The sequence below is a fragment of the Mustela lutreola genome, chromosome 10 (assembly GCF_030435805.1).
Source record: "Mustela lutreola isolate mMusLut2 chromosome 10, mMusLut2.pri, whole genome shotgun sequence".
Lineage (NCBI taxonomy): Eukaryota > Metazoa > Chordata > Mammalia > Carnivora > Mustelidae > Mustela > Mustela lutreola.
In genome coordinates, this window is record NC_081299.1 from 1,889,686 (window position 1) to 2,011,184 (window position 121,499).

The 121,499-nt window shown below is 67.1% G+C and overlaps 4 protein-coding genes across 9 annotated transcripts; 3 read left to right on the top strand and 1 right to left on the bottom strand.

Annotated features, from left to right (window-relative positions):
- The first annotated feature begins 1,005 nt into the window (after positions 1-1,005).
- Positions 1,006-21,384, top strand: ARHGEF16 (Rho guanine nucleotide exchange factor 16). 3 transcript variants are annotated; one of them, XM_059135651.1, is made up of 16 exons: positions 1,011-1,106; positions 7,085-7,270; positions 8,407-9,010; positions 10,869-10,914; positions 11,984-12,153; positions 13,225-13,281; positions 13,623-13,783; positions 15,713-15,865; positions 16,001-16,130; positions 16,654-16,728; positions 17,053-17,145; positions 18,136-18,287; positions 18,618-18,809; positions 19,700-19,773; positions 20,191-20,292; positions 20,788-21,384. In XM_059135651.1, exons 3-16 carry the CDS (start codon positions 8,426-8,428, stop codon positions 20,925-20,927), a joined length of 2,130 nt encoding a protein of 709 aa, XP_058991634.1. In that variant the 5' UTR covers positions 1,011-1,106; positions 7,085-7,270; positions 8,407-8,425; the 3' UTR covers positions 20,928-21,384. The 3 variants fall into 3 exon arrangements, with proteins under 3 accessions (XP_058991632.1, XP_058991635.1, XP_058991634.1); XM_059135649.1 differs by lacking the exon at positions 7,085-7,270 and having other exon boundaries at positions 1,006-1,106; XM_059135652.1 differs by lacking the exon at positions 7,085-7,270 and having other exon boundaries at positions 1,006-1,106; positions 18,175-18,287.
- A 5,498-nt stretch (positions 21,385-26,882) lies between these two features.
- On the bottom strand, positions 26,883-100,756 carry MEGF6 (multiple EGF like domains 6). Of its 3 annotated transcripts, XM_059135642.1 has the most exons (35): positions 100,739-100,756; positions 90,943-91,047; positions 69,883-70,005; positions 53,417-53,539; positions 46,350-46,475; positions 45,362-45,484; positions 44,234-44,356; positions 43,745-43,882; positions 43,171-43,290; positions 42,737-42,859; positions 42,116-42,301; positions 41,762-41,893; positions 41,075-41,203; positions 39,598-39,726; positions 38,734-38,868; positions 38,523-38,657; positions 36,147-36,272; positions 35,582-35,713; positions 35,358-35,486; positions 35,115-35,246; positions 34,538-34,666; positions 34,312-34,440; positions 33,983-34,111; positions 33,461-33,589; positions 33,076-33,204; positions 32,710-32,838; positions 32,474-32,602; positions 32,103-32,231; positions 31,483-31,611; positions 30,426-30,554; positions 30,125-30,253; positions 29,676-29,804; positions 29,459-29,587; positions 28,841-28,969; positions 26,883-27,523 (listed from the first exon to the last, which is right to left on the bottom strand). In XM_059135642.1, exons 2-35 carry the CDS (start codon positions 91,004-91,006, stop codon positions 27,459-27,461), a joined length of 4,299 nt encoding a protein of 1,432 aa, XP_058991625.1. In that variant the 5' UTR covers positions 91,007-91,047; positions 100,739-100,756; the 3' UTR covers positions 26,883-27,458. The 3 variants fall into 3 exon arrangements, with proteins under 3 accessions (XP_058991625.1, XP_058991624.1, XP_058991626.1); XM_059135641.1 differs by lacking the exons at positions 90,943-91,047; positions 100,739-100,756 and adding an exon at positions 76,301-76,586; XM_059135643.1 differs by lacking the exons at positions 69,883-70,005; positions 90,943-91,047; positions 100,739-100,756 and adding an exon at positions 58,750-58,957.
- LOC131809085 (synapsin-1-like) lies at positions 80,228-90,557 on the top strand. 2 transcript variants are annotated; one of them, XM_059135653.1, is made up of 5 exons: positions 80,228-81,038; positions 87,011-87,121; positions 88,320-88,553; positions 88,671-88,800; positions 89,222-90,557. In XM_059135653.1, the coding sequence occupies exons 1-5, from the start codon at positions 80,697-80,699 to the stop codon at positions 89,743-89,745; spliced, it is 1,341 nt and encodes a 446-aa protein (XP_058991636.1). In that variant the 5' UTR covers positions 80,228-80,696; the 3' UTR covers positions 89,746-90,557. The 2 variants fall into 2 exon arrangements, 1 of the variants encoding a protein (XP_058991636.1); XR_009345052.1 differs by lacking the exon at positions 80,228-81,038 and adding an exon at positions 85,938-86,065 and having other exon boundaries at positions 88,320-90,557.
- Positions 100,757-104,797: 4,041 nt separating the features above from the next.
- On the top strand, positions 104,798-109,557 carry LOC131809883 (basic salivary proline-rich protein 2-like). Its single transcript, XM_059137341.1, has 4 exons — positions 104,798-104,992; positions 105,348-105,413; positions 105,751-105,801; positions 108,847-109,557. Exons 1-4 carry the CDS (start codon positions 104,798-104,800, stop codon positions 109,555-109,557), a joined length of 1,023 nt encoding a protein of 340 aa, XP_058993324.1.
- The last annotated feature ends 11,942 nt before the right edge of the window (positions 109,558-121,499 follow it).

A 121,499-nucleotide genomic window follows, 5' to 3' on the forward strand; every position in this document is an offset into this window, starting at 1 on the left:
TTTGTTTAAATTCAGTTATTTAACATGTAGCGCACAGTGCTTTCAGAGGTAGAGGTCAGCGATGCACCAGCCTCTAGTAACACCCAGCGCTCATTCCATCCCGCGGCAGCCCGAGGCCCATCCCCCAGCGGCCGCGCCCCGCCCCCACGCTCCAGCAGCCTGTGTTTTCCCTAGAGTTAAGAGTCCCTTAGGGTTTGCCTCCCTCTGACTTCCGGAAATGACCTCCTCCTGACCTCAGCTAGCCCCTCCTGGAGGGCTTGCTTCCCTTGCTTCCAAATTCCTGAGAGGCTTACGCTCACCCCGACCCCCTCCCAGCTCCTCCTGGGGACCCCAGTGCAGCTCTTAACGCCTGCGCGTCCTGTCCCCCTGCCTTCATAAAAGCACCCTCTTTGCACCCAAGAGGCTTCAAGAATTCTCTCTTGACTGGCCGCTCCCGGACCCCCACATTTCACATCCACAGCCACACCGTAAAGGCAGCGCGAGCGCTTTGGGCCATGCTGGGCCGCCTTCTGGGGCCAGAGCTTGGGGCCTCTTCTGCCTCGCAAAGATCAGGTTTCCCTGCAGAGCTAGTCAGCTTCCCAGAGGGCTTCCTGGAGGAGGAGGCAGCCTAGCTAGGCCCGGAAGGAGAGTGGGAGCGGATTCAGGATCCCAGCCGGCCACTCCCGCCCCAAACCCGCGGGCGACAGACCGGCAGCCACCGAGGAGGGCGGTGCGGGGGCGGCGCCGCGGGCGGACACGGCGGCTCCGGAGGTGCGGCCGCCCGGCCAGCGGGTCACGTGAGCGCCGGCCGGCCAGGTGAGGACCGTGACGCAGGCTGCACGGCCAGGTGCCCGGGGCGCGCGCCGCCGTCCCCTCCCGCCCGGCCCCCGCCCGGCCCCCGCCCCGCCGGCCCGCGCGCCCACCCGGGCGCCCACCTGGCCCGACGGCCCCGCGCCCGCGCCTCCCCGGGGGCCGCGCAGGAAGTGGGGGGCGGGGCCTGGGAGGGACCCGGCGGCGGCTGGGAGCGCGGCCCGATCTGCCGCCCGGCCGGGGCGCGGGGCCCGGAGCCAGACCCGCCGGAGCCGCCGCCGCCCGCTCGCCGCCACGTCCTCCGCGCCGCGGCGCAGGTGAGCCTGGGGCCGGGGGCGCGAGCTGGACACGGGGAGGGCCGGTGACCCCGGGGCGCCTTCTCTCCCCTGCGCCGCCCCGCCCCGCCCCGCGCTGCGCCCGTCGGCGGAACTTCGCGGCTCGGTCCCTGCGCCCGCGCCGCCCGGGACGGAGCGCGCCAGGCCCGTCTGGACCCCCGCGGGCAGCCCCCCACGGCCTCGGGCGTCCTGCCGCCGCCCCTGCCGTTCCGGCCCCCGGGCGGCTCCGTCCGCACCCCGAGGGGACGCTTCTCTCCTGCGTAGACGGCGGAGCCCGGAGACCGCGGGGAGCCCCCGGACCTATGAAAATGGGGGTGGGGCGGGGGCGCACGAAACCACCCTCCCCCCAAACCCTGGAGAATCTGCTGCCCAAACCCAGTTGGGCCTCCAGTTAGCGGCCCCCAGATGAAGACCCGCGCTCCAGCGACGCGGGAAGAAGCGCCTCCCCGGCGGCGGGGGTGGGGGGGTGGGGGGCAGACGCAGCAGCGGGCGCCCTGCTCGCTCTCAGCGGGTAGGGGAGGAAGGAGGGAGGAGTGTGGGGCCGCGGCCTCAGGAGCGCGGCCGCGGCCCCTCTCACTGCGCACCGGTCTCCGTGCCTCCGTTTCTGCATCTGGGAAGCAAGAATCCCTTCTGAGCTCGGGGCGGACCTCAGCGCAGCACTGGGCATGGGGGTACATGGGCACCAGACCTGGAGCCCAGGAGTGCCTGACTCTCCCTGTGGCCTTGAGGTGAACAGTCTGCCCCTGTTCTGTGTCTGGGGGGATCAGGGGGCACCTGCGGAGTCTGACCTCACACACCCCCAGCCTAGTGCTTAGGGGTGTGGTGGCCCCTGGGTTCAAATCCTGGGTCCCTGTGAACTCAGGCGAGTGACATAAGCCCCCGGGCAGCAGAGTCCTCCTGTGTGGAAGGGGAGGCTTCAGGTGCCCGCAGGGAGGGCACTGAGTCAGCGCACCTGAGCCGCAGTCTGGACACTCCCCTGGCAAGGCCCGCCGGCCACAGGACAGGGCCTCGCCCCGCGTCTCCCGAGTCCTGCAGGGAGAGAGCAGCAGGAGGCAGGGTCTTGGGGGTTCCCAGAAGTGAGGTCTTCAGTCACTTGGACAGAAGCCGCCTGGAGAGGAAGAGGGAGTGAGCCGAGCAGAGGGCCCCTCCCCACTCAGGGACATCTGTGGGGAGACACCTGTGCCAGGAGGCTCTGGCTCCCAGGGCTGGGCTCCGACCCAACGGGGACGGCTCTGCACTGTGCTTGAGGAAGCAAGGGGGCAGCCGAGCGGCCTGCTAGGGTCCCCTCAGGCACCGCCCCCAAGGACGCTGGTCTGTGTGTGATCCGACGGGCACCGGCTCTCACCCTGTGTCTGGTGCCCAGAGTTTTGGTTTCGGTTTCCAGATGGACGGCAGCCGCAGCTCCGTGCGCAGGCGACCCCCATGTGTCGGGGCTTCTTTATTTCCAGCAGGAATCTCTGCTCGCTCGCTGGCCCATCCTTGCCCAGCTCTCTGCCAACGGGCAGCCTGGCCCCGCCGGCTTTCCTCACGTGTCGGGGAACATACCACCTTCCGAAGGAAGGGCATGACGAACTCTAGGCCCAGCGGGCAAGGAAGCGTTTGGAAGACACCTGCTGCCACCGGGTCAGGAGAGCTGTCGGACTCAGGGCTCTGGGGCTTCTTGGGGGGACACCATGCGTGTCAGCCCCGTCTGGAACAGGGGTCGAGTTTATGGGACTTCTGGACCGAGAGACAGGAGCCGGCGAGCCGTGGGTGAGCCTGTGGTTGCGAGGGGGGCACTGCCTGACCTGACCCCGGAGGCGGGCTTCTCTGTGACTGTTCCGGCGCCGGGAAGCCTCAGAGCCAGAGGCCACCGGGAGGCTCCTGCATCCGCGGTGGCAGGGGCAGCAGGGGGTCAGGCACAGCACGGTCCCTCCCTGCTGCCAGACAGGGTGCTGCCGGCGGCCGGGTGCGTCTCCCTGACCCCCACCTGAGCAGGAGGCCCTCTGGTCAGTGACACCAGGCTCTCCATCTTGGTGCTGCAGACATTGGCTCCAGAACATTTCCCCGGGTGGGGCGCCCGTGATCTCCACCTACACACCCAGCGCTGCGACCTCCACGAATGTCTCTGGGCATTGCCAAGTGTTGGGTTGGGGGTGGGGGCTGCCCCAGCTGAGTCCTGAGCCGTCCCCAGCCGTCTTGCAGGTGGCACCGTCTGCTGTGCGCTGTGACTTAAAACGCCAAATCCTGCCCCCAAATTCCGTGTGACCCTGAGGCTCGGGCTTGGCAGGGCAGAAGTACCCAAGCACAAGCCCATCATCGTGGCTCGAGTCAGCCTGAGCAAGGAACAGGGTGGGGCGGATGGTGCTGAGAGGCTGAGCCCCACCAGGCAGGGTGGGGTCAGCCGGACCTCGAGGCCAGGGCAGAGGGGACGGAGGCCCCCCGGGGGAAGTGGTGTGGGTCCTGCTGGCTGGGGGAGTGGCTGGTCCATCTGTGAGGCAGTGGGGGGGAGACCGCACAGAGCCCGCCGAGTCCCAGGAAGCCCATCTGTCGGGAAGAACAAGGGAGCGGGGGGCACTGGGCTGTGAGGGGCCGCACCACAGCGAGGACGGTGCCCACCGCCGCTCCGGCCTGCCCCTCCCCCCCCCCGAGTCGGGTCCCCCCCCCCACCTGCTGCCCTTCCTGCGTCCCACACAAGTGCCCCTTTCCTGCCCTGCACGTGCTGCGGAGGGAGACTCTGTGCCCTGGGTTATAAGGACCCAGTGGGAGACCGGTCTCCGCAGCCCCCTGGAGCAGGAACAGCAGGAAGTCACCCAGTGGTGGCACGGACGGATCCAGAAGCCCCCCTGATGCATCCATGGCGGTTTCTGGTGGCTGGAAGCTAAGTCTGCGCACGGAACCCCAGGGCTTCTTGGGGAGGACGCAGCCTGAGAGCAAGGGGCCTAGGACAGAGCAAGTATCCTGATGGCCAGCGTTCACTCGGCAGTTTGGGGACTGAGCCCACCCTGGGGACAGCGACTGTCCCTGCTCCCAAAGGACCCACAGACTCTTCGGGCAGTCAGACGTGCAGCATGCAGCCCTCACTGCCCTGGGCCTCCCTGGAGGAGCTTCACGGGGCCCCCTGTGCCGGGGGCAGCCGCACCCCTGGGACCCGAGAGGTCGGAGCATCTGGCCTCCTTTTCAGCAACACTCTTGCCCAGACAGCATGGCCGGCATTTGCCCGAAGGCAGCGGGAGGAGAGTCTGTGCCCTGGCCCCTCCCTCACACCGGCCCCAGGACACCGGGCGAAGGCAGCAGCAGTGAGGTCACTGGGCCGGCCACTCTGCAGAGGCCGCCCGCCGAAGATGCCGGGACAGTGGGGGGCCCGGGAGCCTACGGGGCCGCTGCGCTCACGTGTGTGCCTTTGCGGACAGCCTGGTGCCTGCGAGGGTGTGACAGGCCCAGAGGATGGATGGGCCAAGGCCAAAGAGGAGCCGGAAGCATCCTGGAGCAGGAGCCGGCGCTCGCAGGCCGGCCCGCAGCGGGGCAGGTGTGGTGGAAAGGCTGGACCCGCCCACGGAGGGCAGGGCGATCAGAGCACGGGCAGGAGAGGGCAAGGTGCTGCGGCGGTGACGCCAGGGGCCGGAGCGCCCACCCCAGGCTGCCCCCAAGGAGGGGCTGGGGAAAACGGGGAGGAAGTGCGGACGAAATGGCCCCAGCACACGCCCAGACCCGCCAGACCCGAGGACGGGCTTGGAAGGGGGCATGAGCCCGTGGCTCAGGGGTGAACTTGGGGTTGTCTGCCGGAGCACCAGAACTCTCCAGTAAAGCGGGCGGGGGGGACCTCAGGCCACAATCCGGGGAGGCGAGGTTGGACGCGTCAGACGTCTCGCCGGCAGCAGAACCCTAGACCAGAGAAGAGACCTCCAGTTCTGGAAGAAATGTCTCCCTGGGGCTCTGATCTCGGCCCGTTACCAGCCCGAGACAAAGCTCTCCCGCGTGTGAGGCCGCCTTGGAGCCTGGGACAGGTGGGGGACCCCAGGAAAGGACTGGGGTGGGCGGGGCGGGGGAGGGGCCCGGGAGGCCGCGGAGCCGATCCACTGAGCAGAGCCGATCCACGGACCGTGCGGAGCCCACGGCCAAGGCGGACGAGGCAGGGAGGCAGGGAGGAGGGATGCCCGGGGCCACAGGAGCAGGAGGAAAACCCGACTCAACACGAGGGAATGATTAACGAGGGAGGCAGGCCGCGGGCGTCCCGCTCCTGCCCTGGAGCTGGCTGAGCTGACTCACGGGGGCTGGAGTCCCGTCCACGCAGCCGGGAGAGGGGCCGATGCCGGCCTTCCTCCTGGGAGCTCTCCCAGGAGCAGGAATCAGGGGTCAGCGGTGGGGTTTGGGGTGGGGGTGGGGGGCAGGGGACCGGGGCGGGTGTCAGGGCAGCAGAGGAGGTGACGCCTGTCTTTTTTTTTTTTTTTTAAGATTTTATTTATTTGACAGAGATAACAAGTAGGCGGAGAGGCAGGCAGAGAGAGAGGGGGAAGCAGGCTCCCCGCCGAGCAGAGAGCCCGATGCAGGGCTCGATCCCAGGACCCTGAGATCACGACCTGAGCCGAAGGCAGCGGCTTAACCCACTGAGCCACGCAGGCGCCCCGCGATGCCTGTCTTGGTGCTTGAGTTTTGGTCCCGTGTCCAGGGACTTGTGGGAACCTGGATGTTCGGAGGAGGGAGACACAGGGGTGGCCATGGGGGCAGTGGCTCCCCAGAGCTGGCCCTGCGAGGCCCTGCGGAGCCCCAGACAGCACTCCCTCTCCTGCAGGCCTGGTCCCAGGACTGGTGGCAGCCCAGGCCTGTGGGTGCGGCCACCTTGCTGGGAACGGAGGTCACACCCGGCAGTGGCTCGCCTGACAGGTTCCTGTTGGAGCACCTCGGGCCCCAGAGCAGACTTTGCCCTACGCTGGGAGAGGCCGTGTCCCTGGCTGGGTCTAGGGTCTGGGGTCCAGGGTCCAGGCCCAGAGGACGGGTCCAAGAAGACCCAAGCCTGGGGCCTCGGGTGGGGGCGACGGAAAGGAAGGGCGGCTCGGGGCTGGGGGGGCGGGGGCGGTGCTGGCCTTGCTGCATCCTGGCTCCGTGCAGCCGCCGTACAGGCCCGAAGAAGAGTCCTGGCAGACGTCTGCAGCTTCGGGCTCCCTACCCGCCTGGGTGCACTTTGCTTGGACCCCAGATAGAGCAACATCTGCCAGCAACCCCATTCTGGGCCCGGCCTGGCTCGATGCAGACGAAGTTAACACGGGGGTGGGTGAGCCTGGACGGCACCACCCGTCCTAGCAGCCGGTGACTCAGAATGTCCCCAGGAATGCGTGGGCGGTGTCCTCCGGGCAGGGGGTGGCTGGAGCTCCGTGGAGGCTCGGCCGCACACCCTCTCTGGGATGGTTTTAGCAGAGAGCCTGTGCACCAGGAGAGGGGGGTGTGGGGGCCCGGCCAGAGGCCAGGGCCAACTATGCTCCGTGCGGACCCCTCCAGAGCCCGGCCGCCCCTCGCAGACGGATTCTGGAGCTGAGGCCTGGAACTTCCCAGGGGACGCGGCCTGATACAAGGCTGGGCGGCAAATGTCAGGGGTAGTCCTCGGCTCCAGAGGCTCCGTGCCTGCCGGCACAGGCCCCAGCCCCTCTGGCCGCCCAGGGTGGGAGAGAGGAGGTGAGACCCTCCCTCTCCCAGGCTGTCGGAGACAATGGGCCTGCCTCCCGCCCCAGGTCTGCAGGGCACACGGCCCCGGGCGGCGAAACTGTGCCCAGCCTGGGCCACCTGGGCTGGTGATGTAGAGACATAATTCTTCCATCCGAGAAATGGGCTCCCAGCCTCACGGGCCCTCGTAACACGTGCAAGCCGTGTGTCTGCAGGAAGGGTGCAGGGAGCCGTGCCGCGCGGCTTTCTTAAAATTGAAAGGAAGAGATACAGAGTGAGTCTTCGGCCAAGTCGTCCCAAGCCGGCGCCTGTCCCGCTTGCAGGTCTGGAGCCAGGAGCCGGACGGTGGCACGGCCTTCCATTCCCACGGGGACTCGCGCATCGTGGCCGGGCTGGGCTGGGCGACCCTTCCTGCCTCCGGAGGCTGGCCTCATTGTGACTCTGCCCGTCTGCAGATTTTGAAACGGAGGCGGAACACGCAGCGGAGGGCAGCGACGCGACGGCGGCAGGTGGCCCCTCAGGACGGCTTGGTCACTGGCCAGATGCTGGTGCCCCGGAGGCGGGAGGCTGGCGCTGGCTCTGCCCGACCCTGAGTGGGAAGGTGGCGGTGGGCCGTCCACGCCGGTGGAGCGGACCCCTCAGCCCTGATGAGCCGAACAGCTGGCCCACAGACGCCAGTCAGCGGGCTCCACACGGCTCGGGGCTCGGGGCGCCGTGGGGGACTGGCATCCAAGGGACGCAGGAAGAGCAGGCGGGGGCTCGGGCTGCCAGCTCCTCCCTCCCCTCCGTGTCCACGCACACGCGGTGACCGTGCCCGGCCAGACTCTGGAGGAAGGGATTTTTGGCCCCGTTCTGAGTTCACCTGTGCCGAGTTCATCAACGGGGGAAAACACCAAGGGTGTCTATCCCTGGACGTGTGGCAAGGCCGGGAGACACCGGCCGTGGCGGAATCGCCACACAGGGCCTCGAAGAGAAGGGTCTGAAATCAGATGGGCTTGGGTTCAGAGCCTGGTGACCCATACTTCCGTCCCCCATCCTAGGGCTGGCCCCTGGGTTTCTCCATTCGCACACCGAGAGTGAGGACAGCCGGGGTGTTTGGGGGGTGGGATGAGGTCATACCCCCAACCCAGAGCGGCAGAGCCTGGCTCTGCTGCTCTAAGCTTGGGGGCACGGCGGAGGCTGGGGTCGTGGCCTGTGCTGTCTGAAGCGGGCGTCCGAAGACCCCCCAGACGGCATTACCATCGTGCATGCCCTGACCGGCAAGAGACGGCGCCCAGAGGCCCAGGGTTGCCGCGGCTCAGGTCTCCAGGGCCCCGGTCCGGCGGCCTGCACTGCCCCACACCTGCAGCCCGGGCGTGGGGTCTGTCCTCGGTGTGTGTGCCCACCGGAAGAAGCAGGCATGTCCTCTGGCCCGGTCCCAGCCGCCTGGGGCCCTGCAGGCCTGAGCCTCTCCGTCCACCTCCCCAGGGGTCCTGGGCGCTGGGGGCCAGGCCCTCCCCAGCTCTGCTCTAGGCCTCCGAGCCCTGCATCCCCAGTGGGGTCTCCGGCCAGGGCGGGTGCTGGGAAGCCATGGATGGGCCCGTCTGCAGGGGGGCTGCGAGGTGCACATCTGCATGCCGCCCTCACCCCTGCGCTTTTGCCCCAGGACGCGGTGGCCACAGAGCATGTCCCAGCGACACTCGGACAGCTCCTTGGAAGAGAAGCTGCTGGAATACCGCTTCCACTCCGAGCTGCGGCTCGATGCCAGGGGGAACCCGGCACCCGGGCTGCCCATGGTCCGGGACTCCCTGCAAGTCAGGGACAATGCCGCCTTCCAGCTGGACACCTCGGTGCCCCCACCTCTGTCCACTAAGGACGAGGAGCCACGGACCGTTGTCCTGAGCACACAGAGCCCCGCGGCCCTCAAGATGGGCACTCAGCAGCTGATCCCCAGAAGCCTGGCCGTGTGCAGCAAGGCCAAGACCCCAGCCCGCCACCAGAGCTTCGGGGCGGCCGTGCTCAGCAAGGAAGCTGCCCGGAGGGAGCCCCGGCTCGTCTCCGCACCCAGCTTCTCCCTGGACGACATGGACGTGGACACGGGCCCCGAGGGAGCGCTCAGACGGAACCTGCGGAACCAATCCTACCGGGCAGCCATGCAGGGCCTGGGGGCGTCGGGCCGGGAGAGGACCCCCATCCAGCTCAGCCCCAAGCTCCAAGCTCTGGCCGAGGAGTCCAGTCCACCTCCTGCTCGGTGTCCGGCCAAGAATAAGGTAGGGGCCCATCCGCCTGGACACTGGGGCAGGGGCCGTGCCTCGAGGGGCCTTGGGAGCTTGTAGACAGGGCCTCACCTAATGGTGCAGCGTGGGCCCAGGGAGCACCGACTGTGTGCACATCCCTGACCTGGTTCACCCCAGTCACGCATGGTGAGCAGATCGTGAGCTGAGTGTGACATCCCCATTTTACAGATGGGGCAGCTGAGGCTCAGCAAGGTCCGGGGCTTTCCCCAGGCCCTCAGGCTCCAGGGTCCCCACTCCCAGCCACAGTGAGAGGGAACAGCCCCTCTCTCTGAGCCCTAGGGGGAGCCAGGCTGTCTTCGGGACAAGCTGAGGGAGGGCTTCCGAGCGGCACCTGGCCTGGGTCGGTCTGCCCAGTGGGCCCCTGCGTGGGGGCTCAGGGATAGTCTGGTGCCCTCTCTGCCCACACGCTCTCCTTCCCCTGCCCAACACCCTTGTGCTCCGGTGTTCTTGAGAGAGCGGGGCTGGCCCGGGGCCAGTGGGAAGGGCACCCTTGCTTGGGGTCCGTGTGCCCAGAGTTGTTCCCGCGGCCACCTCTGCCAGGAATGCCCCGGGACTGTGAGCGGTGGCCCCAGTCCGGGGAGAAGCCAAGCGCAGCCGTCAGTGCTGGCAAGCCAGCATGCAGAGGGGAGCCTTGGGATGCACCTTGGCCGCTGTCCTCTGCTGAAAGATGCCCGTGGCCTTGGAGGTGGGGCACAGCCCCTGCCTGCCTCCCTGAGCTGCCCAGGCCCCGGAAGCTGCCTCAGGAACCCAGCAGCCCGCAGCCCAGGACCAGGCCAGCTGCCAGCTCACTGTTGGGCCAAGTGCGCAAGCGACGTTTCCCGAGTACTCCTGGGGCCGGCGCTGGGGTCTTGAGGGGGGCCCTGGAGGCAGAGCCCCAGGGAGCTCCCAGGGCAGTGAGGGGTCAGGGGTGCCCTGGGGTGCTCAGGTGTGAGGGCCAGCGGAGCACTGAGGAGGGGCTGGCTCCCTGCTTGCTCAGGGCAGGGGCGGGGGGAGGGGAGAGGGTCCTGAGGAGGAGGGATTAAAGCAGAGGTGTGAACGAGGGGCATGGGCTTAGAGGCAGGAGGGGCACGGCGGGGGGGAGGGGGGTGCAGGGCACAGGACGTGGGAGCCGGGTGTGGCTGGAGCACTGCACCTTCCAGCCCTTCAAGCCCCAACTCGTCCGAGATACCAGCTCTGCCTTTCCTGGAGCCGGCATGGCTTCCCGCTCGGGAAAACTCCGTGTCCTGGCCAAGGAGGCAGGCTCTGAGCAGGCAGCTGCTGGGGCCACGTGTGGGGGATCCCCGAGAACCTCCACCTGCCTTTGCAGTCCTGCCAGCAGCTGCTGGGACCCCACACCCATGCTGGGAGCTGGACTCCGCCCTTCCTGCCGCCCCAGGTCCCAGACTGCTGGAGGCCCTGTGTGGGGCCCCAGCTCCCAGCCCTGGGCTGCCTCAGCCCCTCTGGCCAGACCCATCCAGCCTTGCGTGGGGCTCCCTTCACAGCCGGTTGGAGCACCCACCTGCCTGAGCACCAGCTCTTGATGAGTTCAGTCCTGCTTTCTCCTCCAGGCAGACCTCCTGGATCTGCCTAGCTCCCAGTCAACCTGCCCTGCCTGCTCCAAGCCCCCATTCCACCCCGTCCTACCCACCCTGGCCTCTGCCTGGTGGCCTGGCTTCCCTCCACGTTTATTGAGCATCTTGTGGGTGCCTGGCAGAGCCCCCGCTATTGAACAGGCCGCATGCGTGGCGCCGAGAGGTGCTTGGGCCCCAGGAGTAGAGGGCTCCTGGCAGACTCACACCTGCCTCCCCTCCCGCTGACTGCTGGCGTGTCTGTGTCTCTCCTGTTTGCACAGAGGACGCTGGGGCGGAAGCGGGCGCACAAGGGTTCCTTCAAGGACGGTGAGTTTGGCCGAGGGAGGCGACCTCAGGAAGCCACCGCAGGCCAGGCTGGCACAGGGGAGGCTGGTCTCTCTGGGGCTGCTGGGGGGCGGGGAGGCTGGTGCCCTCCGGTGAGAACATGCCGAGAGAGGTTTCTCCAGGGATGGAAGGTCCCGGTGGCTCATCTGTGCCGTTCTCTTGGGTCTAGAAAGTTCCCTCGTGCTCCCTTTTGAAGTGTTCCAAGTGCAGGGGACAGACAGAACCTCTGCACTCACCCCAGGGAACGTTTGTCAACCATGCATGGGCCAGGCCTATAGTGACCGGTGGGACCAAGACAAGCCAGAGGGCGCCGGCCCCAGGTGTGGACACCCACGCTGTGTGCCTTGCCTGTACATGTCACGGTGTGCAAGGAGCCCGGTGTGGGGGCTCAGGAGGGCCCAGAGCAGTGTGTGTAGCCTGCCAAGGGGTGGGGTGCCAGCAGGTGGGGGAGGGGTCTGTGCCGTCAGGATGCAGCACCCGGGGCTGTGAGGGGCTTAGAGCGCAGGGACCCAGCCAGGAAGGGCCCTCCCTCCCTGCCAGCCGCCAGCCTCTGGACAGCCGTGGGCCTGGGGGTGGGGGGTGGGCACAAGCCTCCTGCCACAGGGAGAGGAGCTGTGGTGAGCGTATCTCAGGCGGGGTGGGAAGGAGGCGCGTGGGGGTTGCCCTGATCCAGGGCCGGCCCGTCGCCGTGGGGCTGCTGCAGAGCGGGAGAGCGGGGCTGCCCCTCTGGGGGATGGGCTCCTGGGAGCCAGCACCTGCGCTCAGCCCAGCCTGGGAACAGCCCCTGCCCATGGCGGCCCCCGTGGCTGGGATTTGTCGGCTCAGTCTCAGCCTGCAGGTGCCACATTCTGCACGGGGACGCCACCCCAGTGCGGGGCGGGGCCCAGCACAGCCATGGGAGCCAGCCAGCCCGAGGGGAGCCTGCTCTGGGGGGCCCTGTGCCGCCTGACACTCTCAGAGCCCCCCTGGGAGGACTCAGCCTGCAGGTTCGCAGGTTCCCACGCCCGCTCAGAGCTCCCCGGCCTGCAGGTGACACAGCCCCTCTCCCCAGACCCCGGGTTCTACCAGGAGATCCGGGAACGGGGCCTGAACACCAGCCACGAGTCCGACGATGACTTGCTCGGTGAACCGTCCAGCCCCGACGGAACGGGAAAGGCGGGTGCCCCCATCGTAGTCAAAAGCTACCGGCCTGCCCAGGTCACCTGGAGTCAGCTCCCAGAGGTAGGACCCGGACAGAGGGCTGAGGTCCTGAGCCCAAGCCCGTGGGTGGTTGGCCCCTCGAACCCAGCCTGGGTCCCTCTGGTGGGGGGACAAGCCTTCCAAAAGTACCTTCTAGGCCCAGCTTGCAGCAGGGAGCTCCCCTCCTGCTGTGCTCCGGGCTGCCCTGCCCCGAGGGCTCTGTGGGTTTGGGTCCCATGGGGGAGATCCATGAGGGCCACATGCCATCGGCGGCACTCGTCTGACAAGCCTCCTGCCCGTGAGCCCCTCGCCCTCTCCCTACGTGGACTGATCTGCCGGAGCTGTGGGCAAAGGGACCCCCTTCCGAGGGGCTTGCCCCCCCAGAGAGCGCCAGAGGGTCCGAGTGGTCCGAGACAGCAGGGGAAGGGGGAGGGCCAGGCCTCGGCTTCAAGAGAGCCACATGCCGTGGTCACGCTGCCACCTCACCCCCACACCTGAATCACGGCGGGTCCCTGCCCAGCAGGCCCCGGGGGCCCCGGGAAGAGCTTGGCTGGGACAGAGCCCCTGGTGTCCAGAGCAGGTGTGTGGGGAGGAACCCCACGACCCCAGGAGGACAGCCACACGCCTGACCCATCCCCGAGAGCCCAGGGACAGAGTGGCCCTGGAGCCCGTGGGCAGGGAGGGCAGCTGCAGGCGTGTGGTCTCCTGGGTCGGGGCGGGACACGCCGCCGGAGATTCGGGGCACCACCTGACCTTGGGGGTTGGACCAGCCTCTGGGCTGGTTGAGAAGGCAGGGGCTTACCGGCCGGGGGGCCCCGGGCCCTGAGGGCATGGAGAGCCAGACCGCGTGCCCAGATCTCATGGGCAGGGCACAGACTCACCTGGGCCCGTGTGTCTGAGTTATGGCCCTGTCCCCAGCACGCCTCTCAGCCCCCAGGCCAGCTCTGCGGGAGCCCCCTCCTCACCCCAGTGGTGTCTGTCAGCCGCTCCCTCTGGACGCCCAGCTCTCTTCCTCGGCGACGGGCGGGCTCTTGGAGGGGAGGCTCTTGGGAGGGGAGGCTGGGCTTCCAGGATGTGCCCAGCCCATGACTCCCAGGCCCGTGCCCTCCTCAGGTGGTGGAGTCCGGCCTCCTGGACGAGCTGTCTGCTGAGGAACGCAAGCGGCAGGAGGTGAGCATCCGGGCGGGATGCCCAGCTCTGTGCCCAGCACTTGGTGCAGGCCACACAGCACACGGGGCAGGACGGCGGCCACGGCAATGCCTCCCGCCTCCTGGCCGGACACTGGGATGATGGCTGGTGCCCTTGGCTTGGGCGGGGGCGGGGGTTCCATCACCCCTTCTTGGACGCACGTGGGGGTCCTTGCCAGCATCACAGCTCATGAGAGGCTGAGCTGAGGGCATGAGACGTGCCCCTCTAACCTGCTGCTGACGTCTGATCCGAGTCTGCCCTGCACCCTGGCCCTGTCCCCAAGGCGCACAGTGGCCCCAGCAGCGGCTCTCGTCCCCCCCCAGGCCATCTTCGAGATCCTCACGTCGGAATTCTCATACCAACACAGCCTGGGCGTCCTGGTGGCCGAGTTCCTGCAGTCCAGGGAGCTGCGGGCCACCATGACCCAGACGGAGCACCACCACCTCTTCTCCAACATCCTGGACGTCCTGAGCGCCAGTCAGAGGTGAGGCCCTGCTGTGCGCTCGCCCGTGAGGGTGCTCGCCCACCCCTGGGGCAGCAGGGCGGTGTTGGGGTGTCGGGACAGTCTGGATCTGGGACCGCAGGTGGGAGATCAGGAGCCGCTGGGGGCGGGGAGGGAATGCAGGGACCCGAGGCCGCCCAGTGCTGGGCTCCGTGACAGGCTGAGTGCCCCGCCCCCACGGGACGTCCCGTGCCAGAGGCTGAGCACCAAGCCCTGAACCGGCCACCAGACGGAGCAGGCAGGGCCTTGAGTTGGGGCTTCGGGTCTTGTTGTGCCCGATGGTGTCCGGTGCCCGGCCCAGAGCTCAGGTTACAGGGCCCAGCGGTGGAGGAGCCCGGCGAGCCACCGCGGGCCTGCAGGAGCCTGCGTGTGTGCGTCTCTGTGCGTGTGCAGGTGTGTGGCTGGGTGTGTGTGCACATGTGTCTGTGAGTGTGTGTGTGTCCACTCCCACACACAGCCTGGGCCCCAGGAGACCCTGGGACACCTCCCCTCTTGCCTCAGCACGCTCCCTAACCCAAAGAGGTGGGTCCGGGGCCCCTGGCAGACTCGGCTGGGGACAGGTGAGAGAAGGTGGCTTGTTCACATCAGCATCAGACCGGTTCCCCGCGTCCCAGCCCGCACCTGCTGCCTGTGGCCCCCGTGGAGTTTCAGGGCCGTGCGGGGGGAGGGCTGCTGACTTGTCCCTGGAGACGGGTCAGGATGGGGGAACCTCACAGCCTTTGACTCCATGGGGGCCTGGGATAGGCGGCTACCCTCCACCGGCTCTGACCCTTTGCTGCACGTCCCCCAGGCACAGCGGAGGGCCTGGACCCACCATGGGCCAGCTGTCCTGTTTGTGCCAAGCTCCCCAGGGCCTCTGGCTGGCCGTCACTGTCCCGGGGTACGACTGTCCGGCCTCCTGCTCCAGCTGGGTCCTGGCAGCTTCGAGCCAGTCACAGTGGCCTCCCTGGGACTCAGTTATCTGGGTCAGCAGCTGATGGCTACCTTTCCCAGAACTTTCTTGAAACCCTTGGAATGGCTGGAGGAGGCGCTTACCGGTGTGGCCCGCCCACCCAGGGACCGGCGTGCGGCCCTACACCTGGGCAGCTGGGGCCTCCCGTGCCCTCCTTCAGGGGGCAGGGTCCTTGTCCGTTCCTGTCCCCGTCTGCCTGGGCTGCCCAGGAGCTAGGGCTCTCCGAGTGCCCCCCCCTTGTGGACGCATGGTGCCCCCCAGGGCAGAGGGTCAAGCAAGGCCTGGCGAGCAGGGTCTGAGAGATCCCGTCCTCAAAGCCAGGGCCTTGCTCCCCCTCCCTGAGACTCGCCCTGGCCTCCTCGAGGGGCACTGGAGCACGGCCCCCCCTCGCAGGGGTGGGGCTGCCCATCCTTGCCCTCCGGCCAGTGGGGTCCGCATCCCGGGTGCTCGGTGGGGCTGACCGACGGCAGGCCCTGTGGTGCCTGTGGTGTTGGGGGCTTGGGACCTCCTTCCCTCCCGGTCTTGTCCTCCTGATCTCTGGTCAAGGGTGATCTCAGAAGGGGACCCCAGGAGGAAGCGGGACCTGGCGGCCACTGCTGGGGAGCCCGCCTGGAGCCCCCGGCCTCACACTGAGCTGGCAGAGGGCACCAGGCGCCCGGCGGGTCTGACCCAAGTCCAAGGACTCATATCAGAGCAGCGGCTTCCCCGTCCTGCCCGTCTGCGGCCCGTGTTGTCTGCAGGAGGCCCTGCCAGAATCCAGCAGGAAGGGGTCTCGGGTCAGCCCGGTTGTCAGGCTTGAGCGGCCGGTGTACTGGGGTTTCCCCGGGCAGCGGGGCCCCCACGCGCCTGCCGGGTTCCTGCCCCTGCGTGCGTGTTTGCACGTGTGTGCGTGTGCGTGTGCCGTGCTGGGGGACGTGCTGGGGGACGGCCAGGCCTCCACAGAGCTCTCGCCCGGTTAGATTTTTTGAGGCCCTGGAGCAGCGGCACAAGGCGCAGGTCTGCGTGGAGGACATCAGCGACATCCTGGAGGAGCACGCCGAGAAGCACTTCCACCCCTACGTCGCCTACTGCTCCAACGAGGTCTACCAGCAACGCGCCCTGCAGAAGCTGACGTGAGCGCGGGCTCCCTGCGGCCGGGGGGGCCACTTCGGGTGCCCCAGCCCGGCAGCACAGTCCTGCTCGCGGCCCATCGTCTGCCGGCGGCACCCGGCCCCCCGCCGCCGCTGAGGGAGCGTTCCCTGCTGCAGGAACAGCAACGCCGCCTTCCACGAGGCCCTGAAGGAGATTGAGAAGCGCCCCGCGTGCGGGGGTCTCCCCATGATCTCCTTCCTGATCCTCCCCATGCAGAGGGTGACCCGGCTGCCCCTCCTGACGGACGTGAGTAGGACGCGCCGACCCCTGCCGGGGAGGGAGCGAGAGGCTCCCAGGAGCTCCCTGCAGGGCCTCAGGCCTCTGAAATGCCGCTCGTGGGCCCGAGGGGCGGGGTGGGGGGTGAGAGGCACGTGTGCAGGTGCCCATGTCCTACGTGCACGCAGGCAGGTGTGCGTCCTGTGCACATGTGCAGATGGAGACACGGCGGGGGCCTGCCAAGCCCCCAGAGGCAGTGCGTGGGTCGTGCTTGGAGGATTATCGGTCTGGACCGATGGGATGTCAGACCCTCCACGGTCCTTGTAGGGGCTTCCCCAGACTGGGCCGAGACCGCTGCGGACTGGAAGGGCTGGGGTCCTGGGCAGGTGCCCTCTCCAGGGTCCCATCTGCCAGCCTGACCTGGCAGGAGCCTGTTGGACACGGGCCCCCACCTGGGTCTGCTGTTTGTGGGTTGGGGGGCTGTGCCCCACGCAGGCCTGAAGCCTGGAGTGCAGGAGGGTACATGGTGCCTGACGCGGGGTCCGCTCTGCAGACTCTCTGCCTCAAGAGTCAAGGCCATCCCGAGAGGTACAAGGCCGCCAGCCGCGCGCTCAAGGCCATCAGCAAGGTGAGGGGCGTCTGGGGGGAGAGGCGCAGGCACCGGGACCAAGCCGAGGTCTGTCCCTTCCCGCCCAGTGCGGGGGACCCTGAGGGCAGGGCGGGCTTCCGCACCGGGCTTTTCTCGGGGCTGATGGGGAAACCGAGGCCCAGAGGGAGAAGGGCTCGCACGTGGTCGGGGAGCCCGTCGTGGGGGCGGCAGCGAGGACGGCCCGGGCGTGGGCTGGGGAGCCGTGGGCTGGGGAGCCGTGGGCTGGGAGCCGTGGGCTGGGGAGCCGTGGGCGGCGGGGGGTCGGGCCCCAGCCCACGGCAGCGCCCGCCTCTGGCCCCGCAGCTGGTACAGCAGTGCAACGAGGGTGCCCGCAGGATGGAGCGCACCGAGCAGATGTACGAGCTGCACGCGCGGCTGGACTTCGGCCGGGTCAAGGTAGGGGCTTCCTCCCCTCCTGAGCCGGCTCCCGGGAGCGCAGGGGCACAGCCCCGGGCCCTGCCTCAACGGCCCCTCAACGGGGCCTCAGTTTCCCACCAGAGTCTCCCCTGTGGCTCCCGGTCCCCTGGCGGCAGTCGTCCCGCCTGGGGCTAGGGGGGCGTACCGGTCTGTCTGGCCTGTGCTCCCCCACCTGGGGCCGTCCGGGGGCGGCTGCCTGAAGAGGGGCGGCAGCGGAGCGGGCAGCCGGTGGGCCGGAGGGCTTGCCCCGGACCAGGGCTCCCCGCAGCGCTGAGAATGGGGTCAGGGACGGGGTCAGGCCCCGTTCCGGTCGTGGGCCTCCCTCGGTTCTGGGGACGGGCCTAGACATCCTGCAGGTGGGGCCCAAGCTGTTGTCCCCACCGAGCAAGGCCTGCTGCGTCCCAGGCCACGGGGGCGGGGGCGGGGCTGTCCGGCAGCAGGTGACGAGCCGGCACAGAGACGCTTCCCCACGGGAGCCCCTCTGCAGGAGCTGGCCTGGAGGCGGCTCTCTGGGCCGGGCTCTGCTGTCCTCCATCACGCTGGGCTGCTGACCTCCGGGGCTGCCTGGAGGGCCGGAGCTCCGGGGCGGCGGGTGCTGTGGGCAGGACAGGAGGCCCCCGCGTGTTGGAGGCAGGGCACGGAGGCCTGGAGAGGGGTGTGAGGGTGTGTGGACACTTCCCCACAATGGCTTTTGCTTCCCACTTGGAGAGAGCGTTCCGCAGGGGCCTGGCCGGAGGCAGGACGGGCCTGTCCTGGCTGAGGGCAGGATTGGGGCCGGGACCTGGCACAGAGCAGCTGTCCCATTGGTGCCTGTCGCCCCACTGAATAGCCCTTTGTGTGAGGTGAGGCCCCATTGCCCTGCCTTCCGCAGTCCAGCCCGAGAGGCCGGTCCCCAGTCCTTGCAGGCAGGGACCCCCGCTGTCCTGGCCCCCACCCCAGCAGCGGCGCCTGTCCGGCTCCTCCTTCCAGTCCCTCCCGCTGATCTCTGCCTCCCGCTGGCTGCTGAAGCGTGGGGAGCTTTTCGTGGTAGAAGAAACCAGGCTTTTCCGAAAACTGGCCAGCCGGCCCACATGCTACCTGTTTCTGTTCAACGACGTTCTGGTGGTCACCAAGAAGAAGAGGTGAGCCACCGTGGTGCTGGGCTGTGTGGCCCTGCCATCGGGCCCGGGGAGCCGCCCCTGACCTCAGAGTTGGAGTCCCCCGCCCAGCCCGGCCTGTCCCTGGCAGCGGCCTGCATCCCCCGACGTGTGGGGTGGCCAGACGCCTCTCGTGGCCCGCAGACCAGGGTTTGCCGGCCCAGATGAGAGAGCACACGGCCCGTGTTTTCTGGGGGGTGGTTCTCAGGCACGTCCCGCTGACTGTGTGCCCCCATCTGGGTAGGGGCCCCAGGCTGCCCACAGACACCCCCCTCCCCCGCCGCTGCAGCTGGCCACCCGCCTGTCTTCCCACAGCGAGGACAGCTTCATGGTTCAGGACTACGCCCAGGTGGACCACATCCGGGTCCAGAAGATGGAGCCCTCTGACCCCGGCCTGCTGGGCGGCGGCGGCACCCGTAGCTCCTCGGTGCCACACCCCTTCCAGGTGACCCTGCTGCACAACAGCGAGGGCCTCCAGGAGAAGATCCTGCTGTCCTCCGACTCTGCGTGAGTCCGGGGAGGGCTCCTGGGAGCAGGGGTTCGTGCCGTCGAGTTCTCGGGCACCTGCCGTGAACCCAGCCCTGCGTCGGAGGCCAGGGCAGCCTCGTTCTCCCAGAGTTCACACAGGGGGGAGGGGAACACGCCAGCCAGACGAGCAGCTGGACCGTCAGGCGTGTCAGGGAGCACCTACGGAGCAGGAAAGCAAGGCAGGGAAGGGAGCACCTGGTGGGGAAGCCTGACTGGCACAATGCCATGGGGGGGGGGGCAGGGAGCCTGGCAGAGGCACGGCTGTGCAAAGGCCCTGAGGCAGGAGGCCTCTGCTGAGAACCAGGCTGGGCTGGAGCCCAGGTGCCGGTGGTGGGGTGGGGGGGTAGTGAGGTCAGAACTGTCTGGAGGGGGTGGGCAGCACACGGAGACGCCAGCACCACAGGCACTCAGCAGGTGAGGGAGGCAGGGACAGGGCTGGCTTGGTCTCCATGCCCCCTCCAGATGGGAGGCTGAGGCGGGAGGTTTAAAGCCTTAAACTGGCACGGGACAGTAGGCTTGGGGCCCAGCACCAGCAGACGGTGTGGCCCGGGCGGTGGGGGTGAGGCTGTCGCCTGCCTCCGGGATGCTGGGCAGGTGGGGCTCAGGGTCAGCCTGCCTGCCCTCCCTTTTGCCCGTGACGCCCTCCACATGGCCCCTCGGTGGTTTGTGAGGGTCAGGAGAGGGCGCCCAGGCAGCATGAGCCTTCGTGGCCACTGCCCATCACACCTTGAGGGCTTTGTGGGCACGCTCAAGGAACCCTTGGCTGTGCCACCCCCATGTCTCCACGGTGCCGCACTGCGGGCGGGACGTGTGAAGCCAGACGTGTGAAGCCCCAGGCTGGGCGTCACCCATCCCCGCTCCAACTGCAGGAGTGACCGGGCCCGGTGGATCACGGCGCTCACGCACGGGGAGAGGCAGGGGCAGGGCCCCACCAACAAAGGAGGTAAGCGCCTGCTCCACGCTGAGCCGCGTACGTGTGGGTGCTTGTACGCACCCAGCTCTGTCCCAGGGCCTTCCTGTTCTGTGCGGGGAGAGCAGGCTGCCCCGCGCCCAGGGACTGGAGCTGACTGAGGCCACAGTGCCCATTGACCTGTCACCCTGGCTCCAGCCCTGCCCCTTAGAAGCCAGGTCCCCCTCTGCTGGCGCTGGTGCTTTGGCTCTGAAAGCAGGAGCAGCCTGTCCTGTGGCCTCTGGAGGGAAGCAGCCATGTGTCCGGGGCCCCCCAGGCCCCACCGAGACCGGGCCGCGAGGGATGCGTTAGGAGCAGAGCCCTGCCCGCCCTGGGGCAGCAGAGCCCCTGGCCTTGGCCCTCCTGGGGACAGCTTTGTCGCTGACACCCGCTCCCTCCTGCCCCCCGCAGACCTGCCCCAGGTGGAGATCACCAAGGCCTACTTGGCCAGGCAGGCGGACGAGATCACGCTGCAGCAGGCCGACGTGGTCCTGGTCCTGGAGCAGGAGGACGGTGAGCGCAGCGGCTGCGCCTGGGTGGTGGCCGGATGGAGGTGGGGAGGTGGGGTGGACCCCAGAGTGAGAGTCCGTCCGCGCCCACACGAGGGTCCGGAGCACGCCAGGTGCGGGCAGCTGACCCTGAGCCGGGCCCCGCAGACGCGGTTTCTGCACGGCTCTCTGTGGGCCTGGCCCGATCCGGAGCCCTTCAGCCCCTCCCTCCAGGGCCTCTTCAAAGGTCCCTGAGTCACAGGATCAGAACCAGCTTCTCTGCCGCTCTGTCCTCAGCAGGAGGAGGGGGGCTGTGCTCCTCCAGGGGGCCCCGAAGCTGGCCGGGGCGCGCTCAGCTGCTGACGCCAGGGTCCAGGCGGAGCAGCGGCTGGAGGGCCCAGGACCCAGACCAGGCCCTGCCGAAGGAGCGGGGGCTGCTCTGCTCTGCTCTGCAGGAGGCCTGGCCCTGCAGTCTCCGGGAACCCGGACCTGCCCTCACCTGCCCCATATCTGTGTTCAGGCTGGGTCTACGGCGAGCGGCTGAGGGACGGGGAGACGGGCTGGTTCCCCGAGGACTTCGCCCGAAGCATCACCAGCCGCGTGGCCGTGGAGGGCAACGTGCGTCGGATGGAGCGTCTGCGGGTGGAGACGGACGTGTAGCCCGCTCGCCGCGGCGCCGTGGTCGGGCTCTGCTTCTAGACGGCTCCAGCAGCGGCCTGGCGTGGGGGCGGGGAGGGGGGTGCTTGTCCCAGTAAGTGGAGCGGTCTGGGTCTTCACGAGTCTCCATGCTGGATCCAGACTCCTCCCGGGGGGAAGGTCAGGCCTGCCACTGGCCCCAGGGACCAGCCTCCCAGCCAGCTCTCGGGCCTCAGCCGCCTGACACCCCCACCCCCGGCGGAGCCCCCTGGAGCCCCAGGGAGGGGCCCTGCCCTTCCCCCAGCACCCTGAGGCTGTGTTGGACGTGGGCTCAGCTCTCTCCGTTGTCCCTGTGTGGGACAGACGGCCTGGGTGTCCAGGCACCCCAGTTTCGGAGAGGAGGTCCTGCCAGAGGGAGGTGACCCTGCGGGGACAGTGCAGAGATGCTGAGGTTTTCACAGACATTAAAGTATTTCTTCAACGCCTGGATCTCCCTGGCAACCTACCCAGGAGGACACCGGATGAGCCCCTGTGGAAGCCCCAAGGTGCCGAGGGCCTGGCTCCCAGGTGTGGCACCTGGGGTGGGTCCTGGGGCCTCGGGAGAACCCCTTGTTCGTGGTCCCCCCTGCTCCTCTGTGGCCTCGGCCTGACTGTCCACATGAAGGGTGCGGGGCACGGCCGGGGACTCCTGATCCCCTTCCCCACATAGTCCCTTGCAGGGCTCAGCCTGGCCAGTAGGACTGGGGACCCTGCTGGTATGTCCCCCAGTCCCCACCTCCCTCAGCCATCTACTCCCCTTGGCATGCACGTGTGGGTGGGGAGGGCAGGCCGGCCTGGGCTCGGGGCTGCTAGGCCAGGCAGGAAGGCTGGGTCACGTCCTGCCCATCCTGCGATGGGTCTGCCCCGGTCCAGGGCCACACGGCAGGGGCTCCGGGCATTAGGATCTGCCCGGTCTGAAGCCAGGAGCCAGGAGCGCGGCTCCCCATCTCCTGCGGGCAGTGGGAGATGGGGACCCAGCCCTCTGCCCTGCCCGGGCCTCCTGGGGACAGAGCTTGTGGGTGGCCCAAGTGCAGAGGAGGCGGCGGTGCTGCCCTGAGCCCTGCAAAAGGAATCCGGGAGGAGAAGGAATTCGGCACCTGGGGTGGGGGTGGGCAGCGCCTCCCCACTGACCTCGGAGGGGACGTCCGTGGCCTCAGGCAGTTGGAAGGGCCCAGCGGAGGTCAAAGCCCCGCAGCCCTGGGCGGGGACTCTGCATGGTGGGGGATGGGACAGGTCAGGTTGCAGGGCGGGCGGCAGGGCAGGGCTTCTCTGGAGGCGCCCTAGGAGCTCCTCCCACTCCCTGTCCAGCTGGCGGGGGCGAAGGGGTCACCAGGACAGGGCACGGGCGCGCAGCTCTGTGTGTGCCCGAGAGGAGCGGGGTGGCCTGCCTGCTGGCTCTCACCGTGGACCCCCTGCCTACAGCCGTCCTCGGGCCTGGGGCATGTTCAGTGAATGGGGCAGGGAGGGTTTGCACGGCTCTAGGCCCCACGCCCCGCCGTAATGTCCTGACCTGCCACCAGGACCCGGCCTCGGGTCTTCGTCTGCAGAGTGGCTGACGCCTCCTCTACCCTCTCAAGCAGGAAGAATGCTCAGCTGGGGTGGAGAGAACCCGGGGTGCTTGGGGTGCCGGGAGGGCAGAGCGTCCAGCGCAGGACACACACCCTTCAAAGAGGGATCAGGAAGCACAGGGCCCGGCGGCTTCCATCTGGCGGAGCCGAGGCACGTGGACGGTGAAGAGAGGAAAGGCGGGGCTTCCCGCAGCACCAGGGCCCACTCAGTCCCCCGAGGGCCTCTGCTCGGCCTGGGGCCCCTTACTGGAGGCAGAGCAGGCCAGCCTGGACCCTGGCCCTTCCCAGGCAGAGCCTGCTCTGACCTTAAGACCTCAGGCCTTAAAGGACGCCTCCAACCCCTTCATCCCACCACCCCCAGACACCAGGCGTCCTGGAGAGAACCCTGCCACACCTGCTGGGCTGGGCAGGGGTCTCCAGAGGCCTCTAGCCCGGCCCCTCCCCCCAGCCAGCTGCACAGCCCCGTTTGTTGCAGGCGGGGAAACAGGCCCCAAGATGCTCTGCCCACTGCGGAGTGGGCGGCCATCAGGGCTTCCTAGGGCGTGAGCCAACCAGGAGGGAACAGACACCACGCTGTCCCGGACCCCCCACTAGCTACTAGGACCACGCCACAACATTCTGGGGCCTCTCTGGAGGGAGGACCCACTTCCCTCCAGGGCCTGGGTGTCTGGCGGGCCCAGGCCCTAACGACATCTGGTGCCCACAGTGGCACCCCAGCAGTGCCTGGGGCTCCCCATGCTCATGCCACAACGAGCGCCCCCAGACCCACTGACCTTTGCCCCTTAGGCGTGCAGGTCGGTGTCTCCATCCAGACCTTCAGGGGCCCTGGGAGTCCGTGACCTCCGCACACTGTATCGTCACCCCTGGTTACTGCCACCTGTCCTGAGACCAGCCCCGGCCCGTGTTAGACACCCCTACCCCCTTCCCCCAACCGTCACAACCTGCCGGCCCCTCGCAGGGCGCGCTCGGGCCTGGGGTCGCACCAGATCGGGGGCCCTCCACCCCTGGCAGCGTTCGGGGCTTCATGTGTCCTTTTGCCTGATAACCGCGGGCACGGATGGGTCTTGCTGCCGTGTTGAAGGATGTCGTGGGTTCGACGCGCTTCCTGGGACGGCCACGCTTTCCACCCCGCTCACACCTAGTCCCGCTCGTTCGTCTGCCGGCCCTTCTGCGTCCTGGGCCCCAGGGCAGGGTTCTCTTCCCCACAGCCTCACATCCTAGTTTCTAGCTCTCACCCAGTGGGGCTTGGGGAGCACCGCTGGGAGGGACAGGAGGGCAGGGGTGGGGATGCTGGCGTCTAGTCTCCCTCCCGGCGAAGCTGTTCACTCTTTCGACAGCGTTTACAGGGCCCTACCCAGGCCCCATCCATCTCGGGGGCGTCCAGCTCGGACCAAGTGGGGCCCCATCTCCTAGGCCTCGTTCTCCCAGCGGAAGGACAGAGCTGGGGGCTCCTGGGTCAGCGCCAGGAAGGTGGACAGCGCAGGCAGGAGAAGGCCAGGCCCGGGGGAGCAGGGGGGTGTGCGGGGCGGGCGCAGCTGCCCGCGTGCCTTGGCTCACGGAGACTTGAGCCCTGGTTTCTGCACCAGACTCGCAAGAGGATCTTGGCGCGTGACCATCATCAACAAAGCTCCTGGGTGTACCCACCCCGACTTCCAAGACTTTATGACCTGAAGAGATGCTGAATTCTGCAGAATGCTCTAGCCGCTTCCGTCCGACCGCCCTCCGACTTCTTTCCCAAATACGTCACGCGTGTTGTGACGTTAGAGTGTCCGGGCGTTTGAGTCAAGTGCGATCCCTACTGGGTCAAGTTGGTATTATTTTTTAAAACACGTTTGAGTCGGGGGGGGGGCTTGGTTAAGCATCCGACTTGATTTCGGCTCAGGCTGTGACCTCGGGGTGACGAGATGGAGCCCCGAGTCGGGCTCTGTGCTCAGCGGGGGTCTGCTTGGCCTTCTCCTGGCCCCCGTCCCTCCTGCTCGCGTGTGCCCCCCCCCCCGCAGACCCGTCCTTGAGAAGTATGTATCTGGGTGACTAGAACCGAGGATAAGGACTTCTGTGTGGGCCTCGCCCGTCTGTATCTCCTTGGGCGGCCCCCCGGTTTTACAGCCGGGCTCCACCGGCCTCCCAAAACGAGGCGAGCCGCGTTTCCTCTCTCTAGAGATTTGGTAACAACTCCCGTGTCTGGAAAGCGAGGCGCGCCTGCCCACACCGGCGGCCGCCTCGGGGTGACGGGCTCCCCTTCCTAGTGCCGTTTACTTGCTCTTGGTCTGTTCGTTTTGTTTTTTTATTTCTACCAACACCAATCCTGGCATTTCGTATTTTCCCTCAGAACTCACCATTTTAAAACAAATTCCAGGTTCCTAGTACACGGTCACTCAGTGTGTTTGCGTCTCCCTCGGGCACGTCTGTGTTAATCCTCCTGCTGTGTCTTCTCTGTTCAGAGAACTTGTGGGTCTTGCTACATCTTTCCTTCCTCCCTCTTCTCCACAGGAACCCGGGTTTGTTCAGTGCAGCGGGTCCCCCCATGTGACGGCGACGTCGACACACAGACGGGAGTTCTGTGCGCGGAACAGCACGAACACACGGCCGTGAGCCTGACTGTGCCCCCGAGCGCGAAAGCTTACTAGGCTTCTCTCGCGGCCCGTGGCCTGTCTGCCTGACCTAGTTATTGGGTTTCTAAGAACACCTCGGCCTCCCCAGCTGGCACGGTCTCTAAGCGGCTCCGGCCTCGGTCCTGGGAATTCCGAGCCGCCGCTGTCCCGAGCGGACGTCCGCACACGGATCCCCAGGTTCACCTGAAACGCCGGAGCTGGGCATTTACCTCGTATGCGTCTACGTCCAGCCTTCTGGGGCCTCTTTCACCGTTAAAACACCGTCGAGCAGGGTCTAAGACCACCCCGGACCTGGGTTCTGACCGTCGCCTGTCCCCATGCATGGGCTGTGCGGATCTCCGTTCTCAGCCTACTGGTGCTCCCTCCCACCTTCCGCCCCAGCGAGGACAGGCCGCAGCGGGCCAGCATTCCTGCAGGGAGCAGGGCTGTCTGCCTGGGAGGCGGATGCGCCCAGGGGCCCTTCCCCTGCCCCCACGCCCGGGGTCTGTCACATCCCTCCCCAGCAGGGAGGGACCCAGCACGCTCTCCCGCCCCTGCTCCGAGCCCTTGTGGTCAGCCACGGGGAAAGTTTCATTCTCCTTTGCTCCCAGCGGACGCAGGGATGTGTCGCGCCACCTGCTGTGTTTCCTGCTGTCCCTCCTGGCAAGCGTCCTCCGGCCGGCCAGGGTTTCAGCTCCGGCTCCCGAGGTCAGCCCCCCGGGAGTAACCCTGGCTTTGTTTTTCAGACTCTCAGACAGCACACACTTTCGAGTTCCAGAAATTTTTCTTTGGTGCTTTGAGAACAAAATGTCACTGTCCTGGTTTCCAGAGTTTCGAGTCTGACATGCAGGTTTCTGTTCTTTCCTGAGCCTCTTAGGACCCCTCCTTGCTGGTCATTTCCTTAAAGTTCCTTACATTGTGGCTTTCTTACTCCAGTTCTGCACACCCAGTGCTTCTGTCTGAGATCACTCCTCCTGTGTTTGCTCCCCACACGTTTCTCTTCGTGCCCTAGAGCCTCACCGGAGGAAGCTAACGCCTCCCCTCCCCCACTCCCATTAACCTTCCTCTCTGGCTTCCTCTTCTCCCAGCATCCCGGCAGAGCACCCAGATGGCAGAACCCGCTGTCCAGCCGCCGGGCTGCCTCCCGACTGCTCCTCCCAGAACGGCTTCTCCCTGTGTGGTCACCAGCCTGGCACGCTGGCACCTCCGGGAGTGTTCATTCCACTTACTGGAGAGCCTGGACACAGCCCACTGACATTTTCAGGGACGGGCAGTTCCCTAGTTGGTTAAGGAGACCGACCGGCCGCTAGAACCCCCTCATTTTGCTCCACCAGACCCTCTGCCTTGAGGATAACCCCTAGCTGGGCTGGTGCTGGGGGGGGGGCGCAGGGAGCTACAGCTCAGACCCTAAGTGCCCGGTGTGGCCATCTGGGTCCAACCCAGTCCACTGGCCGCCAGCCCCCGGGATGCTCATCACCCCCCTCTGCTGTACCCTCCCTGAAGACATGTCATCACCCCTGCCCTCGGCCAGCCTCCTCCCCACGGGGCCACGCTCCCACACACAGACCAGCTCCCGCGTGCCCCCCAAGAGCACCGGGAACCTGGACAGACCCCAGGTCTCCTTATGCCCACCCCACCCCCGGGGAGGAGCAGGGACCAGATGGGGCAGGGGGCGGGTGCTGTGGCGCCTCCCTGGTCTGGAGGAGGTTCCTGTCCCAACACACTCCTGTGGGCGCACTGGGAGGGCCGCACACTGAGCCCAAAGCAACAACGGCACAGACCACAAGGAAGCGGCGGCTTCTTTCTTGGGTTTCTGGGTTGCACAAGTACCGGAGCTCGTGCCCAGCGATCCCACGGGGCCCCAAAGTCCCACAGCAGGGTTTCCTGGGGCAGGCAGGGACGGGCAGCATTCCAGGGCCCAGGGGTGTAGCGGGTGTGGTCAGCCGCCCATAAATACATCTCCATAAATACAGCGGCCTACGAGGGCAGGTGACCGGGCTGAGCACAGCAGTCCCAGGGCCTAGCACCAGAAGAACCTGCCCGGAGCGCAGGGACCCCTCTCTGCACCTGCACCTGCCCTCAGTCCCCGCCCAGCGTGCGGAGCGGGTAGCAGGGAGGCAGCGGGGAGGGCTTCCCCAGCTTCTGCGGCCAGCGCGGCTGTGTGGCTGTGCAGCTGGAGGCCGGGCCCACCGCCTGGACGTCCTGGAGCTGGGCCAGGCAGGGCCTCCCTCTCCTTGCCCAGCGAGAGGCTGCAGGGTCGGGCAGCCTGGGCTGAGTCCTGGCCGGCCCACAGGCGCCCCTCGTCAGTCGTGGCCAAGGCGCCTGGAAGATGGGCCTGCTTGGGGGCTGTCTCTGAGCTAGTGCTTCTCGGCGCCGCTGCTGAGCCCCGGTGCTGGCCGGTGAGATGCCGGCTGTGCGGCCGCTGTAGAGACAGAGGAGAAGGTCAGCGCCGTGGCAGGTGGAAACTCTCGAAGCTGCTGGAGCTCCGGGCTCACACCTCCCGTGTCCCCTCCTGCCCGGGCAGCCCGGCCCCTCCTCCCTCCCCGGCCTCCGCCCCATCTGTGAGGTCCAGGTTGTGGCTGCCCGCTGCCCCGCGGGGCCCGAGCTGTGTGCTAGTGCGCAGCCCTCATCCGTCCTCTGGCCTCCGTCTGCTGGTCACAGGCCAGTGATACCCCCAAACGCAAAGGCTGTTCTCTCACCCAGGCCTGCAGGGTCCTCCCCAGCGAAGCCCGTGCCCTGCTCACGCCTACGCCAACAGCGGGGCTCCTCCCGCCCCAGAGGAAAGCTCCCAGAGCCCCCAGCCCAGCAGCACGGCGGGGGCTCTACAAGAAGCCGGCCAGTCCACTCCAGGGCAGGGGGCAGGGCCCAGGACTGCAAGGCAGCACAGCCCTGCCTCTCCTCCTTCCCACTGGCCTGAAGGGTGACAACCAGGGCCCAGACCCCAGCTACATGTCTGGTAGCCAGGACAGCACGGGGGCCCGCCATGCAGTACCACAGCTGACCACCAGGTGCCACCATGGGGACGCTCTGTCCACAGCCACTGCCCTGCCTGCTGGCCTCCACCTCCGGCCACCCCAGGGCTAACAGCCAGACCGGGCTGCCAGGCTCAAAAACACGCATATACAACATACACCCCACAGATGGGGTTCCCCACTCCCCGCCTGGCTGCTGGCTTCCCCTGTCTACACAGCCCATCCCCGAGGGCCTGGACGCCACCCTCCCAGCACACATCTCCTCTCCCTTCGGTGGCCTGGGCGAGCTGACCGGGAGCTCCAGGGGCACCCCGAGTTCGGCTTGCAGACGCATGTTCCCCCGGGGGCTGTGGGGGCCAAAAGGCCAAGCCGCTGTCACGGCGCCCCCCCGCCAACGGCCCGGGGCTGGCGCAGGAGCCGGCGGGCACCAGTGTGCACACACACAGGCCTCAGCACGCAGACTGGAGCCCACAGGTGCACGGGCTCACACACACACAGGGCAAGGCAGGGAGGGGGTGGGGGACTGGGTTGGTGCCCGGCTACACTGGACTGTCCGGCCCAGCCCACAGGGGCAGCAGAACCCTGCCCTGAGGTCCGGCGCAGTGTCCCCGCCCCTGAGGAGCCGAGCACACCCGCGGGGACGGCCGCGTTCTCGCCAGCTGGCCTGGCCGCTCAGCTCGGTGTGTGGGGAGGAGGGACGGGTTCTCGCCGTGGCGGGGCTGGGGAGCCGGTGGTCTTCCCGCCCCCCCCTCGGGAGCCTGACTCACCTTGCTGGCAGGCAGGCCCCACGTAGCCGTCTGCACAGTGGCACCACCCGGTGACGGGGTCACAGGCCACCCCAGCCCCACAGCCGCAGTGCAGGACGCAGCCTGGCCCGAAGAAACCCGCTGCGCAGTCTACAGGCGGGAGGGAGGGGGAGACGGGCCTGAGGGCCATCCTGCCTGCTCCGGCCAGGGCACCCCAGGCCCCCTGTGGAGGGCTGGAGGAAGCAGAGGCCTCTCGGGCCTCACTCTTCCTGCCCTGTGCGAGCTCCCACACGGGAAAGCGCCGGGTCCTGGGCACCGGCCCAGCCCAGGGCTGACAACGTGGGCCGGGCCATCAGCGATGCCCCAGGTCAAGGTGAGCCATGGCAAGGTCAGGGGCGCAGCCTGCCGCAGACAGGCCCTTCTGTGTCCAAGCAGGCTGGCAGGTCAGGAGGCTCCTTCCCACCTCACGGGGCTCCCATTCCAGCCACAGAGCAGGACATCCGGAGCAGGAGCCCCACGCTGGGCACCCCGTACAGAAGAGTGGGACTGGCGCCGGAGGGCAGGGGCCCCTGCACAAGCAGTGTCCTCCACCAGCAGAGACCCACGCCCGTGCCCTGCCGAGCGGGACCCCAGACTCACCGAGGTCACAGGCGGCCCCTGTGCGCCCTGGGGGACACAGGCACTGGCCGGTAACGGGGTCACAGGGTGCCCCTGCCTTGCAGTCACAGCGCTGGTGGCAGCCCTCTCCAAAAGAGCCTGGTTCACACCCTGGTGGGGGGCAGTGGACTCAGCGTCCCTTCCTGTCCCCTCCCCCACACAGCAAGGCCAGGGGAGCACACGGGACACGGACACTCACCCCTCTCGCAGAGCTGGCCGGAGGCGCCGGCAGGGCAGACACACTGGCCGCTGACAGGGTGACAAGGGGCCCCATGCTGACACGCACACGCGGCCCGGCAGCCGGCCCCGTGGAAGCCGGGGGGACAGGCTGAAGGACACCGCAGTTAGAGCCCTGACCTCAGTCCGCCCCCGGTGAGCGACGGTCCTGGTTCACGGGCCCGTCCCGCCCTTTCTCCCTCCTGCGCGTGGATCCCGCCCATCAAGTCTGGGGCTCCAGTGGGAGGTTCACCTGCTCTCAGGGACCCTGAGCCAGAGGAGTCGCACGGGGAGTGGAGCCCGGCCTCATCTCACGGGCTGCCACCGGGAGGGGAAGGGACCGGGGCCCTCGCTATGGAAGCCCACCCGGGCTCCGATCTCCCACGCAGGACGAGCAGCCACAGGGGCCGGGGTCGCCACCCCAGGACTCACAGTGCTGGCAGGCCTGGCCGTAGAAGCCGGGGCCGCAGCGGCAGGTGCCCGTGGCGGGTTCGCACGTGCCGTTGTTCTGGCAAGAGCACTCCAGGCGGCAGGCGGCACCGTAGCGACCAGGAGGGCAGGCTGAGGAGAGAGCTCGCAGGTCGGTCTCCCGCAGCGGAGGAGCGGTCCCCGGGCACTAGCCTGACTCTCATGACCTCGGGGGGTCTCACCCAGCCCCCACAGCGGCCCCGTGCTCTCCTCGGGGATCCAGAGCCGGCCGCCTCCCTGACCGGGGCTCGGTCCACCCACTCACCCAGCTCGCAGTGTGGCCCCGTCCAGCCCAGGCCGCAGGAGCAGCTGCCGTCGGCCGCGTGGCACCGGCCACCATTCCTGCAGGCGCACACGCCCTTACAGCTCACGCCGAACCGGTTCTGAGGGCAGCCTGGGGGCAGAAGTCGGGCACCACTCAGAGCTCCGGGACTGGACACACTCCGGGGACATGTCCCCACCATCTTCACTCCACAAACACTTGCTGGGGCAGGTCTCTGCCCACGCGCGCCGGGGAGCGGACGGCAGCCGTGTCTTGCCACTCACCCCTCCTCTCCACAAATGCCAGGCCCGGCTGAGCACCGAGGAGGGGCGGGGAGTGTCTGCCCAGCTGGCAGAAGCTGGTCAGGGCAGCCTTCCTGGAGGTGGTGGCCTCCGCACAGGCCCATCCTCCAGGCTGAGGAGGCCAGGCTGCTGGGCTCTCCAGATGGCCCCCATCATAATCTGGCCCACAGCTGCTGTAGGTCCCCGGACGTGAGGACACAGCCCGGCTGCACCAGACCTGAGTGATTAGAACTCTGCTGCCACAGGCTAAGACCTAGGGGGTCAGTGGGAGGGTCGCTGACCCCTTGATGAGGCCCCAAGGCTGGCAGAGTGCTCTGACCTACCAGGGACTGGGGGGTCGGAGCCAGGCCAAGGGGCCACAGGGCCATGGGGCCCAGGACTGCCATCACAGGCGGGAGCCCCATGACTGCTCCTTTCCGCCCCCACCCCCTGTGCTCCAGGCCTCCCTCCTCCTGGGCTTCCCCGCCTCCAGGCCCAGCAGAAAGGACCAGCAGGACACTGTGCCACAGGACTTGAGCCAGGCAGCTGGCCCCGTCCTCAGACAAAGCCGCTGGACCCTCCAGCTCAGAGGCTCTGGGTGGTCCATGTCCGGCCCCCACCAGTGGCTTGACGGGATCAGAGGAGGCAGCTGGCCACATGCACCCCCGGCTCGAGGACCTGGATCTCCCCTGGGAACCGACGGCTTCTCCCCGTCAGCCCCCACCGAGGGCTGATGCCTCGGCATCTGTGAGAGATAGGCAGGCAGAGCGGGCGCTCACCGTGCTCACAGTGGACGCCAGTCCTCCCGGGGGGACAGGAGCAGCTGCCGGTCACCGGGTCACACACTGCTCCCTGCCCGCACCGGCACACGTGGGCACAGCCAGGACCGAAGCGGCCCTGTGGACAGCCTGCCGGGAGGAAAGAGGCCGGTGGCCAGCCCTGCCGGCTCCCCTTCTCTGTGCCACGGCACCCAGAGACAGGATGTGCTGCAGCGACGTCCCCTGCCCCTGCCCCTGCCCACCCTGGCATCTCCCCTCCCCCCGCAGCTCGGCTGGAGGCCAGGCCAGCTCTGCACTCCCGCCCACCCAGCCAATTTCCCAAACCCGTGGGAAGTCCCCACGACTCAGGGAAGGGTGCTGTCCTCGGCGGGACGCCCAGCTGGCCTCCGTCTGCACAGAGGTCCACAAGCCCCCGTGGGGTGTGGGGAGGAGGAACCAGAGCCGGCCGGCAGAGACACTGAGGTCACAGGGACACCCTCCACCTCAGCCCAGCCTGGGGCCAAGCACAGTGGGAGAATCCAGAAGACAGACGGTCAGCGGGCCATCCTCCCCGCCAGCTGGCTGGGCCCCCACCCCCGAGGCCCAGGGAGCAGCCACATCCTCCCTCCCCAGCCACTCACGCAGGCTGCAGTCTGCCCCCAGGAAGCCGGCAGGACAGAGGCAGGCCCCGGTGGCTGCGTCACAGAAGGCCCCGTCCGGACACCCACAGCGCTCCTCACAGCCGGGCCCAAACCGCCCCGGGGGGCACCCTGCAGGGACAGGGGCAGGTGCCAGAGGCTGGGGGCCAGGCCTGGCACCCTGGCCTCCCATCCCCAGCCCTGGGATGAGCAGCCCCTCCCGAGGACAGCCCAGCGGGCACTTCCGTCCACAGCTCTCCCCGGAGGGGTGTGGGCTGGGGTCCGTCCTGGTCCCGCGTGGAGGGGTCGGGTGCAGCCCGGGGGCCGTGTGCCTCCGTGACCAGCGGCTCTGCCCCCCGGGTGGGGTCACCTACCCTGCTCACAGCCGGGCCCCGTGGAGCCTGGTGGGCAGCGACACTCCCCAGTGACGTGGTGGCAGGCGGTGTCGGGCGGGCACCGGCAGCGCTGGGCACAGGCCTCTCCGAACCAGCCACGCGGACAGGCTGCAGGAAGCCAGTGCAGGGGTGGTGGGGAGCCCTGGGGCAGCCGGAGAGATCCCCATGCCAAGAACTGTCCCACCCAAGGGTGCCAGCGGGGCCCAGGGGCTCACCGTTCTCGCACCCCGAGCCTCTCCATCCCGGGGGGCAGAGGCAGGCCCCCGTCACGTGGTGGCAGGGGGCCCCCCGCCGGCAGGCACAGCGTTCCTCACAGCGCGCCCCAAATGTGCCCTCAGCGCAGGCTGCGGTGGGCGAGACGAGGCGAGGCAGAGGCTCCCAGGGTGTGAGGAGAGCCAGACGCCCCCACCCCTCCCCTAGGGGACCCCCGGGGGCTCGGACGGCAGCCCCTGCTCCCACTTGCCAAGGGACCACCTCACGGGGCCCTCCACCCCGGAGCGAAGCTGAGACCACCCACTGACGGGACCAGTGGGTCCTCCTGGGCGCCCCCTGCACCCCAGCCCCTGATGCGGTCCACTCACGGCTCTGACACTTGTCCCCGGTCCAGCCGGCGGGGCAGAGGCAGTGGCCCGAGCGCCCGTCACAGACGCCGCCGTTGAGACACCCGCAACTGTGCTCACAGCTGGCTCCAAAGCGCCCCGGGGAGCACTCTGTGGGGCACGGTACCCCGGAGTGTCCTGCGCCGCCGGGGCCCAGGAGACCCTACCCAAGCCATGCCTCCTGCACCCAGAGCCTTGGGCCCCTGTCCTTGAAGAGGAGAGGGGCCTGGGGGAGGGTCACAGCGCAGACCTGCCCGCAGAAAGCCCCCTCATGCCCCCAAAGAGTAGAGGCTGAGCCAGCGTACTTCGGGACGGACACCCCAGCCCTCCCCGCATCCCCTTCTTCCTCGGCCCTCCCCAGGCTCACCCTGCTCGCAGGCCAGCCCGGCCCAGCCCTTGGGGCATGTGCAGCGGCCTGAGACAGGGTCACAGGTGCCCCCGTGCTGGCAGAGACAGGTGTGCTGACAGTCGTCGCCGTAGGAGCCCGTGGGACAGGCTGCAGGAAGAGGGGAGACACTCACAGCAAGCAGCCCGGCATGGCACGGCCCGGCGGGTTCCACACCTCGCCCCCATCAAGAGGCAGCCCCGGAGGCCCTGCACCTTCCGGTCTCCCCAAAACCCAGCACCAGACTTCACGGGGAGGACCTCTCCCAGGGCTGCCGCTAAGACGACGCACCCCAGGCCACCCTGGGCCCACCAACCCCGCCCTGGGGAGCTCGGCACCTGCCTGCCCTCCCCCACATCATGCCCCATGGGGGCGCAACAAGCCCCGGCCCCCCTGCCCACCGCTCCTGCCAAGTCTCCTGTCCTGCGGCATCCCACGCCCATGTGACCCTGTGTGACCCACGGTGGGGAGGGGGTGGTGTTCCTGGGGTGGGGGTGGGCTTACGCTCCAGGCAGGTGGGGCCCATCCAGCCAGGACCACAGCGGCACTGTCCGTGGACGGGGTCACAGGACGCCCCGTTGAAGCAGGAGCAGGTCTGGCTGCAGTTGGGCCCGTAGGTGGGGGCAGGGCAGGCTGCAGGAGGAAGAGGACCGTCAGGGCCCGGAGGGGCTGCGCAGACCTGGGGCAGCTGGGCAGGCCTCCCTTCCTCTGGCCTGGGCACCCCTCAGCATGACCAACGGTGTCTCTAAGTGGCCACCTGGCAGCTGCAGACACCCAGGAGGAGGCCCTGGCCTGTCTCCTGGAGCCCCCGGGGCTGCCTGGGCCTCACGCACCCTGCGCACAGCGGGGGCCCCAGCGGCCGGCAGGGCAGAGGCAGGAGCCGCTCACAGAGTCACAGGGGGCCCCGGCGGCACAGTCACAGATGCCGCGGCAGTCCAGGCCGAAGAAGCCCGCCGGGCAGGCTGCGGAGAGCGGGGAGCGGAGGGGCGGGGGCGGCTGTGATGGGCCACGTCCAGGCGGTGGGGTCCGCCCTCCACCCAGGCTCACGCCCCAGCTCACCGCGTTCACAGAAGGTTCCCCTCCAGCCGGCCAAGCAGGTGCACGCCCCGCTGACGTGGTCACAGGCTGCCCCGTGCTCACACTGGCACTGCCGCCCACAGCCCGGCCCAAAGTGGCCCTGGGGACACCCTGAGACAGGCAGCACCCAACCACTGTCAGCCAGAGTGGGGGAGACCCACTGAGACGCGCCTGCACCTCTGTCATCCCGGCTGGGGACGGGGACCGTGGGGCACTCTCCTCCGACCCGGGGAGGTAGGAGCCCCAGGCATGGCCTCTGGAGCTGCCCCAGCCTGGGGGGCGGTCGGGGACACACACAGAAGGTCATGGCCCTCGGTCCTCCCCTCCTCCAGGTGCCAGGTCCCTGCTCTCCCTGCCTGACGCTCCAGGTGACCTCACAGACCAGGGTAGGCTGCGGGGGCGGGGGAGCCTGGGCCCAACAGGACACGGGGAGCTGAGGGAGCTGAGGGGGCGAGACCCTCCGCCTGTCCCGCAGACAGACGGGCGGGACCAGAGCCCCTGGTGAGCGCGTGGGCGTGCGTGCACATGGGGCGGCAGCTGTGGGCGGCCCAGGACTCACGCTGCTCGCACCGCGGGCCTGTGTAGCCGGCCTCACACACACACAGGCCACTGACCGCGTCGCAGCTCCCGTGGCCTGGGTCGCAGTCGCAGCGCTGGCTGCAGTCGGGTCCCCAGTGCCCGCCGTCACAGGCTGCAACAGAGCGCCGGTCAGCCCGCACAGGCCCGGCCGAGCGCAGGCACCACGGCCAGGCCCGCCACAGAACCCCCTCTGGCCCCCAACCCTGAGCCCTGGGCCGCCCACCTCTCTGGCAGCTGAGGCCGGTCCATCCGGGGGCACAGCTGCAACGTCCCGTCGTCGGGTGACAGTACCCATCGTTGGCACAGGAGCATCTCATCTGGCAGCCGGGCCCGAACCAGCCTGCTGGGCACGCTGTGGGCCGGGGGCGGGGGAGGGGGAGGCTCAGCCGGGGCGGCGGGGGCATAGGGTCGGGGCTACGTACTGTGGGTCAGGGGACCCATACTCACGGTCCTGGCAGCGACTGCCCGTGTAACCGGGGGGACACAGGCAGGCTCCGGTCCCGGGCTCACACGCGGCGCCGTGCTCACACGCTGGACAGATCTCCTGGCAGCCGAGCCCCCAGCGCCCCTCCGGACAGTCTAGACGCACCCCCCCCCCCAGCCAGTCAGTATCCCCTAGGGCCTCGCTGGCCCCGTCTGACTTGGCTGCTGACCCTGCACCACGGCCCAGGAGAGGGGGAACAACAGGTCATGGGAACCCCCAACCCCTCGCTGGGCTGTGGGCCGCACAGCACCACCCCCAGAAGAGGAGCCTCTGTCCCAGGACGAGCGGTGGGCAAGCAGCCTGGAGGCAAACCATAGGCCCAGGGAAACCAGGCTGGCAACGCACGGACAGGTTCCTGGTGCTCCCAGGTCAGCGCAGACCCAAGGGTAGTTCAGCGTGGGCTCTCAGCCGCTAAGGACAGGCCTGGGGTCTGCAGACTGCAGGACCCCCAAACAGGGCCCAGGGCTGGGAGCCCCCCAGACTTGCGGGCACATGGAAGGGAGATCACAGGACACCACGGCCACTCACCTGCCCCACAGTCGTCCCCCGTCTTCCCTGGGGGGCACAGACACTGCCCCGTGACCCGGTCACAGGGTGCCCCCCCACAGGAGCAGGAGCCCGAGCAGTTCACACCAAATGTCCCCCCCGGGCACTCTGCAGGAAGGGACAGGAAGGGCCTCAGACACCCCCTTGTGGAGCCCCCCCCGCCCCAGCAGGGCTGCTGGGCTCAGCCAGGGTCCCCCGGGGGGCCACGGGATCTGAGGAGCAGGCAGAGCCTGGGGCACGCAGGCAGGGAGGGGCCTGCTTGGGCTGGCTGTGCATGGAGAAGGGGGAGCAGGATGGACTCTGTGGGCACCCAGCCCCCCGCAGGGCACCCTGCATCAAGCTAGGAGCAGCTCCGCCCTCTGTGCTACCCCACCCAGCCGAGGACAGTCTGCCCCCATCTCAGATCCCCAGAGAGCGTGGGGTGGGGTGAGGTGGGGGTCTGCAGACACCACTCTACCCCCAGCTGTGGCCCTGTCCCAGCAGGACGGCGGCTGCCATGGGAGCCAGGCACGTTCAGAGGGTGTGGAGGACCTGGAGGCCTGGGCCCCCCTCCTCTTCTGCCCAGCAGAGGGGCAGTGAGACCCTGGGGAAGAGTGGAGACCAAGGAAAGAGGGCCTCTGAGAAGGACTGGCCCAGGGGCTCTGTGCCCACAGTAGGGCTGCCTTGAAGCACGTGGGGGCCCGGAGCCTCTCACCTCCCTGTGGGGACAGGCAGAGCTCCGCCCGCCCACTGCGCTAGAAGCCCGACCACCCTGCACACAGCCTGCCCCACGGGGAAACCTGGGCAGCCCTGCCCAGGAAGGCGGGTGCAGCCCCTGGAGGGAGCTGCTGTGATCAGAGCCCCCAGGATCAAAACAGCCTTGGGGGAGAGGACCGCTGCAGTCCCGGCCCCGAGACCTTCCGCAGGCGCCCGAGGGAGCTCAGGGAGCGTGATGACGTAGGACACAGCCTGCTGAACCCGGTCCTGCGGGCCTGTGGCCTGCAGGCACCTGGTCACTCCCCACCGTGCACGGGCCCATCTGCAGGACTGGAGCGGGGCACACGGGCTCCCACACAGCGGGGACCGGGGAGCAGGAGGCCCCGTGGCAGAGGCTGAAGCCGTCCTGTCCGGCCCTGGGGAGCCTGGCAGACAGGCACTTGGGATGGTAAATCTTTCCAGGCCCAACAGCAGCGGGGGCCATCATTTCTACAAAAACACGCGTGGCCTTTCCTGCGGGGTGTCCCTGGGGCACGGAAAACTGTCAGAGGGAAGAGGAAAACTGGAGAAGGCAAAGCAGCCCGGAAGGCACCTGCATGCCCTTGGCTGACGGGGCCGGGGCCGCTGCGGAGGGTCAGGGAGGGGCGGCGCGTCTCCAGGGAGAGCTCCCTGTGGGCTGCCGGGGGCACGGGAGCTCGTGGCTCGCGTGACCAGTGCTCCGCTGAGTGTCCACGGGGGTGCGGGGAAGGCCTAGAGTCAGAGGCCCGGGTGGGGAGCCCGTGACTCGCCAGAGCCACAGGGACAGGAGGACAGCCGCTAAAGGGAGACAGGCACCACCGGGCCTCTTGGGGTGCACATCGGGCTGGCGGGTCCAGGCTGGGTTCCCAGCAGCCCCCACATGCCCCTCCTGGACCCCTGGGACCCGAGAGCCCTGCACAGGGTCATCACTGTGGTCTCCAGGACGCCCACTCCAGAGGACGTGGCCTGGCTGCAGAGGGAGATGCTGACCCCCAGCTCAGGCTGGGTCCCCAGGGTCCTCTCCTTGTTCCCCAGAGGGGACAGACCATGCTAGGGGGAGGCCAAGCCAGCCCCCCGCGTGCTTACACACGGTCCCCCTCCAGCCGGGGCCAGCAGGGGCGCACAGCCCACGCACCAGGTGCCGCAGGAGGCCCCCAGCAGCCCACACCCTGTGAGTGGGGCCGGAGCCGCCCTGGGCGTAGGGCTGCCTGCGGTGTGTGAACCCGGGGCCTCCAGCCAGGCCCACCGCTCCGCACGCACACCCTGCAGCCCAGGCCAGCTCAGCCGTGTGGACGGCCCTCATCACGGGCCACACGCCGCGCTGTACCTCCAGCCCGAGCCTGCGCTCTAGCAGCTGCCCAGGTCCCACAGACTCAGGCCCACCAGGACAGGGAGCCAGCCCCCCGGGCGCAGCACACTGAGCACACTGTAGCTAACAAGTTGGGGGGGTAGGGTGGACACAACGTTGGAGGACGCGACCCTTCCCTGGGCGCACAGACCATTCCTGCCCCAGCAGCCCAGACCACGGTCACAGGGACAGGCCAACCAGTGCAGTCACCGCTGCGCGACGAGGGTGGGGCCAGGCGGCCTGGCTGGCTCCCCGTCCTGGTCACAGCACTCCGGGGGCTGGGGCCAGCCACTGACCTTGATCACAGTCCTTCCCCTGGTAGCCGGCCGGACACGGCCTCCCGCACTGGCCGCTGACGGGGTCGCAGGCCACACCCTGAGGACAGGTACACGCCTGGAGGCACCCAGGCCCAAAGAAGCCTGGCATACACTCTGCAGGGGGCGAGGAGAGAGGGGCCTGCAGGGTCAGCCAGCCCGGGGCCCCCCCACCCCGCACCCCTGCACTCACCATCCTGACACCGCTCGCCCCGGAAGCCAGCCTTGCAGGAGCAGCTGCCGTCCTTCCGGTCACAGGCCAGCGTGTTCTGCTGCGCACACCGGCACTCCTCGGAGCAGCCGGGCCCGAAGGCCCACGGTGGACAGGCTGCACCACAGAACCAAGACGGGGGCTGCCTACCTGTGTGCGTGAGCCCCTCCCGGGTTCCTGGGTCTCCAGCCCCCGAAAGCCAGGCAGAGAGGCACCGCCCGCCCCAGCCACTGGGACCACCGCGCTGGTTGCACAGACGAGAAACGGGGTCTCCACGCGGTCCAGGTCCTTGCCCTGGGTCCCGCCACTTCGCAGCCCGGAGACTCGGAATCCCCATCTCCCTCATTTTAAACGATCCTTCTACGGAGCACCACACGGAGCTCCCAGACGATATCTGCTCATCCCCATCTCCCCCGCAGCCCACCAGGGAGGGGTGACCCCTCCTGGGTAACCCCTGGAGATTCAGGGAGCCCCACTGGGCACCCCTTGCTGCCGGCAAACTCTAACAGCCAAGGTGAGCCCCGTCCCCAGAAGCTTCCAAGAAAGGTCTGCCCCTGCCCAAGCTCTCGCCAACCCCTTAGCCCGGTTGTGGGACCAGGGGGCGACAGAAGGCTGGGGACCACGCCCTCCCAGGCACCCCGAAGGCCAACAGAGTCCGGAGGACATGGCTCTGGGTCCCTGAGGCCCAGGTCCCAGCCGGGGACCCCACTGAGCCCTGCGTTGCCCTCCGCAGAGGAGGGGTCCCTCCCCAGCCAGGGTGCAGGCAGCAAGGCACGGGAGCATGCGGGCCTGCTGTGGCAGCACCGCCCCGCCCCCAGAGACCGGCAGCCAGGGCAGGGGACTCACCCAGGTGGCAGAAGCGGCCGTAGAGTCCCGGGTCACAGAGGCAGGCCCCATAGAGGCGGTGGCAGCGGCCACGGTTGGCACAGTGGCACTTCTTGTGGCACTGCTTACCGTAGAAGCCCTTGGGGCAGCCTGCGGGAGGCACGGCCTCTTGAGTCCCACCTGGACATGTCCCACGCCTGTGGAGATACTCCGAGGGGCCCCGTGCCCAACACAGGAGCTAGGAGGGGCCCAGGCCCCCTGGGCAGGGCCACCAGCGCCTGAGGACTCTGCATCCCAGACGGGGAGGGGCCCCGGGGGCAGACAAGGGCACCACGAGGACAGGGCAGACCCAAGATGAGCCATGTACATGGCCATCGGCCCCGGCTGGCCTGTCTCCCCAGCGTCTGTGGTCTGGAGGTTGGCCCAGGGCGTGAAGCCAAGCACATTCTTAAGCATACGCGTAGGAGATGCAGAGACCTCACCCTGAAACCCTGTGTTCCACCCTACCTAGTGCATCCTGACGTCCACTTCTTGGTGGTCACCCAGCAAGCCCCTGGCCCCCAGAGAAGCCTCAACCGGCCAGCATCCTGGGACCAAGCCCAGGGGGCCCCAGGCTAGGAGAGGGCATCTGGATTTCCTTCCCGAGGCGCCTCCCTGGGGCTCAGTCCTGCCCCAGGCCTGCCTCCTGAAGGGCCACAGGGAGCTAGACAGTAACCCCGAAATACGTCCACACCTAAGTCCCCAGAATCTGCTGGTGAGAACCCCCCGCCAGGTTATCCTAACCCATGAGCGTCCTTAAAAGAGGAAGGAGAAGAAACCGGATAGGGGAAGGCAGAGTCAGGGGCCAGAAGGACGCAGCCCCACACGTGCAGCTGCCCGTGCACGGCTTCCAAGGGAAGGGCAGGGATGCCGAGGAGCCGTGAGGTCTGACCGGAGCGGGGAGGAGGAGGGCCCCGCAAGGCTGCCATCCTGAAGCCCCAGGGATGAGTTCCAGGAACTGAAACTACCCCCTTGCTGAGCCGGAAGTTCTCAGCTCGTTGGCTACAGTCTCCACCAAAGTGGCCGAATTCTAAGGGTCTTAAAGCTAAAGCATCAGTCACCTGGGACCCTTGTGGGGACCCACAAATTCCTCCGAACACGCAGACACTTCACAGTTCGAGAGCACAGCAGGGTTGTCCCATGCAGCCATGGGCCCAGGCAAATCCCACCCAGCCGCCAAACAGCTCTACTCGAATGCTTCCAGGAACGGGGAGCTCACTACCTGGCAGGGAACCCCACGGCAGACGTGCTAGTCTGCCAAGTCCTCCCATGTGTTGCGGCTGGGCCCCAGGAAAAGCAAACAGAGAGAAGGCCACACCGCTCTCACTGCGTCGCTGCGTCCCCCTCCCGCTCCCTGAGGGCAGGCGGCCAGGAGAAAGCGGGCAGGCCGCTTGAGAGGGCGTGTCCCATCCCCTCCACCCCAGGGACATTCCAGGGTCCCAGGCGGGGCTGCACCCACCGTCCTCACAGCGGGCTCCACCAACCCCAGGAGGGCAGCGGCAGGCACCCGTCGCGGGGTCGCAGGTCCCGCCGTTCAGGCAGCCGCAGGAGAAGCTACAGTTCTTCCCGAAGGTATCCGGAGGGCAAGCTGCGGGGGGCACGGCAAAGCACGAGGGTCATCAGCCTGCAGGACGACGCTGGTCCCGGAAGCCCCTCCGGGGACACTGAGACACGCTTCTGGGCGCTAGACGCCCAGCTCAGAAGCCCCCGCCCAGAGCCCCCCGCTGCAGCACGGGAGCCCCCCGCCCAGCCCCACCCCAGGCAGACATCCCTAATCGACGGCCACATCCTCTCCCCGACCTCCGGCACGTCCACCTTCTCAACGGGGCTCTCAGCAGGCAGAGCCCCGGAGACCGACCAGCACCGCATGCCTGGCCCGAAGTCACCTGACGGGGCTGTGAGAGCGGGTCTCACAGGCACGCCAGCTACCTTCCTGCCGAGCGGCCTGGGCGGTGGCTGCTGTACCCGGGACAGGAACGGGACCGGCCCGCCCACCAGCTACTCTTCGCTGCCTCAGCTGCTGGTCTGCTTGCCCTGGACCATCCACGAGGGACAGCCCCCAGGCCCTGCCTGTCCCCAGGACCCTGCCCAGGGTGGCTGCCGCAGGTCCCACAGATCACGTCCACCCCCAGCCCCGTGGCCTCACTCTCATTACAGATGAGGCCGGTCCAGCCCTCGGGGCAGTCACAGCCGTCCAGGCCCGGGAGGCAGGTGCCTCCATTCTGACAGTCGTCACACGTGAGGCTGCAGTCCTGGCCAAAGGAGGCGTCCAGGCAGACTGGGGACAGACCAGGGAGAAGGGGCATGTCAGGGCCCAAGTCCAGCCAGACTGCTGCACGTGGCTGGGCAAAGCCAGCACCTTCTCTGAGCCTTGGTCAAATGAGACCACGCCCGGGCTCTTCCCCAAGCCCGAGACCATAGGGCAGGCAGCGGCCAGGCTGAGGGAGCGCGGGCCACGGTCCCTGAGAGCAGAAGCTGCACGGCTGCGCCCGCTTCTCACCAAACTTCTCCATCAGTGTGTGCTCGCCCCGGACCTCCGCCGCCACCGCCTCCTCCTCCTCCTCCTGGACCCCGACATAGTCATCTTGGAAGAGGGGAGGCCGTTCGTCCTGGAGCACTGCGACGTGTGGGAGGGGCCGTGCGAAGGGCAGCTGGCCGTCCAGGTCCACCTCGGGGATCTCCAGGGCTGGGAGGGGCACAAAGGCCTCTTAGCACCTGCCACCCCCCTCCCCCATCCTCCTTGGTACCGGACCCTCCTGCCCCTCAGGGCCGGTGCCCAGAGGCGGCTCAGAGCCCGAGCCCCACCCCTTGTCTTGCCCCGCAGCCCTGCCGCACCCCTCCTCAGCACGGTGGCGAGGGAGCATCCCAGCTGCCCTCCTGAGGGACGGGGAGGTGGGGGTGCGGCAGCTCTCTTCCCCTTGGACACTGACCTCCGTCCCTTGTGTCACCTGCACAGGGCAGGAGCCGGACCACCCAGGAGCCCCCTGCTCTGCAGGATGCGGATGGCCAGCCCCTCCCCCACCCTGCTGCCCCAGGCTGGCCCCGCCGCAGGAGGGAAGAGGAGGGGCCCCCGGAGCCGGTGCTAGAGGTTGGGTGGCTCTGGGGAGGGGCTCAGACTCACGGGCACAGCCCCTGCGGTCCTCGTCCAGCCGGAAGCCGGCCGCACACGAGCACTGGAAGGAGCCCACCAGGTTGGTGCAGTGGTGTTCACAGCCGCCGTGGCCGGACGCACACTCGTCCACGTCTGCGGACAAACCCAGGGCTGCAGGGGCCTATCCACTGGGGTCGGGGAAGCAGTGCCCTCCTACCCCGCCCCCACCTGCTGGACTGAGGCCACAGCCCCTCCGGGAGGCCACCTCCACAGCCGCCCTCCTACGCCCAGCATCAGGATGACGGCAGACGCCAGCCAGCCTGCGCCCGATGGACCGGTGTGGGGGATGGGCACAGGCAGGTGGCAGGGCCCTGCAGAAGCGGGTGTCCAAGCAGGGCCCTGGGGCGGGGCACGGGCAGGGCCCCTCTCACCCCCCCAGCTCAGTGCCCCTCGTGCACGCTCACCCTCACACCCGCAGCCGTCGGCGCTGAGCCGGTAGCCGGCGTAGCAGCCACACTCATACCCGCCGGGACTGTTGGTACAGGCCTGCTGGCAGCACGGGGAGGCCACACAGTCGTCCACGTCTGCGGGACACACACCAGGGCCGTGGCACCTTCCCGCGTGCGTGCCCTCCCACGCCCACAGCACACAGGCCCCGCACACGCTGCCACGCATCCAGGCACCACCCTGGCCCCAGTGACACACGGGATGCACGCCGCGGCCCTGGGGCGGTCCTGCCAGCTGTGGGAGCCAGACTGGGGGCTGCACATGCTGGGGAGTCCATCTCGCAGCCGCTACCCCCCAAGGAAGGACCTGCACACCCTGCAGGGCTCCGGGCGCCACTGCCAGCAACCAGGGCATTCAGTGACACGAGCCGACAGGGTGCGGGGCCAGGTGCTCAGCAGGGCCCACCCTCCGCCCAGCCTCCGGCAGAGCGAGGAGTACGGGGAGGGGGCCCAGCGGGAGCTGTGGAGTCACAGGATCACGCCGAGGCACGGCCCAGGGGCGGGGGGCTGCGGGCAGGCCGCCGCTGCGCACCGATGCACGTCTTCTGGTCCTCGTCCAGCTTGTAACCGCGGGGGCAGGTGCACAGCGGCCCCGCACTGCTGTGGCTACAGCCGTGTGAGCAGCCCCCGTTCTCTGCCTCACAGCTGTTCACAATTTCCATCTCGATACCTGCCGGGAGACCCCCCCAGCAGGGACGTGGGAAGGGGTCCTGCGATCCCCCCACAGTACCCCAAACCTGGCAGCCCCCAGGCCCATCCTAACAGGAAATGGGTGGCCCCCAGCTCCTGGGCTGGGAGGGTTCTGGAATGTTCCGTCCCAAACCCCACCCCCCTGCACATACCCCTGCTGCCCTGCGCCCACCTCAGCCCCCACACCCAGCAGTGTCCCTAGATGACGGGAGAGCCCAGCCCCTTGGCCCAGCCCCAGCACGCCAGTGCCCATGGGGTCTGGGGGCCTGTGTCACTGCTTCCAGGTCCCTCCACAGCCTGGGATGCCCGCGCCTGCCCGCTGTCCACTTACGGTAGCACTGGCGGCCGTCAGCGCCCAGCTCATAGCCGGCGTGGCAGACGCATGTGAAGGAGCCCTGGGTGTTGAGGCAGCCGTGGGCACACTGGGCCTGCCCTGTGGCGCACTCGTCCACATCTGCACGGGAGAGATGGCATGGAGGGCCCTCAAGACGCAGGCCTCTGGGAGGTGCAGCCCCCAGTGGAGGCCTCAGGGTGGAGGGGTCCCAGTGGGGTTCAGGGCTCAGACCTAGAGCTCTCTCCCCACTTCCTGCCCCAAGATGCCCTCTGGAGCTCGGCGTTCTCATCAACAGCCCTTGGAGTCAGAACCACGCTCCCTCTCAGAGCGAGGAGGGCACAGGTCTGGACCAGCAGCATCGGGCAAGGGGGTCCATCTGAGCCCACCTCCCTCGGCCTTGCTGCCCCAGCCACCAGGCCGGGTCTCGGGCCGGCACCAGGGGGGCCTTTCCATGGCCTGCCGGTAGGGGCGGACACCAGGGGCCATCATCAGCCTCCTGCCCACAGCACTGGCTGGGAGTGCCCGATCCCCAACACTGCTTTTGGTCACCCCTGAGGTCCCTCGGGGTGAAGCTGACCCTCGGCCCCGTCTCCTGCTGAGCCCGCCGCAGCGCCCGGCATGCAGGGCGCCTGAAACGATCCTTCCCAGGGTCGGAGCCGTGAGGGTTGTGCTCAGACCCCCACCCGGAAATGGTCACCGTCTGCCCTGGACATACCCCGACAGTGATGGGGGACGCACAAGACCCCCCAAACTCCAATGACGGGGTAAGACAGGTGGTCAGCCCCACAGCCCGCGCGCCCGAAGGCATGAAGGAACACCTCCCAGAGAGCAGCACCGGCCGGGACCCGGACGATTCTCTGTGCGTGCGCTAATGACACCCGTGGAAACATCTAGAAGCTGGCTGTGCAGGGAGCTCCTGGGGCTCCAGTGATGCTCCCCGCCCCACCGCTTCCCCGACCACATTCCATGAAGCTGATACCATAACCACTGAGAAGCTGCCCGAGACCTCCCGCTCGCTTCTGCCGGAGTGAGACTCGGGCTCCTTGACTGTGTGGCTGTCCCCTCCCCGTCCCCCCCCCCAAGGAGGGGTGCAGAGCCCGGCTGGGGCCTGGGGGGGCGCCTCACCTTCACAGGACCTGCGGTCGGCCGCCAGCAGGAAGCCCGCATGGCACTCACAGTGGGCGAGGCCGCGGCGCACCTGGCACGTGTGCGAGCAGCCGCCGTTCCGCTCCGCGCACGGGTTCCTCCCTGCGGTCACAGGCCCAGAGGGAAGACGGGGGCTGAGCCGATCTGGGGTGCCCAGGCCTCTCCTGAGTCCCCCACCAGGGCTCTTGTCGCTGGGGTCTCCAGTCTAAGGGGCTCAGCTCTTCAGTCCCTCTCTCCCCAGTGTGGGAACCCCCAGGACACCCCAAGTCCTCCGGAGCCTCCTCCTACTCCGACCTAAGGAGCCCTGCGGCCCCCAGCCCTGCGGGCCCATGCCACTGTCCCCCACAGCTCAGCCCTCAGGCTCACCTCACTCCGGCCTGGACCCGAGGCCAGGGGTGTGTGTGCTGGGGTACGGTCAGTACCTGTCTCATCCCAGCACGGCCCCCACTTCCACATCTCGCGACCCCGAGCCTGCCCCAGCATCTCCATCAGCAAAGCTCCTCCTCCCATGACAGGCAGGCCCGAGACCCCAGAGCAAGATGCCAAGTGGGGCCCTGCCTGCGTCTCCCGTCCGGGAGGGCCGGAACCTGGGTCCCACACGCCCGCGCGGAGCCGAGGACGGTGTGAGAACTGAGAAACACGCAGGACGCCCTTCCTTGCTCCAGCCCCTGCGCGCCCCATCCCGGGCTTCCTGCCCCCAGCAGATGCACGATCCCAGAGCACAGCGCAAGGGGCTTCCCCACCACACCCACTGGGGGCCAGACGGTGACCCACCACCCAAGGGGCCCCGCCTCCCCTGCGTCCTGCTTCCAGCCCCAGCGGCCACGCAGGGAGGCGTGCCCAGGATCTGTGCCGGCAGCTGCCTGGGGCTCGGGCTTCAGGGTTCCCGGGAGGGTGTGTGGCAGGGGGAGCAGGGGGAGCAGGGGGAGTCCCAGCCCCAGCGCTACCTCCAGGGCGGCACACTCACGGACACAGCGCTTTCCATCCTCCTGGAGCTGGAACTCGGGGCGGCACTGGCAGCGGTGCCGGGTCACCGTGAGCTGGACACACTCGTGCTGGCAGCCCCCGTTCCCCACGGCACAGGAGTTTATGGCTGGGGACACAGACAGGAGTGGCGGATACAGCCCAGGGGGATGACCAGCCGGGGGACCCACCCTCATCGGGCTCCGACCACCTCCCGCAGAATCTTTCAGGACCTCCCACGCCCCTCTCCTTTCTGTCTCTGTCCCAGAAGCAGGACTTCGAGAGGCACACCGTTCCTATAGGGTTCACGGGCCTGGCTTCGCGGCTCGGCCCACATACCGGGTACACAAACCGTGATCTGCTTCCGGACCCGCATGCCCCGCCTGTAGACAGACCCTCCAGGGCCAGCCGGCATCACCCGGCATGGAGAGCACCACACGGGGCCCCCCTGAGAGCCGGCGCTTCCACGGCCGGAGGCCAAGCAGCCTGGGAGGCTCCCGGAGGAGGCAGCAGGCCAGCTGTGGGCAGTGGGGGCTCTGACGCTTCCCTCTCCTATCGGGTCACCTATCGGGTCAGGGCAGGCATGTGTGTGGGGCTGCCACGGAGGGCCACTGCGGCCCAGAAGCCTGGCCTCCAGCTCCGAGGGAGCGGTTTCTGTGGGGAGCAGAAGCGGCAGGCCTGGCAGTGCCAAGGCGCATGGCCCCGGGTCTCTGAGGACGCCGAGACCACGCAGAAGGCAGAAGGAACTCCCTTCAAGACAGGGCAAGCGGGTTTGGGCAATCCGGAACACGGCACTCGGGAGAGCACCCACTTTCTTTACGTGAGGAGGTGCGGGGTCAGGGAGCTCCTGCTCAGGGTCCCAGCCCTACGGGGCCGCGCCCAGGGAGGACACGAGGGTGGCCGCATCGGCTGGGTCTCCTGCTGCAGCTGGCCTGTGCACAGCAGAGCGGCAGAGACGTGAGGCCTGGGCCCAAGCAAGGCCGGCAGGGCAGCCACTGTCTGCTGTCCCCCAGCCGCGAAGCCCCTTCCCCAGCTGCCACCCCTGAGTCCGCGCCGACACGCTCCGTTTCAGCCACCGCCATCACTCAGACGTTTCCGAGCATGAGCTGAGCCCCCCCCAGTCCCGGACTGTTTGGGTTCACGACTCCAGCAGCATCCGCGCTCGAGACATCACGGGCACCAGCGCCCCGCCTGACAGGGTGGGACAGGCACACAGAGAGAGACAGAGGGTCGTGGAGCACAGGGCAGGGGGGCCGGCGGGACAGGGAGGAGGACCCAGGAGGGTCCAGGAGTCACCCCTGCCAGGCTAAGCCAAGTCAGGAGAAATCACTGGGTTGGGGGGAGGGGGAGGCGGCAAGCAGAGGGAGCCCAGGCTCCCACCCCTGTGCTATGCCGACCGACCGAGTCCTAACTTCCAGATGCTCCCAAGCTGTGTGCACGGAGAGCCAAGCCCCGTGTCATACCGCACACCCGGGCCACGGGTTCCCGGAAAGCTCACTGACACGGATTTTTCTCGGGCACTGGGCTGTGCAGCTCAGGGAGGGGCCGGCTTGGGTGTGGCCAGTGCCCAGAGCTGGTGGGAAGGGTTCCAGGCCCCTCGGGTCACTTCAAAACCCAGCCGTGGAATCCACGTCCCAGCCCGGGCACTCCCGCTGATCAGGACCCCGCTCGGACCCACAGCAAAGCTGAGAGCCTGGCAGAAACAGGAGGTCCGGGGCGCGTGTTCGTGGCCCTCCGAGATTCACAGGTGTACCCTAGACTGAACCCCCGAAAAGCTCGGAGGCAGAGCTTTTGTGGAGAAACGTTAGGTTTTATGAGGTCATAAAGATGCCGCCCGGATCCAGCAGAACCTGTGTCCTTATAAGAAGGGACGTGAGATCTCTGTATCTCTGTGTCTCTCTCTCCGCCGCAGGAGGCCACAGGAAGAAGGGCCGCCAGGAAGGGAGACCCCACCAGCAGACCCACTGGCCGGAACCGTGATCTGGAACTTCCCACCTCCAGAGCGGCGAGAAAATAAATTTCTGTTCTTCAAGCCGCTCTGTGGCGGGACCTGTTACAGCGCCCTGAACTGACAGACCCTCCCTCTGGGCCTTCCGGGACCCCCGGCTCCAGCCCCACGCAGGCAGCTTCCAGGAGCTGCAAGCCTGCCTCCCGGCAGCAGAGGCCGCCACCACCCAGGGGCCTGCAGGCAGGGCGTCCACTCACGAAGGCGCTGGGGCTACCTGAGCTGGAGGCAGGGACATGGGGAGGTGGGGGGAGGGCCCGTTCTGCCCGCGGCCCAGGGTCTCTGCGGGTGCAGGCACGGGGGCAGCCCGGAGACCTGGGCACGGACTCAGACCCCAGGGCATCCCAGTGACTCGGAGGAGGGGCGGCAGGTGGGGTGGTGGGCAGCGACTCTGCCCGGCCGGCCACCCGCGGGAGGGCATTGCTGTCAGCAGCTCGCCGAGCCTGCCGGCCGGCTCTGCCACCACCTCCACACCCAGCCCTGTGGTTTCTGGGCAGGCTGGGGTGGCTCTGGTCCCCGCTGCCTTCACGGGGTTTGGTAATTATGGCCCTCGGACTGGCTTGGTTTCTAGGTCCCACGAGCCTCCCACCACGTGTGGCCAGAGGCCACCCACAGGGTCCTTCCTTCTGGAAAGCCCTCTGTTGGGCACACGGCCAGCATGGCAGGGCAGAAGGGGAGACTCACTCGGGCTCAACCCACCCCATCCCTCCGGGCAGGGGTGGCCAGCTCCTCGGCCGTGTGCGTGCCATCCTGCTCCCTGCCCTCGGCTGGGGCTCCTGCACGGCAGGTGGCCACGAGGAATTGCGGCTCTGCAAGTGGCCGCCCTCACCCCCGTGCCAGGGGCTGGGCCAGCCTCGTCACAGACCACACACCCACCAGCGGCCACCACTCTGGAGTCCGAGCCAGGGAGAGACAGCCACGGGGGGGGGGGGGGGCAGGACCCAGGCCGTGCCGACCGCCGGCCCACACCTCCCACCTCGGGGTAAAGCAAAGGTGTGACACACAGGCTGTTCCTGCAGCCTAGCCGCCAGACCCCACACCTGGCTCCAGCCCTGCCCGCTGCACGGCCCGGGCTGCCCTTGCTTCCCTGCTGGGTGTCCTCGTCCAGCCCGGGCTCTGACCACTGCCCCTGGCTCCCCTGAGTTGGAGCAGGACCATCTGGTCACCCCCGGGAGCTGGCAGGATGATCGCTGGGCTCCTGGGCTTGAGCAAAACCACAGCATCCCGGGGCGTCCCAGGAGCGGGGCTGCCCTTCCAGTGGCCCCAACCAGACCCACAGGCCCCTTGGGGCTGGGAAGGCGACTTCTAGCAGCCGCAGCCTGCGGGGTTGGGGGTGTGGGGGCCGCTGGAGAACGTTCTCAGAACGGCACAACTCTGCGGGGACGGGGCTGGAGACAAGCCTGGAGATCTCCACCTTCCTGCTGCCTGGGGCCTCCAGCGGGGCCACGCGGCCTCTCTGAGGACTCCCCTCGCTGCCCCCTCACTGGGAGACACCCCGGCCTGGCAGGGAAAGAGACACTCCCAAGGCCCAGGGAAAGGCAGAGCTGGGGAGCCCCTCCCCCACGCCGTGGGCATGGGACTCCTAGGAGAGGGAACCAGGACATCCAGTTACTGGTGAAGGGGGTGGGGAGTGCATGGTGTCAGCACAGTTGGTGGGGGGGCAGAAGTGGGGGAGGATGGAGAGCCCAGGTCTTCCAAGTGGTTGGCCCAGGGCATCCCGTGGGACCGCTACTGGAGGGTGATATCACAGGGACCCCCTGAGGTCCTACTTGCCTAAGGGGACGTGGAGAAGCATCCGCATCCAAGAGCAGGATCCAGAAGGGACCACGGGACAGGTGACCGGGAGCCCAGCTGCCCAGGGGAAGTGGGCTTCCCAGGCCCAAGTGTTAAAGTGCCCAGCGGCGGCTCTCCATGGGTTCGCAGGCTGGATCTCCGCGAGATGTCGCCGAGAAGCAAGAACGCCCTCCCTAAACACGTCCCCTGATCCTAAGCTCCGAGTCGGGAAAGGAGAGAGGCCAGCTCCGTGCCCGAGGGTGACAGCAGGGCAGACTAACACGAGACCCTGCTCTTCACAACCCCAGGCTGGGGGACACATCCACGAAGGCTCCCTGGCCATGGAGAGCCCCGGGACAACAGATGCCAGGCTGCGTCCCCTTCTCTGGGGCCAGGCTAAATGGGTGGCGCTCCGGGGCTTCCAGCTGATGGCGAAGTCCTTCTTGCAAATTCTCTTTCTGAAGAATGAAAACCTTTTTGTGTTTTATTTCCATCAGACCTTCTAGAAAGGAGAAATGGGAAAAAGCCGTGCATTTCCTGTCCTCTCCCTGCCTCGGAGGCAAGTTCCACAGTTTCAAGGCCCCCCTTGTGTGTTTCAAGGCCCCCACTCAAATGTGCCTTTGAGGACTTCGGACATCCCTCAGGACCCCATGACATGGCATCACAGGAACGAGGGTCAGACTGCGGGGGGAGCTCCTCCTCCGCCCCGACCTCCAGCTCTCGGTAATTCTTACTTCCAGCTGCTGGACGGGAGTGGGCGCCTGGGGCTGTTTTCCTGCAAAGTCCCAGGGGAGCTCCCGGCACCCCTCCCCAAGAAGAGGCTCCCAGCAGGCCCCAGGGGAGGGGTTCCAGAGCAGCTAAGCAGCTGGGCCCCGCTGGGGGTGCGGGATTCCTATCCCAGTTCCTCCCGTGAGCATCCTGTAGCCATAGAGTGGTCTGAGCTCCGAGGGCGCCCCGTAAACCTCAGTGAGAGGAGGCCCAGCTCCTCCCCGTGTCCTGTACCCTGGGAATCCCAGAGGAGAGGGGACAGACCCTCACAGTTCCCAGTGGCAGGAAGTCCAGCTCCCCACTCAGAGCCCGCGGAGGGTCCAGCAATGCCCTCCACCAGGCCCCCACCTGGAAGCAGCTCGTCCCCGCCTACCCACCCAAGGACACGCTGCAGCTGGGCAGGTCCCCCGGACACCAAAAGGGTGCATTAGCGAGAAAATCAAACACTTTCCACTCTGCCTCGAAGAAGCTCCCTGGAGAGGCCTGTCCCCTCCAGAAGTTTCTCAGCAAGGCCCAGGCCCCTCCAGAAAAGGCAGCTCCCAGGGGACCAAGCCTGACACACCCACCCCAACTCCAGACCCCACCCCGTGGGGGGCCCCGGGCCCCGGCCTGCACCCTGGCAGCGCGTCAGCTCCCGGGAGCTCCTGGTACAAAGAAGCCACCAAAAAGAGCCAGGTGTGTGCAGGTAAGCGGGGCACCAAGCGCGTCCTGCTGGGGGTTCCAGTCGAGAGGGGGGAGGCCCAACAACAGCCTTGAGGAAACCACTCCCAGCAACGGGGAGTCCACGGGGTGCCAGGAGGTGGGTACCCGCTCCAAGAGAGCCGGGGGCTGGCCTGGGAGCACGGCGTTGGGGCTGCCCGCCGAGCAGCCGTGAGGTCCCAGCAGCTTCCTGCCAGGCTGTGCAGACCACCTCAGGAGCCCTGGCAGCAGACCCCGGAGAGATGTTTGAGTTAAGCCAGTGCCACAGACGGAGACCTCTGCACCTGGAGCACAGGCAGGGAGGGTGCCCGGGAAAAGCTCCGGCGCAGCCGGGGTGGGCTGGGGGCCGGGGCAAGAGCGAGGGGCACCCCTCCAGGCGTCCCGCAGGCAGCAGCTGAAGGACACTCCGAGGCCACGACCTGTCCCTCCATGGCCAGGAAGGCGCCCCTGCCCTTGCCTGCTGTTCACCCAACACCAGCAGGCATTCCTGCCGTCAGGCACCTCACGGAAGGCGTCACCAGCAGACAGGGAGACCAGAGAGACGTGGGGGGTGTCCCAGCCCCAGACCCCTCACGGGGGAGCCCCTAGCAGGGAGGGGACAGTGGGCACCCCCCAGGCCGAGCCCAGCCCACCATGGCCCGGGCCCCAGGGACACCCTTCTCCGGGATCTCCAGGGGCCTGGGGGAACCAGCAGGCTCCCAGAAGTCCCCTCCCCTAACCCCCAACTGGGGGCCGCAACCCCCCCTGGGTCTGTCTGGAAGCACATTACATTTCCCACATGTGTTTCCACTTCCCGACCTGGAGAAACGGCGGAGCAGCTGCCTCCCCCACCCCCCCCCGAGCGGCGCCCGGACATGTGAGAGTGTGTGTGCCCGGAGGGCCCCCCGGGGCTGGCGGGCCGCCCTGCCACATCGCAGCACAGCATCTCCAGGGTGGACGCGAGGAGCGTCCCGCACCAGCCCCCCGAGGATTGACCATGGCATGGCCTCGCAGTCACAGCAGCCCCGGGCCCTGGGCCCCTGTGTCCAGAGCCAGGCAGGAGAGGGGCCAGGCTGGGGGGCAGCGAGCGGAGGGCTCAGTACCAGACCCCGGCCCGCAGCCCCTCCACCCTCCACCTCAGTGGGCACCCGGCACTGTCCCCCTCACCCCAGTAGCCCTCCATGCTTGCGGGGACAGCACGCTGTGGCCAGGGCCCCTCCAACAAGTCTACTCCCCAAAGACAAAGGCCCTGCAGAGGAAGTGAGGGTCGGGGTCCTGCTTCTCAGCTCCCTCTTCCCGACCTGCCACAGCCCAACCCCCTAAGCTTCCCAAAGCCAGGGTGGGGGGACCAGGGCCCAGGAGCCCCAGCTCTGCAGGCCAAGAGTGGCCTCATGCTGGCCCTGCCCCTGCCCTTACCAGCCGCTCCCACCCAGCCAGCACCCAAGTCGCCCCCAAGTTTGGTCCCCGGGCCCTGGGCCCCTGCTGACCCAGCACCACAGCTTCGGCTGAGAGGGTCCTCCAGAGAGTGCTGGCCCAAGGGCTCCTCCCCAAGTCGAGAGAGGAACCCCAGGAACATGGCCTCCGCACCCCAGGGTCACAGGGTCTGGCCTCGGCATGGGGGAGCCAGGCCCTGGGGACTCAGGAGGGCGCACTGCTCCGCGACAGGTCAGCCAAAGCCCCGAGGGGCAGCACACACGCAGCAGGACAAGCCCCTGAGCAGGTCCAGGAGATGGGGACCCCGGCCCCACCCCGGTGGGCCCAGCCAGGAGGGTGGGGGCACCACTGAGGCCAGGAACCCAGGCAGGGAGGTGGCCCAGAGCCCAGGTGGGGGGCAGCTGGACACTTACCCAAGCAGGTCCTGCCGTCCGTGTGGAGCCGGAACCCGGGCTTGCACTCGCAGAGGTAAGAGCCTGGTGTGTTCACGCATCTGTGCTGACAGCCACCGTTGTGCACTTGGCACTCGTCCACGTCTGGACAGGGACACGGGCCAAGGGTCAGCCGCCCCAGGGACCCTGATCCAGGCACCCTCACAGTGGAACCCCGCTCAGGTGCCCGCACTCCGAGCCCACGCTTGCCAGAGCAGAGTGGGGAGAAGGCAGGGCCCCTCCCTCACACCCGGCCAGCCCGCTTGGGGGGAAGAGCCGCCACCTTGCGGTGGCCAGAACGTGGGGAGCCCTGGGGGTCAGACACAACACAAGGAGCAGTGGTCTGGACAAGGCAGCGGCTGCAGACGGCACTTGGCTGGGAGTGGGGGGGGCCCAGCTTCTCAGGCCTTTTGAGACTGAACCTGGAGCTGGTGCTCTACCCCGAAGGTCCAGATCCAGAAATACTCAGGACAGGGCCAGATGCTTCTCTGGGACCCGTGAGCCCAAAAAGAAAAGCCAGTAATGCACGAAATGCCTTTGTTCGGGCTCTGGCTAGGGGAGAGAGAGCTTGAACAGCGTCCCCCCAAATTCACATCCACGCAGAGCCTCAGAACGTCACCTTCAGAGGCAGATGCAATTAGTTACCCGCGCTGAATGGGGGGGTACATCCAGCCACCAGGGGCCTCACAGGAGACACGCGGGGAGGCAGAGGTTGGAATGAGGTGGCCACAGCCTAGGAACCAGGTGGGGCCACAAGAGGCTGGAAGGAAGAGAGAAGGAAGGGTCTCCCCTGGGGGTTTCGGGGGAAGCAGCCGGCACCTTGATGCTGAACTTCCAGCCTCCAAAACAGTCAGAGGATCAACGTCTACTGTTGTATTTGTTTTGGTCCCGGGAAACTAACGTGGGTGATATCTGCCCGGGTCTCCTGGGGGCCTTCCCATGCTGGGGGACAGGAGACCACCGGCAACATCCCCAGAACAGGACGTCATGGAGGTCCCAAACGCGGCTGCGAGAACACCTTCCACCCGAGACCACCAGCCACCAGAGCAGCACCCATGCCCACAGCGCCCCAGGCCACAGAGAAAGTGCTAACCAGGAGTGGATGAGGCCAGCCCAAAAGGGCCAGTGGGGCCACCCCAGGAGCCCAGCTAAGAACTAGAGAAGCAGAAAGACCCTCCCCAGAGCCAGGGGCCTGTGGGCCTGCACCCCAGGAGGGTCACCTCCTCCTGCAGGAACGCAGAGACAAGGGGAAATTGGGAGCTGCCCTAACCTCTCATCCCTCCCCCCAGACCTCCATCCCCCAACCCGGGCCCCCGGAGAGGCTGGGCAGCGCGGGAAGTGGTCAGAACAGGCCACTGAGACACCTGTGTGCGCGGCTAACGCCAGGAGGGACACAACTGTGCGGGAGACCCGGAGACCGAGGGAGGGGGCTGCTGCAGACACAGGGGCCCCCGGCACACCAGGCACAGGGCTGGAAGCCCATGCCGGGCCTCAGGCCAGTCCACATTTCTCAGACGCCAGCCTCCCCAACCACAAAAGCAGGGAGACAGACACACAGACGCTCCACTCCAGCATCAAGGCACGACTCCAGCCTCTGGTTCCCTCCCGGGAAAATGCTCAGCTTCCATTCTCCTAAAATGCCAGCCATCTGAGGCCGCCTGTGAAGGGTGCCAAAAGTGGGGTACAGGGCGAGGCTCCCCCAGCCATCCCCCGTGCCCACCCACCAGCTTGTGCTTCCCACACACATGGGAACCGTGCCACCAGCCCACGTGTGGAGAACAGACCTGGAGCCCCAGAAATGACAGCAAACCAACTCCAGGAGGCCAGGGTCTCTGCTGCACACACAGACCGGGTCAGTCCAAGCAGACCCCCAGGGCCATGCCAAGCGCCTTGGGGAGAGGCCCAAAGATGCGGGGAGGCTCTCTTCTGCCCGCGGCAGCCCAGAGCTTTCTCAGGATGGACACGGGTGGCTCTTGGGAAGAAGCCTGAAGGCAGAGGTCAAAGGGCCCCAGCAGAGTCCCCAGGAGAGTGGGGGACAGAGGGACCCAGGGCCCTCTTGTGGGAGAGTCAGCCGGGTGGCAAGTGGTTGGAAGGGAGGTGCGGGCAACCCCCCATGGGGGCTCAGAGAGGAAGTAAAGATGCGACTGTGGGGGACGTGGCCCCAGGCACATAGTAGGTGCTTAGCGAAACTTCAGGGAAGACATGCCAGGTATGTGTTGTCTGTGGGGGCGGCAGGGTGGACGGCAGCCTCAGTGTCCAGACCAACCCTGCCAGGGCGTCATTCCAGTGGCAGCTGTGCTCCTGATGTGGCCCTGGGGCCGGGAGTGCAGGCGGGCAGGGATGCTGGCGGGCAGGGACACTGGCGGGCAGGGACACTGACTTCCGGGAACCCTGCTCTCGGCTGGCAGCTCATAATCACGCTCGGCTCACTCCAGACCCCAGCTGGGGGGGAGGCTGCTCAGACACCTGGCTGGGCGGCCACATCCTCCAGCAGCTCTGGGCAGGTCTGAGCAAGCCGTCTGGGATGCAAGGCGAGCCCAGGACAACGTCAACCCCTCGGCCAGCCCCGCAGCCCTTTGGGCCGCAAGGACAACAAATGGATAGTCTGGGATGAAGCACTCGGAGGAGGCACAGGCAGGAGGCCGCCGTCAGCCAGCAGGGTCCCTCCAGCTGGGCTGCCCTGACGGCCGGGGCCTCCGGCCTGGCTCCCACCCCCGCCCACGTGACCACCGTTCTTCGGGCCCCCTGCTGCCCGCACAGGAACATTCAGACTCAAGTGTCCACACCAGCGGACAGAAAGCCTGCTCCGTGCTAAGACGCACAGGGCCACGTCTGCAAGCCGTCTCCCACGGCGGCCCCGGGGGAAGGGGCTGGCGCGCGGACGGCAGCCCCAAGCTCTCCAGTGGCCCCTGGACCTGCCCTCCCCGGCGATCGGCGACCCGGCCCCGGTGGGGACAGTGTCTGTGAGCTGTGGCCCGGCAGGCGCAATGATGCTCAGACACCACTTGCAGGGCCCCCGGGCACTGTTGGCCGCGCGGGCATCGGGACGCAGCAGGCAGCTCAAAGCTGAAGAGCCTGAGGCCTCCCCTTTCAGCCCTCCAGGCAAGGGGGGCCTGTGGAAGGGCAGCGGGGCACGCGGCCACCCGACCTCCTGCCGGGGCCCCTTCGCGGAGGAGACCGACTCTCAGGAAGCCACGCAGGACCTGCGTCCCTCACCCTGCCTGCCCGGCTTCCGAGGCGGCCACGTCGGGGCCGCTCTCCTCCGGCGACCCCAGCCACCTGCAGCTGCTGACCCTGCGGCCGTGGCTGGGACTGAGAGCCACAGGCTCAGTGTCTTTAAGGAGAGCGGGGTCAGCTGAGTAACGGCCCCCAGAAGGGTCCGCAGTCTAACTCTTGGAGCCTCGCCAGCTAAAGGGACTTTGCAGGTGGCCCAGAGTCATCACGAGGCCCTTAAAGGTGGGGACGGGATGTCAGGAGAAAGAGATGGGGAGACACGGGGCCTCTGTCCAGCCCAGCCTCCTGCCCCCCGCCCCCCAGTGAGGTCCGCTGTGCTCTCTGGGGGCCAGATGCCCTCCCCATGGCCTGTCCCGCAGGCCTGCTCTCTCCAGCCAACACTTGCCCTCACACGGTGCTTCCTGACACGGGACCCGGGCCCTGAGTCACCCCAAACTGGGCACTGACACCTCAAGGCCTGGAACTACAGAGAAGATATCCCTCTTGCAGACAGCACAGAGGGGGGCTTGGGTGTCCCCAGACCCCAGGGGTCTCTGAAAGAGAGCTTGAAGGCCCCGAGCCTCCCAGGCTGAGCCGATGGAACCGGGGACCAGAGCTTGGAGCACAACCCCCGGCCCTGTGCAGCCTGAGGCCCAGCCGCCACGCGTCCGGTGCAGCTCACGCCCGCACGGGGAGCAGCCGGCGGCCCGGGGAGCAGCCGGTGCCACCCCAGGCTGAGCTGTGTGCTGGAGCTTCGGTGGCCTGCCGACACCGGGCTGACTCCCCCGGTCGTCCTTGGGCAGCCGGTCTCCATGCCGCGGGGAGCCCATGGAGGCGCCTCCATCCCGGGCCAGGGGCTCAGGCCGGTGGAGCAGACAGCGCCCTGCAGACAGGTGCTCTGCCCCATCAGCCCCTTCCTCCAAAGCCTCGCGCATGCTTCCCCGGGAAACCTGGGCCCTCCGGGATGCCACCAGGAAGGCCACTCACGTAGTTATCAAGTTCAGAATCCTGCTTGCCCCCAAACATGCCCCAGGGTCCTCAAGCCCAGAGATATCACCCTGTTATCCACGGGCCCTCGTCCCCTCCTCTCTGCAAGGCCGCGCGGACCCGAGCTGGGCGGGAGCTCCCCAAAGCCCAGCCTCACACAGCCTCCCTCTGGAGGCTACACGGTCTCACGGCACTTATGGTCACCAGCAGGAGGGTGACAGCACCGGCCTGGCTGTGGCTGAGCCACCGAGTGGGAGGAGGGCTGCCCACCCCGTGGGGACCCAGCCTGAGACCCAGCTGACATGGCCCAGAGGACAGCGGAGCAGGGCCAGTGCCGCCAAGAAGACCAGGTGCCCTGCACAGAGCCACACTCAGGGGCCAGGGCCGGTCTGGAGGGGAGGGCCTGCCTCCCGGTCCGAGGATGACGGCCCCAACCTCTGAGGCGCTCCTGCGGGGAAGCCGGCCCACGGCGGGCACCAGATCTGAAGGGCAGGGAGAGGCAGGACAGACCCGGACAAGGGAGTATCCGCTGTCCATGAGCTGCTGGGGTCTCGGGGCTCCCTCTGCAGCTCACCGGTGTGGCCACACACCCAAGGCTTGGGGAAGGGGATGGGAAGGATGGCACTTGCCACGACCGCACACGACCGTACACGACCGCCAAGGGGCTCTAGGGACCCTGGAAGGGCGGACTTTGCTTGGGGACCCCACGGCTCTCCTCTGAAGCTCTCCTCTTTCTTGACCCCACAGCTGCCAGTGCCGGGGGCGGGGCATCCCCCCACCCCGTGCCACAGGCAAATGTAAGGGCCTGCTTCTCTTCCCTCAGGTCAAGAGACCGTTTGGCTGTCAGCAGACCCCGCAGCCAGGTCAGGGGGGCACGGAAGGTCCGATGACTCAGGGAGGAAGGGCCTGTCCCAGAGGAAGCGGCCGCCAGCGGCACTGCCCCCGCCCTGCTCCCTGCAGCCTCCCGCGCTCTCAGCCTCCCCACCGGCTTCAAAAAGAGGTGCAGAGGGGGCCCGCGGCGGAGCCCGGCGCCCCCACCCCGCGCAGAGGTGCAGAGGGGGCCCGCAGAGTCCGCCCGGCGCCCTCACCCCGCGCAGAGTCCGCCCGGCGCCCACCTGGCCTCCGGTCCCCGGCGCTCACGGAGTAGCCGGCCTGGCCCAGGTGGCACGGCCAGCAGCCCCTCCAGAGGTAGCGGTAGTGCGTGCCCGCGACGCGCGCCAGGCCCCCCAGCAGCCCGAGGCACCAGAGCGCCGTCAGGGCCCCGCGGCCCCGGGACGCCCGCATGGCCGGCCGGCGAGCTGCGCGCACCCCAGCGGCCCGCGCGCTCTGAACCCGGCGCCCCGCCCCGCGCCTTTTTGTTCTCCGCTTTCCCTCCGCCCCCCGCAGGTGAAGGCCAAATCCTCCAGGCGCTGGGGCCGCCCCCGGCCCCGCCCCGCCCCGCCCCGCCCCGCCCCGCCCCCGCGGGCCACGCTGACCCCCCCCCCCCGCGCCCCGCCCCTCGTCCCGTGCATTCCGGCGCCCGCTCTCGCACCCCGACGCGGAGCCCCGCGCAGGCACCCTCCGGGGGACCCCTGGGGACACGTGCACAAACAGACCCACGTGTGCAGATGCGCACGTGACACACACAGCCCCCCTCATCCCCCGCACAGACGTGTGCGGGCACATGCGTCCCCACGGACACATGCGTTCCCACACCCACACGGAAGACACCCAGGCAGAAAAGAAGGCCACCCTGGAAATGCCACTGGGGGGTTCGGAAGGACAGTTAGGTGGGCGGGGGTCTGCCCAGTGTGAGGTGGGTGGGAGCCAGGCACCTGGGGGAAGAGGTCTGCAGCCCCCAGCCGGCCGGTTCCCTGCACGGTGGCGTCCTCCTCTGGCCGGGGGCTGGCACCCAGAGGGAGTCCCTATACGCCTGCGGCAGGTGAGAGAGGGTCAGAGTGAGCCCCAGGTGTCCTGCTACATGAGCCTCGGAGGCACATCCAACCCCCGGGCCCTCACTCGAGGGCACAGCCTGAGGCTCAAGCTTCGTCCCAAGCAGGCAGCCTCCTAAGAACCTAGGCATATGGGTCTCATGAGCATCTATCTGACCCCTAACCCCTGCCGGCCCCTGAGGTCTCACCCGGGGACCCTGTGTAGGCCAGCCCGTCACCTCCTGGCCAACGACTGGGCCAAGGCCCTGCTGTCCGGCACTCTGTGCAGCCCACCTATGGGCCAGGTCCGGGGAGAGAGGCACCACCTGGCCTCACCCAGTCCTGCCCACGGTACAGAGGCTGGCCCATCCCACTGGCCCCCTGCCTGCCAGGGGCCCAGCAGGGCAGAAACGGGCCTGCCTAGGACCTGCCTGCCTGTCTGCCGGCGCCTCCCGGGTGAGCCTCTCTCCTGTCTGCCGTCTGAACGGCCCACCAGCCCTTGAACTCGGGCGTCTCATCCTGGGAGCTCCCCTAAGTCTCCCGGATGGGCATGCCTTCCGCACGGGGCAGCACTTTGTTGCTCATTTCCCAACAGCTCCCAAACCAGTGATCACGGGAAGCCAAGGGTCCCCTCATCCGCGGCCACCAGTCAGGAGGCAGGGGTCAGGAGGCCGTGGAGACAAGCTCTGTGTCCCAGGGAAGGGCAGAGGGACACCATCGGGAGCTGACTCTGAGGTCACCCTCACCGCTAGGCAGCAGGGCCTGGGGTACTCCCAGGGTACAGCTCAGAAGAGCGCCCTTCTGGGGTGAAGGCCCTGCAGAGACCCCACGAGGGGTCCCTAAGTCCCAGGCAGTCCCCACCCTAAGGTCTCTCAGGACCAGGGCTGTGGGAGGAGGAAGAGCCAGACAGGAAGCGGGGGGCACCAGCCTTGGTCTCCTCGTGTAGCCCCGCAAGTCCTGCCCACCCTGGCAAAGGGCTCTGCCTTGTCCTGTGTCCCAGGGCAGGGCCACAAGCCCCCTCGGCCACTGAGCATGGGGGCTGTCACTCGTCCTTTAAAACACGTCAGGTTCTTGGTACAAAACAGAAGTGAGGAATCACCTTAGTCCTTTTTACGTGAATTTCACGTGTAAGTGGTTTTACTTGCATATGTGGCATTAAGTAAAATCGATCATTCATATCAATGTCCCTGATTTCTTAGTTTTTTTAGCGTTGCTTCGGGAGAACTTAAGACCACACCATGGCTCTCTGTGGGCCGGTGCTGGTCCCCGTGCCCAGCCCCCAGCTTGCTACCGAGGGGACAAACCCCTCTGTGCTCGTCTCCCCGACTGTAACAAGGGAAGGCCGTCACAGGTCGCCGTGCGAGAGGAGGGGAAGCGGATGCAGAAAATGCGGCGCCGAGAGTCCGTAAGGATCAGCCCAAGCGGCTGGCCGGGTCTGCACACCGGGTCCCTGCCCCTAGGCCAAGCAGCAAGACCCACGGCAGCGTCTAGAGCCGAGGCTCCTAGGGGTAGCGTCCTGGGACCCAGCCTCCCTGCTCCCTGGTGGATGAAGTCACAGCCCAGAAGGCATCCTGGAACCTGGGCACACCAGCTTGAGAAGAGCCAAGGGACCTCAGGAAAGTTCCTATCCCACAAAGCCATGTCCCTGGGCCTGCACATCCCGATCAGCTGACGGGGAAGCGCCCCTCAGGCCCTCTTGTCCCACCGAGGGGCGGCCTCCACCCTGGCATGCGGACTGCTATACATTCCAGTCTGCGCAGGGGCGGGGGCTGGCAAGGGCAGAGAGCAGTCTGGGAAGCAGCAGCCCGGGACATCGCGAGGTATGAGATGAGCTCCAGCAGCGCGCCGGGAAGGCCTGCGGGGCCGCGGAGGGCTCTGGGCCTCCAGCCCCCACGAGGCCCGGCAGGAGGACTCGGGCCCGGCCGCGCAGGGAGCAGCCCGCTAAGCGCGGGATGCCATCAGCCGTGCAGATGGTGCCCACGGCCGCCCCACTGACCCCTCCCCCGCTGTGGTGCCGCCAAGCGCATCCAGGCCCGAGGCTGTGGGGTCTGGAAGCTGTTTGGGAAATGCTTTCTCGATGCGGAAATGCGGGCTGGGCGTCTCTGCCCCTCGGAATGTCTGTGTCAGCAGAAGGAGCGGGTCCCCCCGCCCCGCAGGCCGGCTCCAGCTTTCCTCTCCAAGCTGGGCGGCCACTGGGCTCCTTCGCCAGGACCCAGGCTGCAGTGAGGGCCCCGGGCCACCCCACAAACACCCCACTTCCCCAAGGGCTGGGTCCATCCCGTCACAGGCCCCTGACATGGGGCTCCAGGGCAGAAGGGACATGCTCCTGGGTTGGGGACGGAGGTGGGGGGCGGGGCCAGGAAGCAGAGCACTGCGGAGCCTCCCTCACTGAGCCGTGTCTGTCCCAGGGGCTCTGGACGTGCAGCGGGCAGGCCCTCCAGCAGCACTCGAGGAGGCCAAAGCATCGGGCCCCCTGTCTGGTCCCTGAGGGGGAAACCGTGGGTCTGGACCCTCCCGGTCTTCTGGGGGCTGGGCACTCTCCGGCCCCTGAGCCTCAGGAGGGGCTAAACCCTCTGCAGGGAGAGGGGCGCGAGAGAGGAGAGGCACCGGAGAAACCCCCAGAAGTCACTGCCCAGGATCCCTGGATGCCCAGGCTTGAGGATGCAGGTCCATGGGCACAGCAGTTTCCTGACAGGAGGAGCAGACACGGGGCCCACAGGCAGCCCCGGTGCTGGGTGGGGGCGGGGGCGGGGACTGGACCCCACTCACAGGAAAGGGGGCAAGGACAGGCCGCCCCAGGACGCTCGGGCCTCGGGCTCAGGCTCTGCCAGCACCTCGACTCACTCTCCCCTCCCCGCCCCTGCTGAAGTCAGGCAGGTCCTGTGTCCCTCCCGGGGGCGAGCATTGACAAGCAAGTGTCCCAGTGGGCACAGGGACTGTAACAGGACAGGCCAGCGACCGGAGAGCCCCTGACAGGACCCCCAGCAGCAGGAAAGAAGGGCCAGGGAGGGGCTGGAGGCGGCTTCTGTCTTGGGCTTCTCTTCCATTGGCCTCAGGGGGGCCTCAGTAGTCCCCCCCCCCCCCCGGCCTCCTCTGGGCCCTCAGGTGACCCACGCCTGCGGGGCTCTTTGCACCCCGAGGTCCGGAGGTCAGCTTCTGGTCTGGGGCCACACGCGGTCCAGCCTGCGCACGTGGGACGCCGCACCCCCGTCCCTCCCCCACGCCCTCCCCCGCCGGCTGTTGATTTCAGGAGCCCGAGCCGGCCGGTCCCCGCGCCAGCCTCATGGTAAACCCGTTACTCGGCTGGATTCCTCACCCAAGTAGAGGGAAGGAAAATTAAAACCAGGGCTGTCTCCGAGAGCCCGGCTGCCAGTCCCGACGGCAGCTGTCCCTGGCTGGCGCCACGCGGAAATGGGGGTGCCTCTCTTCTTTCACACATGCCCCCCCTCCGAGAGCCCAAGGTGGGGCAGCCTCCAGCCCACACGCCCTCCTCTGGGGACCAGCGGGCTCGCAGGGCATCAGACACTGGCACCACAGCAGAGAGCCCGGGGCCGAGTCTGGCCTGGGAGGCACCGCAGAGGCTGGCCCGGAGCGGCGCCTGAGGCCTCCCCCCCACGTGGGCACACACGTGTGTGCGCGTGACGAGGCCCTGTCTGTGGCAGCCGGCTGCTGGTCTTGCTCCCCGGCTGCCGTGCAAAGGCCGTGGGGAGGCCAGGTCCAGGCCTGGGAGTGCCTGAGTCCGGGATGCGGACAGCCCCACCTGGGCCACGGCCGCCAAGGCCTGGCTCTCACGGAGGACACTGAGCTGCCCAGATGGCCCTGGAGCCCAAGCTGCACTCGGGGGAGAGGAGATGGCAAAACTGACTGATGGGGAGCTTTCCTGGGGAAGGCGGCCAGCCAGCCTGCGGCCAGGTAGCAGGGAGGGGCACATGTGTGCTCGCCAGCCCATCGGAGGACATCAGGACAGGCGCAAGGCTGAGGGCTCAGAGGCAGGTAAGGATGCTGGGCAGGCCTGCACCCGACAGCCCGCGCAGACTGCTGGGCCCCGGCAGTCACGCCTCCTGCTGCGCATCCCCCACCCGAAGGCCACACCTGAGTGCACGACGCTGTGGGTGTGGGGCTGGCGGTCAGCTCTGCCGGTGTCCCGGGCCAGCAGCCTGTATGCTCCCGCTCAGGTACCCAGGTTAGGAGCTGGCAGGGCTGGCCATTGGCCCCTCTCACCTCTGAGCCCCCAGGCCACCCCGCAAGTACTCAAGGCCACGCAGTGCACAGGCTGAGCCCAGGGCAGACACTGTCTGCCTGAAGTACAGAGGGACAAGTGAGCCCAGAGGACCCCCCAGCTCTGACCCAGCCAGCCCCAGGCCCCGGTTCCACCACCCACTCCTCTTCCCCGCGGTCTGGTCATGGAAGATGCGCTAGTCCTGGGGTCTGGCCTCTGCGCAGAGCGGCTCGGGGCAGAGCAGGGAGCGAGGAGGGCTTGTCAATGGGCCTCTGGGGTCCGGCTGAGGCCAGGGTGGGGTCAGAAGCCCAGCAGGGTCCAGAGCAGCAGGGCACGGCGGGAATGGAGGCTCAGCCCAGACCTGCCTCCCACAGCGGCCTGGAGAAGAGCCAGCAAGGGCGGGGAAGGTGCGACCATCATTCCACAGGAAGGGACAGAGCCCGGGCAGGAGAATCCAATCGGGGGCTGGGCCCTGCGGTGGGGGGAGAGGGCCTTCAGGATGCGCAGAAACTCACAGGGAAGGGACCCAACCCCACCGCGCAAGAGAGGAGAGAAGCGGAGGGTGTGGCCTCCCCACCCTTCCCAGCGGCAAGGCTGGGAGGGGCCACGTGCCTCCCTCCCCAGGCTTGACACCGTGAGCTTCACGTGCTGCCGCCCGCAACCGGCCAAGACCCCGGACCAGCGACTCCGGGTGGAAGTGGTCGCCCCCCCCAGCAGGCCCCCAGCTCAGTGACGGAAGCTTCCGGGACAGGGACAGGCTCCAGCCTGACTCGTGTGCCGTGCCCTCCCCACAACAGGGCAGGATCCCCGTGAGCATGCGTCTGCCTGCCCTGGCCGAGCCCGGAGCGTGAGGACCACGCCGGCGGCAGGTCAGGACTCAGGGACCGGAACCGGCCTTCCCAGCTCCCCCACCCAGCCGTCGCTCAGCCTCCAGCCCCGGCCCAGCGCTGGCCTCGGGCACCAGGGCTCAGCAGGCCGCCCACCTGAGGTCTCCCCCCGGGGCTCAGGGCGTGGGCAGGCCCGCGGCCAGGCTGTCACCAGCGGGTTCTGACTGCCGATGGTGGCGACGCTCATTTCTCCCCAGCTGGCCGCACCCAAGGGCATACTTGCCCCGTGTGCTCACGAGATGAATGAAAACAGCCGGCGTCACGGAAGAAAAGCCTTCGACTCTCGGTGCCCCGGACGGCGGAGGCCTCCGGCTGCGGACACCCAGTCGGAAAGGCTACCATCCTGCCTGGAAGGGTCACGGTTCTCAGCCAGACGTGCTTGCCTGTGTCCAGAGGACAGGCCTCCATGGGACCAGGCCGTGACAGGAGTAAGGTAGGGGCTTTGCAACCAGAAGGCCCGAGTGTGTGCAGGCTGGGCTCTGAGGCCTGCAGGTGTGCAGTGAGCCTGCCAGGTGGCCTGTCCTGTCCCGGTCTCCGGACCCAGACAAGCCGGTCACTCCACAGACACCTGTCGGGCACCCACTACGTGCCAGGCCCTGCCAGCTTGGACGGCAGGGAACAAGCAAGGGGCTCCCCCAGCTCCAGAGACGCCGGCGAGCCAGAGGGGATAGGATAGGGAACCCCACCCGGGGCCCGAACAGGAGGGGACATCACTCCGGGCTTTGCTCCCCGCACCCCCAGCTTTGTGAGCCCAGACGTAGCACTGCAGGTGCATGACCCCAGGCCCCCGCTGCCTTTTATAAGGTGGGGCCCCAGGGCAGCCTGAGCCCCAGCAGTGAAACTGGCCCGGCCTGCAGTGCGCGCTGGATGAGACAAGACGTCCTTCCTGCGGTCACCATGATGGCTCCCGCCACCCTTCCCCTTCTCCGGGTTTAGCGACAGCAGCGTTGTCCTGGGAAACCAAAGAACCTCCCTTGAGACTCTCTTGGGGGGGTGGAGGGACCAAGGACTCCAGGACAGGGTCAGAGAAAGCCCCCTCCCCCATGAAGGTCTATGGAAGGGCAGTCGGTGCCCCCCAGGTGCCATGATGAGGGTCCCCAGCAGCTCCCCTGGCCACCCCCCCAGGGCATTGCCGCAGGCTAGCACAGCTGGCTCCAGTCCGCCCATGGCCCTCCCGGCCCCGAGCCTGAGCCCTGGAGGTTCCTAATCAAGGCCTGTCACTTCCCACATTCCTGCCTCTCCCTTGGGATGGCGCGATGTAGGCAGCCGTCTGCAGGAGGCCGGTGGAGGCCAGGCCAGCCGTCAGGCCAGGCAGGGAGGGAGGGAGAGAAGCACTTGCCCAGCGGCTTCCCAGGATGGGGACAGCCTGGAGCCCGTGGCCACAGCCGAGGTGGGTGGCTGGGCGGGCGAGGCCACGGAGAAGCTGCTTCGTGCCCAAACTACCCTGAGCACACGTGCCTCGCAGCGGGTCCCCTTGGTGTCCCCCGGCGGCCGGGGGGGCCTGAGAGCCACCTGCGCAGTGCAGACACCCGAGCTGGGCCCACGGGGGCTGGGACACAGGGACACGTACTGTCCCCAAGTCCTCATGGGATACCCACAGACACCCCCACGCAGACCCCAGCCCTGCCCGGCCACCCCGCGCTAAGACGGAACCAAGAAGCCGGGGGGAGCCCACCCAGCACCCCACAAAAGAGCCGGCTGTTCTCGTGTTGGGCCGAGAAGGACTCCCTCTGGAGGAGGCCCCTCCTCCCCGCACAGCCCCACCCCCGCAGCCCCACTGCCCCCCCCAGAGCCTCCCTTATCTCTGCGAGGAGGGGGGTCAGAGCGGTGGGAACCCGGGAGCTCACCGTGGGAAAGCGGGCCTGCGGGCTTCAGTCCCCCCCGGGCGACAGCCGATTCTCTCCAAACGGCAGCCTCCTTCTCCGCCGGGGGTGGGACCGAGACCTCCCCCCAGCAGGAGCAATGTCACTGCGGTCCTCAGTCCACACCATCTGGCCTAGCGTGGAGCTGGCCACATCTCCCAGATGGGACGCACCCGACCTCGTACCCAACGAGCCCGCCGTGGGGTGGGGCGGGGCTTGGGGCAGGCGCGGAGAACCCCCTACCCTGGCCTCAGGGTGGTCTCCACAACCCCAGGGCCGGGTTCCTGAGGACCCTGCTCAGCAAGCAAGGGCCCCGAGGCCAGGTGGAGGACGGGTCCAGCTCAGGGTGGGTTGGCCCTTTGCTCCCCGTCACCCCCCTTCCCCACCAAAGCTGTCTTGGGGCTGGGCGCCCCCACGGACGCTGGGCCAGGGGCCTGGACATGTTTCCCGGCTCCTCTGCGGTTCCTGGAGAGGCAAGAGTCTTTTTCGTCCCACGTTCTAGATAAAGAGACTGAGGTTCAGAGTCACCCAAGGTATCAAGCTGAGGCTCATCGGGGACCTCGAGGACCCCAGGGCCCAGCGCTGGGATGGCCTTCCTAGAGGTGCTGACATGGAGAGCAGGCCTGGAGCCCCTGGAGCTGCCAGGACACAAGGGAGAGGGGCTGCCTTTCTCTCCAAGCCCTGCTGCCTCCCTAAAGCCCCCGCCCACAGATGGGGGTGAGGCAGACACAGGCCGAGTGGCGCCCGGGGAAGCGAGAGACGGCAGGAGCCGTGCAGCCTCGCCCCGGAGACGCGCGTGCGCCCGGCTCCCCCGCCGCCCCCGCCTCCCAGAGCTCGTGGCTCCTGCTCCAGGACGGTGTCCCAGAACATGACGAGCACACGGGCCTGGCCATGCTCCTGGTGCGAGGGCCAAGGCGCCCTCCAGCCAGGCTCCCGTGCCAGCACTCAGGGTTTTATAGTGTCCATTCATCACTGGGAGCGGTTTCTGGGCTCACCCCGCCGTCACCTCGGGCGCACCACCCTACGTGTGAGCGAGCAGAGCCGTCCTCCCCTTGGAGGTAACATCTTGATTTCCTGCTGGCTCTGCTCGCTCACCACCGCTGGCCGCCCCAGCAGTCCTGTGTGCTGGCCAGAGCTGCAGCTTCAGGGGGGCTGGGCTGGGCTGGCAGGGGGACAGAGAATACACAGCAGGCGCTTGGCTCTCGGCGGCCGGCCTTGCGGTGACTCGGGGCTCCAGCCATCCCAAACACGCAGGGCTCGGGGTCTGCAAACTCCCAGGGGCCCAGGCCAAGGAGCGGCCTGGGGTGGGGAGTAAAGAAAGGGCCGGCCCTGCGGGGTGCAGGGTCTGAGGCCAGTGCCCCTGGCCTGACGTCCCTCCTGGTCATTCTGTGCACAGCGCTGCCCTTGGACAGCTGTGCCAGATGGCAGAGCCTAGCCTGCCCTTCGGGACCTGGTGGATTAAGGGATTCCAAAGCTTCCTAAAGGAACTCAGAGAGGCTGCGTTTGCAGGCCCTGTGCTGTGCCGACTTGGCGCAGGGCTCTGGCCGGTGGCTGGAATGCACATTTATCTTCCAGGACCCGCCCCGGCCCCGGGGGCCCCAGGTCAGCACTGGGAGCCTGCGGCAGGGTCAGCAGACCCCAGCTGTGCAGCGGCCCCAACACCTTCTCCAGGGCCTCCTGGACACAGACAAGGGGCTGGGGCTGCTCTCCCAGCTCTGGGGGCCGAGGACCAGAAGGGAGAGGATGGGAAACCCAAGGTCCAGCCCCAATCTGGGAGGCCCCTGGGCTAGAAAGCCCCTCACAGTGAGGACCTTGGGGCCATCTCAAACTGTATACAAGCCAGTTTCCCAGGGCTGGAGACCTGAATGCAGGAGCCGAGGCCCAGAAGGGCCAGGCGGGCTGGCAGCAGGCAGGGGCTTGGAGCGGGATCCTCCGGGGGCGCCTGGGCTGAAGCCTGGGGGAACCAGGGGAAGAAGCGTGTGTCCTGCACTAGGGCATCCTTGGGATCCGCGGAGGCCGGGCGGGCTGGAAGGGGCTGAGGCTCATGGGACTGCCCTGGACATGGCCCGCTCTGGGTCTCCCAGTCGTGTACCACACCAACACCTGCTCCCCGCTTAGGGGAGCATGAGGCTGTCCGTAGAGGAGGGACTCGTCCAGCTGCCTCATTCTGAAGGCCAGAGGCTCCCAGGTGGGAACATTCAAACACAGTCCCCAGACCCCCGGGACTCTCCTCACTGGCACCAAACCCCCAGCCCCACGGCTCTACAGCGTCGAGGGCTGCCGGACACCCGGCTTTGGCCAGACACCTTGCCGGACACCTTGGCTTTTGGGACACCTGCCCCAACTTCCCTGCACACGGTGCGTCCTGGGGTGGGGGCACAGACCCTATGGGTTCTCTCATCCCAAGGGGACCCACTTCTCAGAAAGGGAAACCAAGGCCAAAGCCAGAACTTGGGGGAGTCCTTCCTGCCCGCCCTCCGTCGGTCACAGGACCCCTGTCCCTGCTGCGCTGGTTCCCTCCCTCCAGACTCCTTCTGGCCGTGAAAGCGCTGGAAAGGAGAATCCGCACAGGGACACCCCATGTGTGCAGAGCCCCTCTGCAGGGCAGACTCCTGCACCCCCAGACCCCAGCCCAGCAGGCTCTACACCCGCCCCTGGCCCTCTGACGGATGCCCCCCCCCGCCCCCGCGGCTGGCCCAGCAGGAGACGCGCTCTCCCGGGACACGGAGACGGGGACGACAGTCCAACATGGGGCAAGGGGACCGGTGTGGCCGGCCCGACGGGCACTCAGAGGGGCCCACACTGCCACGGCCGGCCCTGGGGTCCGGGTCAGGTGGGGGCAACGGCCGACAAAGGAGTGTGAAGGGGTGCCAGCGTTAGCACCAGCCTTCTGCCCCACCCCTAATCATCCCTCTCCCTCTCCGCCCCCAGAGGGATCTCCTGTCTGTTCTTGATCTTGCTGGCCCAGGGAGACAGTTTGCCCGGGGCCGGCCCAGGCCTCAGCAAGCCTGAGTCAGGGCTCGGTGCCCACCAGTGCCGCACGCACGCCCAGGGACACGGCCCACCCTTCCACCCCCACTGCTTATGCCCGGGCCCACTGGCCACGCCAGCCCTCCCCACCACATATTCCCCCAGCACAGCCCCCAGGGTGGCCTCCACCCACAACAGGTTCTCTGAGCCCCCCAAGCCTCACTTTCGGAGGCACGTGGACGCCCTAAAGGCATGGCAAGGAGGCTGGGCAGAGAGGGCCCCATCACGGGGGCCCCAAGCAGGGCGGCCCTGGGGACCGAGGAGGAGGCGACCCCAGGCCCGGCCCGGCCAGGCAGGGGAGGGCAGCCGTGGGCGATGGTGGGCTGGGCCCGGGACCTACCTTGGCAGGTCCTGCCGTCCCCCTGCAGCTGGTGGCCAGCGGGGCAGCGGCAGTAGAAGCCCCCCACGGTGTTGGAGCACTGGTCCTCACAGCCCCCGTTCCCGTCGGAGCACTCATCCACGTCTGTGGAGGACACTGGTGAGCGGCGGGGAGACCCCAGCCACGGCCCACCCCGAGCCCCAGACCTGAGAGGTCATAAGAGGACGCAGACCAGCAGAGATGGGCAAACCGCACCCCCACAGACAGACCCCACGAGAGGGGGACACCCGACATGTCCGTCCCGCAGCCAGGGAGGCACGCGCACCTGGGTCCCACCCAGGAAAAGCAGCCTGTCCTACGGCATTTGGGGGGAGGTGGTTTCGGGAAGGCCCTGCAGAAGCGGCTTGGCCCAGGAGGGGGCCCTGCTCTCCCAGACAGGAGCGACACCTGCTTTCCTGGGTCCTCACAAGAACGGCCTCTGCCCGTGTTCTGGTCCCGCAGTCAGTGTCCCAGGGAATCAAGCCGGGAAAAGACCCTCACAGCTGCCCCCAGACCCGCATCACTGCCCCCGCACACTCCTGTCCCAGGACCTTATGGAGTCACAGCTGCCAACAGGGAGAGGGACATGAATAGGTAAGAGTGGAGGAGCAGTCTCCTCAGCCCCCCAGCACCCCCGTCCCCCCGGCTGCCCACCCGAGGTCTGAGAGGGGCCCTCTTCTCCTGCTGGCCTCTCAAGGCCAAAGGCTGAGCTCCCCCGGTGTTGTGGGGAATGTGACCCAGAGGCAGGCACAGACCACGCAGAGACCCCAAAGCGCCACAGGACACAAATGGTCAGGGGCCAGCGCGGCCCACAGGCTGCTGCTACTGGAAGCCCCGGCCCTTCCTGGCCACACAGGGAGCAGAGCCTCAGAGCTCAGACAGCGCCGTGCTGGCGTTCCCAGCCAGGCCAAGCCTCCCCTGATGGCTTCATCACCTCTGCCCCTGCCGGGGAGTGTCCCCACAAGACCCCAAGTCCAACTGAGGCCACAGCCGGCCACAGTCCCACCGGCAGGGCTGTGGCCAGAACTCTCCTCGGGAGGGCCGGGAGGCAACTGTCCACCCAGGCCTGCAGAGGTTAAAGCCAGGAATTTTCTGGGAATTCCTAGAGAATGACACAGGATGAGACAGAGGTCGGCCCAGCCCAGGGGTCAGAGCTGGGGTGCCCGGGGCAGGAGTCAGCGTGGGACTGGGGAGACGGCACAGCAGCCAGCCCTGCGGACGAGGAGTGCGCTGGGTCGGAGGGGCCCAGGGAAGCTCCAGCCTGTCCTGACCTCCGGCTGCACGGTGGGGAACAGGGAGGGTGTGTGCCAGGCAGGCAGGCCGCCGACCCAGGGAGCTCCTTCTAGCGGCTGGCACACAGGGTCGGCAGGGGCCTGGGCACGCATGCCCCTGAGCCCCGGGCAGGATGCCTCGGCTCCAGGACCCCCAGGAAGCCCCATGGGGCTCAGCGTCAGGCAGGCGGCTCGGCACCCATCTCTGCCCATGGCTGGACTGCGCCACCCGCAGCACGGGACAGGACCCCAGTAGTCTTAGGTCTCTGTGTCCGGCCCAGGCCAGCACACAGGGAGCCGCAGGACACCCTTGGCAAATGCAAAACGAACATCACACTCCTCGAGAGAGGCAGGAGGGTGGGGGGTGGGGGGCTGCCCCTCCCCCAGGCCCCTCCTCAGGCCACGGCGGCCCAGACTGCGCAGGACGTGATCCTGACCAGGGCCGGCGTCGGCAGGCTCCCCTCTGCCAAGCCCCTGCTGTGCACCTGGCTAGGGCCGAGGACACAGGCAAGGGACCCAGCATCCTGGGCAAGGGGAGAGCCCGGGAGACGAAGGGGAGGGCGCAGAGGCCCAGGGAGGGTCACTGCCCCTCTTGAAGCCTTTGTCTGACAATTGCACTGCACCCTTGGATAGGGCTGGCGGGTAGCGGTGGGTTCTGTGGGGACCCAGGGTGGTCAGCAGCCCTGCCAGGGGCAGGATGAGGCCAGCGATGACCTCTCCCTGGTGCGGCAGCCAGGCCTGGGCTGGCTCACCGGGCAGGCACCGGCTGGGGCCATGGGGCCGGAGGGAGGTGGCAGCCAAGGGCCCAGAGCCCCTGAGCGGCCTGGGAAGAAAAGGTGGCCCTAGAGCTGGAAGGCCATCTCCCAGGCACTGGGCCCCAGCCTGGCCTCTGTCAGGGCTCCAGGTCTGCACAGGGTTTCTGGAAGCAGATCCCAGGAAACGCGGGCCCAGGCCAGCACGCTTCACAAACCTCACCGGTTGGCTCCTTGTAGAGGGCCCCGTCCATCCACCAGCGACCCCAGCATGGGGTGCACTGGGCCCGAGTGCCAGCAGGTGACGGCCAGCAGCCCACACTCCTCTCAGCAGCCCAGGCCCTACTCGGCTCTGGCCTGGGAGGCCTGGACCAGCGTTGCTCCTGGGTGGGTCTCCCTGCCCTCCCCGCCCACGAAGCCAGTCTGGGGGTGCATCTTCCAGCCCGGCAGGCCCCCTACGGGCCCCTCCGATGGGCAGGTCTCAGGGGTAGCCTGAGCCCAGGCAGAATCTGGAGGTCATAGGCCAGGTCCCAGCCCTGCTCTGAGCTGCTGGGAGACAATCCCTGGCCCAGAGCCGGGGCCCATGCAGATGCCGGCAGAGAGTATGACTCCGAACCACGCGACCCCCAGACCCCAGCCTCTCACTCGAACGGCACAGCAGAGCCCCCTCCCACAGGTGGGTGTGGCAGCCCCCCACAGGCTCCGGCCTCCGTCCAGGAGTCCTGGGCTTCCTCCCAGTGCTGGGGTCACTGTCCCCATCTTCTGGAGGGAGGCTGCCTCTGGCCCTCAAGCCAGGCCCCCGTGGGCATGCGATGCAGACGCCGACTTGGAAATGCTGGCCGTCCCTCGCTCCTGCTCCCCAAGCCCCTCCCCGGGCACCCCTACCCTCCCCAAAGCTGCCGGTGGTGGCAGAAGAGGCAGGAACCAGGAGGCCAGGCTGCGGGATGGGGACAGTGCCCTGTCCCCTGCTCTCTCCACTCCGGGAAGACCCTTCCACCCACAGAGAACACTGCCTCCCATAACAAGTGAAACAGTCAGCAACGGACCGGGCAATTCCGCTCGGGCGACGTGCCCAGAAGACTTGAAGGCAGGACTCACATGGACACTCGTGACGGCCAGAGCCGGGAACGATGCGACGTCCAGCACTGGACAAACGGTAAACACACCGGCCGCATCCACCCAGAAAATCAGCTGCGGAGAGGAGCCCCTTGTGGGGCTGAACCACGGAGACGTTCCCCTTGGGGAAGGAGACCAGACGGTGGAGGCCCGACGCTGGGCGTCCCCCTGCGGGGACCGTGCAGGGCAGGCCACTGCAGACCCAGAGAGCAGGTGGACGGCCACCGGGGCTGGCGGACAGGTGGGCACGGGGTCTCCTCAGGGGCGACAAGCATGTTCTGGAGCACGTGGGGTGACACGTGCCCGAGAGCGCCTGTGCTAAACGCCACCGCTTCGTTGACGGGACCTGAGCGCCACCTCAATGAAAACAAAGAAAAGCAGAAAAAACCCTCCTCCAGGCGGATCCCACACCACACTTCTGCAGGGATTGGTGTGAAAGGAAGGGGGGTCCAGGGCGGCCACCCTGCCGGGCAAGGGCTCCGAAGGCCCTACCCTTTCCGCTGACCAGCAACCAGGAACTGCAGAGAGAAGCCCTCAGACTGCTGCGCCTTTGCCAGGGTCCTGGGGAACAAGGGGGCCCACACCCCACAGCCTGTGTGCCCCCCACCAGCCATCCCCCAGCAGCCTGGGAGCAGCAATGAGCTCTCAGGTCCACCATGAGGTCCAGCCCAGCCTGGGTTGGCCCATCATTCATGGCCCACAGAGCCCCAGGTAGGAAGCAGGTGACAGAAGGCAGGTACGTGGCTCCAAGCTCCCAAGTCAGGCCGCCCTGGCCACACAGCAAGGTGACCCCCCCACAGACTGCCAACTGCCCTGCCCACACGGGGCAGGGACCCCACGACCATGAGCCTCCCAGACACAGCTGGGACCTAGGCTGTCCCCCACCGACTCTGAGCTGGAGGAGCCCGCAGGGGACAGGAGATACTGCCCCTAGTGCTCCCCCCACAGGGCAGGACATGGCCCTCAGAGCCACACCTCCCTGCAGAACTGGCCTCCAGTCGCCCCAGGCGAGCAGGGCAGGGCAGGGTAGGGCCACCAGGAAACCACCGTGTGGGGCCCCAGTGGGGGTCCCCACCTTTACAAATCTTCACTGCTTCCAGTCCACAAAGGAGACAGGACCTTGCGGGGCAGCCCCCGATGGTGGAGGGCGGTGCGTGTGTCCTGCCCACTGCTGCGCTCTGTCCCGCTAAGCCCCGATTGCACCCTGTGGCCCCTCGCCCTTCCCCACCCTCCAGACGGACCCAGCTGCCCCTGCGGCCCTGGCCTAGGGTGGCAGGAACAGTGAGAAGGCGTGGCCACTCTCCGAGGGTGCGGGGCAGCACCCCAGGACCCCAGCCTGACCATCGGGGCCCCGGATCCAGCCTGCCCTCCCCTACCCGGGCAGCCCTGCACTCCCGAGCCTTCTCACCCCTACTCCCAGCCTGAGACCCCCATGAGGCCAGTGGACCCCAAGCCTCTCCCCCTGCCCCTGCCCTGCCTGGCTGCTCCGGGTGACCTGGTCAGGGCCCCCCACAGTTATTCCGGCCCCGTGTCCCCCAAGCACGTCCAGTCCCTGGATGGGCGTCTGTAGAAAGAAGCGGGGGCGGGGGAGGGCAGAGGAACCCCCGCCCTGTCTGTGAGGCAGAGGAGGCCACGAGCACAGGGGTCACTCTGCGTCACGAAGACCGAGACTGCGCAGAGGGAGGCCCTGAAGCCAGGGAGGGGCCCGGGCCAGGGAGCTGGTTGCGCCTTGAATCTGCAGGACAGTCCGCCGGCATCCGGCCGGCCCACCCAGGCCTGGGGCTACCTGTTAGCAGCCAGATTCAGGAGGCACTGCCTGCCAAGGAGCCCGGGAACCCCCTCCCTGAAGCCAGGTGTCCCCCAGAGAGGCAGAGAGGGCTGAGGAAAGGCAGCTGGACCGCAGTCGGCCGCTCCGGGCTCCGCAGCGGCAGGCACAGGGGGCCGGTCTCTGTGTACCCTTCACAAAGAGCCGTGTGTGCGGGGGCCTGGAGAGGGACCTCCCTGGGGGCTCTGCCGCAGGACAGAGGTTCAACATCTGGGAAGAGGGGCCACCCTGGAGCCTCCCACAGCCAGCAAGCCAGAAGGCACCAACATGGGGACCTCCCCCGGGTCAAGGGTGCGTGTGCGCGGCTCGGGCCTGCCTTGCCTGTCTCCCCAGGAATGTCCCGCCCCCAGAGCCCAGCTGCACCCCCTTCCCTCGGGGAGCTGGGACAGTTGGGGCTCCTTGTGGGAGCTCGCCCTGCGGGCCCCTGTGCCTGCTCCCGGCCGCTACAGGTTTGGGCCTGCCGTGGGAGCCCGCGCGGAGTAGGGCGGCGCAGAGGCACCCCACCCCGCCCCACCCCGAGGGAGCCCCCTTTCCCGCGCACCTTACTTCCTGTCTTTGGCAGAGTTACAGCCCCCCAAGACAGGTGATCCAAGGCCCTGTGGGGGCTCCAAACTAGCCTTGGGGGACCTTTATGCCGAGTGTAGGCCAGGTCACCGGGCCCCTGGCCCTGTCAGGGCAAAGCTGCAGAAGGGACTTGGCTCTGAGCCGGGAGAGCGGGAACTTCACCTGGAGTCAGGCAAGGGGGCCCGCAGGGGTCCTAGCTGCAGCCAGACGCGGCCATACCGTGTCCTGAGACTGCTGGGACAAAGGACCCCTGCCGGGGAGCCTGACCAACGGAAAGGTGTTGTCCCCCACCGTCCTGGAGGCCAGAGGCCCCGAATCAGCGTCCCCGAGCTGAAATCAAGGAGTCTCCTGAGGCTTCCTGCGCTGGTGTCCCTTGGCTGATGGGCACCGCCACACCCACCTCTGCACCTGGGCCTCCTCAGGAATTCAGAGGGAGCACCTCCTACCACCGGGGCATCCCCCGCCGAGCCCCATGCCCGAGACGCCCGAGGCTGCAAGAGGCGCTTCCGTGCGTCCGCTCCGTGCGGCCGGAAGCCGGGCGAGCCAGCGCCCCACTGTAGGGCTGAGGTCTCGCGGGCGCGGGTCCGGCCTGCCTGGGCCTCCCAGCCTCCGGGTGAACAAGACGAGTCACAACTCCTGCCCTGCGCCCATTTCCTCATCTGTAAGACGGGGGAGCTGTGCACGCGGTGGAGGGCGGCCAGGGCGACCCGGGGCAGGGGGCGGGGGGCTCGGAGAGCACGGAGGCACCCGACACTCTTTAATTTCATTTGGGGAAAAAACGAGAGCCCAAAGCAGCACGGCCCGGGGCCCAGGCCCACCGTGACCGGACCCTAGACTCCGACCACAGCCGCGCGGGCCTACTATAGACTCACCGAGACCCCCCAGGGCTGCAGGGAACCTCTGAGCCCTCCACGTTCTCCCAGCATGGTGCTGCCCCGCCGGGCGCCTGCCTCGGCTTGACCCTGCCGCTCCCGGACACATTCCCGCCCGGGCCAGGGCCAAGGCCGGGCTTCCTGGCTCCAGGGAGGCGTGCACCAGGTGGGGCAGGGAGCGGAGCCCGCAGCCAGGGGCAGGCCTACCCCCGGCCCTGGCTGAGGACTCCTCAGAGATCCCATCGCCGCCCAGGGCAGGGGGCTTGGCCATGGGCCCCCCTTCGAGGTGGGCTCAGCCCGTCAGATGGAGCAGCCGTCCCTGACCTGGGCACGGCGTGATTCTGGCTGTGCTGAGGGGCCATCATGCCTCTGCCCGGGGTCCCCTCCCTGCGCCTGCCCCAGCCAGGAACTCCCGGGGTCGGAGTGGCTTAAGGGCCCACGGGTCACCTGGACCTTTCTGTGCGTGACCGGCTCTCCAGTTCCCAGATGGAACTCTAGGCCCTGGGTCCAAAGAGACCCCCGTTAACCCACGGCGGGGGCAGAAAACGCCACACACGTTTTATGGGATTGCCATGGTTACGGGCCAATCCGAAACGGTGTGCTAGACGGAATTAAGTTCACACAAGGAACCTCACGACCTGACCATTCAAATATCAAGTTACAATCACTGTAACAATGACGGTTAGAAACCAGTGGCTCTGAGCAGGCGGACGGCGGGGGACCAGGCAGAGGGACAGAACCACCGAGCCGTCCCTGTCCATCCGCACGCTGAGCAATGACCAAGAACACACAGAAGGGCACGGAAGGAACGCCAGGAGGCCGACCCCACCCTCGGAGCAGGAAGACGCCCTCCCGACGGGGTCGGGCAAGGTCAGGCCTGAGGCAAAGAACCCCGGGGCTCTGGCTTCCTTTTGGTCTGAATTAATAGATTTTATTTTTTAGAGAAGTTCGAGGTTTATGGAAAGGTTGAGCAGAAGTATGAAGAGTTCCACGGGCTGCCTTCTCCCCAAACACAGCCCCACCCCCACTCCGCACCCGCACCCCACCTGTGCGCTGCCACATCCCCACAGCGGCTGGACGGACGCAGCACCAGGAAGGCGCGCTCACAGCTCACCCGAGTCTCACACATGGCGCTGGGCATTCTGGGGCCCTGACGAGCATGTGCACGCAGGACAGTGTCGCGGGGAACGGCTTCGCCCCACCTGTCCACCTGTCCTCCCCCAGCCCTGACAACGGCCATCTTTGCGCAGTCTCTGAGGCTTTGCCTTTTCCAGAATGTCCTGTAGCTGGAGCCACACAGCGTGGCCTTTTCACACATGCTTGCGTCACTCGGCGTCTAAGAACACACGGCTGTCCACATGGTTTCGCAGGAGGACAGCCTGCGAGGCAGGGAAAGCTCCCCAGGTACAAAGGAGTCCATCCCAGGACCCATCAACCCCGCCCCCCCCCCGTCTGTGGTTTCTAAGGAAACCATGGAAATCAAGAGGGGGTCGCCTAGAAAGGGCAGACAGGCCTCACCCACTCTGGATTCCCAGGGTCACCCGGCAGTCCCCTCTGGGAGGTCAGAAGGACAGGGCAAGAGTGGGGGTACTGGGTTCTCCCTCTTCCAGGCCTCTCCCAGAAGATTCCAGGACTCAGCTCTTGGCCCCCTGTGTCCCCAAGGCCAGGCCCAGAGGTGGCCTGGGGTCAAGGAGGCTGCGAGTCTCCTTGCCCATCAGACATACCCTTGTCTCTGGCAAACGGGGTGCCAGGAAGGAAGAGGGGCTGCCAGCAGGAGGCCGCCTTCGGAAGGCGAGGTGGACACCATCCCACCAGGCAGAGGCCAACACTGGCTCTGGCCGGGAGGCAGTGGAAAAAGGAAGTTCAGGCTCCCAGCAGACCTTGGGGCCCCGTCAAAGCATAAGGGCCAGAGGTGGGGGGCTCTCAGCTGCCGCCCAGGCAGGGCCCCGAGGTGCGAGATGGGGTAGGGGTTTGGGCAAAACTGGAGACGAGGGGCCCCGAACGCTCCCAAGCAGGCCTCCAGGGGCGAGGGACAGGAAGGGGTCGTTAAAGGCACCGAAGGAAGTGGACCGAGCCCGTGCAGGGCCAGAAGGGCTCCCCCGCCTCCTGCCATCAGCCCAGGACGCACAGCGGCTTCCTTGACATCAGACAGAGTTTCTCTGTTTACCCTGAAAGTTATCGGGTCTGGTCTGTTTATACAAATCAGCTTTCAAATATGTGGGAATGGGGCTTTTTTCCCATTTGTTTCCCAGAAAACAAGACAAAATGTAAAAGGCCCAGAGAGAGCCAAGAACATTCCTCGGTTCTCCAAATATCCAGGTCTCCACTACCCCCGCCAGCCGAGTTCCCAGGATGGCTCATGGCTTCGGCGGCTGTGGCTGCGCCCGAGACTGGGGTGAGGCTGAGGAAGGGCTGGTGTGGGCTGAATTGGGTCTTCTGTCTGCGTGAATATGTGAGCCTGCGTGCGTGTGCTTGTGTGTGCACATGCCTCCATTGTGCACGTGAGTGCGTGTGTCTGCCTGTGCAGTGTGTGCACGTGTGCCATGCGCGCGTGCATATGTGCACGTGTGCATCTGCCTGTGCACGTGTGCATGTGTGTGTGCATTGTGTGCACGTGTGCATATGTGCACGTGTGTCTGCCTGTGCACGTTGCATGTGTGTGCATGTCTGCACTTGCATGTGTGCACGTGTGTGTCTGCCTGTGCATGTGTGTGTGTCTGCCTGTGCACGTGTGCATGTGTGTGCGTGTCTCCCTGTGCACATGTGCGCGTGTGTCTGCCTGTGCACGTGTGTGTCTGCCTTGTGCACGTGCATGTGTGCGGTCACATATGCGTACGCATGTCTTACCCTGCGTGTGTGTACCTTGTGCGTGTGTGCACGTCCCTCCATTGTGTACATGTGCGCCTGCGTCATGCGTGTGTGCACACATGTGTACGGTGCATGTGTGCGCATGCGTGTGCACTTGTGCGCGCTGTGCACATTTGTGTCTCCTTTGGGACACGTGCGCAGGTCTCTCTCTGTCCCAAGAAGCCTGATTTCTGGACCCAGCCAGTCCACCCACAGCCAATCCAATCCCCTGCACAGTGGAGACCCGAGATCCATGCAACCCGGAGGCCTCAGAGGCCCGGTCTCCAGGCGTCCACCCTCTGGTCTGGACAACAGGATATGACACCCTCTTTGCATCTTGCTCAGTTTCTAGGCCACGATCAGGAAGGGCTTGGGGCGCTCAGCACCTCCCTGTTCTTTTCTGAAACAGAGCCCGGAGCTCTACCCAGACGGGGCTGGAGCCTCGCTGGGAGCCCAGCCACCCCGGAGGGGGAGTCCCAAGCTGGGCTCTGCAACAGGGAAACAGTGCTCGAAGCCTCATTGGCCCCTCCCGCCTCCCTGGTGTGCAGCCCTGGGGCTGGACGCTCTAGAACCTCTGGTCAGCTGTGCACCTGGCCCGCCAGGAGCCCCTCAGCCAGGCCTGCCCCGGCCCAGACACCAGTGGGGTCAGCAGCACTGGCCCCAGCCAGCTCGGAGCAGTGGCTGTGGCAGAGGGGAGGAGTCGGCCCCGCTCAGGCCCCACTCTCCCGCGGGCAGGCTCTCCAGAGAAGCATCCCACTGCCCACTGGGGACCTCGGCACCACCCACCTCTTATCTACACTCCTTGGGCCACACAAGGGTCCCGTCCCCAGCGGCCTCCTGCTCTGCCAGCCAGCTCAGCCCCCTGCCCAGCCTGGGCCCTTGCACAGTGAGCAGCACCCCAGGCCTGCCCATATGTCACAGTTCCCCTGCAGGTGGCCTGTCCCAGCTGCCCAGACCCTCAGCGGACACGCATGGCCCCCAGCACCACAACCGCCTCTCTCTCTGCAGACCACTGGGGACCTCGCTCAAGGGTAAGTCCCTGCGGGTGCCGGCATTGAGCCCCATGCTTGGTGCCACGCCAGGCCCAAGTTACGCGTTCCCTCCTGCACCTGTGTCGCTGCTCTGGTGACAGGAAGCCTGCCCCCCGCTCCGGACCTGCCTGCGGCAGCACCAGGCACACAGTGAAAGCCAGCAAGTACCGGCTGGAGGAGCGCTTGCCGAAACAGGGAGGTGAAGGGTGGCGACTAGCTCTCCTGGGACGGGGCACGCGTTCTCTTTCTGCGAAGAGCCCTCCTCCGGCTCCCGGGATGCCTCCAGGAGGAGGGACAACGAGGCCCAGGCCCGTCCTACAGACGGGAACACAGGACAGGCCGACGTGGCCGCCCCGGCATCTGGAGCCTCGGGCCCCGTAGTGTCCACACCCTGCCCGGGCACGGGTGCCCCGGGCAACAGCCCCAGGCCCGAGGGCACCTCCCTGGCACAGAGGACCAGACAGAAGCCGCACGTGTCCCCTGGCCCTGGTCTCCGCGATGTCAGGGAAGGGGCCACTATGCTCCCCCACCCCGCAGACCAGAGCCTGGGAAGCCTCTTTCCCTCACACCCACGGGGAGCTGGGCTCATGGCACCCCTCCCCCGGCCTGTGCTGGCTCGTGGCACCCCTCCCCGGCCCGACCTGACCCGCAGTCCGCCTTCTCTCCGCCCCTCCCTGTCCCGACCTCAAGCTCCAGCAATCCTGGGGCCCGGCTCACTCCACAGCGGCGCTCTCAGTCACCGGAGCCGAGTCACCCCCTGCCTGTGCCCCAGCGGACCCACCGGGACTCGGGCCCTGCCTGGCCGACCCCCGACGCTGGCCCTGCCCCCCCAGGTCTTCCGGCTCACAGTTCACGTTGTGGTGAGTACTTAAGCCCTTGGAGCCACGGTCCCCACCGATGTGGCCCCTGTCGCTTCCACCCCTCCTGCCCCCTCCCTCACCCCTGCACTCCCCAGTCACGCTCTCACACCCCACCCTCCAAGGCCACCCCCCGCCTTCTCGTCCTCTTTCCTACGGTGTCCCTCAGGCCTCAGCAGCTGTCAGGAGTGACCCCAGGTGACGCCAGCCCTCACGGGGCTGGACTGGCTCAGGAGCCGCTGAAGAACTCAGGGACCTGAAATCCCAGGGGCCCGGCGCGGCCGCTCTGGCCTCTCGCCGCCACCAGAGGGCGCCGGTGCCCGCCCCCGAGGCCAAGCACCGGCTTGGGCGAGCAGGGGCAGGAGCCCCTTCCAGGAGGGGATCTGTGAGCCCTCCCCCTCCCCGTGGCTGCTCCCTCGTGCCTTCCTGCTGCCCGCGGAAAGCTCTGGGAAGGCTGGCAGGGCTGGGGGATGCTGGGGGCACGGCTGGCTGGCCGGGGGCGGAGGGCCCAGTGGTTAGGGGCTCCCATGTCCCCCCACCCCAGCCTCTGGGCCTTCCTCATCCCGCATGCAGAGCCCGGAGCCGGCGGAGGGCAGAGGTCAGCACGGAGGGGGGCAGGGAACACAGCCTGGCCCCGTGTGGACCCTGCCCCGGGGCGTACCCCTCGCCTCTCCTCTCACCCCAGCAGCCGTGTCCCGTGTCCCGTGGGGCCCAGGACACCCTCCTCCTCCGGAAACTGGACCCCACCCACCACCACCCTCAGGGCCGCCTCCCAGGCTCCCGGGGTAGCTGCCGCCGCAGTGAGTCCCACGGAAGTGAACAGGCCGTGAGCAGGGGCATGGGGGGCCCCTCACCCACTCTAACAGCACACGGAGGGCCCCGCGGGGACCTGGCCTGGGGCCTGCCCTCTGGGACACGCAGGGAGGGGCCACAGCCAGCCTGCCTCCCCTTCGGAACACAGTTCAGTCTGGAAGAGGAAGAGGCCTGGGCCAGACACTGTCCATCAGCCTCCTCCGACCCCTGGTCCTCAGGCCAGGGCAGCCGCCCCAACAAAAGCAGATCCCTGCCCCACAGTATCGGGGCGACGGGGACCAGGCCCCCACCCACCGGGAGAGACGTCCCGGAGGTCCAGGCAGCCCTGCCAGGCTCGGGGCCCAGCTGCCACCCTCCTGGAGCCTGGTCCCGGGAACGGGCAGCTTAGCTCCTCCACACGGACTATGGACTGGCGGGCCGGCAGGCGGGGGGGGGCTCTGACCGCGTTCCACAGCCCCATGCGGGCCGGCCCCACTGCCCCAGCCCGGGTCTCAGGTCGCGCCCCAAGACGGCCCTCCAGGCTGGGCGCCGCCGCCCCAGGTGCCCCACACATCATCTGCCCCCCCATGGGGAGCACGGGTGTCCGTGGCCTCAAAGGGCTGGCAGGGGATGAGCCTCCGGGCATTCCAACAGTCTGGGCACCCAAGCAGAGGGGCCACACTGTCCAGACCCTCCCTGCACGATCCCGGCACTCCCTGGTGCACACAGGAGGCCCTTCCCGACAGCTCTGGGTCCGACGGCTACATCCCGGGGCTGGCGGGGCCAAGGCGGGCCATCCTCTCGCCACAAAGCACAGAAGGGCCAGAAACCTTGGCGCCTTGCCCCTCACACTGGAATCCGGACGGCTCCACCTCTGTTCCCAGGACACAGAACACGGGACGGCCCACAGGGCTGTAAGCACAGTGGCCAGCGTGGCCTGTCCCCACCTGTGCTCACAGCTGCCAGGGGACACACAGGCCACCCGCTCAGCCCTGCGCTATGTCACCCCAAAACAGGGCAGACAAGAGGACCGCCACCGGGCTCGGAATGCTGCCCCCCGAGGACCCCACCTAGTCCCGTAGCCTTGACAGGGCCGTCCCAACTGCAGGGACCCCACGCGCAGCCCAAGAGAGAGACGGGCCATGCGAGCTCCAGGTGCCCCCACAGTAGACGTGCTGTCCCCACAGGGGCTGAAGAGAAAGGTCCTTGCCCAGCGCCAAGTACCCGGCCAGCACCAGCGACCTCCTCCCTAGGACACTGCCCCTCCCTTCCTGTGGGCCTTTGTCGACCTGGCAGTGCCTAGAGACGCTGGTCCCAGAGCACAGCTGCTCCTGGGAGGTGGTGTCTGTCCTGGACCCAGCCCAGAGCCAGCCCGGGGCCACCCCCACCCCAGCCTGCCCTGCCCTCAGCCTGGAGGATGCCCCTAGACGGGGGCAAACACAGCCCAAGAGGACTGGCGGTGAACGGGCGGGCACAGGATCCCCACACCGAAACCCTGAAGTGATGGCGGTCCCACAGGTGAGGGAAACCAGGACAGGGAGCCAGAACTCTGCAGCCGAGCCCAGCCCGCCTGCCCCACAGTGCACAGACACCTGTGGGAGGTCCCCTGGAGACCTCAGCTCCCACCCCTGTGGCCCCGACTTCTGGGACGACGAATCTAGGATCCCAGAAAGGCCCAGCGCCCTCCACGGTCACACAGGCTGCTGGCCCTTCACCAGGCCCCCAAGCCGGGCCAGCACCGGGCAGAGCCGTCTACCCCACACCCCGGCCAGGGCACAGCCCAAGCACGCACGGGGCGCAGGACGGAGACGTTTGGTGCACGCGGTGTGGAGCGCCTCTCCTGCTGAACAAGTCCTGTCATGGGTTTGCTGCAAAACGCGCCCGCCCTTGTCCCTGAGGGAAGCCACAGACCGTGAGCAGGAAGCCGGCCCGTCGGAAGGCCAGCGCCGTGCCGGGGGGCGTCCGGCGGCCCAGGGCGCTGGGAGAGTAGAGGGCGGGCACTCAGGGCCGGGTGCAAGGGGCAGGCCCGGGAGCTCCGGCCCTTCTGTCTGTGCACGCTCTGGGTCTGGGCTAGGCCAGGACGTCCCCCTGCCAGGAACCGGGGGCAAGCACCCAGGAGTCTGGGGTCCAGGAATCTTCCAAACTGTCTAGTCAAACCGAGTGGTCACAGGACCATCCGGTTCCTCTGCCCCAGGGGCTCGCACCCACACACGCAGCACCCCTGCGATTTGCTTCGGGTCGAGGGTCCCCAGGTCGGGGCGGCCACATCCGCCGGGGAGGGCTCGGATGCGTGGGATGCCTGCGCCCTGCCCCGCTCTGTTCTGGCCGTGACACTGCCCTGCAGAAAGCCGGCGCAAGGCAGGATGGGCGGCCGCACGGGCCTCGGTGGGGAAGTGGCTTCCTCCCTCCTGAGACCTCCAAGGACCCCAAGGTGGAACCCCAAGAGGTGGGGCGACCTCCGGCCCCCGCGGAGACCGAGCCGGGCAGCAGCCCCCTCGCAGCCGGGGTGGCCGGAGGCCCGTGGAGCGTCGGCACCCCTGCCCACCACCTCCCCTCCCGCAGTAACAGCCTGTTATCAGCTGGCCTGGCTCCGAGTGATGCTGCCCAGGCCCCATTTTGACCCGGGCACAGAGGGCCAGGCCCTGCTCTGGAATGCCTGGAGCCGCCAAGACCGGAGAGCAGATCCGGATGCCGATGCCAGACCTGCTCGCAGACCCTCATTAATCATCCTGCCCGGAGAGGGAGCCAGGCACGAGCCCCAGGAACCCTCAAAACAGGCTGTCAGCACGTCTGCTGGGATTTGACCCCGGAACAGCTAGGCCTCCGGGCGGCCCGTGCTCGGACGGGTGGAGTGGACACAGGGCCGAGGCACCCTCCAAGCGCCCAGAAAGCAGCCCGGGGTCCGGGGCTCGCCCAGAGCTGCTCTGCCTGCCGCCTTGGGCCTCCCTCTGCAAGGTGTGAGAGCACTGCCGGGCCGGGAGCCTGGGATGTGGCCTGGTGGAAGGCTCAGCCCCTAAGGAGGCAGAGGCAGGCCCAAAACGGGCTCCCAAGCCCAGACAGGGCTCCTCCGGGAACACGGGCCCTGACGTGAGGTCCCCAGAGATAGCTCAGCAGATGGCTTCGTTTTATTGAGTCATGAAGGGCTCTGATCGCCAGGTGCTGGGCATGAGGGGTGAGCCAGAGACCCCCCCAGAGGGGCAACCCACCGGGGCACTGAGAAGGGGCCCAGTACGGTGGGGACTCATCCGGGAGGCAGCCAGGCCGGCAGGAGGGGAGGGAGGACCCCCACGGCTTCCTAAGCAAGTTCCTTCCACACGTGTAAGTCCTTGCTGGGCTGTGAGGGCCTCCCCCACGTCCAGGCCGAGAGTCCCCAAGTGCACGGACCCCCCCACATTGCCCCAGCAGCCCCGGCCCCATCCGGCTACCTCTGCTGACCCGGATTCCTGTCCTTCGGGCACCCACCGGGCCACCACGCCAGCCAGGAGTGCCCCTCCAGGCAGGCAGCTGCCACAGAGGCCCTCGCCCTCCGCTTCCCTCCCCGGGCGGAGAACAGGGGCAGGGAGGGCCTTGAGGGCGCAGGAGGGCGAGGGGCAACCTAGACAGGCTATCGGCGGCCCCACCGCCCTGCAGGGACCTGGCCCGGCCCGCCGGCGCGAGGGGCCTGCGGCAGCCCCACCCGGCCCCGCCGACTGCCAAGGGCAGCAGGACGGAGGCCGGAGGGCAGAGTCAGAGCCACCACTCACCCCTCCACCTGACGCCCCAGGCCTTGCCCTCCCAAGGGTACCCAGGCTAGGCAGACACCTCGCGTCCCCTCCTGCAGGAAAGCGAGGCTGTGGAGATTTCGGGAACTGTCTTCAAAGGAAGGGCTTCATGCAGCTAAAGCAGGGGTGCGTGAGACACAGCCCACGGCCGCTCTGTCCGTGCCCCGCGGCTGCTCTGCCCACTCGGGCCGGACGCAGAGCACGACTAGCCACCCAGATGCGGGAGAGCCACGCACGGCGGGCCACTGCGGGCTTGGCTTTTTTGTTTCCCCGAGAGCCAACCGAGCTCCTCGAAGGCTGGACCCTGAGGACAGCTTCCCAGGGAAGCCCAGGAGCTCACAGGGGTTCCCCCAGCTGCACCCCGCTCCTGACGGCCAGCAGGACTCTCGAACAGCCCGGCCACACCACGCGGGCACCCGGAAGGGCACGGGGAACCTGGAGCCCGGGGAGATCGAGGCCAGAGGCAGATGGGGACAGGTTAGCCCGCGGCCACACCCGCAGGACAGTGGCTGAGCTGCTCCGAAGGACTCAGGCCAGGCGAGGGCCGCTGTGGCCGCAGGCTTCGGGACGGCAATGCTGCGGCAGGCGGCAGGAGCCCACAGGTGCTGGAACTGTGCCCCCAGCCCCTCGGGGGCGGGCAGCGCTGGCTGCCTTCCCCACCCCCACCCCCATGAGGCCCAGGCTCCCGGAGCAGCAGCAGCTCCCAGGCCTGGTCACAGCGGCTCACAGAGAGCCGTCTTTGGTGGCGTCTGGTCCCCAGGGCAGGGGTCAGACTCCCACCCTCGGACACAGGGCAGCGCCGCAGCGGCTCCCTCTCCATTGAGACATCATCCCAATTTAGGAACAGAGCCGCCCTTGAGCCGGGGCCAGGGGCTGGGACAGAGGGGCCTGCCCCCTCCTGCCCCCAGGCCCTCGGGGCAGCCGCCTGCCTCTACTTCCCAGAGCAGCCGCCTCCAGCCCCACCCAGAGTTCCCCACCTACCGGCTTCCTGCTCCGGAGGCAGGACCCACCAGGGCACAGAGGCTCCAGGCAGGACCTCAGACCTCGGTCCCTGCTGGGCTGGCGTGCCGGGTGGGGAGCAGGTCACGCTGGGTCCCCGGGGTACCTGTCGGGCCAGCCCCGAAGTGGCCGTCCTGACTTCAGGTCTTTCACAGGCCCAGAGAGGGCGGCCAAGGCCCCTGGGGTTTCCAGGCTTAACCCTTCTCTGCAATCTCCCCAGGCCGTCCAGGCTGACTCACTCGGTCCTGTCCTCTCTTTCATCTGGAAACCCGACCCTCAACCATCTGCACCTCCCCAAACCTTCCCCAGCCCACAGGCCCACCTCCTCCAGGAAGCCCTCCAGGCTGCCCAGCTCTCTGCTCGGCTAAGAGTCCTGAGTCCCAGAACTGCCTCAGAGACCTACCCAACCCACCTGTCTTACAGGTGAGGACACTGAGGCCCAGAGGGGACCAAAGCCAAAGCTTCTGGGACCGAGAAGCTACCCGAGGTAACCCAGACCTGAGTTCTCCAACTGCTTGTGTCCCACGAGGTCAGGTGAGATCAAGTTCCAAGACAGGACTGGCGGCCCCGTTATGGTGCACAGCTGGGTTGGGAGGTTGTACACTCCTAGGGCTGGGTCTCCTGCCTATTTTTCCTTTAAAGACCCCGTGACGGCAGCCAGGCAGCACGCGTGTGGGTGGAGGTGGGGGGCATCTACCACATTCACTAGGAGCGCACACGTGTGACCTGGGTGCCAACGGGGGACAGAGCTGTCCCAGTGGATGGACAGGAGCCCAACCTGGGTCGAGGGCTTCCCGCGGTACACAGCCCGCCACTGCTGACAGATGGTGTTGAACCACGGGCAGAGGGGCCATTCGTCTACAGTGTGTCCCCACCCCAGGCCCCTGGATGGAGCTGGGGCAGGCGGCGCAGGCAGTTACCCCAGAGCCTGGGATAACCCAGCCACCGGATCACCCACCGTCATGCCTGCAGGCCCAGCAGACCTGGCCTCGGGAGAGACGGCGCTGCCAACCCCTCTCCCACGGGGGCGCTGGGCCTCACCTGTGCCGACCCCTGGGACCCGCAGGAAACCACTCTCCCTCCCCACCTGACACATGGAGTGACCAGGGTCCAGGATGCTGCCCAGGGTCACACGTACATGACGCAGAAGCTGGTTCTGGCCGCACCAAGGGGGGCCGAGCCCTGCACACTCGGGCCCCCACCCTGGGCTCCGCCAGCACAGACCCCCTTGTGTCCCTGCCTTCTGCCTTCCTGGAGGGGGCTGGAGCGGGGCAGGTGGAACAGAGGGCTAAGCCACCGCCTCCCCCGCAGGCCACAGCCCCCCGGGGGGGCAGGCAGAGGAGGGGCTCTTCCTGGGGGCCCCCTCCCCCTCTGCGCTCTGGATGCCTCCCTCCCCCCCTGCTTTGGTTCAAAGGAAAGAATTTGGGGGAACCAGAAAAAAATATGGCTTTTATTTTCAAAACTGGAATCAATTATAATTGGGGGGTAGTTAAATATTCCCAACTGGACTGAAGCCCGTGCCCGCCTCCTCCAGAGCCAGACGGAGAGACGGGAAGGTGGTGCTGTCGGGGTGCGGGCGGGGGCACGGGCAGGGGCGCCCCTGCACAGGCAGCCCCGCACACCCAGCCCTGTCTGTCTAGCCTGCACAGTGAGCCCTGAATGTCCAGCCTCTCTTCCAGGAGACAGTTCCCCAGGAGGACACCCAGCAGCTGCTGCCCAGCCTCTCTTCCAGGAGACAGTTCCCCAGGAGGACACCCAGCAACTGCTGCCCAGCTTGACCTCCTGCTTCCCGAAGGCCCCATCTACAGCACAAGGCCCACCCGTCCCAGAGAGCCGAGGCGGGTCTCAAGCTCAGGTCCCCGGGTGTAGAGTCAGGCCAGGGTGCGGGACCAGGGCATCTGCCCCTCTCTCTCCAGAGAAGGTCTTGCTGGGGCCCTACGGAGGTCTCGTGTTGCACTGGGAGACGGTAGGAGGTCCCAAGCCCTCCCTGGGACAGAACGCACTCCCAGCCCCAGCTCTGCTGAGTGGCCAGCAACTGCCTGACCTCCCTGACCCGGGTTCTCCTTCCGCACGGTGAACACAGACTACGCCGATGGGGTGCAGGCCAGGCCCCAGCCCCCAGGAGGCCACCCCCATCCTTGTGGAGAGCAGGGCTGCTCTGCAGGCAAAGCCCAGTCTGGAGCGCGGACCCATGAAGCTACAGCGGAGAGCCTGTGAGCACAGCTCCCGCCCACCCAGAGAGCCCGAGTGTGGGTCTGAGCCTGCCCCAGGGGTGTGGCCCCGGGACCCTGGGACCAGGCCAGACAGGCCCCTCCCGTGGACACAGGGCCACTCGCTGCGCTAAGCTCCCTCCCTCTTGTGCCCCTGAGGCCCTCGAGTCCCTGATACCAGGAGGCCAAGTGTCAGGGTCTTGGGGTGGGGAAGGCTTCTCATGCCAGAGGGGACCCCAGCCCGGGAGGCTCAGAGCTGGGCTCATGGACAGAGTCAGGCCAGGAGCGCAGGGGCAGCCCACGGAGGCCAGGACGCGGGGATGGAGGAACAGGGGCAGGGCAGGTGACCCTAGCCACTTCCTAGAGGGTATGACCACAGACCAGCCACACTCGAGAGTCACCCCTCATGGCCCTCGGCCCGCAGCAGGGACCACAGCATCTGCACTGCCGACGGTCGGCCCCAGCCCTGTCCCAGCAACATCCCCAAAGGGAGCTTGCCGCCGGGACCAGCTCTCTCCCCAAACTGAATGGAACCCAGCCCCAGCTGCATGCGGCTCACCAAGGCTGGACGAGAGAAGGGCCTATTCCACCTCCACCTGTGGCCATAAACACACACCAGACCTGGAGGAGCCAATCTGTTACAGCTGGCCCCCTCCCTCCGGGCCTGGACCCAGCCTGGACCCCAGCCTCCTGGGGGTGGGGGTCACATCTGGCCAGCCCGCCAAGGGGCTCAGGGTCCTAACGTCAGGAGGTCCGGCTGAGGCACCAGGGCATGGGGCAGGGGCTCCCCAGCATCTGGAGGGCTCTCGACAGCAGGCCTCACTCCATGGCCCAGACCTCGGTCCTCCCAGCCCACGGAGCCCTCGAAGAAGCAGGACCGAGGAACCAGCTCAGCCAAGAACCTTCCGGCTAACAGAGGGCATTGGGTATGCAAGCACAGTCACCTGACCAGCATCCCCAGCGGCCAGCCCCCATCTCAGAAACCGGGGACCCAGCCGCTCCCCAGGACCCCTGCCACCACATGAGGACACACAAGGACCAGCCAGCGGGGCAGGGTCCTCTGTGCAAACAGGGGCCTCCTGTTCCCCACAATTAACTGATGCCCGCCCCCTTCTGGTTGCCCGCTGGGCTCCAAGGCACTGGAGCGTGGCGCAGGACGTCCGCCCGGGCATCCACCTGGACGGAGGCCCAGCTGCTCGCCCCGAGCAGGCTCAAAGCACCGGAAACCGTCTGGGGGTATTTCATTTCAGCGGGCGGCGTGGCCTGCGCCTATTCCGACGGGAGCCTGAGAGCTCCGGGCTCGCTGAAGACACTGGACAAAGCAGGAAACCCCAGCGAAATGCTCTCGCGGCCCCATCACCAAGAACTCAGGAGGAGCGTCTGCAGGGCTCCTGACTTCCCATCCGCTTGCGCGCTCCTCTTTACAAAAACGCAGTCAGCCCGGCGGCCCCTCGAAGCCAGACGCCCCGCCCGGCACCCAGTCAGTGTCCCCTGTGGGCACAGCCCCCAACATGGCATGACTCAGCCGAAGGCCCCACGTCGGGGCACCGAGCCCCCAGCCCGGAGCGGCACCCGCCAGCCGCCAGCTCAGTCCACCCCGGTTGGCGCCAGGAAACGTCCCCCCGGGAAGGGCCAACTGGCCTGGCTGATAATTTCCTTTCTCGTGCGCTTTCTCTTCCCTTTAAAACCTTTCTTTTCTGCGAGATGGGATCGGCCTGACTCGAGTCGGTTAATAAAGCCAACAAGGCTTCGAAAACTCACTCCGTTGGGTTTCTGTTCAAGTGCGGGTGGCGTAGACGGGTTTCCGTGACATACTGATTTACAGAGGTGTCCAGTTTCCCCGAACCAGCCGCCTCCAGGGGGGCCCAGCACGCCCCCGCGTCTTTCTTCGTGAAGGACACCAGGGTCCCCAGCACGGCAGGAGAGCTGCTTAGAGACGCCAGGCCAGGCCACTTCCCAGCTGCCCAGCACCCCGGGCAGCCCCCGCCCATCTCTCTGGAGGCCACGACTGGCCGGCGGGGCTCTAAGATGACGGCATGCAGGGCGTCTGTCGGGGGCGTCCCAGGGTTGTCCCCCCCGCCAGCAAGGTCAGACAAGCCGCAGGAGCAGGGCGGTGGAGGGGAGAATGACCAACCGTCCACTCACCGTACTGGCAGCGGGGGCCCTGGAAGGCTCGGGGACAGTAGCATAGCTGGGCTGAGCCAGGCATGCAGTGGCCACCGTTGAAACAGAGGCCAGCGCTGCAGTGGGCTGTGGAGAGAGGAGAGAAAGCGTGAGAGGAGAGGCAACAGCCCACGGGCACCCACAGCCCAGCCACAGGACACAGTGTCCTTGGGGACCCTCTCCCATGTCCCCCAGGAGGCAAAATCTCGGGCTGGACAGGACCCAGAGCCCCGGCACAGAGAGGACACCCCAGACTGCACCTTGAGAGCTGAGCCCCGAACCCTGGGGGGTGGGGGGCCATCACTCAGGCCAGCAGCCCGGACCCTGCCGTCGGGTCACCGGTCCCAGCTCTGTTCTGTCCTGGGTCACACACTGGCACTGCCACCAGAGCCTGAAGACCCCCCTTTCATTTTCTCGAGGAGGTGGGGAGGGAGAGGCAGCCGGGGAAGAGCCCGCCGCTGAGGACGAGGGTGGCAACCATCGTCCCTAGGAGGGACAATGCCAGCGCAGGCCGGCAGAGCCCGGAAGGAGGGACGGGGGAGGGTTCTGGGCTGGGGCGGGCGGGCCCCCTCCCACCTCTCTAGAGAAGACCCCTGCCCCCAGACCGTTCCCCACACTTCACCCCACTGGGCCAGGAGGCTGCCCACCCATGGCCTGGGGGCCAGTGAACCCCATCGTCCCGTCGCAGCACAAGTGTGAGGGGCGGGACGCTGCCTGTCCACGACACTGGGCAGACAGCCCCCAAGGGCCCAGCAGCCCCAAACTGCCCGCCAGCCCCGACACAGCGAGGACCCTGACCCCCGCTGGCCCGGGTACCCCAGCACCCATTTCCTGGCCCTGCAGCCACCCCCCATCATATCCCCATGCACGGGGGGTACAGTCAAGGCAGGGGACTGGTCTCCCAACCGGGACCTCACCAGCCTGGCCCTGAGCCCGGAGGCTTCAGGAGTGCTCACTGGATGAGGGGCTGCTTGGCACAGTGATTACCCCCAAAGCCTCCAGGAGCCTGGCGCAAACCATGGGCTCAGTGACTTCATGGGTCACTTCACGGGTCCCAATAGGAACAGGAAGAGAAACTCCAGAGAGCTGTCGGCCCGGCACATGGGGCCAGTCAGGCTTCTGGGACGGACGCTGTGCTTGGTAAGGACACGGAGGCTCAGAGACAGGCGGCACGTGGCCCCAGGCCACACAGCCCGCGAGCAGGGACCAGGCCCCAGGATCCTCTGCGTAGAGCCTGGGGTCAGGAGGGCCATCTGTGGAATGCGTCCTCCTCTCTGTCCCCTAACTGTGGCCGCTGTCCCAGTGTTGGGGGCAGGGCTCCCCCTTGCTCCGGCCCCACACCTGCAGCCAGAGGACGTGTCTGAAATGTGCAGGAGTGGGGAGTTGGGGGCAAAACGGCGCCACAGGGGGGTGGGGAGGGCACGCACGGTGATCCCGGAGCCCACACAGGGAAGGCCGGCCGAGGGGCCGACCTGGGGTGCGGACAGCAGCAGCGTCCCAGAGGCTAGAGGCCCGGAACCTAGCTCCAGGGGACGTGGAGCCCACCTTCCCCCAGCACCCCCGGCCCCACGGGGCCAGTGAGGGCCACTGTCACGGCTCGCCTGCTCACCCGCTTTCTCTGCCCCACGGCCGCTGTGAACTTCTTGTCCGCTGAGCACAAAGCCACCCATACCGTGAGCTCATCCCTCAGACCCCAGGGGCGCTCTGGGCTGCCACAACCAGGACAACCGGCATCGTCCCCAAATGTCACACACCATATGCACCCACAGCATGGCCCTCTCCCTACCGTGCCCACGGACTCCCTGAGAGCAAGGGTCGACCCCATCCTGGCTGCCACCCGCCAGGCTCCGGGGCCCCGCCCACACGCAGACCCCGAAGGCGCCGTCGCCGTCTAAGGAAGGAAAGCAAGAATGCACTACAGACGGGCGGGGTGGGGAGTGGCCAGGCCGTCGCGGGAGGACAGAGCTGGGGCGTCCCCAGACGGAGGGATGCGTAGGGCAGCACAGCCACAGAAACGAAAACGGGAAAGACAAAGATACACGACTATGCCCCAAACCGAGAAGGGGCACTCCCGGGGAGGCTGGCCGGATGCAGGGGTAGTGGGGGGCTGTGGAGGGAAGCTGGGGGGCAGAGCCTGCTGGGGCGGGCGTGGAGCCGGGCTGCGCGCGAGTGGTAGAGGAGGGGGCTTCCCCTGCGTAACCCCACAGGTGTGCTGGGCTGCATGACAGGGTCTCCCTCCCCTGTGTCAGGAGGGTCACCTCCAGCGGCAGGCCACAGCCCGACTCCCACCACGCCTCCAAGGGGGCAGCACAGACAGCAGACAAGGACCCCAAAACCCCCTGCCGGAGGTTGAGGAAGGATGCGGCCCAAGCAAGCACGGGAAGGCTCACGCCGGGGCAGACAGAGCTCAGGAGCCAGAGCCGGGCTGCCAGACCCACGTATCTGACACGCACCGCGAGACCCAGGCGATCCCGTGTGGGAAGAAGCGCCAGGTCAGCAACAGACACCGGGAAAACCTGACCCGTGGCCGTGAACGGAGGCTGGACGGGCGCCCTGCAGACAATTTAGAGATTGCCGAGCAGTAAATGTGTTCTCTACTTAACAGTGTATTTTTTTGAAACACCTACTATGTTCCCAGGGCCGGGGCTGGGGGTCTCCTGGGGACCGTCCCTCAGACTCAGCTTGGCCAGGCCTGTGGCCACAGGACCTTCAGGAGCCCTGAAGGAACCGCCTCCCAAGAGTCAGAAATACCAGGGCCGGCGCAGGTGACCCGGGACAGGGGCGCCCACAGGGTCTGCTGCCGTGGGCGGCCGTGTTCTCCGAGGGCCGAGCCGGCAGAGGGAGGGCCCGAGCCACAGAGACCCACGGGGCTGGAGAGGGCTCCCAGGAGCCATCATGCTCGCATCTCCCTCTGCCCCAAACCCCCGCCGGCTTCCCATGGCCCAGATGCCTTAACGGGCAAGGCCTGCGCACACGTGTTCTGTCTGATGTGAGTCGGTGGGTCAGAAACGGGTTAGGGGCACCTGGAGCAACTGCCTTCAGCTCCAGTCATGATCCCGGAGTCCCGGGATCGAGTCCCGCGTCGGACTCCCTGCTCGGCGGGGAGACTGCGTCTCCCGCTGGCCTCTCTCTCTCTCATTCTCTCTCGCGCTCTTTCAATAAATAAAATAAAATGAAATGAAATAAAATAAAATAAAAAGAAAGAAAAAAAGAAGAAACAAACAAACTTGAGTTAAGCTCCAGGACGGGCGATCTGCACACACGGACACAATCTTCTCAGCGATCTTCGTGCTGCCAAGTGTCTGCTCCACGGCCCGTCTGAGCCCGAAGCCGGACCCACTGCCCGCAGCAGCCCACCCGCAGGGCTGATGGGGCTCCCTGCCCGCCGCCCGAACCAAGAAGGAGGAACATTGCCCTCCCTGGTGTGTGGAATGGGGCTGGAGGCACCGGGACAGGGTCACTCACAAAGCACCCCAGCTGCCCCAGACCTTGGGGCCTCGGGGGGACACAGGGTGGGTCTACCCACATCCCCAGAACCAAAGGCTGGCGGGGCCCCGGGGGGCGTCCAGTCTGCAGGATGACGGATCTGGGGAGCGCAGTCCCCAGGGTGAAGGCAGCACGTCTGGACACCATCCTTCCTTCCTTCCTTTCCAAAGACTGGCTGACGGGTGTGTGTGCGTGCTCGGGGCTGGGGGAGGGAGAGGGTCCCCGCTGAGCACGGAGCCTGACACGGGGTTCCGTCTCGTGACCCATGAGGTGACCTGGGCCGAAACAAAGAGTCGCACGCTCGACCGACGGAGCCACCCAGGCGCCCCGGACACCTGTGGCATCTTAAGGCCGGCCATGCTCTCTTACAGTGGGCGCCACGAAACACCTGCCCTTGGCTGGACCTCACGTGACCCTGCTGCAGGAGCAGGGGCGGCCCCTGCCCGGGACGGGCTCACGTGGTGACGGGGCTCCACTCCTCTGCGAGCACTGGGCTTCTGCCCATGTGGGCCCGGGCCACATCCCCGAACTGCCACGTGGCTGGCCCACGGGCCCTGCTCTGCTCTTCCCTAAGTAGCTGCCTGCAGGGGTGGCCTCAGGCGGGGCAGGTGTGATCCGGGCGCACAAGTTTCTCCTGGTCTCCGGGGCCACTCCCACCCCCACAGGCTCTGAACACACGGCCTGGCTCGCCAAACGTGCGTGCGGCACAAATGTCAGCCTTCTCCCCGGCACCTCTGCCCAAAAGGCCCACGAGCCCCATGTGCGTTCTGTAGCTCCAGCAGGCCAGGGCCGGAGGGACAGACTCAGACCCAAAGCAAAGCTCCTGGCCTGGGCCCTGCTCTCTCACGATCTGTCCCAGCTGCTCAGCCTCCCGTGCCGATGCCTCTGGCTCCTGCCCACTCCCTGCCATGAGGGCCGGGCCCAGGAGCAGCGGAGCCCCACCCCTGTGCCAGCTCCCCCTCGGCATCCCCAGAGGAGGGGCAGGGCTGTCTGATGGCTGGGGCTGAGGGCACCTCCTGGCCAGGCCTGCAGCAAACTCAGCCCCTCCCTGCAGCCAAAAGAATGTTCAGGAAGGAACCTGGAAGGGGCCTCTCCGGGCCGGAGCTCCTCCGCCACAACGGGGGATCAGCCCACCACCGAGGTACGTAGTAGGTGTGGGGGCCCACGGGAGCTCCCGGTGGGGAACTGGCTCACAGAAACCTCAGAGAGGAGCGCCTGGGTGGCTCAGTGGGTTGGGCCTCTGCCTCCGGCTCAGGTCATGATCTCAGGGTCCTGGGATCGAGCCCCACATCGGGCTCTCTGCTCGGCAGGGAGCCTGCTTCCCCCTCTCTGCCGGCCTCTCTGTCTACTTGTGATCTTTCTCTATGTGTCAAATAAATAAATAAAATCTTTTAAAAAATTAAAAAGTTAAAAAAAAGAAAGAAAGAAAGAAAAGAAACCTCAGAGAGGCCCGATCAAACACAGGCTCCCAATCCGACGCCCGCAGGTCCGTGGGTCCCCGGCTCCCAGGTTCGGCACGGGAAGCAGAGGCACCAGCACCAGGCCCTGTCCTGCCCATGGCCGAAGCCACCGGGACAGCCAGAGACAGGCTGTGTGTTAAGCAGCCCAGGGGCCCAGAAACTCTCCCGGGGCTGCTGGGGCACAGACAGCAGGGCGGAACCCCAGGCAGACACACGTGTGTTCCCAACGGTCCCCCAGCAACCGGCCTGGGAAGCCAGCACCAGGCAGAGGTGGGGCTGCACCTGGCACAGAGCACCTCCGTCCACCATCTTTAGGGCCTCAGACTAAAGCGGGGGTTGGGGGAGCCCAGACGGAGGGGGTGATGGTGAGGACAGCACTGTGCACCGCAGGGCGGCGGGATGAGCACCGCGGCTCGGGGCAGTCCTCAGTCATCAATCAATCCACAGGGTAGCATCTCTGAAACCTCCCCCAGGTGCTGGCAGAGCCGCCCAGGTGGCCGGGAGTGGGGCCCTCAGTGCCCGTCTCCCATCAAGGGGCAGGTACCGGATGGAGGCCACGTCCCTGGGAGCCCAGGGGGCAGGACAGGCCCTGGGTCCCTCCTGCTTGGCCCCTCCATCCTGCTGGAGGCCTGCTGGCCTTCAACCCAATGCCAGCTGGCAGCTGGAGGCCGGGACCCCAAGCCCCCAGCCCCACCTCCCCTCGTCCCAGACCCGTACTGCAGGGAGGCAGTCACCCCGGGCCCGGGACCCCGCGCTGGATGGCAGAGCCGCATGGGGGAGGGGCACGTGCTCGGGGTGTGGGCCGTGCGCCGCGGCCCCCAGTGTGAGCGGACGGTGCGTGTGCAGCGGGCGTGCAGGCCCTGCCGCGGCCGTGAGCCCCGCACACGCACGTCAGCGGACAGGCACGTGATACGCGTGTGCGGGAGCATGGACGCATGTGTCCAGTGCCCACATGTGTGTACGGGAGCCTGTGTGTGCACGAGCACATGGTGTGGGCACATGTCTGAGGGAGAGCATATCCGCACGTGGGAACCATCTGCGTGTGAGTGCGTGTGACTGCGGGTCCGTGTGAGCGTGAGCACGGGCATGGACCGCGCACACACCCGTGAGGCTGTGACGTGGGTGAGCTCCCGGGTGGACAGCACCGTGTGCAAACGTGCCTGACGCAGCACCACGAGTCCGGCTGTGACTCCACATCTGGGGACAGCCGGGGGGGGGTGAGGGGCTCGCTGCAGAGCAACACGGCCCCCAGCAGCTGTGCGGGCGTCCACGTCCACAGCGAGGACAGGACAGCCAGAGTGCTGGCCGTGCAGATTCCCACGCTGGGCGCGGGGCTGACACGCGTCCGGAACGGAAAAGGAAAAGTGAACCGCGAGGCAGGAGGCAGAGGCAGCCGTCCCCGGGGCCCCCGGCAGCCTTCCTGCCACTCATTCCCGCAGCCCCAGGATCACAGAGGAGACGCCCGTGTCCCAGGAGGGAGGAAGAGCTCTAGGGCCCGCCTGCGAGCTGGTCAGCAGCCCTGGCTTCTGTCCCGTGGGCCCACCACGTGGCCCATCCCAGGCTCCTGTGACGACAAACCACATCAATCCCCCACACTCCTGGGAAGCCCTCACAGGCCACAGATCTCCCCCAGCCGGCCTGGCATGCCCTGGGCGGTAAGACACGAGCGACCACGACAGGCCAGGACAGCCTGTGGGGACAGCTCTGGGTGGCCGCCCTACAGTGCCCTCCACAGGCCATGGTCGCCTCTGAGGGTCAGCTCCAGAGTCAAGGGCAAGGCTGTGCCCCACACAACCCGGGCACACATGGGATCCTGAAAGCCCAGCCACGGCCACGCCGTGTAGACCTAGTTCCCACTCCATCCACACGTCCAGAGTCCGGCCACTTCCCACCGCGCTCCGCCACCCGCCAGGACCAGGCCCGAGCTGGCTCCTCACGGCCCAGCGTCCCCTCTGCCCGCTGCAGCAGACCGTGTCCCTCCCCCAGCCAGACCCTGCACGGGCTCCCTGTCCTCACCAGGGCCCCGGGACCTCAGAAAGGGACCTTACTTGGAAACAGAGTCTTTGCAGGCGTGACGAAGGCAGGGACTGAGCTCACAGGATCCCGGCAGGCCCCGCTGAGACGGAGAGGACACTCGGGCGCAGCCGTACCCCGGGGAGCCCACGGGACGAAGCAGGAAGGATCCCCCACACTGGGATGGCACGCGGCCGCCCTCCAGAGAGCCAACCTGAGCTGTTCCAAGTCCCGCCCAACCCCCCAGAAGCCCCCACCAGCCAGACGCCCCTCCCCCGAGCCTTCCCCGGAGAGAGCGGCCGTGGGCTGGCACAGAACCACCGTGTGCTTGCCCACCTGTCTGCCGCCGCAGCACCACAGGTCCGCTGCAGGGGGGGCCAGTCCCAGTCTCTGTCACCACCACTCCTGCGCCTGAGCCCAGTGCAGAGCTCGCTGTCAGACCTGCACGGACGACGTCCCGCCGCTCGGCCGGCTGTTTCCCAGCGTGCCTTAGGGACACTGTTTATTTTTTCGACTTTGTTGTATCTTTTTATTCCCTTCTTTTTAAAGAAAGGGTTGCTTTGGAAAATACTACATAGCCTTTCTCAGGAACCCACAGGCCACATGAGCATGTTAAATGCTCTGATAAGTCCTGCAACGACGGAACCTGCTTCTCTGTGCTTTACGCGGAGCTTCCCAGACCACGGAAGCCCTTGCCATCCTGCAATGCAGGCGCAGCTCCTCGCAGCTGCCCAGGGTCTGCGCTCCGTCCTGCAGCCTCCTCGGTGCCCAGGGCTCAGGCTGCACAGCCTCAGGGCAGGAGCCGCGGGGCATCCTCCTGGCACCTCATTCCTGGGTGTCTCCAAGTTAGGGTCCACGGGCAGCACCTTCATGCTCGGGCTCCCTTCGATGAGTGTCCAGGAAAGCCACGCCCCACTGAGAGGGACGTGGAAGTAAGGGCGGGGCTGGGTGGGAGTCGGGCACCCCAACAGCAGAGAGGGTCAGCGCCCAGCTGCTCGTGGGCATGCACGTACCACACAGACCCAAGAGAGCCCCCTGGTCACCAGGCAACGCCGCCCCACCCAGGCAGCCTTTGTCCTTTCTGGTCACCTCCAGGTCATCCATGCCGCTGAGTGCGTCCCTGAGAAGTCACAGGGACCTTAGAGGCTTCCTGTCATTCTCCCACACAGCACGATGTCTGCTCCGCACTCCCACACGAGCCCACGGGGCCCTGACGGCGCCCCCCACGTGGCTATGGTTCCAGGGCACGCAAAGCGAGGACGTGTCACCCGGCTGGGGCCGTCTGCAGCAGGGGGCCTGCCCCCCACCCGACCCAGCCTCCCGTGCGTCTGCAGACCGCCTGGGCTGGGACAGGGGGACGGTGCCGGAGAGGACAAGGATGGGGAGGGCCAAAGCGGAGACTCCTGACTCCCAGGCCCCTGCGCAGGAAGCGGGCGCCGCTCCCCAGTGGGGGCCCCGACCAGCCTCCAGCCCCGGGACCCACACCCAAGCCGGCAAGAAGGGGACCAGAGGCAACCCCCCAGCCTCTCAGTCGACACCGCTGGGCAGGGTGTCCCAGGGCTGGGGGTTCTGGGCACCCACTCCGTCTGGGGCAGGAAACAGAGTGACCGAGGACTCTGCTCACAGCAGAAAGTCCACTCGGTGCTCTGGCCACAGGGACAGCACTCCCACATGGGCTCCTGTCTCCCTCGGCAACCCCCGTGCCCCTGCAGGCCCGCCCTGCCCATCCACACATCGAAGCCGCAGCTGGCTGTATGCCCCCCGGCCCCGCACCCCTGTCCCACAGCGTCTGCTCCCTGCCAGGCCCTGGCTGAGAAACAGCCATCCCCGGGGGGGGGGGGGGGGCAGGCCCGGGCTCTGCCCCACGTGACCTTCTCTGGCCCTCCGTCCCTTCCCAGGCCGGGGACCCAGACACGGGGGGACGAGCGGGTGTCCCGAGAGGCCGGGTCCAGGCCTTTTCCTTCAAATCAAATCCAGACACAGAAATAAGTAAATCCTGCACTAAAATGTTTGTTCGTTTGTTTGTTTAAAAAACAAGAAAGACAAAGCCTCAAGTTTAGGATACACGTGGGAGCCCATCCACGTCTCCAGGCTGATGGGACAACCGGGACCCTCAAGGCCAGGCCCTGTGGCCGAGACGCCCCCTTTCCTCACCACCCTAGCCCTGTCCCCAGCCCAGCTCCTCCACCTCTGCAAGGCCAAGGCTGCCCCGGCGGCTTTAGGTCTCACCTGCCGGCGAGCTCCCTGCCCCGCAGCCCTGTACCCACCTCCTACTAGCTGGCGAGCCCGAGGCAGAGCCAGCCTTCCTCCTGGCCACCAGCACAGGCAGACAGAGCCGCAAGCCAGGCCAGGAGCTCACGCTGAGCCAGAGTGCAAGGACAGACTGGCATGGCCACGGACCTGTGCCAGATGGGCCTCCCATCCCTGAAAGTCCAGCATTCGGGGCCTGCCTCCGACCTGGCCTCCCGGGATGCGGCTGGCCCTTGGACCCCGCTGCTCCTCAGCAACCCCGACCCTGGGAAGGTCGCTCCAAGACACGGGGGAAACCGAGAGCCTTCCAACCCCAGCTCAAGAGTATGGAAGCTGGGAACGTTGCAGTAGCAAGCTTGACCTGTCCCCTGGGTCCCCCCCACCCCGCCCATGGCAGTGTACACACCCACTACTCCCCCAGCCCGGGAAGCCAAGTGCAGAAGGACCCCCACCCCAGGCCGGCCATGGGGCTGCGTGTCCACGGCCCTCCCCAGACAGAAGGCCGTGCTCCCCAACACCCCCACCCCCTGCCATAGCCCCTGCCTCCTCCGCCTGTCCCCACCGCTCACCGGATTACTAGGGTTGCCTCCAGCAGGCCTCAGGAGCCCTGTCTCAGTGGAAACCAGGGCCCTCAGCTTTGACCTCCACCCCACACCCCCAGTGAACAGACTCCTTTGTTTTCCTGGAAGCCAGAAGCCGGGAAAACACACGTCCCCAGGATCATAGAGGGTGGGGAGAAGCACTGCTGCCGGGGCCGGGGCCGGGGCCGGGGCACCTCCCGCCGGAGGGCCGGCTGGCGGGTGTCCAGGCGTCCGCCCTGTCCCCTGAGCCTCTCCTGCCCACAAGGGAAGCCAGGGCTGCTTCCTTCTCCTCTGCCCTCCTGCTCCCTTCCTGGGGAGAATTATTCATTTCCTCTCCCAGAACAACAGCCCCAGCATCCTTCTCTTCCCTTTTTCCCACTGGAGTGTCTCTAAAGGCGTCTCTGCCCCCATTCAGCGGCTCCCGTGCTGCCTGTGTGGAGGGACGCAGGGGCGGAGAGACAGGCTGGAACAGAGCCCCCGAGGTCCAGCTCCTGTCCCAGCATGGGGGAGCTGGGGCCCCCGCCACCCCTGCCGCATGGCCCCATCCCTCACGTCAGGTGAGCCCTGTCACTGTTTCAGGGGCGGCCAGACCTCCGGGACCACCTCTCTCGGGAGGGGATGCTGCCACTCCTAGCCCATCAGCCCCAGCGGCCCCCCTACCTGCGCCACCCCACCTGCCGGCCCAGCTGTGTCTGCACCCACAGGCCAGGATCAGCTCCCCAGACACTCCCTGCAGCCGGACTCCAGAGCCGTGAGCCCCATTTAGTTTCTGAAGCAGAGGCTTCGCAGTGAGGCTCGCTCGTGCGGACTCACGGCTCCCTCCCGTTCTACCAGGACCCCCCTCCCAGGGAGGCCGTGGCAAACCTCCATGAAGCAGAAGGGGAGACTGCGGCCCAGGGCGCCAGGACGGAGGCAGGACAGGCGCTACAGTCTCCCAGATAACAGTCCACAAAGGCCAGGGGCCCAACACCCAGCCCAGGGCCCATTCGGGAACAGAGAAGAAGGACCCAGAGCAAGGCCATGGCTATGGTGGGGCAGGACGTCTCCATGACGGAACCCTGAAGAGGCAGCTGAGCCCACAGACAGCAGCATGTGGCTCAGGGCCACCCTCAGACCCCCTCCCCATGCCAGGAACCCAAGCACTGGTGGACAGCTTCACACCCTCTGCTCGGAGCCCCCCGGAGCCATGTCCCCTTCAGACACGGCCTCCAGCGCATGGATTCGGGGTCGGGAAGGGGCACTCACGGGAGAGGCAGCCCTGGTCACCGGGCCGCTGGCTCCAGCCCGGGCAGCACCTGAGCACGGTCTGGGTCTCCATGGCGTACACCTGCCTGTAGCCGGTGTAGTAGATGGTTCTAGAAAAGAAGGGAGACGGGAATCACTCACTGTGCAGACAGTGCTGGCGGCATCTCCCGGCGCTCCGGGCCCTCCCTGCACCGCTTCTCTGACCTGCCCCGTTTCAAGCTCAGCAGGTTGAGGCTTAGAGGCGGGTGGAAGGTCTGTGCCCCAGAGCAGAGCCGCACCCACGTGAAGAGAGACAGCAGGAGCAGGGGGCAGGCGACCGGCCCGCAGCCAGCAACAAGGGCCCCGGCCAGCGCTCCCGGGGGGGGGTGCTACCCCGCTCCCTATCCACCCCAGCTGCGGGCCAGCTCCCCACATCTGGCTCTTATCACCAGGCCAGACCGGAGCACCGGGGGCCTGACACGAAGTGCCCAGCTTAGGAACAAGCGGGGCTTCCTAGGTCCAGCGCTGGGTGGGCTGCGACCCGGGTGGCAGCAATTCAGACCCCAGGCTCTCAGCCCACCAGGGCACAGCACAACGGCTTAAGGCATCCGTGAGGCACCCCTTCCCCACCTGAGGAGCGTAGGGCTGAGCTGAGGAGACGGGTGAGCGGGAGAAGCGCCGTGGACAGCAGCAGCAGGACCAGCGCGTGACCAGCACACAGCCCTAAGATCAGAGGGGAGCAGGCGGGAAGGCCTCTCGGGGGAGGCCTTGGACCCGGGCCAGTTCCCACTCAGGACGGGAGCAGCTCCCACGAAGGCTAAGCAGAGAGAGTGACGGAACAAGAGGAAGGGGGTGCCCCGTGGCCACCTGCAGCCTTCGGACCTGCAAGCCTGTGCCACCGCTGTCTGGAGGAACGGTCCCCAGCAGCCGTGGGGTCAAGGACCCTGGAGCCCCAGGAGCAGCCCAAGGGCCCAGACCACTGTTTTCAAGTGACGTGACACCCTTCCGCTCACTGGGGCTTAGCCCTGGGGAGCCGTGGGAAGCCCAGGGACCCCACAAACAAGCAAACAAGGCCACTTCCCGGAAGCATGAATTCAGGCGCTCCTGCCGCGCACGGCAGCTCGGGAGAGCTCTGCAAAAGGCCACTTTGGCAGGACATGAATCCACTCGCCTGGAGGGAAACCGACCACAGCAGTGGACAGTTTTTGGCAGAGCAAACAGTGTTTGGGCCCTTCCATGGTAAATATTTACTCCTCTCCCAGGGCTACGTGCCGCTCCTCGCGGTCACCCGGAGAACGGAGACAACCAGCCCATCTGCCACCTCCCCCACCCTCAGAAGTTACAGACCCTCCGAGACCGCGGGTGGGCCTTCTGCCCCCTCAGGCCCCAAGAGCCGACCCCTCGCTCCACTGCAGCCCACATGGGACAGCTCCCAGGACACGGCTCACAGAGGCGGGCAGGTGCAACAGCTCGCAGGGGACAATCAGGGGACTCGGGCCCGGCCGGGGAGCTGGCTCACAGCAGGGTCAAGGGCAACAGGGCATGGGGGTGCCGGGCTGCTGCACACATCTCTACCTTGTGCAGTCCCCTCGGGGCGTGGGTCCCAGGGCAGGACACCTGGGGGACGGCCCAGGGGAGGGGCTCCGTGGGGCTCCGTGAGGCTCCTGGCGCCTCCAAGCGCTCCTTCCTCCTCCCTTTGCACGGACAGTATGCCGCGAAGGGGCAGGGGCCTCCACACTGCCGGGGGCTCCTCAGACCGGGCACAGCCCGTGCTGGTTTGTCGGGAGGATGCTCCCAAGGCACTAGGAGAGCCGGCCCCGGACGGGCAGATGGGGAGCAGGGGGCCGGGGGGCAGGGCCCGCCTCCCAGGAAAACCGCAGCCTCTGTGCATTCCAGAAGGAGGAAAGGGAGTGTGCCAGCTCCAAGGGCTGCCGCCAGAGGACCATCTGGATGAGGCACTGGGGCAAGTGCCCGGAGCCAGCACGCGGGGCTCCACTGCGGGGTTCACGGGAAGGGACACGACCCATTCCCAGCCAGGAGCCCCACAGAAGGGAGGTGGGGCCAGGCCCAGCGAGTGCTTGGTGCGGGTCTCAGGAAACCCCATAGGACACCGCAGTGGTGAGACAGATCTCGTTCACGTGGAGTGGAGGGCGAGGGGGTGGGGGGAGGCAGCCCGTGAGGGCGAGGAGAGCCCCAGCTGCACTGCAGGCCAGGAGACCCCGCAGACCTCGCCCCCAAGCAGGCCAGGGACCCAGACTGTTCCTGCTGAACCCAAAGGGAGGGTCCCAGAGACCTGGAGCTAGGCAAGGTGGGCCTCTGCCCCTGAGCAGGAAGCCCGACAGAGACCCCACAGCCCCTGCCCCAAGTGACGGACAGCAAGGACCTCCCAGGCAGGGGGACTTTCCTCCCACGCCCCCAGATGCCCCACCAGGACACTGAAGGCACCTGGATGCTTTGAAAACTCTGTTCCCACCGCACCCAGGCTGGGGGCCTAGGAGCCAGCTACGGGGAGCCTGGGGCTTCTCAGCAGAGCTACCCACCTGACTCTCCAGCCCGGGGGCTACGGTGCTCCCGGCAGCCTCACCGCTCACAGTGAAGTGGTAAGCGGCTGGGGGACACAGCCCAAGCTGGGGACACTGCGCAGGGGCCTCTCGGCGGGAGCACGAGGGGAGCCGTTTCCCTGCTGCCTGGGATCCCCGCCATCCCAAGCACCAGAGGACCTGGAGCAGCGTCCCCGGCCCCTGGGCTCACCTGAGGCAGTGGCCACTGTCCCCAGACACGACCAAGCTCCCAGAGAGGGAGTTCACACCCTCCACGGACACCATGCAGGCCACTCCCAAAGGCCTCGCTGCAGCGCTGGACACCGCACCCCACCCGAGGCCCGTTCCCGCCTTCCCCACACCTAACCCGGAGGCCTTGCGGCTGCCAGCCAGGGGAGGGGCCCGCGCTGAGGCCCCCCCACTGCCCCGCTTTGCAACCGCGCAGATTCCAGAGCCCGAGTCTGTAAAATGTGGAGAGGTATGCAAAGGCACTCCTTAATTTGATTTTGAAATAAAATCTTGAGCAATAAAAGGTCTCGCGTCGGCTCCTCTGGGAACGAAACCTGGGCTCGGCCTCAGCAGCCCCGCAGAGCCTAGCAGGCTGGGTACCCCGCTTTTCACCTCTCATGTGGCCCCCGCCTCCCCCACAAGGCCCCGCCCGCCTCAGAGCCCCCTCCCACAGAACCTCTCCTCCCTGCAGGGCCCCCACTGCTCCCCGAAGGCCCTGAGATCAGGACAGCCCCCCACCCTCGTCACCCCGCTCCCACACCGGACTCGGGGACCCCAGCACATACCTCCGCTCGTGGCGGACGCACCACGCCTGCCGCCCGCAGCCCGCCTTCCACACGGGCACGGTCCGGCTGAAAGCCTGCACACAGGGCTGGCGGCGGCCCACCAAGGTCAGCTCCCGCTCTGCACACACGTGGGGCCTGGGACAGAGGACAGACGTCAGCGCCTGGCCACCAAGAGCCAGCGGGCCTCAGCCCTCCTGCACACTCACGCTGGGGTGTGGAGCCGTCGGGGGTGGGGTCCAGGCGGGCCCTGCCTCTAGGGTGTGGGCCTCAGAGGAAGAGGGTCCTGTCCGAGGGTCCTCCAGGCAGGGCCCCCATGCCGCCCACAGGGGTGTTCTAATCCTGCTGACCCCAAAGGATAGATACCGCTGCCCCCTTGAACAGGGTACCGGGGGTCCCGTGGGAACAGTGGCTTCAACCCCGCTTCACGTGACTCCTGTTCTAGGCCGCCTCGTCCCCAGCCGTGCCGGCCTCAGAGACGGCCCCTGAGCGGCGGGTGCCAGGCACGTGGCTGGGCCGGTGTGGGCTCCAGGCAGGACAAGCAGAGCCAGAAAGAATGGAAAAGGGGAGCCTCCAGGGAGCGTGGCGTGGGGGCCACAGTGGGAGCCCCATGAGGCCGGGCTCCTCGGCCCCCGGGAGCCGCTGCCCGCAAGTGCATGGACAGGAGCCCGCCAGTGCACGGACAGGAGCCCGCAGTGCATGGACAGGAGCCCGCAGTGCATGGACAGGAGCCCGCCAGTGCACGGACAGGAGCCCGCAGTGCATGGACAGGAGCCCGCCAGTGCACGGACAGGAGCCCGCAGTGCACGGACAGGAGCCCGCCAGTGCACGGACAGGAGCCCGCCACACTCCGGAAGGAGGAGGAGGCTGAGAAGAGGCAGAAGGGGCCCAGCCCTGCTCCAGAAGGGGGGGCGAGGGGAGCAGAGGGTCACAGCTTGCCCCAGGCGTGCCAGGATTCAGGGACAGGGTGTGGGCCTCGGAGGGAGGCAAATTTCACCAAGTCCCAGAGAGAAGACAAAGCTTTGCCACACCTGAGAGGCCAGCCAGGTTCCTCTGAGGAGGGTGGGTGGGCTGGCTCCTCCCCAAAGACACTGTCCCTTCCTGGCTCTCTTCAAACCGCGGGGCCTCCAGTCACTGTCCCACGCCCTGTCCCCATCCCGGGGCACCTGCGTGACTCCTCCTTAAGGCCTGGCCCCCCACGGCCCTGAGGACAGCGGCAGCCTTGCGGGTTCCCCATAGGCCCCGCAGGGCCAGGGTGAGCTCCGGAATGATCTCTTCTGGGGAGTTCCCAGCCCTTCACAAGCCCAACCTTGGCCATCTTTTCCATGTGCAGGGTGGAGGGCGTGGGACGGGGGAGGGAACAGACGGAGCCGAGCGTCAGCCCAAGTGGCCGTGGGCTCCCGCTTCCCATCTGGGGAGGGAACGCAATTCCCAGACGACGAGGAGAACACAGCTCTGCGGGACAGCTGCCCCTGGGTCCCCCGATGATGGCCCCAAGGCAAGGAAGTGAAGGCGGGAAGCCCCGGGCTGGGAGGCAGGGAGAGACGGTCGGCCTCAGCGAGCTGCTCGGCCTCCCCACCCCGTCCAGAGGTCAGGGTTTGCGCCACGTCTGTTCTTTGAGGCTCCCCTTGCAAACCCCGCAGCGGGCCTCTGAACACAGGTCCCCCGGCCTGCGTGCTTGCCGGCGTGCAGCTTGGAGCCCCGCAGCCTAGGACCGCAGCCAGCTGGAACTCCAGTGCGTGGGGACACGGTCTCCTGTCCGGACCCTGCTCCCGCCAGCCCAACCGGTAGCCTTGGGCCAGCCATGGGCACGGAGCAGTCATTCCAGGCCCCAGGAAGGAAAGCCAACCACTCCGCCATAAGAAATTCACTTCAGAGACACAAACAGATACATAAAGATGGGTTGCGGGGTTTTGAATCTGGACATGGCCAGCCAGTGGGAGCCAAAGAACCAGCCACAGGATCCCACAGGTCCACAAAGGCCCCCTAAGGCCCAGGGCTGTGAATCAGTAGGACTCCCCCCAGCACGCCTCTTCTCTTAGCCTCCCCCAGAGGCCCACCAGGTGGCTCAGGAAAGCCACAGAGGGTGGGGATGCCTGTGCCAGGCCCTGCGGGCTCACCACATCTCCCCCAAGGGTGCCCTCAGCACCAGTGTAGGCAAAGCACCTTCTGGGACACTCGCTGGCTGCTCTCTGCCCGCCCCCCTCCCCCCGGCTCGTAAGAGCGAATTCTGTCACCTTGCGGGGGTCTCGCAGAAGGGCACCCTCCCTCCTGCCTTCCCCCGGCCGGCCGTGCCCGCTGGCACCGTGCTGCATCCCGGGCCCACACCGGCTGCTTCAGAAACAACCAGAGACGGCAGAGCAGAGCACGGCGTACCCCGAGGTGTCACAGAACTCAACGCGCCTGGGGCGATCTGAGAATAGACGCCCCACCAAGAAAGAGGGACACAGGCCCCCAGAGGGGCAGCGACCCCTGCCACGTGGAAGGCTCTGTGGAGAGGGGGACGGAGCAGAGAGGGGAGAGGAGGCTGCGGGCGAGCACGAAGCAGAAAGAGAAGGCCGTCTCAGGCAGTCCACCACTGCTGGTTGGAAATGCTTGCCCCGGCCAGGCCTGAGGCTTCCTGGAGCCCCAGGTGAGCAGGTCCGACTCACAGGCGTCTGGATCCACTCCTCGGGGGCTCAGGGAAACGCACCCAGGGAGGTGACAAGCAGTTTTCATGAGCACGCTGAGGCAGAAGCCGCCTCTTAAGGAGGGGCCCTCTGTCCGCATGGGCTCAGCTGCTGTCCCCCTGACCGGCACCCTGGAATTCCCAGGGGTCAGGGCTTCTGGAAGTCCCCCACTAATGCTCAAAGAGCAGGCAGGCTGAGTGGCCAGACCCCACTGTGAGAGCCCTTCTGAGGCTGCAGCTGCCCTTAGACTAACTCGCTGGGACCGCAGGAAAGTGTCCAGCAGAAGTCACGCGGAGAGTCGGGACTAGGGCCACTCACGTTTCTGGATGCAAAGACCCCCTCTTCCTTTGGAAAGGCCACAAGGAAACCTTCCTGCTTGGGGGAAAGCAAAACCCAGGGTAGGGGCCCTGGGGCCAGGACTTGCCCTCGCCCAGCTCTGCCTGGAAGTGACCATCCTGCACGGCCAGGTGCTGGGCAGGAGTCCCTAACCCAGGCCAGGCCACTCTCCTGTCCCGCTGCAGCTTTCCACAGCCTGTCACCGTCGGGCAGGCCCCGGCTCGACACCCTGCAGGAGCCCAGGGGTGGGGGCAGCCGGCGGGTGGCTCACCTCCTCTTCCCCCCGCTCGCTTTGGCACTAGTTGTCCTTTGAGGCCAGCGCAAGGACTGATCTGCTCTTTAAGAGGGACCGCTAAACGGCCCATTGGGGAATCATCTTTCAAAACTGAATTCATCTCAGCTGGCTCCCTGACCCTCTCTTCCTGCCCATTCTGGTACTGAATTCCTTCTCCTGTCTCTCCGCCCCAGCACGCACGTGTTTAATACATAAACCACGTCCAGGGGCCCCCTGTCTGGGCGCACCCGCCCCGGCACAGGCCCCCCAGGCCCCAGGAGGCAGGCTTTGGAAGGATGTGAGAATCGTCTGCTTCCTTCCTGCCTTCTCCGAGCCGCGGCCAGCCAGACCCTGCCCGCAAGGACCCCGAGGGGAGCGCAGCCTCCTCGGCGCGCGCGGGGACGCGCATTACCGAGGGGAGGGAGACGGCCCTGCTACCGAAGCGCCCCCAGACTCAAGCCCCGACCCTCCCAGCTACCGCCAAGCGCCCGACTGTGTCAGAGCCCCAAGGACAAAGCTGCCCAGGGCCCAGGGGCTCCCGCCGTCCAGCGGAGCCCTCCCCGCCCGCTACTCACAGGCCAGGCTGCAGGCGGAGCAGGGCGCCCGCGGGCCCCGCGGGGAGCAGCAGCACCAGAGCCAGGGCCACCGCGCGCCCCGCCGCCCTCGCCTCCGGGAGGACGGGCATCGTGCCCGAGGCCCCGCGCCGGGTCCCCGCTCTGGTCCCCCGCTCACAGGAGGCCCCGGCGGGCCCTCGGAGCCGCCGCCTCCACGTGCGCCATGGCCCGGGGACGCGCAGGGCGCAGCCGCAGGTGCCCGCCGAGCCCCCGGGCGCCGCAGGTGCGGAAGGTCCGGTTCCCCGCCCGCCCGCGTCCGCCTCGCGCCACACTGCGGGCCCAGCCGGGTCGCCGGAGCCCGCCCGCCTTTGCCACGCCCCCGGCCCGGACCCCCGCCCGGGCCCCGCCCCCCACCCTGACCCCGCCCCGGCCCCGGCCCCTCCCAGGTCCCCGCGACCAGCCCCGCCCCCAGCCCGCCTCGGGTCCTCGCCCCCAGTCTTCGCGCTCCCGCTCCTCTCAGGCTGCAAGTCCCAGGTCCCCTGCGACCGAGGGACCAAGTCCGACGGACCTCGGACCCAGGCGCCCGTCTTTAGGGACAGCCCGCAGCCCTCCGTCCCTCGTAAGTCTCGGCGGACGCTCGGTCCTTTGCCGGACGGGTGCCCCGTCCCCTCCCTTGTGGGACAGAGGGTGGGAAGAGCTGGGTGTAGCCTCTGCAGCCCTCCGTGTGCCTCTGGGCACTGCCCTTTGGACACCCACACGGCCGGTCACTGACCACGTCCTGGACACGTCTGCTCTGATTCTGCGGTGTGTTCTTGGCCAGCGGCCTGCGGTGGAAGAGTGCCGGGCTCCCCAGAGGCCGTGGAGAGCAGGAGTGTCCGTCTGGAGGATTTCTCTCCCCCCATTTAAACCTGGTTGGGGTCACCTGGCTGGCCTGGTCAGGAGAGCACGAGACTTTTGATCTCCGGGTCTTGACTTCAAGCCCCATGTTGGAGTGGAGATTCCTCTAAAAATCAACCAGCCAAGCAACCTGCCTGGCTTTGGTTTGGAATTCACCAGCCCCAGGGGTGAGGACCAGGTGCTCCAGGGTCCAGGGCGTCCCTGGGGTGGAAACAACCCCCTTAGGAGGTTTTTGAAGAGCAGGGGAAGGGGCTGGGTAGAACCAGACGAGGAGCCAGAAGGGAGGCATCCTGTCCGTCACACACGGTGCAGAGGGAGAGCCCCTGCCAGGCCCAGCTGCAGAGCCCCCCCCCCCCCAGTGGCGAGGCTTGTGTCTGAGGCTGCAAACCCTCTTTCTTGGTCCAGTACTTCACGTGGTCCCGGTGACTGGCCCTCACCTCGCCTCATACAGAAGCACAGGACGCCTGGCTGGGGTGCGGGGCTTGGGAGGAGGAATCAGCCGCGGTCTAGCCCCCGCTCCCCGGCCCCACCAACTCTCTGAGCCCTCATCACCACATGGAGGTTTAGCATCATCTGGGGACGGAGGCTGCCAGGCCGGCCCCGATGCCTTCCCGTTGCGCAGATGGGGAAACGGAGGTCAGAGCGGGGAACAGCACCCCTAAGCCCCCAGCCCGTGAACTGCAGATCTGAGAACCGGACACAGGGGTCTGGCTCTGGGGACCTTAGGTAAACCCCCTACTGTGCTGCCTGTAAACCCAAGGAAACCAGTAAAGCACACAGAGTAGATGCAGTGCGGCGCCACGGGGGTGCCACGTCAGCTCCGGCGGCCGGAACAGAGCACCACAGACCCCGCAGGCTAAACACAGACACTTCCTCCCAGTCCCCTGGAAGTCCAAGATCAAGGCGCCGGCTGCAGGGTCCGGGTGAGGACCCTCTTCCTGGCGTGTGGCAGCAACGCGCCTTCTCTCTGTCCTCACTTGGTGGAGGCGGCGTTGGGGGGAGAAAGCTCTCTGTTTTTTTTCCCCCTCTTCGTTTTTTTTTTTTTAAGATTTTACTTATTTGTTTGACAGACAGCAGAGATCACAAGCAGGCAGAGAGAGAGGGGGGGGAAGCAGGCTCCCTGCCGAGCAGAGAGCCCAATGCGGGGCTCGATCCCAGGACCCTGGGATCATGACCTGACCGAAGGCAGAGCCTTCACCCACTGAGCCACCCAGGTGCTCCTGGTCTCTCCCTCTTCTTAAAAGGCACCAGCCCTGGAGGATCAGGGCCCTTACGACTTCATTGACCTTGATTACCTCTGGAAAGGCCCTGTTCTGAATACAGGCACACGGGGAATTAGGGCTTCAACGTGTGGGTTTGGGAGGGACACAGTTCAGTCCAGAGCAGGGTGAGTTCACTGTCTCCTGAATCCCCCACTCCCACCTGCCCACTCTGTGCAGCCTGGAGGCAGAGGGCAGCTCAGCCCTGGGAGGGGCCACGGTGAACCCACGCTGTTGGAGCCAGAGATGGGGGCGATCCCATGTGCCCATTGTGTGGGCAGTCTCCGAGCGGCTGCTTCTGAAGTTCGTTCCTAACCCTGCTCGTTTGCCCCAGAAGAGAAATGAACGCAGTCTCCTGCAGCAGAGGGCGTAGCGTGGGGGTCTGCAGCAGGGCCTTGGGTCGGGCCCTCTGCTGATGAGCTGCGTACCCCCAGATGGCTCTCATGTCCCGTGTGTGGCCCCGGACGTGGTCGTTCTGTTCCTCAGAGCCGTGCCTCCGAAGTTGGTTCCCACTCAGCCTGGACTCCGACTGCTGTTCGGTGAACGAACCCCACCACAGGCGCTCCCCCCACCCCGTCCCCAGGCCCGCACACAGCGGTGGGAAAGGCGTCAGGCCCCGAAACGGCACCAGGGTGGTGGAAACCGCCTGTTCAGCAACCCCTAGACGGGAGGAAGGGGAGAGGCCTGGACAATTGTCCCTTGGTACCCCCAGAGGCAAGCAGCCCCGTCCACACCTGCATTTCGCGTTTCTGGCTTCCAGAACCGGAGAAGGGCCGTCTGCTTCAGCCACCGCATCTGTGAATGTTTCTGGCAGGCACCGGAAGCCCGTGCGAGGCAGGCAGACCCGGCCTGTCCGCGGGGCCCCTGACCTAGAGGGGAGCTGGCCGGCCACAGGGCATGCTGGGGGCCCCTCCCGCCAGGATCTCAGCAGCTCTCAGGCACTGGGAGAGCAGAGGTTCCTCTGGGAGCCGAGACCTGGAGATACGGAAACTTGTCGCGGGGCACGCTGTCTGCGGGGCGGCCCTGGCATGTCTCAGGAACAAGGTCGTATGTGTCCCCCCTTCCCCGCGCGGGCTGTGCCGACCGGAACCAGCACCGACCCCCAGTGTGCGTTCCGAGACCTCCCGGCCCCCAGCGCAGTCCTCTCAGCCCCAGCTCACCCCAGGGCAGCTTCTCAGAGCCAGACCCTCTCACAGATCCCGCATCTTGCTTGGCCACGGGTGCAGAGACAGCCCTCAGGGCACCTGGGCCCAGCAAGGTGGGCATCTTGGAGGAGGCAGAGCAAAACCAACATTCTGGTCGAGAGCGGGTGTGACAGACGTGGCCACCAAAACAACACGGCTTCTAGAAACCACAAGACAACTGTCCCTTCGATTCCCCAAATCTGCTGATTTGCCTTAAAGCCACATTTGGAAACCTGCCTCTAGGCCCCCAAGGCCATAGCCCCCCATTCTGCTGGGAAGGGTGCTTCTCTGTCGACAACATTGTCCCTGCTTCTGCTGGGACGGGCCCGAGCCTGTGGGCCGTCTGCAGGCACCGCGGGACCTCCCGGCCTCAGCCGGCCCCGCAGTAGCCCCAGTCCCACCCTGGAGGGAGAGGTCTCACCCAGGGTGCGTTGTCTCTGGAAAATGAGCGCGGCCCGTGGACCCTGTGAACGGGAACATTCTCTGGGCCATGCGCTAACCTCCACCGCGGGGATCCTGCACGCCCAGAGCCCTGAGATCCCACGCCTGGGGCTCCTGTTTGCACCAGTCTGGCTCCTCGTGTCCCTGGCTGCTGCTTCCATTGGAGACAGACATCAAAGGTGGGGCGCCCTGATTTCATAAAACACTAAACCACAACATCTGGAAGTTAAGATAAGAATCCACACTTCCCAGTCCTCCTGGGAAGAGAAGAAGAATTATGTTTTCATCCCCCGCTGTGCGAGGCGCTCTGGTTTGAAGGCCCTGGGCGCGCGGGCTACTCTGCCACCTGCTGTCCAAAGTCCCCAGGAAGAAGTACTGCACACCCACAGGCAGCCAGCCAGGAGCCTCCGTCCCCTGTCCCACGACCAGCGGTTTCTGATGGGACCCTGTCATCGTTCGTGTACAGATGGGCCACCTGCTACAGTAGTCGTGTCCCCCAAACAGATCCGTCAAGTCCTAACCCCGGGCCTGTGAAAGGGGCCTCGTCTGGAGATGGGGTCTGCGACATCAGACAGGTTCTCGTCCAACGTGACCGGTGTGAGGAAGAGACGCGGGGAGACACACGGGGGAGGCGGCCGTGGGACCCCAGAAGAAAGGCTGTCGGGATGCGGCTCCAGGCCGAGGGAGGCCGAGGGCTGCTAGCAGCCCCCAGTTGCTGGGAAAGCCAGGAAGGTTTCCCCGACAGGCCTCCGAGGGAGGGCAGCCCGGCAGGCCCCTGGGTCTTGGGCCTCCGGGCTGCAGAGCTGAGGACGAGTCCTGCTGTGTTAGCCCCGGGGAGTGGCAGGTCGGGGAGGCTGCCTGGGAACCCTGCACCAGCAATGGGGCTCCTTACCCGATGCCGGCTCCACCCTCCCCCTGTGGTCCCCTGAACAACGGGCCCGCAGGGCGCCCCCCTCACCCACCAAAGGCTCAGGCACCCTGGCCAGCGTCCTCTCCTCATACCCGCTGCCGCCGCCATCCTGAGAAACGCTGGGCCCGCCGTCTCACGGGCGCTGGGCAGAGCATTCTGTTCTCTCTGTGGCTCTCGGTCCCAGCACCGCACTCGTGGTCCACAGCGCCCGGACGTCCAGCTCTCGCTTTCCCTACACGGTCTCGCTCCAGCGGGGCCCCCGCGTGTCATCCCTCCAGCCGCTGGGTCCCGGGCCGGCTGAGGTACACGGAGCTGGGAGAGATGGAGAGAGGCCGACGCGCCAGCTGGGCAGGGAGCAGGGGTGACAAGCAAGGGGACTTCTTCCCGAGGCTGGGCTTGGCCGCTGGGAGTCGAGTCGAGGCACCCTGCACCTGCTCGCCAGAATCTTAAAGTTCGGAGAGGCCCTCCGCGGGGCTCAGTCTCCGGTATCCTCGGACAGTCTCAGATCACACTACCTCCCGGCCACGTCCCTGCAAGCAGCTCCCACCATGGGAACGGGGGGCCTAGCACACGTCCCGGTGACAGGGCAGGGTGAGGACCAGCTCCAGGGACCACCGGCGGTCGCAACTCCCGGCCCTCGGTGACCCGTGACCGGCTCTCGCGATCTCGCGCGCCCCTCTTCCGAGGTGGACCCTCGGTGGCCAGCGAGAGGAGCCGCGAGCGTAGACGTGGCTCATTCAGGGGCTCTCCGGCCGCACCGCAGGCAGGGGCCCCTGAAACAGCCCAGGCCCACGCCAGAGAACACACAGGTTAAGACAGTCGTTCCCGAGATAACAACCTTTTTCCAGCAAGAGCCCCATGATCTGAAGCCTGGGTGTAGTCAATGCCCCCAGCCGGCGGTCCGAGCACTCCGGGCCTTCACCTGGTCCTCCGTGTGACTTAACGAACCAGGAGGACTCGTTCTGGGACTCATCAGGTCCAAACACAGGAACTCCGGCTGCCGGCGTGGGTGCCTCCCTGAGAGACAGCGGGGAGGCTCGAGGCCTCCTGTTCCGGACGACAGCCTTCTCTCCGGGGCCCCACCGGCCTCGAATGCCGCGTGGTGGGTGAGTTGAGCAAGGCTGGTCCTGTGCTGTAGCATCCTCCGGGCCCAAGGCTGGGGCTGAACGATCGTCCTGTAAGCAACGGAGTGAGCCCGCCTGGCCTCGCGGAGACGGAGCTGCAGCTGCGGCTTCAGGGCCTGGACTCGGGGGTGCCCCCCACGGAGCTGGCGGGAAGGCAGCCCCGTCGGGCATGAGGAGCTGGCTGGGGCCGGGCTGTGGCCCGGAATCGGTGTGCGGTCCGTGCCGGCGACACTGCGTTTCTTCAGGTTGAGTGTGTGGCCTAATAACGGGGCCCCCGGGAGAGCGAGCGGTGGCCCAGCCCTTCCAGCAGGACAGCCCGTTGCCAGCCCGGCCAGCTGCACAGCGTCAGTAAGGGCTGGGCACCTCCACAGGCGTCCCAGTCTGGGCTGGGGGGTGATGGATCCAATCAGGGGGTCGCTGAAAGGTATTACAACCTGGGTCGAACGTCCCAGCATCAGTGGTCGTACCTCAGTGGTCCCAGCGAGGTGACATTACTGGTCAGTCACCTCATCTGACCACCCCTGCTGCTGCGGGTTAGAGGGACGGGGGAGCCCCCACGTCATGGCCTTTGAACCCCCATCGCCGTCTAGGGGCTCTGCTTCTCCGACGGGGGCAGCCTGGCTCACATGGGGCCGGGACAGTGCGGGTCGGGCCAGAGGCGGCGTCTGCACACGCCCGGGGCATGTGGAACCCTTGCTCAGAGGAGCCCACAGGGCCTTGTAGTGTCTGCGTTTCTGGGGACTGTGGGCTGCTGGACAGGGCGCTCCTCCGCTGCGAACAGGCGTGCCACGTGGCCAGTGTAGGGCCCTGAGCCACAGCGGAGGTGGTCGCTGGAAGATGGTCTTGCCCCCGCACTGGGCAGGCAAGTCCCCACCACGCCAGGCAGTTCATTCACAAGAGGCTCCTGGAGGAGCGCCATGCGCACAGCTCAGGGCGGGCGCTCCACGGGGTCTGTGTGACTCCGGCCCCTTCCAGAGCTGCCGTCAGAGTCCTCGGGCACCCCCTGTTGTCTCGGCCATGGCGCCCAAACCGTACCCACTGGAGTCCTGTACGGCCTAAGCGCGAGGCAGCCCAGCTGCCACGATGCCCACAGCTCGAACCAGCTCCCCGAGGCCGCTGTCGGCCCCGCCCCCCCGCACGTGCCCCGCTTCCCCAGGCGGCATCAGGGACAGAGCGCCCACAGGTGGGGAATAAAAGTCCTCCCAGGCCCCCAAGTCCCCCCAAGCCTTGCACCTCGTTCCTGTTCTTAGGGCACAGGCAGGCCAGCATCTTCTCCATCACAGATTCTGGGGACATGTGCATGTCACCTCACCGGACAAGTTCCCGAAACTTTATGGGGGTGTCTGGACCCTGAATGTTTGTGGTCCGTCATGGCGACGTGTTCACGGTCCAACCTGCCCCCTCACAGATGCTCCAGCCAGGCCCACAGAGTGTCTCACAGGTGACCACTGTGTCATCGATGAAACGCGCCCATTTCAGGAGTGTGGGGAGGGAGAGCAGGGACAGGCGGGTGGCGTGGGACTGGCAGGGAGCCTTGGGCAGGCACCGGAGAGACCTCGGTTCCGGCCCCTCCGGGTGAAGACACGTGGGCTGCGGCTACCAGAAGCCGGTCCTCCTGGGGTCTCTTCCATGCGTCTCCGGGAGGATGAAGCCCGTGTGCAGAAACAGTCCTGCAAAGCAGCGGAGAGAAGCCGTGACCGTGTGCAGAGGAGAGAGCCCGGAGGAAGAGCCGTGGCCAGAGAGGCGCTGAGAGCTGGCTGCGCGGCACTGACCAGTGGAGCGCGGCACGCCGGGGACGCATGTCTTAAAGTCACCGCGGCTGCCGTTATGCCTGGACACAGTAGATCCTTGGGGATTTAGAGAAACATAGCACAAGACAAGTTCGGGTCTCTTCTAGCTCGACTGTGCTTCCCGGGGAGTCAGCGTGTCCGTGAGTCTCCTTAGTGTGGCCTCGCTCTGCGAAAAGGAGAGAGAACGCATCTTTGGAGATGGTCCAGGGACCTCGGCAAAAACCCCAAACTTAGTTCAAGGTCAATAAGACTTATTTTCGAATTTGACTTTTGGGGTCTGAGGTCACTGGGAAACAATACCATTTAATCAAAATGATAATGAAAGGCTTCAAAGGCAAATCTAGAAGGTTACACGGATATTAAAAAACAACTGTTCTACTGGAGAAGACTCTGTTTTCTTGAGCAATCACAGACCCGATAGAGACAGTAGGAGGCCCAGGAAACAATTGTGATACAACACAGAAGCCGTCTTCCTGGCAGATAAATTCAGAGGCTCTTATTTTTTTTTTTAAGATTTTGTTTATTTGTTTGAGGGAGAGAGGGAGCGCGAGCGGGGTGAGGGGCAGAGGGAGAGGGAGAAGCAGACTCCCCGCCGAGCAGGGAGCGGGTCTCAGGGCTCGATCCCAGGACCCAGGACCCAGGACCCTGAGATCATGACTGAGCCGAAGGCAGACGCTTCACCCACTGAGCCCCCCAGGGGTCCCAGGATGAATTCAAAGGTAAGGAAAAACCTTTCACAATCCCATCAAGACAGACCAATAGTCCAAGGAAACCTTGTCCTGTTACCAGACAAAAGAAAACTTGCAATTTTACATACGTACATTATCGATATCAAAGCTGCTTCTGTAGGACAGTTTAGAAAGCCCCTTTACAAGTAAATTCGGGCAGCAGCCTCGGACGTCAGGAGAGGTCGCCCGCCTGGAGCCCTCATCTGCAGACGTCCGGAGACACACAGACACGGATGTCCCGGGGTCACTCGAGCTCAGAGCCCCCGAGTCCGACCGGGTGTCGCGAAGACGGAAGGCGTCCGGTACCTGCTCTCACAGCTGAACCTTTCCTAGCGCGTGTGGGGAAGACGCTTCAGATCCGTCTTGGCCCCTGAGCCGCTGTGGCCGGCGACGGGGCCTCCGAGGCGGGGTCCATGAGGTCGAAGCCCCCTTCCCCTGCGGGGCCGGGCGACGGTGGGCAGCGCCCCAGTTATCCCCGGGAGCCTCCATTTCGGGCACGATGAGATTTACAACGTGAAGAGACAAGAGAACGCCGTTTTCTAGGGGTCTCGGCGTCTGTTTCTCTGGTCCTGGAGGTCTAGCATAGTGAGCGCGTCGAGTTCTCCGCGGTGCCGGCGTCGGACAGCCCGGGCACCTCCGTGCACGGTGGGTCACAGCCCTCCCCCCGTCACGGGCCTCACGTTCTCAGGGATCCCACCGGTCAGCGCGAGCGCCGGGACCTCCAGAGGTGGCGGCTTGTGCCCTCGAGCTTTGCCAGACCGAGCGTTCTCGTCTGCTGGCCGGAAGCCAGACGTGGTGCGTGCCCCGCACAGCCTCCCCTCTGCTCCCTGCCCAGCTTTCTGCCCCGACCCTCAGCCTCTAGCTGGGCCTCCCTGTCCCTCTAAAGCCCCCCAGGGGAGGCGAGTCCGCTGCACAGCCCCAGGCCTCCCTCGCCGGCCGCCGTGCACGCCGCACCCCTTCCCCAGTGCGTGGGACCCACCGCGGATCTCCGGGCCTCCTGCACTCAGGAACCTGAGGCGGCCCCCAGGCGTCTCACGGACGGGCCCCCTCCCCACACAGAGGTCAAGGACGCCCGCGCAGGGCATCTCTCCTGTCCCTCCTGGTGCCCCCATGTCTCCGGGGCAGGCAGAGCGGGAGAAGGAGGGGGTGCTGCAGAAGGCGGGGCGGCGGTTTCCGGAAGGGGTTGACTTCCCTGCGAGGCTTCTCCTGGGCGCCACCAGCCAAGGAGATCGCCACACCCTCCTGACGCTAAAGTTTGTTCAGGGGCCTTCCCGGGCCCCGTCACCACACCGCGATGACCTCAAGGCTGTGGTCCTGGAGGCGGCTCCTGCCATGGGAATGGGGGCAGAGTGTGTGTCCCAATGACAGGGCAGCGTGAGGGGCAGCTCCAGGGTAACCCGCGGTCACGTCCTCTCCATGACCTCTTCGGACACCTGCCCTGCCAGTCACCAGTCCCTGTCCCACCGCCGCCTCTAGCCAGGCTGGAAACGCAGCCTCAAGGACCACCGCTCTGACAGTGCTGGACACCCTCCCCCTTGACCCGCCGGACACGCCAGCAACGCCCAGCCCTGCCTGTGACAGTCCCCTGTGACCCAGGGTCTTCTGTCCTCTGGCAGCCTACCCTGTTCGCTCCCAAGTGGGGTGAAAGGCTCACCCCTTGCCACCCTTGGCAAATACTCCCTCATGGGACCCGCTTTCCCGTCTCCCTTGTCCTGGACCCCAGCGACCCAGCGACATGCCTATCGCCGGATCTCTAGTCTAGTCCAGCTGCTGGTCCCTCCCACGCCCAGTGGCTGCCGTGTGGAAGGGTTCGGTGCAAAGCCCCGAGGCCCCCAGCCGCCCAGGGACCCCCAGCTCCTCCCAGCGCCTTTACCCGAAGTGCCAGCTCCCCCTCCCCACTGGAGAAGAGAGATGCTTGTCCTGTCCCTGCCAAGACTCACCCCTCTCCACCTTATCGGTGAGCAGGGAGTGTCCTCCCGCCCGAAGCGCACCCCAACCCCTGGGTCCCGGGTCCTGGTCCCCGGTCCTCGGTCCTCGGCACCGCGACTGGTCGGGCCCTTGTCTGCCTTCCCCTGCCCTGCACGGCGCTTGCCGGCCATCCCCACGGGCCGAGCCGTCGGGGCACAAACACTGACGGAGGGCTGTTCGGACAGGTCCCCTCTGTCCCAGTCAGCCCCTGTAAGCCTCCGGACGACGACCTGTGAGCCAGGTTTTGTCTGTCCTACTTTCCGGATGAGAAAGGGAGACGGGAGGTCCAGTGATGGGTCCACAGTCAGCCCTGAGCACGCGCCGACAGGCCAGAACTCAGCCAGGGCCGGCGGGGCGCTCGGGGCTGGTTGCCCACCCCCACCCCCACCCCCACCCCCACCCCCACCATGGGAAACACCTGCCCGCTGGCAGCCTCGTCCCCTGGACTTTGGTTCCCCTTCCCAACCCCCACGCTGGGGAGATGCCCCTGGAGGTCACTGTGCCGGGAACCCACTGCTTTGTCACTGTCTCAGTGGAAGGGCTCCCGTCTGTCTGCCCCCAGCACGGGACCCCCGGCACAGGAGCAGACCGTGGGGGGCGGGAGCTCGGGCTGGGAACTTCAGGAGGTTTTAGCTTCTGGCTGATGCGTGGCCTTCGAAAAGTGACCACCTCTCTGGGACTGTTTCCTTCTCCATAAAAGGGGGAAACACTGCCCCCATGCATGCGTGTTGGGAGCAAAGGCAGTAGTTGCGCACATACGGGCACTTGGGACCAGCATGCATAAGGGGAACCGGTGAGACTGACGGGGCTCGAACCTGGGCCCGGTGGGGGGCCTGGACACACCACAGACATCTACTCATTTCAGGCTGCCAACAACCACTGGAAGTAGGAACGGCCATTACCCACACTCAACAGAGAAGGAAACTGAGGCACACAGAGAGCTTCACTGTACCAGTCCTCGTGGACAGAGGTAAGAGGGGCCAGGACCCTGCAGGACCCCGCAGGACCCTGTAAGAGGAGGCTCAGACAGAGGGCCTCCTGAGTCCCTGGCTCTGCTGTGACTCCCCTCCATATGGAGAGGGGACCCAAGAGAGGGGTCAGAGGACACCGGCCCAGTGGCTCAGTCCCTCCGGGGCCTGATTTAGGCCCACCCCACAGGGACTGGGCAAAGAGGCTCCGCCCAGCTCTGGCTGCCAGAGAAGAGAGGCTCTCTGCCACCTTCCGCCAGGGACAGGGCCCAGAGAGAGCATTATGGGCCCTGGGGTCAAGAGAAGGCAGGGGCCTCTGTCCCACCCAACCTCAGCAGGCCCGAGAGGGTAGAAGCACTGTGCTACCCAGGTTGGCACACCCACTCGGCATGTGTGAGATCTCTGTGTTCTTCCAAGGAGCAAACCATGTAAACTCTTCCAGTATGGACAGAGCAGGCCGCTAGACGGGAGCCCCGGGGAGGCAGTGGGAGGCAGTGACTTCATGGTCCCCCACCCCGGGGGCCGGCTGCCCCAGAAAGCAGGTGCCGGGCCTGGACTCTTCCTTCCAGCCCACAGGGACCCGCAGCCTCATTATACAATGTTCTTACTGCGGTTTCACCTTGGGGAGGGGCGGGAGGGCGGCCTCAGCGGCTCTGGCAGGAACCTTGTAGGGCCAAAAACTCTCCCCACCCCCCACCAGTAGGAGTCTTCCCTCAGATGACTGGACACAGCCTCCGTTGCCCTGGCTATGACCATAACCTCTGGAAACAGAAAAATCCCAAATCCCCCCAGCGGCAGTGCCCGGCGCAGGTGTCCCCTCTGGGCCTGCCCGCTCCCCCAGCCTGAGCGTGTACTTGACGGATGGCTCTGGGCCTGCTCCCTCCTCCCGGCTGTCTTTATTCAAGCGCAGACGCCCAGGTCAGTCTCTGGTGGGGGATCCAGGACCCGCGCCCTTCCACCGCACCAGGCAGGCTCTCTCCACATTCTGGGGCACCCAGTCTCTGTCGAGGAGGACATCCCGGGGGGGCGGTCAGTGGTGTCGAGGACCTGCTGTGTGCATCCCTGCAGCCCCTTCCTTGGGGGAGGTCCTGG

Excerpts from the sequence above, each read along its gene's own strand:
- ARHGEF16 (XM_059135649.1), top strand. The coding sequence starts at position 8,426 with ATGTCCCAGCGACACTCGGACAGCTCCTTGGAAGAGAAGCTGCTGGAA. Across the intron at positions 10,915-11,983 it reads CAAGGGTTCCTTCAAGGACG|ACCCCGGGTTCTACCAGGAG; the intron begins GTGAGTTTGGCC and ends CCCTCTCCCCAG. Across the intron at positions 18,810-19,699 it reads CTGCTGTCCTCCGACTCTGC|GAGTGACCGGGCCCGGTGGA; the intron begins GTGAGTCCGGGG and ends CTCCAACTGCAG.
- MEGF6 (XM_059135641.1), bottom strand. The coding sequence starts at position 76,571 with ATGGCCAAGCCCCCTGCCCTGGGCGGCGATGGGATCTCTGAGGAGTCC. Across the intron at positions 35,487-35,581 it reads GGGCAGTCGCTGCCAGGACC|CGTGCCCAGCAGGCTGGTTC; the intron begins GTGAGTATGGGT and ends CCCGGCCCACAG. Across the intron at positions 29,805-30,124 it reads CGGCCAGGCCTGCCAGCACT|CCTGTCCCCCCGGCTTCCAC; the intron begins GTGAGTCCTGGG and ends GGTGTCCTTCAG.
- LOC131809085 (XM_059135653.1), top strand. The coding sequence starts at position 80,697 with ATGCTCCCCCACCCCGCAGACCAGAGCCTGGGAAGCCTCTTTCCCTCA. Across the intron at positions 81,039-87,010 it reads GGCTCACAGTTCACGTTGTG|GTGAGGACACTGAGGCCCAG; the intron begins GTGAGTACTTAA and ends CCTGTCTTACAG. Across the intron at positions 87,122-88,319 it reads CTTGTGTCCCACGAGGTCAG|GAGACAGTTCCCCAGGAGGA; the intron begins GTGAGATCAAGT and ends CCTCTCTTCCAG.
- LOC131809883 (XM_059137341.1), top strand. The coding sequence starts at position 104,798 with ATGCAGGCCACTCCCAAAGGCCTCGCTGCAGCGCTGGACACCGCACCC. Across the intron at positions 104,993-105,347 it reads AGTCTGTAAAATGTGGAGAG|CCCGCCTTCCACACGGGCAC; the intron begins GTATGCAAAGGC and ends TGCCGCCCGCAG. Across the intron at positions 105,802-108,846 it reads AGACGGCCCCTGAGCGGCGG|GCCCCCCAGGCCCCAGGAGG; the intron begins GTGCCAGGCACG and ends GCCCCGGCACAG.